At 45.1% G+C, this 137650-nt stretch overlaps 1 protein-coding gene across 2 annotated transcripts; it reads right to left on the bottom strand.

Annotated features, from left to right (window-relative positions):
- Nucleotides 1-45708: 45708 nt before the first annotated feature.
- On the bottom strand, nt 45709-105610 carry SLC6A1 (solute carrier family 6 member 1). 2 transcript variants are annotated; one of them, XM_058844901.1, is made up of 15 exons: nt 105507-105610; nt 63813-64214; nt 62229-62360; nt 60746-60846; nt 59219-59328; nt 58975-59107; nt 57560-57694; nt 57339-57442; nt 56915-57039; nt 54845-54957; nt 52705-52836; nt 51628-51730; nt 50245-50345; nt 48664-48831; nt 45709-46752 (listed from the first exon to the last, which is right to left on the bottom strand). In XM_058844901.1, exons 2-15 carry the CDS (start codon nt 64045-64047, stop codon nt 46648-46650), a joined length of 1797 nt encoding a protein of 598 aa, XP_058700884.1. In that variant the 5' UTR covers nt 64048-64214; nt 105507-105610; the 3' UTR covers nt 45709-46647. The 2 variants fall into 2 exon arrangements, with proteins under 2 accessions (XP_058700884.1, XP_058700883.1); XM_058844900.1 differs by lacking the exon at nt 105507-105610 and having other exon boundaries at nt 63813-64232.
- Between the last annotated feature and the right edge of the window lie 32040 nt (nt 105611-137650).

The following is a 137650-nucleotide window of genomic DNA, read 5'->3' as shown; positions in this document are numbered from 1 at the left end:
AGCAAATCTCTTCTCATTCCCTGAGCGGGGGAAAGTTTGTTTGGCTGCAGAGTGCATGAGGGAAAGGTGTGAAAAGCAGGAAAAACTGGGAATTTCATTATTATAAACTAGGTGATCTTGAGTTTTGTTACCTCAGATGCCTATTTTGCAAGTTAATACTGAGAACTGAAAACAAGAAGTGACATTCTGAGAAGAAAAAGTGACCAAGAATTGCAGGGATGTTATCCCAGAGAGTGTCAGCAGTGAAATTTGCCTGTGATGTGATGATTTGAGCGGTTTGGGAAACTTTTCACTAATTTATTCACAGAATTATTCATTTATAACCAAACAGAGAGATGTCTCGTTGCAGTTGCAGAGTTACCTGTAAAAATTTGGATCACACAAGAAGAGGCAGGAAATGGCTTTGAAATGGCTGGGATTATTCCATGAACTGGGATTAAAAACCATGGTGTTGAGGCAGTCCTGCCTAGTGGGTGACACACTGGGATATTGGTGTTTAAGGATAAGCCAGTGCCTGTTTGTAAAGAAAAATATTCTTACTCAAAAATAATTTGAAAACAGTTTTAAGAAAGTTAAGGGTTGGAAAATAAGGCCCTAAAATTTTCATTTTAATTTTAGTTTTATTTTTAATTTTAATTTTAGTTTCAATTTTAATTTTAATTGTAGTTTTAATTTTAATTTTAATTTTAGTTTTAGTTTTAATTTTAATTTTAATTGCAAAAGTTTAGGGACATGAGTAGTGGCTTAGGGTGCCTTTTCCATCCACAGGGCATCCTGAGGGGTCTGGCTGTGCTTTTGGAGGGTGCTGAGTGCCAGAACTTCTGGGAATTGTGTAATTCTGGCAGTTTGTGAGCAGCTCTGGGTGATACCCCAGTGTCAGCAGAGTGAAAGTTAACTTGCTTCGTTCTAGGCATAAATAAATGAATTATTAATACATAAATAGGCTGGAACTGAATGTTTCAAGAAATCTGTTTTCCTGGGGAATGACTGTGTGCCTCTGGAGCCCTGGCACTGAAGGGTTGCTGCTCTTTGCTGCTTTCTGTGCCCCAGCCAGTGGGAGGGTGAAGGGTGGCTTGGACCTCAACCTTTCAGTCCTTTTCCTCTCCCCATCAGCAGAGGAGTGTCAGCCTCGAGGTTAATGCAGCTACTGCTCCTTCTTGCAGGAAAACATCTCTGAAAAAGCAGTTAATTCCCTCTTATCCATTATTTTATTGAGGAGTTGTGGGGGAGGCCCTGCTTTGAGGCAGGTAGGGACAGACCTGCACCTCGAGGGCATCTCCTCCTCTCCTAGAATGGGCTCAGTGTCTGTTTAATTTGTCCCCCTCAAATGAAATTGCCTGATGAACATTTCCACTGAAATCCGAGGAGGGACACAGAAGGATATGAGCAAGGTGGATTTCAGTGTCATTTACAAAACTGAGTAGAAGCTCTCTACCTCTAATTTTTAATTTTTTTCAAAAAAGCAATTTTAGATCTAATCTAAACCTTGGCTCACCCATGATGTGGGAGAGCTGGAGTGAGCTCCTCCTTCTGTCTCAGTGTGTGCCCACCAGCATCTCCTCACCTTCCAAAGAGGCTCCTTGGCTCTTCTCTGCTGTGAAAACCCTTCCTCTTTGCACAAACCTCACAGCTCCTGATCACAGAGAGCCTCAGGGACCAGGACACTCTTTTGACAGACTCTGGCTTCATTAGGGATTTTGTCTCGTTAAGGACTTTTGGGTTAGGTTCTTTTTCCCTTTGAACTGAAGATTGATGAGAGGGAGGCAGTTTTCTCTTGTTTGGTCTCAGTTGTTTATTCTTTTCTTATCAGCATTACAAGGTACAAGGAGCTGTGTGCACTATGATAGAAAAGGGTAAAATGGCTCACAAAGATCCTCTTCAAGGTCTTTTGTATGTCCATTTACCCAATTAACAGATGCCAACTAAATTATTTTTCTTAGTGACCCAATGACCCAACACCTGTGTGCTGCCCTGTGGCATTTTCTACCCAATCACTGACAACTACCCAAAAACCCCCAGGAGAAGAACATGAAGAAGAAAGAAGGGACAAGAGACAACACCCTAAATCCTCCATCTTGTCTCCTGTTCTCTAAACTACTTTTTCACCCAGTGATTTAAGAAACTTTCTAATCTACACACTTACACTTTTCCTATCTAACTTTAACATTTGTTCTCATGTATCACCATGAAAACATGCTCATGAATTTCATGCTATATGAAATTCAGTGTTTCTTTGAATCCTAGAACTAAGTATTAGAAACAAGGGCACACAATCTGTATCTCAGACTCCAGCAGGATTTGATTTTTTTATCCTCTGGGCACTGGAAAGTTCCTTTGCAGGGCTGTGGGCAGGAGGGTATTGATATTTCATTTTCCCTTCCTCGTGCTTGGCTCCATGGATCTGTGTCAGTGAAGTGTCACCAGAGCCCTTTCCTCAAAGGCAAAGGTGGCCCAGCAGCAGCCAAGAACTTGAGTGAATTTTGCCTCCATTTCAGCTGTTTTTTGGGGATGAATGCCTCACAAAGAGCATCTGATGATCTCTTGATAACCAAAGCTATTGATGAGCCGTGCTTGGCTGGAGAAGCTGCTGCTGCCTGGTTGGATAAGCACTGCTTTCAGTCTGGAGGGGACTAGAGCTAAAAGAGGCAATTAAATGATAATTAAGAAACATTACCTGTCTGGATGTTATCTGCCTGGCTTGCTTCCAGAAAAATACAGTTCCTGTGGGTGCATTTGCTGTGTACAGAACCACCTTCTGGGGACTACTCATGCAAAGAAAACTGGGGCATGCAGACAGGAAAAGAGGCAAAAGGGTGGATGTTTGCCCAATAATAATTTTGAAGCGTGTTCCAAGTCCCTGTAGGACAGTTTGTAAGTATTTAGGAGCTGTTTTGTTTTCAGCAGCACCTGTAATTCATGGATATTCTGTATTTGTAGCTGCCAGCAGAATGAGAAGTCCCTGTTCCATGGGAGCTGGACACCATAAAAACCTTATTTTTAAATAAAAAGGAGCTGATTTTCCATGGGCCTCAGCTCCCACAGGTGCTGAGGGGGGCAGAGGTGCCTGCAGGGCTTGGTTCCAGTGTCTCCCAGTTTGTTTTGGCACACATGGAGCTCCTGCTCTGACCTTCTCTCCAGTCCTCACCATCACCACCTCCAGCACCACCCACTGCTGCTTCCAGCCCTCAAAAGCCTCAGAATAAATGGCAGCACATCCTCAGTGCACTTTCTTTCACTGCCCTGGTAGGGTGACTCAAAAACACCCCCAGAAACAGTGAAACACCTTTAAAAATCAGCACCCATCAGGCAGAACTGAACAAAGCACTGCGGGATCTCTGCTGTGGTTGCTCTTTTCCCTCGGGAAGACTTGATGGCACATTTCTGCACAGCTTCCATCCACAAAAAACAGGTTTTTTTCCACCAAGTGTGACATTTTCTCGGCCCATTTGTTTCTCTGAGTGCACACATCACTCCTGGCTGGGAGCAGCTCTGCCAGCCTGGCCCTGCCCAGCTGGGAAATGATTTCCCCCCACAGAGCAATTTTCTCCAACAAACCTGAGCTCCTCACCAGGAACAAGTTCCTTCTGGAGCCTGGTTTTTACTGGGCACCTTTTTAAAGGGGTTGAAATCACCATTGATTCTCACAAAAGTTCCCTCCTTGGCCTTTTGCAGGTGAGGCCCCCATGGCTGGGGCAGGGATTGGTGCTGGTCACAGGGCACTGAGGCTGATGTCGGGATTTAAACATGGAAACAAACCCCCTGTATCCAAATATCACCTTTGAATATCCTAGTTTGGATCTTTTTAAAGTCAAATAATAGCTTTTAAAACCTCATATCCTCACAGAAACCAGTGCTTTTGGGGTAGAGTTGCTGTAGAGGAAAGCGAAATATGAGCCAGAAAATGAACAGGAAAAAGACCTTCAGGAAGGATTAGCCTCAAACTAATTTTGTCCTTCAGATACTTTCTTCTTCATTTTCATTTCCAATTAATAATTATGAATAAAGAGCTTTTCCTCTTGCATACTGTACTAAACCAAGCTCTGGATAATATATTTGTAGCCTGCTGCTTTGACTCCTTTTTTTTTTTGGAGATCCACGCTTCTGTTGCTTGGAAAAAATCTTCCTCTCCTGTATATGTTCATTTTACATGTTTTATATCTTCAGTCTGAAGTGTCCTTTGATCATCACAAACCTGTTTGAACCCATCTGGGCAGTGAACATCTGGTTCAGAGCTGATCCTGTTCCAGAAGATTCTGCACTGGCCCCACAGTATCACCCAGAACTGAGTTTATTTCAATTATCAGGCTCTACACAAGCAGGCATTCAGCACATATTAAATGAGGAAATCACAAACCAGGCTGTGACTCACCTTTCTCAAGCCCCAAATTTATCTTCCTTCTTAGTCAGCCTCCCCTAAAATGTGTTATCACTTGGACAGAGCACCGAGAGGCTCCTGCCCTTTGTAGGGTTAATGGGCTCTGCTGTTATCTGTGGATAACATCAATAATTAGCAAGGATAGAAGCACATATATATTACATATATATTATATTATCTACATATATATTACATGTATATATACACATATATATCTATACATATATACATATATAAATATATATATACCCAAATATACATCTATATACATATATATTTATACACACATATACATAATACATATATATTACATACATATCTATTACACAGGTGTAAGCACTGCACAAAGGATGACTTGGATTTTTAAATATTCGAGTGTGGAGTGAGGGAGAGAACCAAGAAAATGACAAGTATCTCAGTGTTTATGCTCACTAGAGAAAAAAATAAATTCCTCATTATTCCTGTGTCTCTTGTGGGGCAGAGCTAATGAAAACTGCATCCCCTCACCAGCAGCCCCAGAAGGAGAGTTCCTGAAGATGTAATTTCTAGGAGTTCATGTCAGAGTCTGAGGTTCTTGGAAGATTGTTTTCCCTTGCAGCAAAGCTTTTGGGAGTGATTCATCCAATCAAGGTATTTTTTGAATCCATGGAGGCAGGTGCAGCTGAAGGCAAAGTCACTTTGGTGTGTATTTACAGGTTTCCCGTTACAAATGCGCTCAGGGTTTGTGTTCATCCACCCTCGCCTCTGGAACAGAAATATCCCAGCCCTGGCACTGCCCCTGTGCAATTTGCACATTCTGGGGACGATAACAACGCGGAGGGCTCAGAATCTTGATGGGATCAGCTCTGATTTAGTCCTGACACCACAGGCCCGTGATGGATGGCTCAAGGAGCAGCCAGAAAATGCCTTGTCCGGTGCTGTTAGCGCGAGCCATCTCCTCGCTGCTCCTTCCAGCCCTGACAGAGCAGGGGCTCTGAAACACATCCCCGCTGGCCCTGGGGCAGTGTCCTGCTTGGGAGCCTTTGGTGGGTTTGTTTGTGGAGATTGTGGGTGTGCTGTGTGACCTGCCACATCCCATCAGCCTGAGCCCTGCAGAGCAGAGCAGAGCTGCTGCAGTGATGGTAATGGCTTGGGAAGGTGCAGGGATGGGAATAGCACTGCAGGGAAATGTTCTGTGCTCAGTGTTGCAGCAGATAGGCTGTGCTGGGCTTCAGACAGGATTCACAGCTGATGGCTTTGGTGCTGCCTTGATTGCAGAGGTGGTTGCAGAATTGCCCAAGTCTGGAAAAGCGTTTATCCTGAAGGGTTGACTTCAAGGTCTGGAGAAAAGGGCTGGGGCATAAATCAGCTTCATTTTAGCTGTGATTTGTGATTCCTGAATAGGATGGGAGGAGCTCCCTAATGATCTGAACAGCGGCATCAGAAGCCAGTGCAAGGAAGGAGGAAGGTGTTTTCCTCTGTATGAAGTTTCAACTCCAATTTCTGTCGTGCTCCCCCGACAAAATGTGCCAGCGTGGTGCCAGGAGGCACAACTGAAAGCTCAGCAAGTTCTTTTTTCTTTTGTGCTTGGTAGTACAGAGGAAAAATAATCCCAAATTAAGAGCTGTGCTGTAGACAACAAGGGGAACAAGATGCCTTATCAGCAGCTGTCCAGAGGAGTGATAAGGGAGATGTGCATTTCCTCAGCTGAATTCCTGATGTGGCTGTGGCTGCCAGCCCTGCTCAAGGGCAGGGCACTGGGACCAGCAGGTCCTGCACTGTCACAGAGCATGGATGTGCTGGCAAGGGAGCATCACTGCCACAATCAGCAAAGGGCTGCAGAAAACCAGACCCTGGTCCCAAAGAGAAGAAAAAGCAGTGCCTGTAGGATGTGTTGTTTGCCATACAGAGCGTCCAAAATCTCTGGAATGCATCACATGCCACCTGTTGCACTCTAATTCTTTCCTGGTGCTCTGTGTGACATCTCCTCTCCTCTAACAAACCCCATGGGTCTGGGTAAGGTGAGAAAAACACCTTGCTGGACATGCAGAGAGGCTGATTGGATTTTCTTCCTCCCTTAGAAAGCAAAATAGAGGACAAACTGATTTAGAAACTGTGGAGCTTCTGTAGAAGAAGGAAGATTGTTTTTTCCAACAGGATTAGAGGAGGGGGTTTAGTGTCTGAGGGACACAGGCCATGAACTGCTGGTATTTGTTTCATTCACGTGCATGTTTAAGGTTTATTCACTGCTAACCAGGCTCTTTCTATGGTTTGGCAGTGCAGATGTGTTGTAGGACTCAGAAGAGCCACATGGGACAGGAGCCTGTGTGTTCTGAGTCGCAGGGAAGGATTTTGGCCACATCTCTCCTCTCTGGGGCTGCTGAAGCACAACTCAAACCCCTGCAATGCCTCATGTTCCAAGCCCAGCACTTCCCTCTGCAAAGCTGGGCCATTGCACCATGGCAGAACCCACAGTTAACAGCAAATCTCAGTAAAATTCCTTCTTCCCTGCCCCCTTTCCCAAAATCTCCAACTGCTGCAACAGAACAATCCAGGATTTCTGTAGGTTTAAACACCTGAGGCTCTCCTCCTACTGCTCCTTTAGGTGAGGGAGTGATGGGCAGTGTTCCTTTCTTCTTGTATGAGAGGTCACAAGAGCCACGACAGTGTGAAAAGCAGGAAATCGAACACACAACCTGGAAATAATTGGACCCCTCAATTATTTCAGCTATAAATTGAAATTGAGTGGCTGCAAGCTGCACTTGGTTATTTTTAGATTGCTTTGATGGTTTGATGATTTAAAGTCCCATCGCTGCCTCCAGTATTTATCCCAGCAATCTATCTTAAATTTGATCAGAGGCTGTACAATCCTCCAGAGTTTGTTCTTGTGTTATTTAGGAGTTGGCTGGCGAGGCAAGAGGCTGCCCATATTTCAGTGCTCAGCAGAGGTGTGTGAAATGCAGAGGAATTTTGGATAAGTCCCTCCTTGATTCCTCCCTTTCACCTGTTCAGGGGGTACCTGTGAGAGCAGGAAACCTTCAGTGAGGGGACAGTAAAAGCTGTAGGGCTGCTTTGGCTACAGGCAGAGTCTAAGGCTGAAAGAAGAAGGAATGAATGGGAAAAAGTAGGGAAGGAAAACCCATCAGAGCTTGGGAGAGCTCCTGAAGTTATAAAAAGGTGTGCCAGACCTTCGTGGTAATGTCAGGGTTCCTCTCTGGGATGTTCTGAGGAGGACAGCAGTGATTTATAAACCTGTATATTCAGATGAACAGTATGTAAAAAATAGCTTAGCAGTTTCCAGCTCTCATTGTTAATGACTTGAGAACCAGCCTTTCAATTCTTCTTAAAATTATAAAATTGTAACTTACCAAGTTAAAGTAGAGGACTTTTTGCCTGGTCCTTGCTTGGCTCTCCTGAAGGGAAGAGGCACATGAGGTTTTTTGTCCTGAGTGGATCAGGAATTTCAGACACAGGCATTCATTGCAGCTCACTGTAAATAAATCCAGAATCTCTTGGTTTGTTTCTCCCAAGTTCTCTTCATTCACACAGTATAACCTAAAATCATTGTGGGGACTGACTGAGTTTCAGGGCTGACTTTAATTTAATAAACTTAATTTTGTAAAAGAGAAAACAGGGAAGTCTTGCTGCTGGTGGGAGCTTTGGGTTCTTATTTGACCAGAGGACCAGGCTGTCATGGATGGTGTTTATTATTGATGGGGAATCAGTGCACAGGACTTGTTTTGACACAAGCCAATGTGAAATCATTTTCAGTTCATCATTAAATTCATTATTATTCATTATCAGGATTCATTATCAAATTTTCCTGTGTATGTATGAAACCCAGCAGGGCTATAATATTTGTGAACGCCACCAACAGATTTTTTTGATTTGTTTTCTTGTTGTTTTTTTGTTTGGAACTCGATGATCTTTGAGATTCCTTCCAAACCATTCTGTGACTCCATGAAAACCCCATAAAATCATTTACTCCCACAGTTATTCTGCTAGAAATAACCACCAAGTTTATGACATTTTTCCTGTTGCCTGACCATCACAGACAGCTCCTTTTTTCCAAGGCTGCCATCCTGAGCTCAATCTGGCAGAGTCAAGCTACCACTACTCCAAAATTGCCATTTTTGTCATTAATACCTGCTGAAGCTGTGTTCCAGCTGGGGAGCAGCTGCACCAATTTTTCCTTTATATATTTTATGGCCACTAAGCAGTTGACTTCTGCCCTGTGCTTGATTGGGGACTGATTTGTATTTCACTACTTTGGAGTAGCTGGAAAATACACAAGAGAAGATTTGTGCTGGGCCAGTGAGAAAATCCAGTGAAATAAATATTTAAGGAAGCATTTAATGCAGATGAGTTTAATGCTGGATTTTACATAGGCTGGAAAACTAGGAAAATATCCAAGACCAGAGGGGATTGTTTATGTTCCAAGTGTAAGTTCAGGTATGCTAATGTCTGTATGAGCAGTAGGATTTGTTAAAAAACGATGGAAGAGAATTTTTTGTTTTATGCTTTAAGCCTTTTGGCTGCAGAAGTTGAGGATTGGAGAGGGCCAATGGTTCTGGCTCAATTATTAGTGTTCATGGAAGTAAGAATTGTGTTTTTTTAAAAATAACGAGTGGAGCAGGTTGGTGAGGACAGATGTTCAGGTTTTAATACACTGAAAGATATTCAGAAGCAAGTTGGGGTTTGATTGAGAAAACCCAGAGGTGGAGAACATTTTCTCTTCATTTTCTCTTCCATTCCTTGTTGTGTTAAATCTGTTCAGCAGCACCCAGGAATTTCCAGAGCCTAATGACAAAAACATTCTTGGGTGGGTGCCTCGAGCAGAATTTGTTTCCAGCTTCATCAAGAGCTTTCCACACTCAAAGGTCTGCAGTAAAGGATGAAATGTGGCCTGCTGTTTTCTTTTTCACACTACATAAGAAGTTAACGTTGAATGAAATAAGTTCTTTCCAGTTAAAGAGAGAAAAGGCAAAATTTAATGTAATTTTTTTTTTTTTTAATTGGAACATATATTTGATATAAATTATTTAAGTTTTTTTTTTTTTTTCTCATTAAGCAACTTAGTTTGGATTTTATGTCTGAGAGGTTTTTCAGTTTTGGTGTTTAATGAAGGAAACAGACTATGACATCCTCCAGAAAGAAAAAAAAAGTTTGCACTCTGCAACTTCATATATTCACAAATATAAAGGGTAAAAATGAAAAGGGTAAAAATACAGACTATGAAAAGGGTAAAAATATAGAATATGAGAGCTAAATGTTGCATGAGAAAAGCAAAGGATGGCTGTGCTGCCTAAAGGAGAGAACAGCTCCTTGCCCACCTTGTCCCGTCCCCTCCCCACACAGCTCCGATTCCTGCCCTGCAAACCTGGCTGAGCCATGGCCTCCTTGCTCCCCTCCCAGCTCCCTTCGAGCTGTGAGGAGGGAATGTCACCATTTCAGCATTTCACCATTTCAGCATTTCAGCAGGTTATTGCTGGCATTACCAGGCACTGTTGGAGTTCATCAGGAGGCAAATGCGCTCCTCGCGCGCGGTGCTGGCGGAGCCGCGTGGAACGGGAACGCGGGGTGTGGACATCATTTTCTGAACCTCACTGAACTTTCTGAACATCATTTTGAAATTCTGAGAGAATTTCAAGCTCTCCAGGGCTGATTGTTCCCAGGGGAAAGAATTCTGGGAGCTGTTCGATGTGGACATGATTTCTAAACCTGAGAGAATTTCAAGCTCTCCAGGGCTGATTGTTCCCAAGGGAAAAGCTTTGGGAACTGCTTTTCTCAAGGACTATTGGTGTAAATAAAGGATTACTTTCCCAAAACAAGGCACAGATGTTCTGAGTGTGTTTTCTCTCTTGTCCCACCAAGGAGATGAGAGAAGTGTTGTTCCTTCTACCAATCAGGGTGACCTGATCAGAACAACTTATAAAAAATTTGTAAAACCCCGCAATAAAGGCTTTCTTCACCTCACGAAAAGCGGCTGTGTGTGATTTTCTCAGAACCCTCACAGTACTTCGTGTCCTCTAGTGACAGTTCTCTCTCAAAGACTGCTGTGTAAAATAAAGGTTTGGTTTCCCAAAATGAGACACAGATGTTCTGAGTGTTTTCTCTCTTGTCCCGCCAATGGGATGAGGGAGGTGTTCTTCCTTCTACCAATCAAGATAACCTGTGTCAGAACACCTTATAAAAGGGTTGAAAACCCTGAAATAAAGGTTTTTTGCCTCATGAGAAACCTCTGGTTGCTGTGTGTGATGGGAACCCTCTCTCTGTAGTTCATGTCCTCTAGCCACCGCGGGGCTCTGTTTGCTGCCAGGTCAGATGGACCCGTGCAGGTCTCTGGTGCTGAGCCCACGCTTTGGGGAACATCAGGGGAGCATCACCAAGAAACAGGCAGCAACTTGTGCCCACCTTTGGCTCCTCTTGATTTTGTGTTTGGGATCTGTCCTGAAGCCTTGCTGTTCCAGACCTGGGCTCTGGGGTGGGCTTCTCACATGCAGCATGACTGGATGTCCATCCAAGGTGAATTGTCCAGCTCGTCAGGCCCAGCCTTTTGGGATGGGGTGGATTGAGCAAGGCTTTGTGGGCTGGGATACCAGCACAGACTGCGGGGAAAAGAAACAAAGCCCTGTGGAAAGAGAAAATGGAGACATAAAGTGACACAAGGAATAGAGAAACCCACTGTATCCTCTCTTGGATAACATCCCAGCTGGTCCCACAGACACCTCTTTAAAAAACACGTATTTATTTAAAGCTGCATAGTATTTGTCCTCCTCCACACAGAGCAGGCTAAAAATGTCCTTTAAATTGTGCCACGTGTAAGCGGAAAATGAGATTCATGACTACATGCCCTACATTTTGCATTCAGCTTGGTTTTGAATTGTGTATTCTCCCCATTATTAGTCCTTTCTGTTTAATTCCACACAAATGTTAGGCAGTAGTTCGTAAATGTTAATTAAACGTTACTATTCACCAGTGGGGAATTATTCTTGTTTGATGGGCAGGGAGCACGAAGTGGAAATGGATAAGTATAACCTGTGTAGGTGGGGGACCAATAAACAGAATGCACTTTTCCTGGTGTATCTGGGGCTTTGAATTAGCACTGCCAAGCCCAGGAGGACATCAGGGATCTCTTCCCATGGCGTCTGAGGTCTGTGTGACCACGGTCACATAAAATTGACCCCTGCAGAACAACCAGCTGAGGTTGAGCTGCCTTTCCCAGCTGAAGCCCCAAATTGCTAATTCATTTTCCCTGCCTTGATGTGCTAATTTCAAGCACGTGGAGAGAGGGATGTCTAGCCCAGAGAAACACGCCAGGCAGCAGTTTTCTCTCCCCAGATATCAATCTGATCAGGCAGGAGGGGACAGTCAGCTCCGGAGGCTGCCCAGGGACAGGAGGCACCGGCGTGGTCGGGTGCTCGTTGTGTCCTCGCAGCGCCCAGGATTGGAGAGCAGCCACCCCTAACCCTCCCAACCCCACCTGCCTCCTCCAGCTCAGGCCCTGGAGCCTGCAGCCCCTCTTGTTACACCCTCAGGGGTGATGCCAGTGGAATTTTTCCTGTGTAAACACCTCAAAATGCAGTTTTGTCCATGCTGAATGCTGCTGGTTTGGATTTTCTCTTGCTCTGCCTTGAGGCAGAGTTGCTTCCCCCTTTATGAAGGCTTTGCCCAGCAGCGCTCTGCAGGCATTTCTGGTACCAACAAACATTCCTTTCTGATGGGAATTTGCTTTTTGCTCCCACTTGGAGTCAACAAAATGCATCCATGTGCTTTATAGTCACAGTGGTTTCCTTCTCTTTACCCAGTGCTGCGGCATCACTCCACAGCTCATTCAGCTACAGAAAATTAAAACTGACTCTTCTGGTAACTATGAGAGTCTTTTTTCCCAAGAAACATGCTGCAGTCACACATCTTCCTCATCAAAGCCAACCAGGGCTCATCAGTCAGCCAGAATGTAATGTTTGGTTCCCAGGTTACGAGAAACCCTTCTGGGGTGGTGTTAGAGTCCAGCAGGGCAATATGATCCTCTTTTTTAACCTTCTGAATATCCCTCTTTCTCAGAAGGTTTCTCATTGTTCTATTCCATCTTTGTTCCAGGCAGATGGTTTGCTCCTTTCACATATTCTGCATTCTTAGTTAAATTCTAATTATTGTCTCTCTCCCCAAATGCCTCATACTTTGTGTGCTGACAAGCATACATTTGTGTTATCCCAGGAGTGGTTTTAATTCTGTGTCTTCACAGGCAGTGTTCAGTCCAGGCTGTACAATTAGTGGTAGAAAAGATGCTGTGCAGACAATAAAGCTGTGTCTGGGCTTCCTGAAGTCACGGTGTTTGCAAAAACACCTGAAAAATCACAGCACCTCTGCTGCCCAACACCATCAGGATTTTGCTACTAAAATAAGGGCTAGATTAAAAAAAAACTATAAATCCTGAGGCCTTGGAAGCTGATGAGTAGAGTTTCAGAAGGTCAGTGCTCAAGTGTTGATGGATTTTGTGAAATTCCGGCTTCTCACATCATGTGCTTAATGAGGAGATTGGAGACTTTTGGAAAATGAAGGCCACAGAGTTCAGTCTCCTCCAGAAGCAGCAAAAAAAGCTGAATTAGGATGCTGAGAAGAGAACAGGCTTCAATGAAACAGCTCTGACAAGCCACGTGTGTCCTGAAGGGCTGCACGGAGGGAGCGAGGTCAGGGAGCACCAGGGGAGAAAAAATCTGCATCCCCCTGAAAGGGAGACCAAGGAAATGCTCTCCAGGGGCTGGGAAATAGCACAGGACTGAAAGGACTTTGCCAGAGAAAATGAGGCAAGGCCAGGGTGTGATTTGCAACAAGTGGATGAGGAACAGACTGACCCAGTGCTGATAATTTGAGTTGTTCACAATGCTGTCCTGAAATACATCTGGCTTTATTTCCCAACAGAAAAGGCAGCAAAGGGGTTAAAAAGAAAACCAATTTTCACAGGTTAAATCAAATCTAAATTTTCTTCAGCATGCTCCAGCATTTTCCAAGAAAGAGGTGAAACAGTGAAGAAAAAAGTTGTTTTCTTCTCATGCTGGAGTGCTGAACGTGCAATCCTCAGGGGACTGAGCACCAGAGGAAAGGATAATTCAAGGGACCCAAGAGTTCTGGGAGCCTAAAGCTGTGTGTGGTGTCCATGCAAAGCATTTGGACATCACCTCACTGGGGACCTGAGAATATTGGAAAATGTGCACTGATTTCAGAGCAAGAACACAGAGAAATGTAAATATCCAGTGCTGGCAGTCAGCACTGACATGGCTTGGTGGCACTGACCCTCAGACTGGCCTTGTGTCCTCCTAGAGGAGCCAAATCCCAAATCCCTCTCCTGAGATTCCCTTGGAGTGTGAGAACCTCGAGGGTTCATCTCCATACTCTGCTTTTTTTGCCCATTTATTTGTTTTTATTTTATCAGCAGCTTAAAAACTCTTTAATTAATTCCATGTTAATTTGAAAATAGTGTACTTAAAACAGGTTATGAGCAAGGCTTCCTCTGAAATATATATCCATATAAGAATGGAAGGTGATTCATTTCCAGGTGAAAATAAAGGATAAATTAATCATTTAATTGATTAAATTAAATTCCCCCTATTGGGAAAGGGGAATTTAATGCAGTGAGGCAGCTGTAAAATAATCATTACATGGTGCTCATTTGGTCTCACAGATCATTTGGTACCATTTAATTCTTTGGATACCTTTGGAAAGAAATCTAAAATATCTACTATAATATAGAATATATATATTAAAAAAAAATCTATTTTTTTTTTCTTAGTGGGTAATTATGTCCAGAATGTTTGCAGAGCATTTTTTTCCCTTTTATACCTTTTTGAGAAGCACAGGCAAAGCCCTTTGGAATGGCAGGAGGAGCCTTGCCATGAGCTCAGCAGACATGAAGAAGCTCTGACAATATCTGCTGCTGTTAATCCCGGGATATTTTGATATATTTGATGAGTGTGGGCTTGGAAAGGAAGTTGTTTTCCATCAGGGATGGATGAGAAGTTCAGGTAACTCAGGTTTCAGGCTGGGTTTGTCACCACAGGCACTGAGAGGAAACACCAGGTGCATCCCCTCACCTTTGGCACAGGACAATGGAGGTAAATAAATTCCATGTTTTCATGACTCAGCCGAAGAATTGATGGAAATCAGATTTTTAACACAAGCTAAACAATATACAGTGAGCAGCAATATTATTTAATGCTGAAAAATCATAATTATAACCATTTGTGAGGGGGAAAATAACCATCTCAGAGTTCCTGTAGCAGCACTTTACAAGGTAAAGCTCCATGGGATGATAACCAATTATCAGGACCAATTAAGTCAGGAATAAAGCATGGAATTAGCTGAGTGTGGTCATTGAAAATCTGCACTGTGAGGGCAGGCTGAACTTTGCTGTTCCCTGACAGCAGCTCACGTGGATTTCCACCTTAATAAACCCAGAACTCACCACAGATGCAGGCAGACATGGAAATGCCTTTGAAAGTAATTGCTGCAGGAAAATTTCCAATATTACAGGAAATAAATGTATTGTATGTGCCAGGAGCTGACAGAGTCCAAAGCCATCCAGAAAAGAGATGGAAATAGCCTGAGACATGTCTGGGGTGCTGTGGGATCTGGCAGAACATGCCAAGGGAGCTGATTGAAGGAATCTGTCTATTAAATGACACTGAGGGAAGAAAAACCCATTGGGTTTGTAGGGCATGGCTGGGACTGGACAGCAGAACCTTCAGCCCTGGAGGAATTCCCAAAGGAATTAGCTCAAATTAGGAGATTCTTAGAATCTTTTTCTGTCTTTAGAAGCATTTTTAGAGGAGAAATTGTCTTTGCAGGTTCTTGAGGAACCATCTGGGCTTTAGTTGTTATTTTGAGACCTACAAGAGACCAGTGAATAACCCAACCCTCACTGAGCAGCTGCACCACAAGCACTTCCACCTCTGCATTTTAGTAAAAAATAAGGTGTTTTTTAAAATTAGGAGTTAATTTTTTCAGCTGTTATGAGGATCATCCTTATCTTTGAAAACTTCTTTCATTCCAGGCTTAAAGAAAGCTTTACACGTACAAAATGAGAATTTTTCTTTATCCTGACTCTGTTGGTCTAAACATGAACAAAACCACATTTTTCTTCTCCCTAAAATCCTTGCTTCCCTTAAATCAACATTGATCAAACAGCTTTATTGTGTCAGCTTTATTGTGTCAGCTTTATAAGCTTTCTGCTGAAGGGGATCACACATTAACAGTGTGATTTTGAGGAGTTGTTGTGTATAAACCAAACCCAGTTGTTATTTATTTAACTGATGCTGAGTTCTGCTCCTTGGTTTTCCAGCATCAAGGAAAACTGACTGAGAATGAATTTGAGTTCTTTAAATTTACCTAAATTGCCAGCTCTGGCAGCAGCTAATAATTCAAAGCTGCTGTAAATCAGTTATTTTAGGTTTTATTGATCTGCACCTGTAAGCAAGAATCCAGTTATTTGAGTTATTTCCCCAAATTGATTTCAAGCTTTTCAATATTTTTTGCTGGTTTGTTTTGTCAGTTCAATCCCTTAAAATTTTGGAATGAAGGGTTCTACACCCACCTGGTAGAATGCTTTAGTTTTATTCATGTGCCTCTTGGTTTGTGGTGAGCAAAAGAGAGATAAACTGATTTAAATATAATTAGGGAATTTTATTTGATTTTTGGCCAGAACAGAATGGATCCAATTTTGTTTTCAACCACTTCATTAGAATTTCTTTTCTCTGTGGTTCAACAGTGCTTTCTCACTTTCTCAGTGTTCACACCTGGAGATGATAACAGGATGAGCAGCAAGAAGTTGTGTGCTGGAAGAAGAGGTCACTTGGGCCAGTGAACCAAACATGGGCTACCAAAACCCTGATCTAGGCATTGAGGAAAGATTGGGTTAATGAGGTCATTAATGGCTTTGTTGTTCAGAGGAAATCTGGAGGAGGAACAGTTCTGATGCTGCAATTACCTTCCCTGGTTTCAGCTACCTGGGACAGGTTCAGTGAGAGTAAATGATGATTATCACTCATTATTGAGAGTGTAAATGATGATTATCATTCATTATTGAGTGTGTAAATGATGATTATCACTCATGATGAGTGTGTAAATGATTATCACTCATTATTGAGTGTGTAAATGATGATTATCACTCATTATTATGAGAGTATTAATGATGATTATCACTCATTATGATGGGTGTGTAAATGATGATTATCACTCATTATGGGTGTGTAAATGATGATTATCATTCATTATTGAGTGTGTAAATGATGATTATCACTCATTATTGAGTGTGTAAATGATGATTGTCACTCATTATTATGAGGGTGTAAATGATGATTATCACTCATTATGAGGGTCTAAATGATGATTATCATTCATTATTGAGTGTGTAAATGATGATTATCACTCATTATGATGAGTGTGTAAATGATGATTATCACTCATTATTGAGTGTGTAAATGATGATTGTCACTCATTATAATGAGTGTGTAAATGATGATTATCACTCATTATGATGGGTGTGTAAATGATGATTATCTCTCATTATTATGAGAGTGTAAATGATGATTATCACTCATTATGATGGGTGTGTAAATGATGATTATCTCTCATTATTATGAGAGTGTAAATGATAATTATCACTCATTATTATGAGAGTGTAAATGATGATTGTCACTCATTATTGAGTGTGTAAATGATGATTATCACTCATTATGAGTGTGTAAATGATGATTATCAGGGCTCTGGGGCTGCAGAGGGCTGGTGTTTAAGGCTGAGGATGGGTCCAGAGCTGGTGATGCTCCAGTGCAGAAGCAGAAGTCACTGAGTGAAGGCTGAGTGACCTCTCCAGAAGGATGAGGAGCAATGGAAGGTGAGGGGTTGGCCCTTGTACAAACTGTGGCTGTTCCAGTGGCCCTAAAAGGACCCTGCCCGTTTCCCCATAGTTCTGCTGCCAGGAAAAGCCCTGCTACAAGCAGCTGCTTATGCCAGACCCCAAACATTTCTGTACTGTGGGACAGGAATCAAGCCAAGCTGTTCAGAACACAGAATTGTGAGATTCTCTGTGGCATCAGAGGAAAACTGCAGGATCCTGGTCAGTGTGTGCAGGGAGAAATCAGGGCTAGTAATGCCTGAGCTCTTAGAGACACATGGAGTGGATTAAGTTATTAAAGTCATTAAAATTCTTCAAGCCTGTCTCTGCTGGGATAAAGGAGATGCAGTCTTGTAGTGCTGGATGTGTTACAGAGCTGATTCTTGCACTCAAGGTTTCCCAGCTGGGAAATCCTGCTGGCTGCAAAGGGAGCTGCTCTGATCCTTTGAGGGGGCTCAAAATCCATCTCTGCAAAGGGAACTGAGCAGAGATTCCTCTGGAGAAATAAATTTTCTGTAGATTCCTGTCTGATGCTCCTTTTTCACATTATTAAATTGCTTTTTCAGGATCTGACCTGGAGGATGCTCCTGTAGAAACCCTCTAAAAGTCTGAATTGTCTGCAGGGAGTTGCTTGGTACCTTCTGTAAAATGTGTCAAAAACGACATAAATCCTGTCCTCCCTTCCATAAATTAGGAAAAGCACAGAAGATGGAGCCCAAATTACCATTTCCATGTCATTAGTGCAGCCTGTGCTCTCTCAGCACACACCTGGGGGCTCGCTGGGGTGGAGAGGAGTTGGCTGATGTGAATCTGTCAGCAGGACTTTCCCCTGCTCCCACAGCTTTAGCATCAGTGCAGGAAGGAGCTGGGTGGATTTAGGAAGGAGCTGGATGGATTTAGGAAGGAGCTGGATAGATCTAGGAAGGAGCTGGGTGGATCTAGGAAGGAGCTGGATGGATTTAGGAAGGAGCTGGGTGGATTTAGGAAGGAGCTGGGTGGATTTAGGAAGGAGCTGGGTGGATTTAGGAAGGAGCTGGATGGATTTAGGAAGGAGCTGGATGGATTTAGGAAGGAGCTGGGTGGATTTAGGAAGGAGCTGGATGGATTTAGGAAGGAGCTGGATGGATGGATGGATGGATTTAGGAAGGAGCTGGATGGATTTAGGAAGGAGCTGGATGGATCTAGGAAGGAGCTGGGTGGATTTAGGAAGGAGCTGGATGGATTTAGGAAGGAGCTGGATGGATTTAGGAAGGAGCTGGGTGGATTTAGGAAGGAGCTGGGTGGATTTAGGAAGGAGCTGGATGGATTTAGGAAGGAGCTGGATGGATTTAGGAAGGAGCTGGATGGATTTAGGAAGGAGCTGGGTGGATTTAGGAAGGAGCTGGATGGATTTAGGAAGGAGCTGGATGGATGGATGGATGGATTTAGGAAGGAGCTGGATGGATTTAGGAAGGAGCTGGGTGGATTTAGGAAGGAGCTGGGTGGATTTAGGAAGGAGCTGGATGGATTTAGGAAGGAGCTGGGTGGATTTAGGAAGGAGCTGGGTGGATCTAGGAAGGAGCTGGGTGGATCTAGGAAGGAGCTGGGTGGATTAAGGAAGGAGCTGGGTGGATTTAGGAAGGAGCTGGGTGGATTAAGGAAGGAGCTGGATGGATGGATGGATTTAGGAAGGAGCTGAATGGGTTTAGGAAGGAGCTGGATGGATTTAGGAAGGAGCTGGATGGATTTAGGAAGGAGCTGGATGGATTTAGGAAGGAGCTGGATGGATTTAGAAAGGAGCTGGATGGATTTAGGAAGGAGCTGGATGGATTTAGGAAGGAGCTGGGTGGATTTAGGAAGGAGCTGGATGGATTTAGGAAGGAGCTGGGTGGATTTAGGAAGGAGCTGGGTGGATTTAGGAAGGAGCTGGATGGATTTAGGAAGGAGCTGGGTGTTCTCTTTGGGCACTGCCACACTGCCCTCTCACCTGCCAGCCCCACCAGCTTTGGGAAACAACCTCAAGAATGAAATAAAGCCCAAACATCCGATCTGGCACAACCCTGCAATAGAGATTTATCACCAGGATGGCTTTTATTCACTGGCTCAGAAAGGGATCCACTGGAAAAACCACTTTTAGCATTTTTATCTCTGTCTTTTTGAGGGGAGCTGCGTGCTTAGCAGCATTCCCCAGTGCTGCTGTCTCTGTAGCTGGGCCAGGCACGCACAGCAGCTCCATGTAGCTCCAGGTTGTTTTCTGGGGTCACAGAAGAAGGACATGGATCTATTTGAAGATGAGAACACTTTCCCAGCTCCTCTGGAAGAATTTAACCAGCCCTTATAAGGGGAAGGCTGGGATTACATTTAATTAGTGTTAATCATCAGTGAATATTATGCTCTGAGATCTAAAGGCTGCTCTTACACAGAGGAAGTTAAAGAAAGTGAAGTGATTTATGAGGAATAACGTCTGCATTAGCAGTTTGATGTTATAACTCAAGCAATCCATCAGATTTTACTTTGGTCCATTTATTTTGTACTTGCCTTGCCCAAGGCCTTGTTTCTCATTGCAATAAAAGGTCAACTCCCAGCACTGAGCTAAGCAAGAGCAGTGCAGAAGAGAGTTCAAAGACAAGGTAACACACAAACCAGAAGAATCCAGACAGGAGTTGGTATTTAAAATGCATTTATTTGAAATATAAATACATATAAAATCAATACTTAGGGATAAATGTGTCCTGGCTTCTAAAATCATCTGCCTTCAGCATGCATTTGGTGTGTCATTTTGGGGACAGCAGCCGGTTTGGAAGCCACGTGTGCACATCAGTGGCAGCTCTGTCAGGTGCCACAGATTCTCCTGAATCCTGAGAGGCTGCAAGAATCCTCTGTGAGCCCAAAAATCTTTTCTGAAGCCCGAGCTGGGGGCAGTGGTGGCATCAGCCTTTCACAATGTCCTGTGCCCACCCTGGGTCACAGCGATTGTCTGCACGTGAGCTCTGCTCCAAATGAGACAGCGGGACTGGAAAAGGCAGAGTTTGTGTGCACAGCAGGATCATGCAGCAACCCCAGATTTTGTAGATGTCAGGAAAATTAATCCCCAAACTCCAGAGATTTATGTCCAAAAAGGAGACACAGGAGTCCTTTTACATTATTCAGAAAAAGGGAGAGGCTATGGGGCATTCCCCTCGGGTCTCTCAAATTTTTTGGGGGACGCAGCCTCCTTTTTATCCTAATTTCCCTCTCTCTTTCCCCATTGGCTGAGGTATTTGAGAGGTACAGACTTCTCAGAGTGCCTGATACTTACAATTCTCCTCTAATGTATAACCCTCCCTCTTCATTTTTAATCCTATAGAATTTATGGGTTTTCCCCATTGTTTTTTCATCTCTCAACATCCAGTTTCATTTACCAGAAAATCTACAGTTTGTTTGCAAAGGCAAATATGTATTTTTCCATTCATTAATCAGTGGAATCCTTCCCATTGTTTTATATCTCTCAATGCTAGTTTTATCTACCAGCAGCCCCACAGCCCCTTTGTAAAGATAAATCCGTCATTCCTCTCCTAAAGATGCTGAGCAGGATTATTGTTGCTACCAGGTGAGACTGAGCCTGAATGGAAGGAAGATTCAGATAAGGCTGAAGAGGAAGAGAATGCAGAGAGGAATGTGGAGGAAGAGGTGGAGAATGTGTTTTATTTCTCACTGGAGCTGTGTGTGGCCACCAGGACAGTGTGGCCACAGCTTCTGGACACGGCCAAACACGAGGGAGAAATGTTGTGTCACCTCTGCTTGATTTGCAAGTGATTTTGTGCCAAATCAAATCAGAACCTCACCACAGCAGCAAAAACTCCTTTCCACCTGTTGGTGAAGCTGCATCTTCCCAATCAATGTCTTTGCAGAGCAGCAGAGGCAGTTTTTGTTTATGTTTGCTTGTTTTTTGTTTCTAAATTTTAAATTAAAATTTTTAATTTTAATTAATTAAATTAATTAAAATATAATAAAATATTAATATTAACAATAAGTTAAAATATTAAAGTATTATTGTAATTATAAATATTATTTCAATAAGAATTAATTTAATTTAAAAAAATTAATTTTCTCTCTTCTGGTGGTGGGGTAAGTGTCAGTGCCAGAGCAGGGCAGAGCAGGGAGGTCAGGAGGAAAGAAGTGTTGTCAAGTCTGGTTTTGCTGGAGCTGCCAGGCTGCTCCTGCTGTGTGCTGAGTGCCCAGCCCTGGCTGTCCCAGTGTCCCCTCAAAGTGGCACATGCCACTTTCTTCACATCTCCTTGGGCTGGTGGGAAACTGCAGAGCCCTTCCCTGGCAGCCTTCAAGGGTTCAAAGCAGGGCATATTTAGACATCAAAGATAAAAAAAACCAAAAAAAGACAATAAAAAGGAAAAGGCTGCCTCTGGATTTCATTTCCCTGGAGAATGGCTCTCCTCATCACCCTGCCTCACTTCCATAGTGCCACTGTGCCTTTAGATTTGCTGTTTCAGCTCTAAATACATCAACAATTGAACCTGGCGATGTGTGGTGAGCATTTAACAACACAAATCTATGAATTAAATTGCAAATTAATGCATATTGACGTATCAGTCCTTTATTTTGCATTAGCCAACTCTTGGTTTCTAAACCAAGAGTTTCTTCTTGGCTGCTGTCTAAATATTAAATATATCTCCATCTAAATATAAACCACACAACTTCTTGGCTTTATTATTTAACCCATTATACACATAAAATCCTCAGCTGACAGAATCAGAGGGAGAAACTGAAATTAGCTGATCCATGAATGGGGTTAGGCTGAGAAAAAACTGCTGTGGAGCTCATGGGAGAACATGGAAAGTGTCAAAAGAGGCATCCATGGTGTCCATTGACAAATGAAATAATTAACAATAAAAAACTTGGTGGATATTTCTGTGCATAAAAGGGTTGGATTGACATTCTACAGTTCTCTCATTTGCATATTAAGGCATAATTACTGCTGCTGATCAGTTATGTTTTGTTAAATTTTGGATGAATAACGGTACTAAAAATATACTGATTTCACCCACTTTTAAGGGTTTCAAGTTGTTCAGTTTTGGAAAGCAATATCCCACCAAGAGAACCGGATCTGTGCAGAGGGGGTTTTAATTGACCACTACTGAAAAGCTGAATGAAAACACACTACATTTAGGCTAGGAATTACTTATCTAAATATTTTCCAGGTCAATACAAAGCAAAATCAGGAGCTTATCTTATTTGAGGTAAGAAGAGGCTTTTGTAAGTGGCAGTCCTAGGGAACAGTTGGCCTCACTTTGGGAAATGCTCTAGGAATAGAGGATATACTGTAGTTTCAAATATTTATAGCAAAAGCCATTGAAGAAGGAAGAAAATGCTGGAATAATCTCCTGTGGGATGAATTCCTGGAGCTCCTGTGGTGTCAGACCTGCCAGGTGGGTGCATCAGTGGAGCAGAACTTGGAGTAAATAGCAGAATATCGGTGTTTTTAAGGGCTGGGCATGTCCTGGTATAAATTGCATCAATGGGATGTGACCTTTCCACGGCTCCCTTGGTGGGAAATGCCACCCTGTGCCAATAACTGGTGTCACCAAAGTGGCATCAGGGGGTGGAAGGAGAGCTCCAGCCCTGGCTGGGCTCCCACAGCTCTCCCTGGAGCCCTCTGCCAGAGGCCAGGGAGTGTTTTGGCTGCTAATTGTCTTGGCCAATGTTCCAAGCTTTAATTAATTTTAGCCCATTTTCACCCCCCCTTGTTGTTTCAGGACATTCACCTGTAGGCAGCATTTGCTGGGAGACTTTTTGGGTTTTCTTGTCTGCATTCATCACTTGACAGTCCCTAGGAGGTGAGAGATGTCTTTTTAATTTTAAGAAATATAAAGAAATATAAGAATATAATATATATATATATATTAGATATACTATTATAATATTATAAATAGAATTATAATTGTAATTATATTTCTAATATAACACAATTATATAATATAATTATATAATACAATTATTTAATATAATATAATTGTAATTACATTTCTAATAATTATAAAATAATATAATTGTAATTATATTTCTAATAATTACAGTTATATAATTATTCATTTATATATTGTATTATATTAACACTTAAAATTATTAATAATTAGAATTGTATTTCTAATATATAATAATTATATTATAATATGTATATTATATATATAAAAGAGAATATATTATATATAAATAATTCTATTATAATATATAATAATAGTAAGATAATAATTCTATTATAATATATATTTTATAATATAATTTATATATTATAATATAAAATTATAATTTATATATTATGATATATAACTTATAATATAATTTAATACTATAATATAGGAAATATGAAAGCACACACTTTACTTTACAACTGCTCACCCCCTGCCCCTGTGCAATGCACTAAAGCCATTAATGAACACAGCAGCCTCACAGAATCAAATGAAGAGTAAAGGCTTGGAGAAACCTGAAGAAAACCCTCCCCACATGCAGCATGCACCTGGTTTTGTTCAAGTCAGTGGAATAATTCCATGGGAGCACAGATTTCCTTGATTCCATGAAGTAATTAACGTGAAACTCAAGCATTTAGCGAGAGTTAGCCTCTAGCTGCTCAGAGCTATGGGGAGAATCCAGATAAATCCCTGCTGGAGCTGCACTGAGATTGTCTGAGGCCAGAATTCCCTCCAAGTGCAGCTCCTCACAGCCCTGCTCTGGGCTTCTGGAGATTCCCTGCTGCTGTTTGCAGTGAGAAAAATGCAGATGTGGGCTCTGATGGGTGTCCTCCTGTCCAGTGTCCTCCTGTCCCTTTTGGGCTCTGCTGGGTGTCCTCCTGTCCCTCTTGGGCTGTGGTGGGTACCAGTGTCCTCCTGTCTCTTTTGGGCTCTGCTGGGTGTCCTGCTGTCCCTCTTGGGCTGTGATGGGTACCAGTGTCCTCCTGTCCCTTTTGGGCCCTGCTGGGTTCCAGTGTTCTCCTGTCCCTTTTGGGCTGTCCTCGGTTCCAGTGTCCTCCTGTCCCTTTTGGGCTCTTGATTGTTGGCCACGGGGACTTCCAGCTCCCATCACGCAGTGAGGACTTTGTGCGCAAGGGATGCTTTGCTAAGAAAATATGGTCAAAACTGACTGGGACAGAAGGGAGCAGAGAAGCCAGTTCCATATTTAAGTCAAGGTGCCTTCCTTTAATTGTTTTGGAATGGAATCTGAGGTGGAAGATGCTTTCTGCCTCGACTTGTTCCTATGTAAAATGTGTGTGCAGAGATGGGGATGGGGATGATTTATTTCTGCTGTGGTTCTTACAAAAGGTGAGCCCTCATAAAAAGGTCTTGTGGGATGGCTTCACCTCTGGAATTTAGAATAGTCTGGAATTTGGAATGGCTTCACCTCTGGAATTTAGAATAATCTGGAATTTAGAATGTCTTCACCTCTGGAATTTGGAATGTCTTCACCTCTGGAATTTGGAATGTCTTCACCTCTGGAATTTAGAATGTCTTCACCTCTGGAATTTGGAATGGCTTCACCTCTGGAATTTGGAATGGCTTCATCTCTGGAATTTAGCAGCTCTTTTGCCTTCTCATTTATTTCTCGGTGCTGCATTACACACAAGAAAGTGGCTGAAGAAGTCAGTGTGGATTCCTTCCCCAATTAAAAAAAAATTAATCCCAAACTCCTTCATAAAATTATCTTTACCCAAAAGCCTAGGTAGACTTAATAAATGATTGAAAACATAAAAAAATCCCAGTATACACCTCAAGAAATTTAACCTTAAAATAAGAGTAACCTATAATGTAAGTTATATATTACAAAAGATAAAGTAACAAAAGAAATCAACTAACAAATATAAATTTTGTGAAAACAAACAAAAATACTATAATAAACAAAAAATGTCAATACCCAACCATCAACCTAACCATCAAATGTTCTATGTCTCCTATCCTAACCCCACACCCCACTAAAATAAAAAGCACCCAAAAAAATATAAAAATACCAAGCAATAACAATTAATAAAATGTAAATTAATTACATTTATAAATTAAATTAATAACATTTAACCTAAAAGTGATTGTAAAATTCTAATAACAAAAACATATAAATTATACGGAATCCGAACATGATGCAAATAATATAGAATAAAAAATAAAAATGATGTTGCATCTGACCAAAATAAAGTTAATAAAGCCCTTACAGTGCTGTACTTTACATTAATAACTGAAAAACATTAGGAACAAACCAATATTTTTGGTCTGTGCGAGGAACAGGTCTCTCTAATTTGATTTGAGAGCGTAGCTCTGACACACTGGAATATTTTGTTACGCTGATATGGGTGGCAGGTTTAAGAGAACACTTTCACCCCCTCAAAACCTGCTTTTTGTGTATTTTTGTGTATTTCTCCCAGGCTAAAGCCACTAATCCTCTAATAGCCTCAAATTAACTCTGAAGGTCTTTGTTCATCACTGAGCCTTTGGATGCTTTCAAGGAGTGTTCAAAGCAGGCTGCACAATGCTCTGCACCCCTGTGTGGCTCTGAAAACACCTTTTTCCCCCTGCAAACACCAATTTTAACCATGAGGCTCAGAGCTGGATGCCAATTCCCTCTCTCTGGAGTGAGATTCGTGTTGCCCTCTCTCTGGATGAGCAGGTGAGGCACAGCAGTGTGCTGCTGAAGAACAATAACCACTGCAGAATTCAATGTTTCTCTGGGCCTGCAGGCTGAGCCCGCTGTCCACAGCTGAGAACAAAATATATTCATTTTATGACTGTGGCCAAAACACCCTAAACCTGTCTCTGATATTTTCCCCCCGTTGTTTGTTCTATTTTTCAATGCTGAAAGTGGAATGATGATCCTGGGAGTTCTCTGCACAGCAGAATTTGTGGGATTGGTGTTTTCAGTGCTGTGAACCAGTACAAGGTGATATTTTCCCCTGCTTTGATGTGACAATGTCACCGTGCCACAAGGTGTGAGCCTGTCCTGTCACAGAGGGTTTGGTTGTGAATGGACCAAGAAAAGCACAGGGATTGCTGAAGGTCTCATGGAGTGGAAATCCAGGGAAGATACCTGGGCTTGGGGCTTGGTTTTGGGGAATTTTGGACTGAAAAGGACCCTGAGGCAAAGTGATGCTGGGAGAGGTGAACTCCTGATATTTTTAACCCCAAAACACCCACAGGTCCCTGCTGATGCATTTATAGAGGAGAAGGTTTGAACATCCTGTCCCTTCATGACTTTAGTGGGGCTGGGTCTTGCTTTAGGGTTGGAGAGATTTGGTTATTGTAGGAAGGGTCAGGGGGACAGAAATGTGCCACGGCAGTGCCAGGAGAGGGCTCAGAGTGTGGGGCAGGGTTTGGTTCTGGAATCCACAGCAGTAATTTGGTCTGACCCTTGTGGTGTCACAGGCACCCAGGCTGACAGCACTGCCCTCTCCTGCTCTCTTCCAGGATGTAATTCAGAACCAAAAACTCAATATTTCACTCAGCCATGACTGCCTCACCTTGAAATCCCAGAAGATTTGCAAATCTCATCATTTCCTTAGGAAATTGCAGCTTGAATTTGGTAAATTTTTCTTTGGGTCTTTGTTTCTGGAGATGCTCAGTTGGCTTCATTCTGAAATGAGATATTTTCTTATTTGAATCCTATATTTTTTTTAATTTGGCAGAAACCTGCCACCAAGTTTGACATTTTAACAGATACTTTGGATGGCAAATATGTATGATCTGATGGAAATGGAGCTGCTGTAGCAGCCAAAGTCATCTTCTGTGCTGAACAATTTGAATCAAGGAGGGACTCGAAGGACTCCATGTGTTTTACTGGCGGCAAACTGAGGCTCAGAGCCAGGCTCCAGCCTGTTCCCAAACTGGGGTCTGAGAGCAAGGAAAATAATTCTGCCAAAGGGATCAGCACTGGTGTGACACAAAGCACAGAAATACATCGCATTTTGTGGTACTTTTAAAGGAAGCTTGGCACTGTGGTGGTTTCCAGGAAGTCTTGAGGGTTGGGAGTGAGGTGTGAACCTAAAAATTGGGAATCAAAGGATTTTCCAAAGGAAAGCAGAGCAGTGCAGCTGGTCTTTTTCTAAACAAACGCATCTCTACATATGAAGTTGTAAACGTATTCCTGTTTTTCCGAGTCCTGTGAGATTCCCCTCGAATAATTGGATTACACAGGAATAGACGAGCATATAAAGAGGTTTACTTCCAATTTGCTGAATAGCTTAAGTGAATTGTATTTTTTATTATTTCTTTAAGATGTTCATGGTCTGTGTGGGTGGAAAACAGGGGAGAGAGAGAGAGAGTTCAGGCAGCACTACGACCTTGCATTAGGAATAAATTGCAGCCTGGAGGAGTTCTGCTTTATGGTCAAATTTTAAAGCCTTTGATAATAGGAAAAGTAAAGAAAATGGATTTTCCATTGCTGCAGAACACACAAAGCTGTGTGTCTCTAACCTGTCCTGGATTAGCGAGGCATGTGCAGGATTTACTGTGGCAGCATCCCGCGCTGGTTCCCAGGGAATTTCAGCACTTGCAGCAGGAAGGGATCTGAGCTGAGAACTCTCTCCTGTCCGGGGCTTTTCCCCAGCCCATCCTGAGTGTGCCCCGGTTTCCCGAGGTCTGTGCTGCTCTGGAGAGAGCAGAGCTGAGATTTAATGTGCTGTGAAAGGCGCTGAGCACGGCACAGAGGGGAGGGAGCGCAGCAAAAAGTTTACGCTCCCGACTTGTCAGCATAATTTTGCCCCTGCAGGATCTTTTTTTTTTCCCTTTTTTTGGGGATGCAGAGCATGTGAGACAGGAATGTTGCCTGGCAACTGGAGGGGAGCAACCTTTGCAGGGAAACAGCAGCAGGGGAAGAGAAGGGAGAGGGAATAGATGTGGCCCTTAGTGCTCCTTTTAGGACTGAGCCAGGGAATCTTTTGCTGAAGCTCTTCTGCATTTCTTTCTTTCTTTCCCAAACAAGTGACTTATCTCTGTCTCTCTCTAAGCAGGATGCACCCAGCTGATGAATTGCTGTGATAAAGGAGGTTGGGCACCTGGAAATCATAAAAATTTAGGGTTCCCAGAGTGAATGAAATGCGAAAATGCTGGATGCTGGAATGGAAAAGGTTAGGTTGCTTGGGCTGAACCCTGCAAAGTCTGGAATGAATTGGGGTAACAAAGGGAGGAGATCCCTCCCACCAAGAAGTGGGATGATGTACTCAGGTATGACAGGAGATGGACCTGGTTAACAAATCCCATATTTCAGTTAGGACTTGGGGTCTGGATTTCATGAAATTATCTTCATCACTCTCTTCTGGCTTGTGTCAAGTACCAAAAAGAGGGGTGGTGTGTCACCCTGCCAGATTCTGTGGGCACAGCAACAATCCAGCTCACCCCTCAGGAATTTTAGATGGAAAGCCAGGGAAAGTATCTGTTCCAGACTCTTTATTATCAGTTAACTTTAACTGTAGAATCACAGCTGAGACCATCCAAACCACACTCGAAGCATAAAATTCCCCCTCAACTTTTATTCTGTAAGTGTAAGCAGAAATAGTGGCTTTAAGTTGGCCTCTGATTGCACAGAACGACACTGGTTGCCTGAAAAACTCTGCAGGAAATGGGTATAAAATGGATTTTTATCATCAAACTCTGTGGGCAGTGAGTCCACAAAGCAAAGCTCTTTGAAATTAATTTCCTTTTGGAATGCAGGAGCTGAAATTCAGGTGCTCTTCTGAAAGAGGCAGAAACAGGAGGGGGGAGAGGAGGCTGCCCAGAATATTTATTTGCATGCAGGACTCTTGGTGCTGACAGAGCTTGGGAGGGAGCACTGAGCAGATTAACAATTAGCTCTGGCTGGGCATGAAGCAGGATGACCTAGTGCTGAGATCAAACATTTCCCCAGCCCGTGGCATCACCCCCATTTCTCCTTTGCCTGCTAGGAATTGTCAGAATACAGATTTTATTTTTCCAGTGGTTCTGGAATAGCCCTGCAAATGCACAGGTGAGCTGCATGTTATTTTCATGGAACCACAGGATGGTTGGGGTTGGAAGTGACCTCAAAGCCCATCCAGTGCCACCCCTGCCATGACAGGGACATTTCCACTGTCCCAGGTGCTCCCAGCCCTGCCCAGCCTGGCCTTGGGCACTGCCAGGGATCCAGGGGCAGCCACAGCTGCTCTGGGCACCTGTGCCAGGGCCTGCCCACCCTCACAGGGAACAATTCCTGCCCAAATCCCATCCAATCCTGCCCAAATCCCATCCAATCCTGCCCAAATCCCATCCAATCCTACCCAAATCCCATCCAATCCTGCCCAAATCCCATCCAATCCTGCCCTCTGGCACTGGGAGCCATTCCCTATGTCCTGTCCCTCCATCCCCTGTCAATTGTCCCTCTCCACCTTTCCTGCAGCCACTTCAGGCACTGCAAGGCCACGATTTGGTCACCCCAAAACTTCTCTTTTCCAAGTGAACAATCCCAGCTCTCCCAGCAGAGCTGCTCCATCCCTCTGCTCCTCCTGGAGCCTCCTCTGGTGCCTCCAGCAGCTGCAGGTCCCTCCAGGGCTGGAATTCGTCTTCACTTGTGGAAAGCCCTGTGCTGCCTTTTGGGAGGAGCTTGGAAGAGCTCTCAGCAGAGAGGCCAGTGCCTGTGTTTGGGTGGATCACCCCAAAACAGGGCAAAATCCACACCAAAACCTTTCAAAGGATATAATTTTGTACAAAGCTCCACATCCTGAGAAGACAGCTGCTGGAGCTGCCCGCATTGGGGTCTTTTTGGATTGTTTTTTGGGGAGGGAACTGGAATTCCAACACTGCAGACAATGTCCAGCAACTGCAAGGAAAAGGAGGATTAGGATGTTTGCTGCACTCTAAATTTAGGTTGTTTTGAGTCAGCCTGAGCTCTGCTTTGGTGCTGGAGGACTGGGCAGGAGAAGGGTGGGAGATGAGAACTCCTTCCAGTCCAAAGCCTTCCCTTTGCAGGGAGAGCACCAGGGCAGGATCTCACCAGGAGCCAGTGCTGAGACATTTCCCCCCTCCCTCACACAGCTTTTCCCTGCAGAGCTGTGAAACCAGGGAACTCTCGCTGATGGGAGCCATTGGATTTGGGAATTACTGAGGGGTGTGGAGTTCTTACCTGGAATTTTGGTGCAATTTAAGGATTTAGGAGGAGACCAAACAGATGTTTGGGAGTGAGGGCAGAGAAGAGGGAGGTGGACCAGGACAGGAACTGCCCAGACTTTGGGTTGGCTCTCGGGGTTCAGTGCCTGCCTCGGAGCCCTGAGCTCGGGCAGGGTTGGAGTTTTGGGAAGCAGGGATTTGTGTGCAGAACGTGGGGCCTGGAGGGGCTGCCCAGAGCAGAGGCCAGGCAAGGGGAAGGGAATAAAGTGGGCATTTATTGAAGGCCTTCCCCAGGCACACCTCGGGCAGCCAAAGCCTCCCAGAGGCTGCAGCCAGCATGGACAATGGGTACCAGTTTCTCACACAATTCCCAGTTTGCTCCAGTTCCATAGCGGGGCTCATCCTCCAATTCCAGCTGCAGGCAATGAAGTCATTCAGCCCCAGTTTGCTCCCCACAACTCACTTTTGGTCAGACTTTTTGGGGCCTGGGGCACTGAGGTGTCCCTGAGATCCAGGCCTAGAGAGGAATTGTGTCTGAATAAAACCTGAGGACAGTGACAAACACTGTCTGTGCAGTTTAGAGTTAGGCACTAGAGCAGTACAGGATCTGAAAAATAGAAAAGCTGAAATCCTGAGGCATCAAATGGAACAAAGGCTGTTGTACCCAGCTGCCGTTCCTGGAGGGCTCTACCTGGGTGTTTTCCTTTGCCATCTGAGAGATTCCTGTGCCCATCCCGTTATCCCAAGATAAAACCAGGCAGCAGCACCTGCAGAAGGGCACAGAGCCGCTAACTCTGGGCCATCTGAAAGCTCTGATGTGACATCCAATTTCATCAACATCTCATGTTGCAAACCTCGCTTGTTAAAGTTTCTTTTTCTGCCAGATTTGCATATAAACAATTTAGATTTAATGTCAACCAGTGTATTTTCAGAAATAACTCCAGTAAATCACTTTAATCCCCAGTGTGCTCTGTTAAATACAGTTGTTGTTAAAGTTGAAGTTGATATCATTAAAAGATTTAGCTGGGTGATGTCATACTCTGCTTTATCTAAACCGCCTTTTGCAGTTTAAATAATTAAGCACCAAAATTTTTTCTCAGAGGGCATCCTGAATCCAAGACTATCCAGATATATCTTATTTTTCTCCAGGTTTGGGGATTGTTTGTCTGCATTTAAATACTTTAACAGAGCGAGCCTGGCTGTTCCTATTTTATTTGGGGTTTTTTTGTCCTTTCTTTCGACCTTGGTGTGTCCTTAATCTTTGCTGGCGACGCTGCTGGATCGCTCGGAGGCTCGTCTGAGCGAAGAACCTCGTGTATGTGATGTCAGCTCCATGCCAGAAGGCTTGGAAGGTGAAGAACACTTAGATTTTCCTCTGAAATGCTTTCTGAAGAATATTCTTTTGTGACAACAAAAATTCCTGTGGCTGGGTTTTGGATTTTGCCGAGACGTGAAGGGGGAAATCAGCAGCAAAATGGGAACGGGGGGGAGAAGAGATTGTAAGGAAATATTTGAAATTACCCTTCAAAGTATTCATGATTTACTTGGCAGAAGAGGTTATAAAACACAAAAGGTTTGTGATTAAAAATAAGAAAAAAAGAAAGATGAAAGGAGATGCAGTAAGAAGCTGCAAGTGTTGTTCTTTGAGATTAAGTTGGCTGATCAAATAATAAGAGCTAAAAAGTGTGATCTGCTCTGTTCATAAACTCATCTTGGATTAATTAAATCTGCCATTTATTTATTTTGAATACATGTCACATTGCCATATTAAGACAAATCTACCTAAAACAAAAGGGTTGCTGGGAAAAATAGAACAATTTGGTTTAAAATCAAAGACATGAGCACAAGCTGAAGATCAGAAGGTTTTATAAATTCCATGTGTGGCTGCCTGATCCCAGCAGCCTGGAATTTATCATCCCTCAGATGGGAATATATAATAGATAATAGATGGGAAATATGCATCTTCTCCTGGAGCTTTCTGGGAACATTTTAGGAAATTTCACTTTAGTTTAGAAGGTTGTGCTATTTAATATTTGTCTCTGTGGTCTCAGTTCTGCTGAGCTTCCAAACAACCAAATTATTTTCCTTTTACCATCCAGACAAATTGTGGTGATGAGGAAACCTGAGTTTGTGCTCAGCTCTGCCATGAGCAGGCCCACAGACGACAGCGAGGCAGAATTCTGCTGTTGGGGCTTTGCAGAGCAGCAACCTGAGCAGAAAATGAATGTTTTTTCCCACTCTTGCTGCCCAGGATAAACAAACCCAGCCTGTCTGATGTGAGGAAAGGGAAGAGTCCTTTCAGTCCTGGGACCTGAGCTGCAGGTGCCAGATGATGCTTTGTGAAGTTATTTTCCACAAATTTTATTTCACAGCCCGGCTTCCACTGGCTGCAATGGAAATGCACTTTGTCATGGGCAAATATTTCCAAACACAGGGAAATATTTGTGAAATAAATGAATGGTAAGTATAAAAACAGTGGAGTTTTATAGAAGAGTCACACGGTTTCCTTCCTGTGCCCTTGCACCAGGTCACCAGAAATTGAGAATTTTCCATGGGCAGTTACTGCAAGTTGTAGGGAAGAGCAGAGGAGTCTTAGACCTCCCTTGCTTGGTTTGTGTTTTATAGGAGTTGAAATTTTTCAGATTTTCATAGAGCTCATGAACATTTTGAAGTAATCTCTGCCTTCCTGTGTGTGACTGTGAATTTCAAACCAAGATTTATTTCAGATAGAGGGAAATGAATGGAATTTATCTCTTGAGCAGTTTCAGGGGGAGTAGTGGAGCCATTGCCACCATAAAAATACTGCTGAACAGGTTTCTAGAAAAAATGGTGTTTTCTGTGAGAGGAAATTTTTTTTGTGTTTTGTTTCCCTCTCTGATCTCCGCACAGATTGTGACTTTGAACTTGTGCATCTGAGAAAAGCTGCAGCAAAAATCTTGTGGGAAATGCCTTTAAATCTCTCAAATGCCAGAGTCCAGAGGTGCTGCAGGAGCTGATTCCAGGACCTGCCTCAGCAGGTTCCTCAACTCCTGCTCTCAGCCAGGCAGAAAGGGCTGGGGGAGCTGAGAGAGGAAAATATCTGAATATCCCAGAAAATATCTGATGGTCAAAGCACAACTCTCTGCTCCCCTGAAGAGCCTGGGATGAGTGCAGCAGACTATGGCAAGCAGAAATCAGGAGAACATGGAAATTCTCCACCTTTTGGACTTGTTTTCAGCTCCAGGACAGAATTGATGGAGGCACAGACTCCAAGGAAGCTCTTGTGGGGTTTGGTTTTCATCTCCAGCTGCTTCCCAAGACCTCCAGTTTGTGCCAGCTGCAAAGCTCATATGACAGGGTGATTATCCTGATTGGTAGGCAAAACAAGAGGGCTCTGAGACAAACTAATGAAGTCAATTGTGCTGCTGCAGGGGCCAGTTGTACACACTTTGTGGGAAATGGATTCACTCAGCTTCTGCAGGAGATGGGAAAAAATCTCTATTTTCCTAAATTCCTACCCCCCAGATTAATTCTGAGCTTTATTCCTGTTTAGAGCCAGCATACATTTTGAAATAAGAAGCTCCAGGCACCCCTCATTTTCCATCAGGAAGGAATATTCTGGTCCTTTGCTCCCTGCATTTTGAGGAAAGGGATGTTTGCAGTGATGTGCTGGGGTGACCACGCTTTGGTGTGAGCTGGGGAGGGAGTCCCAAAGATTCCCTGGGGAATTCAACACCTCTGGAGAGCTGGCCTTGGTCTGCAGCTGGGCAGTGATGGAGCTGCTGCCCTGTAAATTCTGTTTGTGGGTAAATGGGATTCAGAGCTTGAATATCCAGCCCAGAGTGTGCTGTTGGCATGACTGAAACCCCAATGATGGCATTCAAGGGTCATTAGCAGCCTAGATGGAGGTGATGATTTCTTCTGCTTCACTCTAGAATTAATTTCTGGTAATTTTCCATATTTGCTAACATGCAAATTTTTAACATTTTTATTTTCCTTCTTCCCTGAACTGCAGCTCCGCAGTTCATCTGAATTTACATGTGCCTTTCACATATTTTAAATAACTTTTTGTTTTGTTTTGTCCCTCTCTAGCATTTCTCAATATTGATGAGCTGTTTATTGCCTTGGAGGTCTCTGGTGCCCCAGATTTTTCCATCCCACGTGTGTACTCCTCCTCCTGTGGCTCCAGTTCTCACTGCTGCACCAGGCCTGTGTTTCTCTGCATTTTATCTTTGCATTGCAGTCATTAAAAAGCCCTTTTCACATAGAATTACTGCTATAAAACTGTGTTTGTAGCACACCAAGATAACAAAAATAAACCAGATTATCCATAGATAACTGGTCATTTAGAGAAATTGCTGTCACAGCTAAAGCAAGCCAAACAAAGCTGTGGGCAGGTCAGGAGAAGTTCAGACTGAGCAGCCCTGAGGTTCTGCAAACCCTGCATGGAACTGATGGCTTGTTACTAACACAGAAAATGCCAAAAAATCCCAGTTCCTCAGGCCTCTCCCTGCTGGTGAAGATGATCATGTTTTACGCAGAAGAACTTGCAGTGTGTTTTTTCCTTTCAGGTCAGGGGTTTTTGGGCACTCAGAGTTTGCCTGCACACATCCCTCACACTTGTAGAGATGTTTTTAGGGGTGTTACCCCTTGGACAACCTCCATCAGTGTAGGCTCTCTAGCAAGGAGGTCTAAACTCTTAAAGATGCCCAAACTGAAATCATTAGAGGCAAACCCTGTGAAAAATCTGCACGTGGGAAGAGAAATCTGCACGTGGGAAGATGGGTCGAGAAAACATCCAAGGCAATCTTCAGTCATTCACAAATGCACCCAAAGAACCCCAAAGCACATGGCCTGCTCTCGAGGAAAGGGTTCTTTCCAGGAATGAGTAACATTTGCTCAGTGTTGTCACCAGCCAGGAGGATCCTGGAGCAGGTTTCCCCCCTCCTCCTCCTCCCTGGATTTTCTGTTTCTCAGGAGGCTTTGGAAAAGCTGCTGCTCCCCTGTGTTTGGATTTTGCTGTCATCACCTGCCCACGCAGCAGATCCTCTGCACTTAGCACAGAAAACAGCCTTACCCTCAGAGGGGGAATTTCTGGATGGAGGCCCACTGGAATTCCTGCTCCCTCTTTGGCACAGGTGAAGTTTTCCAGGTTTCAAGAGAGAAGTTTTTATCTTTTACAAGCTCCTAAATTCAGTCCTGCCTCCCTCTCTGCACTCTGGAGCTGCATTTTTCTATGGCCCCTTTTCTCTGAGATGTTTTGTATCCCAGAAGGACGTGGTGCCCTGTTAGAAAGTTCTTGGAATTAAAAATATACCTTTTTAATTAACAATTTCATAATTCTCCTCATTATTAAGCAGAGAGGAAAATCATTAAGGTCGAAAAAGAACCTTCAAACTAATACCACCATGGTGCAAAGTGCCACACATATTTAATTTTTTTATATTTCCAGGGTTTTTTTTACATTTCCAGGGAAATTCCACCACCTCCCAGTGCAGCCCATCCTAATAAATACCCGAACAGTTTGATTTTATGGAAGTAATTTTTAACTTTGAGATGAGGGTGTGTATCAAATGTTTATCTGTGATTCTTCAAGTGAAAAGAAAGTAAAGATTCTTTTTAGCCATGAATAAATCTTTTTAAAAGTATGTCATCTGCAATAATTTATTCAAAATATTTTTGTTCTAATTAATTTCTAAAGTGCTAAGAAATATTTGCATAAGGAAATCTTTGTAGTTTTGCCTCCTTTAAAAAATAAAATCAGCCATTCATGATGTAATAATTAGTGAGAAGTACAAAGTGATCTAATACCCATTCTTCTGCATCAAACTGGCTTTCATTTTTAATCAGAAATGCTGCCATTCTTAGCTTTGGAATAATTACAATTTCCATCGAGCTGCCGTGGGGATGTGCTCAGCCCTGGGAGAAGGAAAACAGGTCACTCCTTTGTTCTCTGTTCAAAGGCCAGACCCAAACTTTTCACCCATGGTGGGAAAGGTGTTGAGAACCTCATCCCATAAACACGGCCACACTTCTCCCTGAGTTTTTGGTATTGCTGCTTTGCTTTCTGTGCCAACTGTGGGTCTGGAGAGCCTTAGGAAATAAAATCATCAAGACCTGTCCCATTAATGTGTCATTAGGAAATGCTTATTACTTTTAAATCATCTCCTTGCAGCCCCTTTAGTCCAGCAGGTGCCTCCAGGTTAAAGATTACCCCAGCAGTTCCTAAAGCAGGTTTATTTTGCATGTTGTGTGTAAAATAAAACTGCTGCAGAGTCACAATTCATTACTGAATTTAGGGGCCAGGTGTTGGTGCTGATGCCTTTTGGGGCTACCTAAAAACAGAGTCCAGACAGAATTAAGGGAATAAAAATCAGTTTCTATTTACTGAAGGGTCTCCAGGTACAGTTTGGGCTGCACCCAAAAATGGCCAATGGGTCCCAGGTCTCACACTTTTCTAAGCTGGGTCCATTTGCACATTGGGGTTCATCTCCCAATTGCAGCTGCAGGGAATGAAGTCATTTAGGGCAGCTTTGCTGCCCCCAAGTCCCTTTTGTTTCCATCTCTCAGGCCTGGGGCAGTGAGGTGTCCTTGATTGCAGGCCTGGGGAGGAATTGCTGTGTCTGAGCAGGATGGGGAAGCAGCAGCTGAGCCTGCACATGGAGTTTGGAGTCAGGCACTAAAGAACTGCAGCACTACAAATGGATGAAAAATACAAAAGCTGAAATCCTAAGGTACCAGTGCATTTTACTTAAGTCTGCTAGGCAGCTTGAGTGGGTAAATAGCTGCTTTTGCAGAAAAACCTGATGCTCTTTTCAGAGTGATGGAGGGAAAAAGGAGCTGATTTGAGTCATCTCAGCCAGCAGTGATGTCTCTGGAAGGGACATTCCCTTGAATGTGGGAGGTGTGCAGTAATATTGAGTATTTGCCACAAACAGGTGGCTTAAATCCTGTGGGTTTAACAAGATTTCCTGGAGGGATGTGTCTGGAGATGATTTTTTGTCTGAAACAAGAAGATTCAAAGTTCTGGGGAAGACCCCTGTGAAAAACAGAACCGGAAGCTGGACCTGGTGGGGTTTATTTTTTAAAAGATGCTGAGCACCATCTGTGTTCTCTTTCCCTGTCCAACAGGATGCAGTTGGTGGGAATGTCCTCACCAGACTGGGATGTGCCCCTGCCGTGGGAGTGCATGGCCACTGCAGAATTTGGATTTGTTATTCACAGATGAACAGAGCTCGGTGAAGGAACCTTTTGCCCTGCCTCAAAAGGGGGGCTAAACCAACACCATGTCCTGTTCATGGCTTTGTGCTTGTGCAGGGCTGAAGGAATGAGAGCTTGGCTTTTCCAGGAGCCCTGGGCTGCTCTGGTGGCAGTGGGAAATAAGGAAATAAGGGAATAAGGAAATAAGGAAGTAAGTCCTTGAGTAGATCAAGTTGAGGACAAGTTGTCGAAGTGATGGGGAAGTTAAAACACACCTGACTGAGCTCTGATGTAATCATACAAGCTGCAATTTTCCCCCCTTTAAAAGGCACCAGGATGTTCCCAGGTGAGGGCAGGGCCTGGCCAGGATGTGTGAATGGGGTGGGTTTAAGCAGGGAATGTTTGCTCTGTCCGGACTGAGGCTGCTCACCCCTGGGACGCAGGAGAGGAGCCACAGGCTGCCGGCCACCCGGCTCTCAGCATATGGACCCAGCAGGGACTTCAGGGGAGATGAATTTCCCTCCTCTTCCCTCCTCCCCTCGCTTCCATCAGTCCCTAAAAGAATGTCCCCGGCTGCTTTGAAGGCTTAGGCGGTTGTGGCATTTGTACTTGCCCTGACAAAAAGCTGGGCAGCGCAGAGCGGCGCGGGAACATCGTTCTGACAGCCCAGTGAGTTTTACACTCCCAAACTTTCCTGGTTAATGTACCATGGGCTGCTCCCTGCTCCCTCTGCTCACCCCAGGCCACAGGAGATGCTGGCACACGTGCCCTGGGATGGATCCTGGCAGCCGGCATCACCTGGTGGGAATGGGAAAGGGAACGGGAATGGGAACGGGAATGGGAATGGGAACGGGAACGGGAATGGGAACGGGAACGGGAATGGGAACGGGAATGGGAACGGGAATGGGAACGGGAATGGGAATGGGAACGGGAGCAGGAATGGGAACGGGAATGGGAACGGGAATGGGAACGGGAATGGGAATGGGAACGGGAGCAGGAATGGGAACGGGAATGGGAACGGGAACGGGAACGGGAACGGGAAAGGGAACGGGAATGGGAACGGGAATGGGAATGGGAACGGGAATGGGAACGGGAATGGGAATGGGAACGGGAGCAGGAATGGGAACGGGAATGGGAACGGGAACGGGAACGGGAACGGGAAAGGGAACGGGAATGGGAACGGGAATGGGAATGGGAACGGGAGCAGGAATGGGAACGGGAATGGGAACGGGAACGGGAACGGGAACGGGAAAGGGAACGGGAATGGGAACGGGAACGGGAATGGGAATGGGAAAGGGAATGGGAACGGGAACAGGAATGGGAACGGGAGCAGGAATGGGAATGGGAACGGGAATGGGAAAGGGAATGGGAATGGGAAAGGGAATGGGAACGGGAATGGGAACGGGAACGGGAATGGGAACGGGAATGGGAACGGGAACGGGAACGGGTATGGGAATGGGAAGAGGATCAGGAATAGGAATGGGAACAGGAATGAGAATGGGAATGGCAATGGAAATGGGAATAGGAATGGGAAGAGGAACAGGAATGGGAACGGGAATGGGAATGGGAGCGGGAATGGGAATGGGAAGAGGAACAGGAATGGGAATGGGAACAGGAATGGGAATGGGAACGGGAATGGGAATGGGAGCGGGAAGGGGAATAGGAATGGGAACGGGAATGGGAACAGGAACGGGAATGGGAACAGGAATGGGAACGGGAATGGGAATGGGAAGAGGATCAGGATATTTCTGACCCCTCCCTTGGCCAGGGGAAATCTGCACAGGGGTGGAGAGAGGGAAAAATGGCCTTTGCAGGAGTGGTAAAATGCTAAAGAAGAGACAATGGAAAGGCTGGAGCAGAGAGTGCTCCTTGGGAAAAATGGGGATTTCCAACACTTGGGCAGCGGTGGGGTGCTGCTGTTCTCTCATTTGCATTTTTGTGCTAATGAAAGCTGCTAATGAGGTTACCCCTACAGCAGTGACTTATCTTGGAGAATTTGGAATGAAACATTTCCTGAAAAGCTGGCAGTAAACAAAAATATACCCCCAACCACGAGCCCCAGTTTCAAAATCTTGGAGAACAGAGGTTCATGAGATAAAGAAAAATCAAAGCAGGATGTGGAAGCACAAAACAAGCATGCCAGAAGCCCCTGGAGAGGAGTGTGGCTTACAAAGGAAAAAGATGAGCCAAACCCACAAGAGATCATTAAATATTGAATGGTGAGAAACACAGAGCATGTAAAGAACAAAGGAAAAAATCTTTCCTGAGCGTATTTGGGCAATTTTTCTGTGAAAGTGAGAAGCTTAAAAGTGACACACACAATGTTTCATGCTGACACTTGAATGTCTTTGAGTGATGGTGCCGAGCAGAATTCCCCTTCTCCACCAGCAGAAGGTGGTGGATTGGTTCCTTGATGTTCTCCAGACTTCTTTTGCCATTTGCTTACAAGCTGGCATTTTATTATTTAATTGCAGAAGGATTTTTTTCCCCTCAGAACCCCAACAGCAGTGCCATAAAATAGTGGTTAAAGAGAGCAGGTAATGAGAGCAAGTCCTGTGAGGGGCTGGGGGAGCTGGGGAAGGGGCTCAGCCCAGAGAAAAGGGGGATCAGGGGGGACCTGGCTCCCTGACAGGAGGGGACTGCCAGGGGGGGTCCAGAAGGAGAGGGGATGGCCTCAGGTTGTGCCAGGTTGGACATCAGGAGGAATTTCTCTGTAAAAAAGTTAGAACAGTGATGATTGAGTTGGGCAAGAACAAATATCCCTTCTGTGGCTCGTTCTCAGCTTGCATTTTCTTCTCCCAGCTGGGCTGGAGGACCTGATGGATGGCTGGGAGCTGTTGGGAGCTCAGTGCCTGCAGTGGGAAGTGGGCTGGAACTCATTTCCCCTCAGTGCCACAGGAGGAGCGAGGCAGAATGGTTTTTTATGCACACCCAGGTCTAAACTTGTAGGTTTGAAGCAGATCCTGACAGGCAAGTTCTGTCACGATACAGGCTGCTCAGAGCAGGAGGAACCAGGCTGGGAAAGGTCACCCTCAGCCCCCCAGAGTGAGGCTGGATCTGGGGAAAATCAGCAGGAAAGGTCATGTGCTGCTGCAGTGTGACAGCTGGGAAAGAGCAGGTTAAAAAGCGCTGAGCTCTGTCACTTTTAGGCAAAGTTTGTTGCCTGCAGTGTGAGTTGTGTTTCTCCCCAGTGTTTTGATTAATTATTCTGGTCATTCATTCAGTGAAGTGTTTGCAGTGCAGTGCAGTGAACTGAAATGACCTAGAAATAATTCTCTAGCACAACCTGACGCTCTGGCTCACATTCAGAGACTGATTTATTGCTTTACTCATGGGGGAATCTTCATCAAAGCGCTCCTCAGCCATCCCAGGGAAGCTGGTACTGTTCCTGCAGGATCAAAACCAGCTTTACATCCACCAGGTGATGTTTGGTGGCCTCCTGCTCCAGCACTGGAGTGTGCTGGGACAGAATTCTTGCACGAGGGGCTTTGGAGGAGCCCTGTGGGACCTGCCCAGGGGTTGAGCCCCGGCAGCAGCAACTGCCGCTGGATTTTGGGAATCAGACCTGGAACAGCAGCTCCTCAGGCACAGCCAGGGCTGGGGGAGCTGCTGTTTGTGGGGTCTGGTTAGGGTTTTACCAGGGTCACTACAGCAGGAGCTGTAGCTTTGTAAGTTTTGGTGACTTTCCATCCACTGGGAGCACGGGGATGTGATGGCAGCTCTGTCAAGGCTAGTGGAGCCTGAGAAGCCTTTTCCTAGACTAAACTGAGCCTCCCAGGCTTCTTTCTTTGCGTTAAACATTTTTAGGTGTTCCCAGATTGCATTAGAATAATTACAAGGATCAGGAACTGCATGATGTAAGGGAATAAGGCAGCAACTCGTTCCATCCAGTTTTATTCCCCTTCCAGCTCTAAGTGGGTTTCCAGTTTGGTAAAGTGCAGAGCAGACTCCAGACTCCAACTGAACATGTCCATTTTGGCTATTTTCTACCCTCTGTTGCTTTGTTTGTAGCCACCTCTCAGCTGCTGATCCCCAAAGGCACGGCAGGCAGCTCTTGCAGCCTGACTAAGGCACCATTGCTGGCAAAACACATTAATTTTTGTCCTGGTGACAATGCCTGATCCATCCTGTCCTTCTCTTAGGCACTGCTGGACACATTTAGCACCAGCATGTACTTATGACTCACAAATAACTCACAGGATTACTTCAGCCTGCCTGAGATTCCAAAATAATCGCTCAGGGTTTGCCACTGAGTTGGATGTGAGACCGATCACGAACCCGGGGGGAAAACCAATCAGATATGAATTTGCAAAATCATGGAATCGTGGAATCACAGGATGGTTTGGGTTGGAAAGGATCTTAAATATTGTCCCATGGGCAGGGACACCTTCCACTATCCCAGGGTGCTCCAAGCCCCAGCCTGGCCTTGGACATGTCCAGGGATTCAGGGACAGCCACAGCTTCTCTGGGCACCCTGTGCCAGGGCTGGAATTCCTTCCCAATATCCCACCTATCCCTGCCCTCTCTCCGTGTGAAGCCATTCCCTGTGTCCTGTCACTCCAGGCTCTTGTAAATAGGCTAAAAATTCTCCCCCACCCAGCCATACATTTTAAAAGTAATGACAAATCCTGAAGGAAAGTGCCGGTGTGGTGTGTGGTCCGAAGGAAGGACAAACCACAACAATACAACTCTAAAAGTTAACGGGATTGCTGTGAAAACAGGAAATTTTCCCATTCTCCATCAATTGACAGCAGGAAAGAGTGATGTACTTATTGACTGGCCTCAAACTGTAAAGGCAGGAGTGAGAAGTGGCAATACTTGGATCAGTCTCTTAAGAATACCGAGCTCTGTGGAGGGATGAATATTTTGTTTCATTTTACCCCATATGTGTTTTAATATTTTTTTTTTAATTTTTTGTTTGTTTGTTTGTTTGACTTTTTTTAACTTCACAGGAAGAAGAGAAGAAGTAGTTTAGATTGCAGGGGGAAAAATGTATATGGATAAATCCCTTCCTCCCACCTCATTTTTATTGGGTTTGTTTTAACCACCCTGAGCAGGGCAAGAAGCAGGGAAAGAAGAGCGAGGAGGAGCAAAAAGAGCCTTTAGGATGTAAAGGCTGGTGCCTTCCTTGCTCAGCAGTGGAAGTGGGTGACTGTGGTGCTTTGGCAGAGTCAGGCAGGGGCTGGCAGCTGCTGCAGCTCTGAGCTGATCCCTCCAGGTTGCTGGCAGTGAGGATCTGGCCCTGCCGCTCCCTCGCCGTGGGATCACCCTGCCTTTGGGTTCAGCCCTCGAGACCCAGCCAGCAGTGGGGGCTGAGCGGCTCTAACAGTTAATTGTAATGCTATTGTGGGCTGAGCGGAACAAAACAGAAATAATCAGGCTTAAAACAAACAAAAAAAAAACCCCAAAAGCAACACAGTGTTATTTTAGAATAAAAGCACATGTAGCTGAACTAATACTCCTGACGAGCAAGGACATGGATTTCTCCCAGGGCATCCTGCAGTCCTGTAGGGGAGAAGTGACCTTATTTGCATTTTTCTTGTTGAATCGCTGTTGGGATTTCTGCAGCGCGGCAAGAGCAAATTCCTCCAGGAGAACATGGAAATATCACAGCGCTAACGCAATATCCTCCAAGTAGCTTCCTGCCCCTGCTGCCCCCCTGCCCTCCCACCACCCCCAGCCACCAATGACAGCCCTCAGCCTCTTCCTTTCCCATTTCCCTCTCATTTCCCTCGGCATCCCCAAAATTGCTGCTTCCCCTTTTCCAGAACAATCTGGGCCCTCGTGGCCGCGCCCTCGCCGTGTGCTCCTCTCAAAGGTCAGCACTTGGCCCTTGCAGTCTGTCATCCCAGACGCCTCTCTCAGGAGCCTTTTCCATTCTAATCAGGTCCTCTAAATTGCTCAGCCTCTTCCCCAGCATGAAGTCCTGCTCCAGTTTTGCAGGCAGATAATTAAATCCCGAGCCCAGGAGCGGCGTTGCAGCTGCGCCACGACTTCTTCTCTGCTTCTTCTTCTCCACGTCTTCTTCTCCACGTCTTCTTCTCCACGACTTCTTCTCCACGTCTTCTTCTCCACATCTTCTTTTCCACATCTTCTTCTCCACATCTTCTTCTCCACATCTTCTCCTCCGTGTCTTCTTCTCCACGTCTTCTTCTCCACGACTTCTTCTCCACATCTTCTTCTCCACATCTTCTTCTCCGTGTCTTCTTCTCCACGTCTTCTTCTCCACATCTTCTTCTCCACATCTTCTCCTCCGTGTCTTCTTCTCCACATCTTCTTCTCCATGTCTTCTTCTCCACATCTTCTTCTCCACGTCTTCTTCTCCGCATCTTCTTCTCCACATCTTCCCACCCTGCCAGGGCAGCTGAGACAGGAGTGTGGAGCTCTCAGAGCCACGGATCACCCGCCTGCAGAGTATCCAGCACGGGCTCCAAAACCAGGGAGGTGCTGCAGCTCTCACCCCAAAGCAGCAGCAGAAGTGCACCCGAGGAACCGCCCAAAACATTCCAAAATCCGTTTTTGCTTTTTCTTCTCCCAGAGCTGGCTCTGCCATCTTCCCGCGGGAGAATTAAAGCAGCAGGATGCCAGGAAGGGCTATTAACTGTCACCTCTTAAGCTCCCTGTATAATGTATGCACATGCTAATTACATGGTAGGAATAGCATGGATTAATTATACACATCACAAGTGGGATACAGCGTTTGGGTATTTAAAGGATATTTCTATATAAATGACACACTTGGAACTTGAAAATAGCACAGATTGGGTTTGTCCAATGAAAGACTGAAAAATTCTGAATTTAATGTATAATATAACCTTTATTCTTTTTCCTCTAAACTCTTGGAAACTTACATAACAATCGTGCTTTAATTATGACACCGTTTATAGACATTTAAAATGCATCTTAATTTATAAATATTTTACATTTGGTCCATAGAACAGGTTGCAATTTACTAAATAATACTGTACTCTTTTAAACAGGCTCTGTATATATTTTTGAATATGTATATATTACATATATATTTTTTATATAGAGATAGATTTGCTTGGTGTTGGATATTTCCTTATTGCAAAAAGCATATATGATCATACAATAATCTTTCTTTTCCAGGGCAAGTACTACAAAAAAGATACAGCTATTCACAGTTTACACACAGTAGTTCTACAACACTAGTTTGTGCTATGTGATAACGTTTGTACAGCTTTTTGCTAAAGAGCAGGTCTGTCAAACATCTGTCATAATTGTTTACAATCAAACATTAAATACTGCATTTTTCTTAGAACAACATGGGACTCGGTTACATTAAACAATAAAGAGAAAGTTGGAGTTTTTATCCTTAGTCTAATGAAACTCACAAGGATGACGTATCGGGTGTGGTGTCTGCGTAGGATGGAGGGGTTCCTCTAAATCCCAAAGACTTACAGGACGTTTGCATCTCAGCTATGGCCGTTTAGGATGGAGCTTAGATCTCGTAGTATTTTACATTTGACCTAGGTATGAAACAGTTTAGAACCTACCCCACATACTCTGAGAGTTTAGGATGTAGTTTGAAATACATGTGTATTATATATATATATTATTTCTACATAATGTGCTTGACATTCTGAGAATAATACCTTATTGCAAGAACATGTTTGTCACCTTCAGACGAGAACAACGAAAAACCCAACATTCACAGGTAACATGTTTTTTTTGTTTTTTTGTTTTTTTTCCACGTAGTAATTCTACATAAATTGTGCTATCTAACATTGTACGGTGCACAAAAAAAGTTTGCTGAAAAGCATGTTTTCATTGCACAGTTCTGTCACAGTCATTTACAATCAAACATCACCCTCCCAAAAAAAAAAAATAAAAAAAAAAAAAAAAAGAAAAAAAAAGAAAGCCTCCGTGCCTGTCTTATAGCTGCCAAACGAGAAATGCCAGCCGGGGCTCCCGCTGCATTCCCCGCACAGGGAAAACTTCCAGGGGCTGGCCGGGCTCTCTGGCCATGTGGCAAACGCAGGACAGAGCCCGGAGCGGGATTGCATCGGGATCAAAGAGCTCTCCCTCGTGCCCTCAGCACCACCCAGCCCCTGGAAATGGAAATCCCACTGCTCTCAAAGTGCTGACCATGCCGAGTTTGTGATTGGGAACTGGAAAAGTTCTCTAGCAGGTTCAATCGAGCCCTAAATTGGAGCTTACAAGGAGAAGCTTCGATCTTTCAGCCGTTGTTTTGGTTTCTATTTTGGTGGCAATGCAATAATAGTAGAGTGATAACAGCATGATAAAAGCTCAGGGAGTCCGAGCTTGGATGGCAAATACTTTGTATTTTACTCCTGGGAATCTTTAAGAGCTCTTGGCTATTACTTTGCTAAAAAAGTTAAAAGTAGTATTCATGCCTCTGACATTGATTCACAAAGATATCTTCTTTTTATAAGAAGCAAGATAGGTTTTTTTAAAGAAATTTATGACCTTGCTTGAAAGTCACCCTGAAAGGCTGAGCACAGCCAGTGTGTTTGGGCTGGGCTGCTCTGCCACAGACAACTCAATTTTTGCACTAGGAATGTTTATAAAGGCTGTGCCTGCTGTTAATTGAAGGAAGAGTCTCTTCCTCCCTCAAATGGCCTCAGCTGGAACAAATTTTAAGGGCAGACTTTAGCGCTGGAAATCACTTGTTTACAAAATACCCCGTTCTTTTTGTACAAAACAACACCAAACTTAATTTTACTCCTGCAAAGTCAGAAATAACAGTCTTGGGATTCAGCGGTAAGAAATAGTGATCAACTACTAAAAATCAGCAGCACAAAACTTCAAATAGTCGTGCTAAAAGGTAGATTAAAAAGGTCTTGGCACATCAATTTACAAATTCCAAAGTATGCAACTATCATTGTGAAAGGATAAAAACATTAACAGTCTGTGGATTGCTGGAGAACACAAAAACACTGTCAAACATCTGAGCTCGCGACGGCTGGATCGAACCCACGGCGATTCCCTCGGAGTGGAGATGACCTTGTTGCTTTTTTTTTTTTTGCTTTTTTTTTTTTTTTAACACGTATTTTTTTAATTTTTTTTTTTTGCCACTAGAGGTAGGTAATTATATTCTCAGACGTGAATTTGTGGTCATATTCAACCATATTTTTTGTTTTTCTGGAGGAGGAGCGGTACTTGGACGAGAGAGGATTTTAGATGTAGGCTTCTTTGTTGGCAGAGTTGCTCTGTTGGGCCTGGTCTGGCCCATTCTCAGGGTGGGTGATGTCTTCACTTGGCTGAATCATCACTTGGATGCGCTGTTCAAAGGACAACAATAAATGTGAGGCAGCCAAAAAACTCAAAAAAACATTACTCTTTTTTTTTTTTCTTTTTTTTTTTTTAAATATTTAAAGACAATTCTTTACAACTGTCCATCTTCCCAGGGACCAGCAGCGAGGCACTTCCACTAAACAGAGTCCCAGCTCTGTCCTGACCCTGTCAGGAGGAGCTGAAAAACCCCGTGCCAAGTGCTGGATGCCAACAAGGAGCTTTCCTGGGGAGAAGAAAAGAGGAGAAGCTCTGCTGCGAGCCCATGATCCCCACAGGGGCTGCAGTGGGCAGCAGGGCTGGACACCAGAGGGGTGGGCATCTCCCCAGGAGAGCTGAGAGCTCCTGTGAGGATATAATAGGTCAAACACACTTGTATTTTAGAGTGGTTTATTCCTATCCTGTCTTTCCTCATCCTGTTTGTCCTCTCTGTTCCTTCAGCTGCTCTGCCCAGCTCGGGTTTTGTATCCCAAAAGAAATCCCAGAAAGGCTCCTCAGAGCCTCTCTCTGCTGCAGGCTCCTCCCATCATTTAATAATCATTTGTCAGTGCTTTCAAAAATGAGACCTTAATCCACAACAAGGCTGAGATGAGGAACTTTTACCATGGTCTCACAGCAGCTGTATTTTAGGGCAACAGTTCTCCTTTTGCACCTGAAAGTTTCTGTAAGACAAGGGAAATCTATCCAAAATGTAGGAGCTAAGAACAGGCAGGGGGTGAAACAAAAAAAAAAAAAAAAAAAAAATCAAAACCCAGATTTTTTTGTTGTTTTTTTGCAGACTTCTTTGAAGCCTCACTGAGTCCTTCAAAATTTGCTGAAGACAAATATTTGGATCAAGATCTGAGCATTTCATGAGGCATCACTCGTCAATTCTCCTTAAGATCATCCAGCCCTTTGCAAAGATGGCTCTGTCAGCTGATTTTAGAATATTCCAGAAGTTCTGACAAATTCTTTTTGACAGTATTTGGTTCCCACAATCACAGAGTGTTTCAGTACTTGGGCTGGAGAACTTTCTGTGATGTGCAGGAGGAGCTGGAGAGGGAAAACTGAGGATCCACCCAGATGAAAAAAATGAGGTGTGGTGGTTGTAGGCAGCTCCTGAAGAGTGTGTGGGGCACTAACGGGGTCAGTAATTGCCACTCCTTTAGCAGCACATCTCTGAGGACCTCAGAACCGACTGAAATAGAGACTGACTGAAACAAAAACTGACTGAAACAAAAACTGACTGAAAACCTCCCTGACTCTTTTCCATGATAAGTGTTCCCTCCTTTTAAAAACCAGGATGAGCAAGGGAGAGGCTGAGAGCAATGAGAATAAAGCCCCTAATGTTCTTCACGAAGTGACTGCTCACAGAAATCCCTTAAATAAAGGCTGAAGGGAGGTGCTCCCAAGATATTCCATGTCCTCTCTCCCAGCTGCAGCAGAGCAGGCCAGGTGGGACCCAGAGCAGGTGACATGCAGGAGCTCCAGCCTTGGGGGCCATCAGGGAGATGCAGAGCAGGGTCACTGAGCAGACTCATGCAAACCCAGAGCAGTGGGGAGTAGTCCCTGACTTTGATTCCAGCTCCCCTGAGCATCCCCTGCCTCCATCCGCGGCCGCGCGTCTCGCATTAATCGGGACAAATTTCCATATTTTGCCGAGTGCTCCTGTGTTTTCTAGGTGTGAGGAGCTGGAATGCCAAGTGTCTGCAGCTGCCAGAGCAGAGATAAGGACCCCGTGGAAGGTGGGGAATTGTGTTCAGCAACAGATGGCTCAGACACTTGTGTTGTCTTTTGGCTGGCGCTTTCACAGGATTTTAGCTCAAAGCAGAACAGCTGAGGGAGGAGTGGATGACAGAAAAGAAGTGCCCAGCAATCTTTGATTGCACAGGTCCCACGGGGGTTGGGACAGGCTGACTTACCTGTTTTAGGGAGCCTTTCAGGGTTAGGAACATGTATGCCATGTAGCCAGGTATCAGCACCATAGAGGACAGGGCCATGAACCAGCCGACCCCCTGGCCCCATTTTGGGAACACGTAACTCCCCATCGTCAGCGGGGTCATCTGCACGGCGCTGAAGATGAACACTCCCTGAAAAAGCACAAGGGAGGGTTTTGGGTGAGATTCCCAGAGCCCTCTGGCTTCAGGAGTCTTTCCAGGGCTTCCCAAGACGCCCTTTCCCAAAGCGAATGTTTCACGCTGACGCTGTATTTTCACATCTAAACCTGCACCTCAGATACTCCAGGTGTGCTGCTGGTACCAGTAAAGTCCTTGGATGAGCTGCCCAGAGCCAGAGGGAAGGGGGCTGCTGGGGAAAACAGGGATCCTGGGAATACCTGTGGACATGGTGCTATTGAGCAGCAGCACCCAGGCGTTGCTTTTGGGATGGTCTCCAATGATGGCCTGCAGATATTTGAGGTATTCCACAGGATATTCCCAGGAAAAACTCCTGTCCTGGCCTGTCTCAAATGTCTCAACCAGCCAGGAAAACCTGCTGAAGTGACCCAGGAGAGAGGGGAGCTCGTTCTGATGCCAGGCTGAGCCATGTGCAGGACAGATTCCCAGAGGAGGATGCAGAGGCAGATTTTTATCCCTGCTCTGAGCTGGGCTGGGCAGCACATTCTGCTGAGAACTTGGCAAATCTGGCCAGATTTACAATGCTGGGCATCTTCCTCCTGTGCCACTAAAATAAAGTGTCTGTCTTATGCCTTCCTCGAGGGTTGTTTTTTTACAAGAATCTGCCTCAGTCTGGGAAGGGATGACTGGAGGAACCCTTGAGGTGAACACATTTCTGTGTCTATTTGCTCATGTGTAATAGTGGCTGCTTGATTAGTTTGTTCCACTGCATCTTTTTCAGTGTACATGCAGTAAATTTACATTTCCTTGCTTGTTACTTCACAAGGCACTGAATGGGATTAACTGGGGAAAGTTTAGAATTGGGCAAAGGCTGTCCTGTGGTTCCCAGTACAGATTCCTTGCAGAGTTTGCCAGAAAACCCACAGCAACGTAGCATAAAATGATTAATATATGCCACAGAATCCCAGGGGGGAAGAACACAAGTTTAGAACCCTGCTCTGTCACCTGAAGTGCCTGTGGAGGAATTCAGCTTACAGAATGTTGATGTTTCTGTGTATGTGGAAAATTTAGATTTTAGATTGCTAAATTCTATTTTAGAACAAACAAAACAAAAAACAAACAAACAAACAAAAGGAAAAATTTGTTCCTTACAGTTTTCTAACTCTGCCAATCAACCTCTTTTTTTGAAATTTTGAATTGAGCATTTCCAGAGGTCTAATGAAAATCCTGGCTTCTCTTTTTGGGGCACAAGCTTCCTCTAATGACACTGCTTTTTGCTTATTGCCTTCAAGGGGATTGCTCAAACCCTTAAAAAAGGAGCGAGGACAGAACTAATTTGAATCTGTGGGGATGGAAATGACAAGGCTGCAGCACCCAGGCCCCCTCATTTACACCCTTTCCACCAGAGAATAAAAGTTTGTTCCTTACTGCCACAATGATAGGAGTGAAAAAGGACCAGCAGAGTTTCCACCAGATGCAGGGTCTGTATCCCACCATCTCTTGGATGTTGTCATAAAATCTATTAACACCTGGATATGGAAATAAGAAACAGCACAGAAATGTATCAGGTAGTGGATTTGACCAGAAGCTCAGTGGTTCTGAGAGACATTGTCATAAATTATGGTTGTATTTGGAAGCTCTACAAAGACCTCAAGACAACTTTTCTGCTCCCTGGATGGCAAAAAAAGCTGTGTAAGCTCAAAAGCACCAAAAATCACCCCTTCTCACTCTTCCACATCATAATTCATGAAATAGAGACCAGCAAATTTATGTCCAAGCAAAATGAGGGAGTTGTACATGGGAAGGTCAGATGCAAGAAAGAGCCTTCATTGATTTCAACTCTAGGTCATCCTGGAATGAGAAATTTAGGGCTCACTTTACAATGATAAAACCCCCAAGCCATCCCAGCATTAGCCAGCTCTGTTCCAGTGCACACCATGCATGGGCAGGAGTGGATCTGAAAGCAGAGAGGCTCTTTGCTCTCCATCAGCTTCCCAAAGCTGTGTCTGTCACCTGTCTATGCCTTTGATTTCCTCATGGGCAGATTCTGGAGCTGATCATTCCCAGCTGTGGTTCCAGCCCTGGATGGACCATCCACTACCCTCCTTGTTGGGTCCCTTCTATCTCAGAACATTCTGTGATTTCTGGGATAATTTTTCCATTTGCTGGCTTCCCCAGCAGCGCCTCTCCCCTGTCAAATGCTGTTCCATCCTCTCAGTCCCACTGAAATCCAGCAGGAAGGCTCCAGTTCTCCAGCTCTGGAGCAGCTGGAGTGCCTCAGTGGTGATGGCAGCGGCTGCTCAGAGGAGCTGACACAGCTCTGAGGTCAAAAATACTCTCTGACAATATCCCACAGATCCATTAATCCTTAGAGCCAGAGACTGCCAGTCCAGGCTTCTGGATATTTCAAGGTGATTATTCCCAAACTGACCGAGGAGCCTGGCTCACTGCAGGACCCTGGAATGAGAGGATTTCTGGAAAAATGAAATATTACCAATCCCCAGAGCCCTGAGGCAATATGTGCCCATCACCTCTGAAGATCCAGGCTTTCCAAGGGAGTGGGCCAGGAGAAGAGATGAAATATCACCTTTTTATTATTCCTGAAACACTTCCCCGCTCCCAGGCCTCTAGGTAGGGTGTTTAAAAGGCAGCAGCACCCTCCTCAAGCCAGCTTTGAATTATATCCACAGAAAATGAGGCCACTTTCAGTTCCACCCCCAGCACAGGAACATTCAGCCTCAGGTGAGAGGATGAATTATCCTCAGGGATAATGTGTAAGGCTTAGGGGAAAAGTACAAACAGGCTGTTTACCATAGCACCAGGATATCGAGATGCACTCAAAGAATACAAGGAACAAGAGGCTCATTCCACTGGCAGAGTAGTAGTCAAAAAGCTTAAACACATAGATTCCACCCTAAAACAGAAAAGAAAGTATTAAACAAGGCTCCAGCTTCAAAATGTAAGATAGAAACAGTGGTGGATAGGTTAGGGGCCTATTAATGTAAATTAAACGGGTTAAGTTCTTTAAAGGCTTGAGGTCAGTCCTGGCAAAGTTAAGATTCCTGCTGTTTAAACTGAAAAGTTTAATTTAGCTTTTTTGCTCTTTGATAATTTAATCATTAATCATTTCCCTCAAATAATTTGCAGGTTCACCATCTCCAGCTGCCACTTTTTGGACTGTAAGAGTGTGGGGATGTGCATTTTGCTGCCCCCTGAGCCCTGCAGGGGACATCCAGGTGATGCCTTTTGGGGCTACCTAAAAACAGAGGCCAGGCAGAATTAAGGGAATAAAAAGCAGTTTCTATTCACTGAAGGGTCTCCAGGTACAGTTTGGGCTGCACCCAAAAATGGCCAATGGGTCCCAGGTCTCACACTTTTCTAAGCTGGGTCCATTTGCACATTGGGGTTCATCTCCCAATTGCAGCTGCAGGGAATGAAGTCATTTAGGGCAGCTTTGCTGCCCCCAAGTCCCTTTTGTTTCCATCTCTCAGGCCTGGGGCAGTGAGGTGTCCTTGATTGCAGGCTTGGGGAGGAATTGCTGTGTCTGAGCAGGATGGGGAAGCAGCAGCTGAGCCTGCACATGGAGTTTGGAGTCAGGCACTAAAGAACTGCAGCACTACAAATGGATGAAAAATACAAAATCTAAACATATAAAAGCTCAAATCCTAAGAGAAAACAAATAATCCTGATACATTAAAAAAAAAATAAAATATAAAGAAAAATATCAAAGCTAAAACCCTAAAGCATCACAGGGACCACAAGGCGTGCTACACTTAAACCCCCAAAACCCTGGGCAGCGCCAATCCCTGGCAATGCAGCGGCTCCTGGCTGGGCTGGGGAAGGGAATTGTCCCAGCTGGAGCTGGTGGCAGCCCCAGCCCCGTGGTACCTGAGTGATGTTGGACAGCCCTATCACGTAGGACACGATGCACACCACGGCGATGAAGAGCTCGCGGCGGTTGCGCAGCAGCTTGGGGAACTCGTCCACCAGGGCTGTGATGAACCCCTCCACGGTGCAGAACTGCAAGGGAAAGGGGACACCAAACACAATCCAGAGCCCTGCCACGGCAGGATGGGGGGCTGGGGAGCTGCTGGGCATTGGACCCTTCCCTGGCCTTAGGCTGCCGCTGTCCAACGAGAAGTGAAAATTCACTTGACTGCAGTGGAAGCTCTGCCCCTGAATATTCTTGTTTCTGTCTAAAGAGATCTGTGCAAAAAGATTTCCAGCTGGAGGAACACTCAGAAGTCCAAGCCATGAGCTGTTGCTTTCGCTCTGTGAACAGGAACTGCTCTTTTTTTGTAATAAAGGTGATAGACCTAGATTTGATCCCTCAATCCTACAAAATAAACTTCTTTTTATGTGATTTACTCACATACAAGAAATCCAACACACAGAGAAAGTCTAACCACATTGGTGCTTCGTGCAGAAAGATTCTCATATGATTCTCACATGTAATAAATCAAATATTCTTTGTATCCCCAGAAAACATTTTTTGGTGAGGCTGTGTCCTCCAAATGGAAATCAGGATACACTCCAGGATCCTTCTGTGTGTATATGTTCAGATAAATGTTATCATTAAGGTGGTTGAAAGAGTGAAACCCAGAAGGTAAGTAAAGTTTTATTAATTTTCAGCAGAGCAAGTAGAATTCAACCAATGGTTAACAGCTCCTGTAAATTACAGTGTCTGAAATGTTTCAGTGACAGACACAAAATGCAGAAAGCATGACAGCCTGTAGATATATAATCTTTTTAATAATATTAGACCACCATCCTCAGCTGTTTGTTGCCTAGAGACAAGTGCTTTCAAGAATATTTTTGACCCAATTAATTTCACAGCAGCTTCCCCCCAGACTGAGCAATGGGTTTTAATGTCAAGCCTGAAGCTCACCGAGAAACAAAGAAATAGAAAGTGTAAATTTTCAACTTTCTTTCATCTCCCAGGATAAAATGCCCTCCTGGTCCTTTTGTGTCCACAGGCTGAAGTCAGCCTGGATTTATAGAAAATGATGGATTTTCTCTCCTGAAAGACTGGTACAGTGCTAAGGCAGTAAATCCCACATTCCTGTACGTGCTGGGAGGGCTGTGCTAGGAACTGGGTTTGCAAAATGCAGCTGCTTGCAAGTGAATTAACACATCTGCCTAGGACTGCTCTCATAAAAGTGATCCAACAGTTGAGCAGCCATGGGGGCTTCCCTGAGCAAACTCTCCAAGAATTCCTTGGAAAAGAAGGCAGGGTAATCTCCTGAGTGCTGCCAGTGGGGCTGTTCTCTGAATTAGAGTCAGCACTGATTAACAAAAGGTTTTGTTGGACCCAGTTATTCCTAAAGGGTTTTCTCTTGTGCTGTGTGCTTCTTTATTTATGTCACAATCAACATTTCTAATGATTCCATGTCTTAATTATTTAATAGTTTAATCTAGACAGAGAATATCTTGGGTTTGCAAAACTCCAGGGTTGAGCCTCCTCATTCATTTCCAGTTGTCAGATATCACCCAGAGCTTGGGTGAGGCCTGAGCCAATAAATTTGTGATCTTTTCCCTTGGGAAGTGATTTCAGAGAACAACAAAACACAGAATATCCTCAGTAACAATCCCATTGCCCACTGAATTAACTCCTGATATTAAAATGAAATGTGTGCTGCGTCTTTTCGCTCCAGTGGTGAGTTCTGGAGCTGCCCTCCAGAAATACCTGTGGCATCTAAATCTTGTAAAACATATCCCAGTGTCTCCTACACAGCTGAACATTGCACAGGTATTTTTAACATTGTGATTTAACAGGGAACATTTCAAAGGTAAGCTCCTTCTTGCCTGCAGAATAAATTTTCTGGCCAGTTTCCATGTGCTTCCAGCAGCTCGCGAAAGAGCAAAAGTGTTTAAGCGTAATTTTTTTATTCAGTTTTTCCTCAGTGCCTCCTATTCTTTATCTGATTATTCCAGGGACCATCCTGCCCCAGTGGAGGGCACAGGGAGAGCCCAGCCTGGTCCCACCCAGAGAAATGTGCATTTTCATTTGCTTGCACCCCAGTTTTACCTGGCTGTCAATGCCGAGCATGAGCAGCATGGAGAAGAAGAGTATGGCCCACAAAGGGGAGATGGGCAACTGCGTCACTGCCTCGGGGTAAGCCAGAAACGCCAGCCCAGGGCCTGGGGGAGAAACAGGACACAAAACATCAGCAGGGAGGGCTGGGGATGGGATTTTCTGCTCCTGCTGAGCCTTTCTTGGGCAGCTCTGGATGCAGCACCTGAGCAGGGATCTCAGTGGTTCAGTGTCCGCTGAGCACAAGGGCACTGCAAGCACCTGCTCTTTAAAATTACCCAGCCAACACAGACAGGAAAACCAACCACAAACAACACCCCCAAACCCCCCAAGCCAACCAGCCAGAATACTGAATGCACTTCAGGAGCTGCTCCTGAGACACCCCTTGGCACAGCCAAGGCAGGGATGTTATCCTTGGCTAGGGTTACATCTTCAGGCACTGCTCTGCTCTGTCTCCCCTCCAGCAGTTTTTGACAGCTGCAATCTCCTGCTTTGCACCATTCAGAAGAGAAACAGAGACAGCTCAGAAATGGAGAAGACACTTTCCAGCATTTCCAGTATTCCCATTTGCTGTTCCATTCCATTCACTCTCTCAAAATGCACATTTTAATAAACTGTAGATGTGGACAACCAAAATTTTCAATTTTTCTTCTTGCTAACTGCTGATGGGGGGCAGAGTGCTGGAAGGAGAACATAAATTCCTATTTAAAAGGAATTTTTTTGTTCTCAAGGCACAGCTGGACATCAGGGTCAGAGGGAAAACTAGCAAATTTAATAAACACAGAAACAAAGCTCATGTGCTTCACCTAGGGAGTGTCTCTGATCTTTCAGTTTCCATTAAAAGTCTGTCAGTGACAAGGGCTTGGTGACAGCTCCCAAACCAGTGGAGCAAGGGTGGCATCAACACCTGGATTGTCAAAGTCTAATGAGAATTTTGAAGGAATTAATTGCTAACAAGAGCAGATACGATTGGAAAGCAGTTCAGAAAGCATTCCAAATAGCAGTGCTAAAAGGAAAATAAACTTCAGATAAATATGTTAATTTTACTCTGTTTTGCATTCCACAGCAATGCAGCTACACCTTTTAATAATATTGTTTTATAAGGCTGTATAAAAGATGGCAAAACAACCTCTGGTAAAATCTGGCACCAGCCTCTGAGCTTACTAGGAGAAATAGAAGCTTTAATTAAAGGGTCAAATTTTCAAATATCCTTTGCAATTAGTGGTCATGGGCATTCTTCAGAGGTCTGTTAACAAATGTACTTAACATGACGTAAAAATATTGTCGTGCTTGCAGGTGTAGCCTTTATATAACTCTGTCTGTATCAAAGACATAATTCCAAAAAGCTTATTTCACACCCCACTGCCTTTCCAGAGCAGCTTTTAATAACAGTGCCTGCCATCATCATTTTGCACCTAATCTCTTTGTATGTGTAATTTACTGAAGGTTATTTTTGAGGTTTAAATTCTCTCCTTTTCTACCTAAGGAGGTATTTTAGTGGGCTGTGTTTGCTAATACAGTCATCCAGATTTTGTCCACCAGTGAGTTCCAACCGAGCTTTGAGTTATGAGATCCCTCCCCGTGGCCAGAGCTGCTAAGTGAGTATCTGGTGCACCAGCTGGGTTAGGGCAGCCATCTGCTCTGCTGCTTTAAGCTTTTTCAGCTGGAAGACAGACAAGGAACTGCAAGGAATAGCAGAATCCTCCCATGGACATCTCCCTGCCCTAAATAAAATGTCTCTCTTGATACAGAATCACATGAAATAGGTGTAGGTCTGAGCAGGTGAGAAATGGATCTGCCTCGAAGGGTTTGACCTCAAGAAATGGGAAAAGGAATTAAAACCCAACTGAAGTGGGAAATATTAGCTTTAAAGCCACCCCATAGTGACCAGCATTCCTCCTCCTCTGCCTGGAGTGGGATGGGACAGCACTTTTCCTTCTGCCATCGGGAGACTGAAGGGCCAGGGAGCCGAGGAGCTCTGAGGAGGGATTTTGAGCATTTGCAGGAATAACCTACAAGGAAAAAATAACTGATGCACAGCTTAGAGGAAAAGATATGGGGTACCTGATGCTGCAACGTCTGCAATTGGCCTCTTTGTGACATTGGCCATGAATCCCACGATGGAGAAGATGACAAAGCCAGCAAACATGCTCGTGCATGAGTTTATGCAGCACACTATGATGGAGTCCCTGAAACAAAGGGAAAAGGGGCTTTAAGCAGCAGGGAAGGGAAATGTTCACCCTTTTTAGTTTGCTTTTTTTTTTTTTTTATTGTCCTGTGGAAAGATTTCATGATTTAGGATTTCACAGTTTGGGTTCCATTTCATGCTGAGGAAGTCTCTCCCACTGTTACACATCTCACCCCCAGCCAGCCAGAACAGTTAATACTCAATACTAAACTTTAATTCAATTATCTGTACACAGAGACAGAACTCAGCTCCAGCTGAGACAGGCAAGTGCCACTGCAATATGTGCAGTCATCTGCTTACCTGTAAACATTATTGTGGAAAGGGTTGTAACTTCCAAGGGCAATCAGTGAGCCAAGACCCAAACCGTAGGAGAAGAAAATCTGTGTGGCAGCATCCAGCCAAACCTGATTGCAGGAAACAATTTTTTTAAAAATCTGTTTCTGCACTTGAGGAGCAGGTCATATGTCTGAAAGGGGAACAGTGAGGAGTGAAACTTTTGTTTACCAGGATGGAATATTTACCTCAGAGTCTGAAAGCTTACTGAAGTTGGGAGTTATATAGAATAAAATGCCTTCCTTTGCTCCAGGCAGTGTTACACCACGGAAGAACAAGATAAGCAGCATAACATAGGGATAAGTAGCAGAGAAATATACCACCTGATGTGAAGAAACAAGACAGTGTAAGTGTGCAAGGAAGAATGATCAAAAGTATTTGCTCCCTGAAAATGCCCTAGCAGCAACTGAGGATGGTTTGTAAAATTGAGGCATTTTTCAATGAAAAGGCTTGGGAAGTGCCTACAGCAAAATTCCCTGAACTTCCCCAGGTCTAAAGGCAGGTGGCTGTTGACTGCTTTTTCTGCAAAGAGAACAGATTGGACTAGGATATTTTCACACACTCTTTTTGGTATTTAACACAAGGAAATCCCAAAAGCACCAGGATCATGGCACCAGAATCCTGCTCGTAAAACATCTGGCACTTTATTTTCCCCACTTTCTCCTCCTCTCTATTACAGGCTGCTACTTTCTTGCCTTTTCAGAGGTCCTATAAAAAACCCTTTCTGAAGTCAGACTCAGCCCTCTTTTTGCTCTCTTTGTGCTTTGGAGACAGGAGAAAGAGAATGGCTTGCTCTGAGCTCAGCTAAGCCCTGTTCCAGTTTGAGGTGGGTCACAGTTATAACCCCTTGCCAAAAGCTGACAATCCATTCCTTCAGTGGGAAGAAATCCCAGTCCTCTGCATCAGACCTGAGGTCTTCTAACCCAGCCCTTCCCTTCAGCTGACACTAAACCCCATTGCTGCAGCTTTTTGTTTCCCTAGGATTTCTTCTGACAGGGAAAGGCATGAGCCAATGCCAGATGTTGCTGCCCTTTCATTCAGCAAGGTCTCTCAATAACATAATTTCCTTTAATTGATTAATAAATCCCAATTTCCACTCACAGCCAGGCAGACCCCAGGAAGCACAGTGTGAAATCCTGTGAAAGGACCTCAAATGTTTCTCACAGACACGAAGTAGTGAGCAGCTCTTCCCAACACTTCCTTACATCTCCAGCTCCAGCAAGAGCACAATTCATATATATGTATATATAATAAATGCACAATTCTTGCTGAAACCAAACCACTTCATCCTCCCTCTAGTGCTATCCCTACCAGCTGGAATATCCATCTCAGGAGCAAGCAGGAATAATTCTAGCTGATTTTATACCTGGCCAGGAGGCCTGTAAGTGAAGCATCTAAGGCTGTGTTCTGAGCTAGCTACAGAGGAGCCAGCTCTTTCTAGAACACAGGGCTGTACCAATCCAAGAAAACACAAACGAAATATTTCACAGAGCTCAGATAGCCACACTTCCCCCTGGGCCTCTTACCTCAAGAATTTTCAGAATATTTGAGCAAAATGGACATTTTTAATTAAAAAGGCATTTACGGTATTTTTTAATCTTACCTTTCCAGTCCAGCCTACCCCCTTCCAGATACAAAAATACACCAGAATCCAGGCAATTGCCAGGGTGATTGCCAGCGGCCATCGGATTTGCCCGGGCTTTTCCAAGCCATCGGTCATTTGGTGCATGTTGCGTCTGGAACGAGCCAAGAGAACGGGGCACTTGGCAAAGAGCTCACAGGATAAAAGAGGAGGGACAGCAAGGTGATCCTTGCACGGGAAGGGGAGAGGAAAATGCTGAGCTTACTCCCAGAACTCCACCACGGCACTTGTCATGTTGGTGGTGTTGGCTAAGGTGTAGTTGGAGAAGCAGCGGTCGGTGTTCCAGGGGTTCTCACAGTGCTTCCAAGGAAGGGTCTGGCCAAGGAAGAGAAACAAAAAATCTTCAAGTCAAACACTTTTTGAGCAAGGATTACCTCAAGTATCTCTTTCTTTGCTAGAACTGACAGCTGAGTGCAGAACTAAAGCACCTGGAGCTCTGCAGACATTGATCTCCCCGGGGTGAAAGTTATTTAAATTCCTATCAGTTGTGGGAGGCAGGTGTGGAAATATTCCTTTTTTTCCTTTAACACAGCAGCCCAAATGCCCTGGATTCAATACACTCACCATGAGAGTATACTGAAACAACAGAAAAGACCTCCTGGAGGTCTTGGTACCTCTTGCTGAACAAGAGATAATAAAGTTGTGATGGTTATTGATCAGAGAGTTTCATTTTCCCTCAGGTCAGGGGATAACTAGAAAAAGGTAAAATTTCTATTTGTTGCATGCATGTTCTGCATGTGTCCATCCCATCTTTCAGAAGTCCTGAGGAGCAGAACCTGTTTCTCATGGTATCCATTAGAATGAGCCTCATTTACATATAATTTACATATAATTTACAGGCCCTTCTGATGGCAATTGTTGGAAAATCCTCTCACAGAACTGCTGTATCAGGGCACTTCGTGCTTTATACACAAGGATAAGAGGCTTCAAGGGAATTAGAAGTCAATATTCATTTAACATGGGCCACAAGAAACACTTCCAGACTCTGCCTGACCTTTCACATCAATAACAGTTCTGAGGACAACAAAGCAGAAATGGTCATGTCACTCCCAGACAGTAATTAATGCAAATTTGGTCAAGGCAAAATTCTTTAAAGCCAAGAACAAGCAAGCATGAGCAAAATTTATAGAAGAGACAATTGAACAATGATGCATTAATTATATACAACTTATGTAAGAATGCTTCCTCAGATGGCCAAACCCCACAGATCAGACAAGACTTACTCAGCTGATGAATCACCCTTGAGGGGGAAAAAAAGGCAGCTAAAAATAAAGTAAACAGGAAAGAAAACAAAGCAAAAATAACAACAATGAATGGAAGTTCAGAGTTAATCAAATCACAGACCTTCCATTCCATGGGGGTTTCTTTAATAAACCCCTCAATCATTAAACCACATTGCAATGATACTGTTTCCCAAAGAACTCATGTTAGTGTGGCTGCTTCTGGAGAAATAAAATAATTGATTGTACACTAGAATTTTTCTTGGGGGAGTGAATGGCCTGTAAGCTCAGTTTTCTGTTCTAAATTTCTTGTGGAGAAAAAAAAAAAAATTAAAAGGGATTTTTACAAAATAGGGTTTTTTTTTTTCAGTAAGGATGGATTATCCTACAGATTTCTGTGCATGCTGTGTTAACCTCACACATCTACACTGAAGCAGATTAGCGATATATCCATATTTTACTTGGCTTTACATCCAAGAAACAATTCCCCATCCCCTCTGACACACACTTACAGTGGTAAAGGAATTATACAGGTAGTATATGGCCCAGGAAATAATCACAATGTAGTAAATATTTAGCCAAAAGGACAGGACTGCAGCAGCCAGTCCCACACCTGTAAGGAGAACAAAGAGAAATGAAACAAGGGAACTTTTAATTGCAGAGCTGCAGTTGGGGGCACACACATCACACGGGGCAGGCACAGCAGGGGAAATGTTGCACAAGGGAGAATTTGAGAAGAGCCATTACACAGAGGTCATGATTTGGCTGGTGGCTCAGCCATCCATGGGGTCACTGCCAGCCTTCAGCTCTCTGCGTGCTGCAGTCCCACCTGCTGCTGCTGCTGCTGCTGAGAGCTGCCTGGCATCTTTTACTCCCAGGAAAAAGAGCTAAATCAGCTCATTGTCTGGAACAGCAGCCCCACAGGACCTGGTGGCAGATGCACACACACTGAGAATGTGTTCCAAGGCATTTAGGACACGGATCAGAGTGCCTGGTGCTCAGCACAGGGCTGCTGGCACGTCAGACCAGAGAAATGCCAGGGTTCCACCATGAGGATGTGCTCCACATGGACACTCCAGGGCTGTTCTAAACTATTCAGGACAGCTGTGCCATGACCCTCAGCAGGAGGAAGTGCTCACAATAAACGGGATAATGCCAAGCAAGGCTGTACCAGCCCCTGCCAACAGCAGCAACTCGAGCAGAAACACTTCTCCGTGAGAAACAATTTCATCTCCCTGCGTTTCCCCAACGCAGAAATCTCCCAGGGCAAAATTCAATCTCAACAAACTTTCAGCTCACCCTGTGCTAATTGTCAGTCCTACTGTGTGAGGTAATTTATAACACCATGTGCAGCTCTGCTGGGCCAGAACTCAGCTCAGGAGCTCGGAAGTGTCAAAGAATTTGGGATTCGAAGGGTGAAAAGCATTGTTTGAGAGGCTTGTGGGTCTGTGCAGAACTGGGATTAAAACCCTGGTGCTCTGGCAATCAAACCTCAAACTCAAGGTCAAAGTGTGGAGTGAGCTTGTCTTAAGGAATTCAGCATGAAATTGCCAAAAGTGTCTGGGTTTTGAATTTCAGTTAAAAAAAAAACCCAGGTGATGCCAATCTCTGTGAGCTCAGAAGAATTTACTGAAGTTTACCAAATTGCTGTGAACAGTTCCAAACTGCTCAGACAACTACTGCTGGATATGCTGTTTGTAACAGTCTTTATGTATTTCTACAAAAAAACCCCAAACAAACCCAGAGTTTTGAAGTTTAAAAATAAGTTTGTTGCAATTCTAATGTGTAAATCTTGCTATTTTCAATGGAAAACAAAAATTAGAGCCCAGCACCATTTCAAAATCATCAGTTACACCTCAGAAAATCGGTGCTTTCTCTAGAAAAATCATGGTTTAAATATAAATGAAAGGCACCAAGAAACATCCTTGCCCTGGCACTTTGTGAAACTTCTGCAATCTGGAAAGAAATGAGAAATAATTGGAATCCATACAGTACCTTTGAACATTGGAGCAAGCTTCCACACTCCAAGCCCTCCTATAGATGTATACTGACCTAGGGAGCATTCCAAAAGGAACAGTGGCACTCCAGCAAAAATTAAAGTAAGGAAATAGGGAATCAGGAATGCACCTAAAAAGAAATTCCAAAAAAAGTCAGTTATAGTGGGAAAAAACACAACTGAATCTCCATTTTCCATCCCTTTCACGTATGAAAAGAAACCCACGGGGTTTTTTTTTCCTCTCAGGTGTAACTTTTCAAAAATGTTAGTAGAAACCACACGTGCACTCCTAAACCAGGGAAAATAAAAGGAGAAACATAACTCCCCATCGTTTAAATTCTTTCTGTTGAGGTAAAAAGCTGAAATCTAGAAGCCTGTGGGCTTTGTTGCCTTCACCTCTCACAGACAGCACAAAGGCTTTAACCAGCCCTGGCTGCTTTCCAGCCTTTTATGGGGAGCTCAGAGTCAGCTGCAAACCCCATGAAATCCTCTCAAAACTCAGCCCAAAAGAGAGGGATCTGCAGGGTTGGGTTGAGGGCAACGAGCTTTAGTTCTGCTCTGATATTTTATGGTCTTTCAAGAGCAACTGGCAGCTAGGAGTTAGAATAAAATTCAGAGCAGAGCTCAAAGGAGAGCTCCACACTCCAAAATGGCTCTGAACTTCCAGGAAAAGTGGAAAGCAATAAAAACCCAAAGCCAAAAACAAACAAAAAAACAAGCCAAAATAAGAACAACAACAAAACCCCAAAAACCCAAACAAAACAAAAACTCCCAAAAATCTCTCAAACAAACAAACAAAAAAAAAAAAATCACAAAAACCCCCTAAAGCAACCAAAAAAAAAAAAAATCAAATCCCAAAACACCACAGCAAACAACCAAAAAAACCAAAAGATAAACCAACCAAAACACCTAAAAATCCACAAAAAACCAAAGAACCAAACCAAAACAACAAAACTCCAAAAACCCAGAACAAAACAAACCAACCCCAAAAAACCTCAAAATCTCTGAGAGCAAACAAAAACCAAACCAAAATCACAACTAAAAAACCCAAAAGACCCAAAACAAAACACCAAAACAACAACAAAACCCCAAAAACCCAGAACAAAACAAACCAACCCCTAAAAACCTCAAAATCTCTGACAGCAAACAAAAACCAAACCAAAATCACAACTAAAAAACCCAAAAGACCCAAAACAAAACAAAAAACCAAAACAACAACAGTACCCCAAAAACCCAGAACAAAACAAACCACCCCAAAAAAACCCTCAAAATCTCTGACAGCAAACAAAAACCAAACCAAAATCACAACTAAAAGACCCAAAAGACCCAAGACAAAGCAAAAATAGCCAAAAAACCCCTCTAAGACACCACACCAAACAAACAAAAAGCCAAAAATCCCAACCCCAACCCCAACCCCAATAAACCAACCAGCCAACCAAAAAAAACCTCAAAAGCTGCAGTTCCCCGAAAAAAACCAACAAAAAAAATCCCCAAGTGAAATAATCTACATGTATGAAAAGTCTGTTGAAGCCAGGGTTTGATTTGTTGGTAATTTGGTGGCGACTCCTAGCGCACAAACGTACCTCCACCGTTCTTGCCGCACAGGTACGGAAATCTCCACACATTCCCTAAGCCAATGGCATAACCTACACAGGACATAAGAAAGTCAAATTTCCCTTTCCAAGTGTCTCGGTCTGGAAGGTCCGTCTTCTTCTTCTGCACTTTTACTACCAAGGTTTTGGGCTTGTCGTTGGTGATGGAGGCGTCGACCTCGGTGGAGATCTGTCCGTCCGCCACTTTGGTGCCGTTGGTGGCCATGTCTCTGGGCTTGGCTGGCGAGGCTCTGGCGGCCGGGCGGGAGATTTCAGCACCAGTCCACGTGGACAGCAGCTTTGCGGCTCGTGGCGATCCACCCGGGAGCGACGGCGTGGGCAGGGACGGCGCGGGGAGCCGGGACACGGAGCCTCAGCGCGCTCCGGAGCCACCTGCGCGACACGGGGACACCTCAGACACCCACGGCCACCAAGGGATGGGCTCTGCCCTAGGGGATTGCTCTGTGCTCAAATGGAAGCACGGGAGGACCCCTACAAGACAAGCTCTAAGATCCACTGATTATCGTTTTTCCTGTAGATCTCCTGTGAGCCTACAGGAAGAATTTAAAAAAGAAATAATCAAGGAATAGCAGTCACTACCATTAACAGTGGATTTAGAGTGTTCACTATTAACCAAAACAATCTCCAAGACCCACTTGTTATATTTTGTCCTACAGACCCCCTCTGAGTCTACAGAGAAAAGAATTTTGAAAAAAAACAAACCCAAGGAATAGCAGTTGCCATCTTTCATAGTGGATTAATACTGAATTGTTGAATTTAATAGTAAATTTAGAATGTTCACTATTAGCCAAAACAATCTCTGAGACCCACTGATGATATTTCTCTTACAAGCCTAAAGATGGAATTAAGAAGAAACAATAATCAAGGAATAGCAGTCACTACCATTAACAGTGGATTTAGAGTGTTCACTATTAACCAAAACAATCTCCAAGACCCACTTGTTATATTTTGTCCTACAGACCCCCTCTGAGTCTACAGAGAAAAGAATTTTGAAAAAAAACAAACCCAAGGAATAGCAGTTGCCATCTTTCATAGTGGATTAATACTGAATTATTGAATTTAATAGTATTAAATTTAATTTTAAATTTAATTAATTATTAAATTAAATTAAATTGTCGAATTTAATCGTAAATTTAGAATGTTCACTATTAGCCAAAACAATCTCTGAGACCCACTGATGATATTTCATCCCTTTAGATCTCTTACGAGCCGAAAGATGGAATTAAAAAGAAACAATAATCAAGGAATATCAGTTGCCACCATTAACAGTGGATTTAGAGTGTTCGCTATTAACCAAAACAATCTCCAAGACCCCCTTTTTATATTTTGTCCTATAGACCTCCTCTGAGTCTACAGAGAAAAGAATTAAAAAAAAAAACAAACCCAAGAAGTTGCCACCTTTAAAGATTTAGAATGTTCATGATTAATCCAAAACAATCTCTGAGACCCACTGATTATATTTCATCCCCATAGATCACTCACTAGTCTACAGAAATAATTTTTTAAAAATAAAAAAAAAATAAAATCAAGAAATAGCAGTTGCCACCTTTCATAATGGGTTAACAGTAAATTTTAAAAGTTCACTATTAGTCCAAAATAATCTCCAAGACCCACATGTTATATTTTGTCCTACAGATCTCCTGTAAGTCAACAGAAGAAAGAATTAACAAAAACACCCAAGGAATAGCAGTTGCCACCTTTAATAGTGGACTAATACTGAATTTAGAACGTTCACAATTAATCCAAAACAATCTGCAAGACCCACTTCTTATATTTTGTCCCTATGAATTTCTCATGGGTCTACAGAAAGAACTTTAAAAGCATTAAAAAGTAGCTCTTGTCACCTTTAATAGTGGGTTAACAGTAAATTTTAAGAGTTCACTATTAATCCAAAACAATCTTCAAGGCTCACTGATTATATTTTGTCCCTGCAGATCACTTACAAGTCTACAGAAAGAACTTAAAAAACATTTCAACTAATAGCAGTTACCATCTTTAACAGTGGATTAATAGTGAATTTAGAATGGTCACTATTAACCAAAACAATCTCCAAGACCCGCTTATTATAATTTTTCCTATAGATCTCTTATGAGTCTAGAGAAAAAATTTAATAAATCAAGTAACAGCAGTTGCCACCTTTAATAATGGATTACTGGTGAATTTAGAAGGCTCAGTATTAATCCAAAACAATCTCCAAGACCACTTATTATCTTTTTTTCCTATAGATCTCGTAAGAGTCTACACAAAAAAGAATTCAAGAAATACCAAGTAATAGCATATCCCACCTTTAAGAGTGGATTAATACTAAATTTAGAATGTTTGCTATTAACCTAAACAATCTCTGAGACACAGCAATGATATTTTGTCTCTATAGATCTCTTATGAATCTACAGAAAGAATGAAAAAATGTAAATCAAGAAATTGCGGTTGCCACCATTAATAGTGGATTCCTAGTGAATTTAGAAAGTTCTCTGATCTAAAAGACTTTTCCTTAAAATGCTCCCAAAGGAATTAAACAATAAACCAGATCAAGCAATGGGACTTAATCCTGGGTAATGATGTCAAGTTGTACATGTGGTTATAATTAAATGTTAATGTAAGACAAATGTTTCATGAAGCTTAAATTACAAGCACAGTAAGATGACAGCCTGCAATGATCACTCCTCATTTCTCTTTCCAACCATTTGTGGACCTTTTAAAACACCATTGCTGCTGCTAGGTACACTTTCAAAATCTAAATAAAAGAATAATCAAGGTAGCAAATATAGATTATGAAAAATGACCTGGGGTATTTTAGTCAACTCTGAAGCGCTTGTGGCTCCCACAAAGTTCCCCAGCTCTGCTTCAGCTGGAAGAAACACACTGAAATAATGATTTTCATGTCTTCTCTGACCCATCCATCATCAATTTATTGTCTGTTTTCTCTTGATAACTCCTTTAGCCACGTGTCAGCCCAATGCTCAAACCAGAGGCTGCAACACGTGAAACACTGGCCAGGGGGAAGAAGCTGCACCTTGTCCTGGTAACACCGGGTATGAGGTCAGGCAGGGATCAACAGTCATTTTATTTACAGATTTCTGTAAGGGGGGACTGAGGTTATTAGCTGTTATTAGCTGTTCACTTCTAGTTAACAGTTATGGTAAAAGGAACATTAAAAAAAATAGGTAAAGGTTGTGTTTTTCTTTGAATTCTCATTTCTGATCACTGCACAATTATAAAGCCACGTCCAACTGTTAAAAAGGAAGTTTTTGGTTGGAAGGTGAGAATCAGCTGTAGGTGTGGTTGGGGTGAGAACAAGGATGGTGTTTGTAACCTTCCTTCTTCTATGTTCCACTTCAGGGTGGGACTCAGAGAGGGAAAATCCATCTCTGCCTACATCCTCACAAGCCCTGAGTGCGGATACCTCCCTTTTTTAAACCCCACTTTTCCACATCCCAAGCCTGTCCAATTTCCCATACCAAACCCCACCACCCCCAGCTGTGCTCAGCGTTCCAGGAAATGCATTTCCAGCTGCAGGAGGAAATAGGGATCATCCTGGTGCAAAAGGGCTGTGGGTGGCTGGAGCCAGCTGCAGGGTGCAGCCCCAGATGTGCAGTTTGGCAGCTCCATCTGCTGCTCAGCAGCCAGAACTGAACGTGGCTCTCTTCAGCCAACACAGCCTGCATGGAAAAAAACCCCACCAGAGTGTCCTGGGACTTTACAAACAGTCCTGCACCAGATCAGATTTGTTGTTTTTGTTGAAATTTGTGTTTGGGTTGGGCTTTGTCATCAGCAGAGTTTCCAAGTATTGGAAGAGGCTGAATGTGTTGAGGATGAGTGGAAAAAAACCCCAAACCAACATAACATCCCCCTCCAATAACCCAACACCACATGGAGAGATCTACATGTAAATCTCTTGTTTGGTGCATAATGAGGGAGAAATCCCTGCTCCCAGGGATCTGGGCTGGGTCAGGACTGAGCAACCAAGGCAGGAGGAACAGGGATTGAGGGGAACGGGGATTGAGATGAGCAGGGATTGAGAATGTCATGGACTTCTCATGGACTGAGAAGAACAGGGGTTCAAAAGAACAGGGATTGAGAGAAATAGGGATTGAGAGGAGCAGGGATTGAGGGGAACATGGACTGAGAGGAACAGGGATTGAGAAGAACATGGACTGAGAAGAACAGGGGTTCAAAAGAACAGGGATTTGAGGGGAACGGGGATTGAGGGGAACGGGGATTGAAATGAGCAGGGATTGAGAATGTCATGGACTTCTCATGGACTGAGAAGAACAGGGGTTCAAAAGAACAGGGATTGAGAGGAACGGGGATTAAAGGGAACATGGATTGAGGGTAACATGGACTGAGGGAAACAGGGATTGAGAGGAACAGGGACTGAGAAGAACAGGGGTTCAGAAGAACAGGGATTAAGGGGAACAGGGATTGAGAAGAACAGGGATGGAGCCCCTCAGATCTCCAAACAGGCTCTGCAGATGAGTGCTGAGCATGGAGCCTGTCCTGTTGCTCCAGCCCTCCCAGGCTCTGCAGATCCCTGGTGGGATTAAAGCCTCTGCTGAATGCAGAGAGAAACTCAGCCCAGTGCAAGACTCTGTGACAAAGACAAACCACAGGGTTAGTTAGGAAATCTGCAGGAATAAAGCAAGGAACCTCCTGGAGGAAGGAGCCCAGACCTGTTTCAGCACCTCTGTGTAATGTTGAGACTTCCTGAGACAGCCCAGCACATGTGTCAAGGGTGGCTGGGACTTTTTATATTAAAAGATATTGAAAAGAGTGGTTCAAGCAATCAGCTGGGATGTGCTGCACTGTATCACACAACACAGCCACTGCACACACCACAGGTATCCCAAACCTTGCCAGCAGCAAACCCAGAGACTCAGCGAGGCTCTTTTGGAGGGGATGCAGGTGGGGATTGAGCAGTTTGTTTCTGTGCTGCCCTCCCACTGCTGGTGCCATTGTTCCAGGTTTTACTGGCATTGGCATCCATGCATGGACATTTGTGCATTTATGATCATACAGCACATCAGCATCAGACAATGAACAAATGCCTAAATTCCACAGTTTTGAAAGTAGGGCTTTTCCAAACTATGAAAAGTAACTTTTCCCAAGCCTAAGAAAGGATGACAATTAATTACAACAAAAGTGGAGCCTAACCTCCAGTCCACACTCTCCACACACTGCAGTGCTTTATGACTTACAGAAACCCAGAAGCACGGGCAGTGCAGCAGCAGAGATCCTGGGAACACACTCTTTAATGAGATTAGGCACTATCCCACAGCACTGGGATTTAAATTTCAAATTGCTCTGACATGGAATGGGACAGAAAGACACTTATGTAAGCTCTGTGGGCTGGCCTGGGCAGGAGGAAATACAAATTGCAGCTGTCAGGCAGCAGAGCAGGTATGGCACTCGTTGTCCAGCACTGGCTTTGTGGGAAGGAGATGGAGAAATCCATTAAACAACTCTGTCTTTGCTCCCCCATCCCTTCACACCAACCCTGAGTGCACTGGGAAGGGCACAGCAGCTTCCCACCACATTCCTCAGGGCACAAAAGAGCTTCCTTGACTTCAGTTACTAGGGCTGCTGAGCCAAGGGCTGCAAGCCCTCTGGATCAGGGGTTGGAGCCCAGCTGGTTGTCCCGCAGCACCACCAGGCTGGAGAAGAATGGCCTGGGAGAGCCAAGCTCACATAGCAGCCAAGGGCATGGGCACTACCAGGGAAACTGCAACAAAGGCAGGGCCAGCACACAAAAGCATTTTTCTCCCTCCTGGACCGCACAAAAGTGGATCGGAGGAGTTGAGTTCATGAAAGTGAACAGCAATATTGCTGTCATCTTTCACAAGTTTTCTTGCTTGTGGCAGCAAAAAGCAGAGAAATCTCTATTTGTGCATGGCCAGCTGTGCAAACGTTTCTGCTCAGGATCAGGCCAGGAAGTGGGGCAGTAGAAGGAAATGCATCAGATGCACTCTCCAGACTGTGGTCCCTAAAGTAGGACATGGAAGCCAATTTTTTGACATATCTATATAAATGTTAGCATTGAGAAAAGCAGAATTCTCCATTCTGGATGCCTGAAAATTCCGAAGAGCAGGGATCCAGTACCCACTTCTGGAAATCCCAACTCACTTGTTTCAAAGTCACCTCTAAGACATCACCTCAGCAAACTCCAAAGGGAACAAATCTATGAAACATCCAGAACTACAGAGTTAAACATGGGAAAATCTTCTCTCTTCTGGCACAGCTTTTTAATCCAGCTGTGCTGACAGAAAAGGCATCAAAACCTCAAAATCAGATGGGCAAATCTGTGCCCCAAGCCCTGCAGGAAGGAACCTAACAGGGCAGGGCAGGGCAAGGCTAGGGCTCAGTGTCACAGACAAAAATGCTGGTGATTGGTGGCCAAATATTCATCAGGAGAAGGCACCCCTGTGGTTCAAGCAGCAGAGAAAGCTCTTCTCAGTTAATTCTCTACTGATCAAAACCCCAACAGTTCCAAGGCATCTTTGCCCTTCTCCACACAGGACACACTGAAAGCAGGAAAGGCTCCAGTTTGAGGCAGATGTCACAGGCCAGAAAGGAGGTATTGGAACAACTTGAACAAGTTTTGCCATTTCAGTATAAATTATAACCTGGTCTACTGCCTGCTGCTTCTGCTAGCTTAGGATCCAGATTAATTCATTGCTTCATTTATTTTATGTGATCATGCAAGTTCATGCTGGATGGCAGAACCAAGCTCTATCCAGCAAATATTTTTATTTAAACCACTTTTTTTAATTTGCACTGATGTGGAGAATGCACTCCCATGTGAGCCCAGTTCCTCGGTGTAATCTGATGCTACAAAGAACAGCTCAAGAAGGACAGAGAGGGAGGATCTGGCTCAGTTTAAAGCCTGGCAGAGGAAAGCCCAGGTTCAGGTTTCACTTATTGCCAACTTTTTTGATCTTTGTGGCTGAGCTTCCCACTGAGGAGGGCTTAAATCAGATCCCATCCTTCCTAGGCTGATGCGGTGAACTTCCTTTATAGCCTGGTCTCTAAATCCTCCAGCCAGCATCTTCACCCTGCAGCCAGAGACACCAAAAGGAGCCCTGGACTGGGAGCAAGGGGCCAGTTTTGAGGTCAGGGTGGAAAATGAGGTGAAAGCAGTGCAGGGAGCCCTTGGCAGCAGCTGGAGGCTCCATCTGCCACAGCAGGGGCTGATCCTGCCCAGAGCCAACGCTGAGGGGACAATTCCAGAGGCAATTCCTGCTGTGGGGAGCCTCAGGCCAGAGGAGTCAGGCAGGAGGATGCCGAGACTTTGAGCATCAACTCTTCCAAAAAAAGAGCCACTGGAGTGGGGAGACAGAGCTGGGGTCAAACTTGGGGTGAGACAAAGCCTGGAGAGTAACAGGAGAGGCCAGTGGATTTCCCTCTCTTCCTCCCCACACAGTGCTTGGCATAATGTGGGGGAAGTACAGGAATGTGCTGAGAGATGACAGAACTGTCATGGAATTATTTAGGTTGGAAAAGCCCTGTCAGATCCCCGTGTCCATCCCTGACCAACCCAGCACTGCCAGGCCCACCGTAGTCCTCTGCCCCCAGGTGCCACATCTGCACCTCCTTAGAATCCCTCCAGGGATGGTGACTCAGCCACTGTCCTGGGCAGCCTCTGCCAGTGCATGACAACTTTTTGCTGAAGAAATTTTTCCAGATCTCCAAACTAAATCTGCCCTGGAGCAACTTGAGGCTGTTCCCTCTCCTCCTGTTGCTGTTCCCTGGGAGCAGATCCCGACTCCCCGGCTGTCCCCTCCTGGCAGGAGCTGTGCAGAGCCAGAAATTCCCCCTGAGCCTCCTTTGCTCCAGGCTGAGCCCTTTCCCAGCTCCCTCAGCTGCTCCAGCCCCTTCCCAGCTCCGTTCCCTGCCCTGGACACGCTCCAGCCCCTCCAGGTCCTTCTGGTGAGGGTCCAGAGGTGCCCCAGGGTTTGGGGTGGTGGCTCAGCGGTGCCAGCCCAGGGGACAATCCCTGCCCTGCTCCTGTGGCCTCTCTATTCCCAGCCCAGGGGACAATCCCTGCCCTGCTCCTGTGGCCTCTCTATTCCCAGCCCAGGGGACAATCCCTGCCCTGCTCCTGTGGCCTCTCTATTCCCAGCACAGGGGACAATCCCTGCCCTGCTCCTGTGGCCTCTCTATTCCCAGCCCAGGGGACAATCCCTGCCCTGCTCCTGTGGCCTCTCTATTCCCAGCCCAGGGGCCAGTGGCCTCTTGCCCACCTGGGCAGCCCTGGGCTGTTCCCAGCACCCCCAGGCCCTTTCCTGCCAGACAATTTCCCTTCAGGCTCTCAGACCCCCAGGGAAGCTCAGCTGCTGGCTCCCAGTTTTAGCCATTCCTGAGGAAACAAATTCCCTCTCTAGCCACACAGCAGAGCCTGCACGTGAAGGGAAGGAGGAAAAGAGTTTCTTAAAAACAGCCTGTCTTGCCCCTCCTTAAGGGGCACCAACCCTCCTGTAGCACTTCTGTGTCTCTCATGGGATGCACAAATTGCCACAGGAATCCAGAGAAAGAGTAAGGATTTCATATTTAACTATGGCTTGGAAACAGGCCCACCACCACCAGGAAGGAGAAGCAGCTGATTTGTACTTTTCCAATCTTCATGTGCAAGGATAACTCAGCCCTCCAGAAATAAAGATTCAACCCAAAAGCCACAAAATGCCAGCAGAACTGTCCAAATCTCTGTGGCATACATGAGATTTATAGTTTTCTGTAGCTATAGCAAAGGTTTAACCTGCAGAGAGAGCTTGTCTCTTATACAGTGTTGCTACCAAGGACATATCCTGGTTAGATCCTTAAATAGATATTAACCACTTAATCCTCAAAAAAACTTCCATATTTCAAAAAAATCCTTTCATATTTCTAAAGGATTTAGTAGCAAATGACTAGTTGTGCAATTATAAGGGGTTCCATAATTAGTCTGGAAAAAACACAGCAAAATTAAAGAAAAAAACCCAGTAAAATTAAAGAAAAAAATCACAGAAAAATTAAATAAAAAGTCACAGTAAAATGAAAGAAAAGAGAAGCAAAAAGAAATGCAAGATGCAAAATCATGAAAAGTGCTGGCCACATAGCCCATAGCAAGGTTATTTCTGAAAGACAATGGATTTTGTTCTTTTTGTTAACATCAGGGTCAGGATACAGCAAAACACAGTTAAACCACAAGTTCAAAATTTTCCCAACAGTCTTGGGAGTCTGCAGGAGGCCCATTGCAAAATCTACATTTTCTTGTAAACATGTAGTGATATTCCCTTCTTGACCTTGTAAGATTTTTGTTTAAAACAGACAAGAGATGCTGGAAGGAGAAGCTTTTTCCACTCATCATGGAATTATATCCAAACTAACTGGTAATCAGTCCCTTACAAAGATTTTACAGTGATTAACAGCAATTCCTAATCAATCCCAGTAGCTCTAACCAGGCTGGGGGTGGTCACAAACTATTCTGAGTGTATTTTTCCTCAGCCCACATTAGCACCATCTGCTCCTACTACTTTATATTTACACTCCACAACATTTTGGGCCCAACTTCAGATAGATTTTTAGCAATTTACAACAGAACCAAATGGCTCTGGGGTACCTGCTTGCTTTGGTGATTCCCACCTTCTGGAACGATGCTTCCTTTGCTGCTTGCACTGTTGGATTCCTTTGCAATAAAGTCCTTGTCACAATTTCTATTTTTAGCTTCTAGACTGATTAAATATAATAAATAAATATATAAATAAATAAATATAAATTTAATAAAAAATAGTTAATACAATAAAATATAAAAATCACTATCTACTGCAACCACACGTTCACTTCCAGCTCCCACACAGTAAATAGGATTTGCTTTAGAAAAGCCAGGACAGCATTCCCATATTTGTTTGGACTCCTGGTTGTACTCCCATCCTTCTGAAGTTTAATGGAGCAGGGTGATGATACACTGCTGCTCAAAAATGGGTTTGCTCGTTGCTCTTTTCATTGATTGGGTGTCGTTCTTTAGCCCTAATTGCTGTTAATTGTTGTTGTGCAGACCCCAAGGCCTTCCCTGGGAGCCCACACTGGTTTGCAGGGTAGAAAATGCAACACAGAGAGGCTCAAAAAAGGGACACAAAAAATGTAATATCTGGGGATCAGGGAGAGGCTCAAAAAAGGACACAATCAGTGCCAGTCAGCATTGGGGTTGATGCTACAACAGGTTCCATTATCCCTCTGCTGACACCCAGGAAATAACCCAACATTCCTGATCCATCTTGGCCACAGAAACAAAGCCAAATCCAAATTTAGTGGAGCAATGGATTTACTTCCCTGTGCTGAACCGCAGAAATTAAAGACTCTCACTCACAGCTACCACAAATCACAATATTTGCTCCCCTTCTCCCATCCCCTTGCCTGGGAGGAGATGAGGGTGCTAAAAGAGCCCACCCACCCCTTTTTCCTGCTGTTTTGCACCTTTATTTTAATGTTTTTGGAGTTTGTGGCCCGGGATGCTGCTGCGGGCAGGAGTTGGGCAGTTGTGACTTCCTGCCTCAGGGGCATTGAGCTCCTGCTGGCCCAGGGAGCTGCACAAAGCCCGTCCTTGGAGACACACCAATGCAGGAAGCCAGCACAGAAAAAGGGAGCAGCAAGTACTCAGAAAGGCAAAGTAATTTGCCCAAGCAGGAGGCTGGAGCAGAATTTAGAGCAGAGTTTCTTTGCGTGCCAGTGCAATCCCTTAACCTTCAATAATAATGCTGCTACACTTTCCTGATGGCCTCTTTTCATCTCCAGCATGTACAAATGACTAAGTATGAAAGACTTTTTGCCTCGTGGAAGCAAATAAAGGCAAATAAAAGCACATAAAAGCTCTAGCAAGGACCACGGTCTCTGGGGAAAAAAATAAATAAATTTCAGTGTAAGCAATTGGGGGTGATGTTTGTTATTTAATTTTTACCAATCTCTAAGCTCTGTGCCATTTCTCTTCCCAAAGAAGAGAATTCCCTGGCATGCCAGAACCAAATTTGCTGGCAGGCAGTGTTCCATGAGGGAACAGAGATGGAGAAGGTGGTCCTGCTGCCCTGAATCTGCTCTGCCAGTGCCTAAATCTGCCAGAGCCAGGCCTGGGCACTCAGCACGAGGGGCCACCAGTTTTGGAAGCCTATGAGAACCACCACACCACCTAAATTATTTGGAGGTTCCACATCCCTGAAGTAAAATATTTCCTTTGGTGAAAACATGATGTGAAAACACGATGCCAAACTCTCTGCCTGCCTTCTGAAGGTGCTGCTCGAGTCCCCCAGGATTTTTGCTGTGTTTGAGGACTGGAGGCAGCTCCCATCTGTTCCTGTGCCATTTTTTAGAAGAGTTATTGTTTTGGGTGAGAGCAGGTAGAACCACGTGTCAGGATGCAGCAGAAGGAACATCATTCCAGCCTGAATTCCTCATATTTGAAGGAAACAGTGACTACATTGATCAGCAGCCTGTGAATGGCTCCTGGTTTGGGTCAGTCCCCACATCACACACAAGAGCCCAATGTTGATGAGGAGCAGCAGCCAAGGCAACACTGAATGCTTTGACCAAGATTCCAAGGCTGAAATTCACAGATCTGACCCAAACACTCAGCTTTTCACCAAATGATTGGTTCTCCTCAGCCTCTAATTTCCCACATAGCTCCCAAGGCCCAATTAAGCCAAATTTAAACCAGACACTGTCTTAAAACGGATCTCTAATCTGAAAAGGCTCTTAATGCTTGAAATGGGGCCTCTTCACCATTGTGGGGGTGAGGAGGAGATAGAGAAATAACGTTTTAACTGTGTTTACAATTCTCTTTATTAGATTTAAAAATACTACTGAACTTTCAAGCTTAAGAATGAAGCCACAAGAAGAAGAAAAACAATTCCTGTAAAGTAATGCTGAAGAAAAATTAGAGCTTTGAAGATCAATTCAAACTCAAGTAGAGCTTCAAAATCACTAATAAAGCCAACAGTATTTGGGCCACAAAAATACAACATTTTTGTTTTGGATGTCTCCCTTGTGCTTCTCCTGCCACCTCCAGTGATTGCTTCAGATTTTGGGGATATTTGAGTTTCTCTTAAACCTGAAAACTCTGTCTGAAAGTGCCAGGGCTGAATTATTGTTCAGGGGATGACATCTCAGCACATCTGAGATCAGATTTTGTCTGTGTGGCTGCGCAGGTCACTTTGGGTGACATCCAGAGGGGGAAGATGTCTGCAGCTCCCAGACCCACCCACCAGGCAGGAGCTCCAACATCAGAGTGAGGGCTAGAAATACATTTTGACAAACAGAGCTAAATTATCCTTTTTTCTTCTTTAGAGGCTTGGCTGTGCCACCTTTGTGCAAGTCGAGCTTCTTTCAGTTTCTATCATTTTATTGTAATTTCTTTTTTTCCCTCCACCACTCCCACAAAACTCCTTCTCCAATTTTAGCCCAACTCAAGGCCTGCACTTCCCCAAGCCTGGTGGAGAGGAGGCAGCTCTGGCAGATGCTGTTTCCTGGTTTACAAAGCTTCTCAACTGCCAACAGCAGCTGCCAGCACTGCTAATCCAAAGGATTCTAATTTTGGGGCTTCCTCTACGTTTTAGCTTGTGGCTTCTTTTAAATAGCCCTCTTTTCTGAATAAGAAAAGTCTTTACATTGGTGATTCTTACATGCAGTTATCATACAGAGCAAAGCAAACAAAAAAGGGCTGCAGGCACATGCACATGTTAATGCAGTTAAGACTCTTGGCAGGAGAAACTGGAGAAATCAGACTGTTTTGGAGGGGGTGCAGTAGAGAGAAGAAAAGCCCTGAATCTGAGGTTACCCTTTTCAGATATAGCTCCAAGCTAAAGCCACGTTTTCTATCTGTTCTGTTTTCTTTGATCCTCAAACTTCAATCCAAAGCTTCAGGTTTAAATGGGATTTCAGTCTGAACTAAAAGCAGTTTAAATGGAAACAAGAAATTCTTCCCCCCTCACCCCTCCTGCCAAATCGGGAATTTGAAGCTGCAATATCTTCATGCTTTGCAAATCTATAAAACTTTCTGCCTTGAAGTGATAAGGACAAACAATCAGGGCACTCACTCTGAAGGTAGGAGATAAATAGAACAATTTGTTTTCTTTCCAGTTGAAAAAAGGGAAATATAAAAATAATCAAAGTAAAAAAAAAACCTTAAGAGAAATTTCAGCATTTTGAGAGTGGTCAGTGCACGAAAAGCAGTCCTTGCTGCTTTTGGCTGATGGCTCAATGGCGTGACAATGCCAGCAGGGCAAGGCTTCACGCCTGTCCCAGAGGATTTCCAGCCTCCCTTGAAGACAAGCATTGGGGTCAGAGTCTGTTCTAAAACCCTGGCATCGCTCAGAACGGAACACAAATGCGTTTGGGGCGATTTTGGAGGCGTGAATCCCGGCCCTAATTCCCGAAACAACAACTCAGCAGCACCTCAGATCAACTTCCTGGAACTAATTGGCCTTTAAGAGATGCAAACCTTCTCCTGAATCCTCACATGGCCCTGGCAGGAAGTCTCTGCTTGGCTTTGGGGCTCAAATTTGGATTTGTCAGGTGGCACCTGAGGTCTGGGTGCAGCCCCTGCTCACATTTCCCTGCATCTGTGTGGAATGTCAAGCCCAGGGTGAGGGGACTTGGGATCCTTTGCTCCAGGGCAGTCATATCTGTGCTGTGGCATTTTATTTATAAGGTTAAAAGTGCACCTGGGTGGTTTGTACCTGACTACAGTGATGGTTTAAATAGGTTTCATTTGAATTTATTGAAGTATCGTACAAAGATTTCCAGTGTGGAGGACACGCATGGAAAGCCATCACTAGAATTTTGGTTTAACCTGTCTGGAGCTTTCTAGCTGCAAAGAAGCTTTGAAGCTTTGCTGCTTTGGTCAAAATAAATATATTGAACAATCTCCTCAGGCATGCCTTGAGCATCCACCAACAACTCTCCTTGCTTGGGACCATTACAAATATCTGCCTCTCACTGCAAGCCAGTAATTTCAAATATAAGACAAAATATCCACTTTCCTGACTGCAGTGTAAACACAGAGCAACAATTTCCTGCCTCGTGAAGAATTGATTTGTGTTTGGTTTTGGGTTTTTTTATTTATTTTCAGTGAACTGACCAGCAGACATCTGTGCACCAGCAGTGCCACTGCTCAGAGCAGTGAACGCTCTGAGTTGGTGTCTGGTGAACGTCAAGGCTTCGAGGACAATTCAAGACAATCTGGAAGCAAAGGTTAATTCTGCAAGCTGAGAGCTGCTGCCAACATCTGGGACAATTTTCCCCTCGGTCTGTGCCCCAGAGGAAGTGCTTGGAGCTCTGGAGCTCCTCTGTCAGGGATGCTGAGGCCACAGCAGAGCAGAATTAACTGGGGTCATTGATCAGGAGCCCAGGGCAGCAAGAGGAGAAGGAGAACAGCTGCAGGTCCCACTTGGCACAGGTCACCTGGGTAAGTTCAGAGCCAGCTGTGCTCCTGACAAGGGCCAGGCAAGGGTTCTGAGGATAGCAGAGGTTCCTGGGGAGCCCTGCTGGTGACATGGCAGGTCTTGTCCAAAGTGTCAAATCCTCACTTGGAGCCCAATGACCATCTCTGCTCCAAGGGGACAGCTGCTCATTCAAAGGCAGAAATTGAATTATTTGCTCTCAGCCTCGACCAAACACATTTTCCTTGATCTCTGGGGTGTGTTTTTCAGTATAAAACCTTGGGAGGCCAACACCTTCCTCCAGGAGGCAGAGGGGAGGGTTACCTTCCCCTCATCATTTGTTTGCAAAAGAAACCACTTGAGCAAAAATATGACACATGGGAGGTGTGAGGGTTTTTTTCCCCCTCTGGAGGAGATTAGGTTAAGCTTGCCTTTTTTCCAAAGGTACACAGTTCATCAGCGAGAAGTTTAAGGAGGAAAAATGTGTTTTCCTCTCAGGTAAGAGCGCACACAGTGCTTGCCTTGCTCTCAAAATGGATGAGTCTGCAGCAATCTGCAGGACTGACAGCTTTATTTTCATCTGCCTGCCCTGATAGAACATATCAGGAAACATTTTTCCAGATCCACACTTGAGGATTTGAACATTCATGCTGATACCACTTTAATCTCATTTGACTCTATAGAAAAGAAAAAGCTCAACCCAGTTATAGGCATTTAGTTACATCAGATAAAACTTTATTTTCTGCAGCAAATAATTTGGTTCCCCCCACCCCACTCCTGGTTTTTTTTTTTTTTAGGAGCTGCTTTTTCACCCCCTCAGACTTTCACAGCCTTCCAACTGCAAGGTTTGTGGCACTTGCCAAGGGTGAAGGAATCTAATTTGCTAATTCAATCATCATTTGCAAACTAATGACTGTGAGCACATATAAAAGCAACATTAAAATATCTGAAACAGCAGCTACGGTGGGGAATACATTCTCAGAGTAAACAAAACCACCTTGTAACTGAAGCATTTAAAGCCTGAGTGTATTTCTGGTTCAGGAATTCAGTCTCTTCCTGGACAGCAGCTCTATTATTAATGAAATTAGCAGTAATAAAAACACAGATCAAACCCTCTCCCACAGCTGGGCTTCTCCAAGAACTCCAGCTGGACTGACTTTTGGGTTAAGGCAGAACAACAGGAAGGGTAATAAACCCTCTACTTCTCAATCAGTGCTCCAGATTCACCCAAGAAATGAGATTTCTTAGTGTCTCTCTTTAAATTTCCTCAAGCTCCCTAAATTCCAACTCAGCCTAAAGGACATCTGTATAAAAACAAACAAAAAACCCCAGTGTGACCCAACAGTGACATTCAGTTCTCTCCACTCACATTGCTCTGGGCCAGATCTGTAGTTGATAAGCAGCAAAAATTCAGTTTCCTGAAGCACATCTGGAGCTCCTACCTTTAAGCACTTGTAAAATCTGAGCCTGTGACCCTGAGCTGGTAGAGAGGATCCTCACTGGCAAAAAGGAATGTACAAATACCCCACGGAGCACAGTCCTGTTGTGTTGCACACAATGCCTAATCTCAGCGAGTCCAAATTAGATTATTGTGCCAGAGTTTCTCCAGGGGGGGATGTGAGAAGAGAGCCCTCAGGCCATCACAGATGCAATAAGAAATTAATTTATTTGAGAAAACAGCCTGAAAATGGGTACTTTTTTTTGACAATCAGGGAAATGTATCTTCTCAGCTGCTTTTGGATAACAGATGAGGAATGTTATTTATCAGCAGGCATCCAGTGATATTTGGGATGGATTAGCAACTATTCCTTTGCTGTCACACTGTAGTACATGTTCTACTCCATGCTTTTCCCTTCATGGATTTCACTTTATCTCACCACAGGGACTCCTTGGGATCGATGCATTCCACTTCCATCAGCATCTCAGGGCTGCCCAGACAACCTTTCCAAGCAGGAGCGGATTTCCAGGTAAATCCATGGAGGAGATCTTAGAAAAACATGTCTTTTCACACTGGAACAAATTAGGGAGGCATTGATCTTGCATGATGCCTGTGAGTTCTCTCAGCAGCAGCAATTCCTCCCTGCCAGGACCGTACACAGAGCAGCTTTCAGAGGGCAAAAATCAATCGAGGAACATTTGTCTGTTTTACAGCAAAAGAAAAGGAAGGTGAAATGGCCACAGCCATCTAACAGGAGCTTGTTAAGCAGGAACAGGAACCTGGTCCTCTTCAGGAAGAGCAGGTTTGGCTCTAGAGCACAAAGTTTTCCACATTTCCATGAAGTTTTCCCAAGCCAACGGGCTCTGGAGGATGGGGTGGCTGCAAACGCCTCCAAGGGCAGCCCCTTCCCTGACAGAGCTCCTGTGGAGGGGAACAATCAACTTTCCAAAGGTCACCATGAGCTTCAAAAGAGCAGCTGACAGAATGCCTGTCCTCCTCCCCTCTCAGAATCACAGTGCAATTTGCAGCATCCAAAGGGCTCTTCTCAGCAATTCCCGTGTTTTGGAACGAGTGTTTCAGCAGCAATTGGGTATCCAGATCCTTGGGGAGATTTGAGCCTCTGAAGTCTGACTATCTATGCCATAAACAACTTCCCTCTTTACCTGTGGGGCTTGATCAAAAGAGGGGCAGGCTAGAAATCAGCTAAAAAATCAAACCAGTGCACAGAAAAGCTCTGCAGGGAGCAGACCTGGAAGTTTGCTAACCCCAGCTCCGACACAGGTTGGAAATGCAAAGCATGAAGAGCCTCTGTTTCTTATCAACCACCATTCCTGCTTGTCTACATTTTATTTCATGCATTTGATTGAAAACACTTCAGGGCAGACTGAAGGCAGGATGGCACCACTTCAAGTTCTTCACAAGGAAAGCCCTGGGTGCTGGTGGGAAGCTCCCAGGTAGCGCAGGATCAGCACCAAGCAGAGCATTCCAGCAGCCAGGCAGTTAAAAAGGCTCAGAAAACGCCAGCTCAGCTGCCACACACAGCCCTGTTGAATAAGCTCATCAAATTACCCACTGGAGCATTTCCAGTGGCCCAGCTGACTTGCTGAGCTCGGGGATTTGCTTGGCTACGCTGGCACAGGGAATTTCAGCCCCATTTGCATGGCCACGCTCTGTGGGATCTGCTCCCTCCATCAGCGTTTGCCAGTTTGTCATCGCTGGGGCTGTGGTGTGAAATCATTTAGTGCTGGAATGGGGGCAGCCAGCTGGAAAATGACAGAGCAGTGCAGGAGCACTGGGAAAGGGCCAAGGGAAAGGGAACCTGCCCAACCTGTGGGCAGCAGGCAAAGAGCAGGATTTCATTCCTCACCTTCCCACTTCCATCCGCCCTGTTGAGCAGCACAAAGGGGGAAAGAGAAGGGACCCCTCTGACCTCAGCAGCTGTGATTATGGACCACACTTTTAATCTAACAAGTCCATCTTGTGCTCTCCTTCTCAGGCCTCAAGTATCTGAAATGTCTCTGAATTATCCTTCTCCCAAGGGCAGACTGCTTCTTTTCTGAGAAGTATTCTGATCAAGAAAGAGAAATACAAATATTTTTCTTCATTCTTCTTCTCCCTTCTGTCACTTTTACCATGCAGAAATGGCATGTTGGTGGATGCCAGGCTCTGACATGATTACTGAACCAGCTCCCAGAGGATCAACAATTAAGGCGAGCACCACTCTGTATCACTGATCTCAGCTACCAAAATGCAATGTTTGGGGAACTAAAACCCCTCAAACCCTAAAAGTCCCAGCCTGTTCTTAATCACAAACAGATCTGCTTGCTCTTCTCTGTTGAAGATTTAGCTCCTGGGTTGGTTTTGACTGTACTTCACAAGCCTGACAAGTGTTCCACACGTTTTGTCCCACTTCTTAAAGGTCTCCATTCACTTGCTGGTGGGACCAGCTTGTTTGGAAAGGATTGCTCAGACCCAGAAGTGGGAATTCTTTGCTGATAAGGCAGCAGACAGCCCCAGATCAAAACCTTTCTCGATTTCAGTATAAAACTAAACAAGTGAAAAAAGCAAGCAAAATTTCTTTCTCCGAATGGGCTTTATATTTAACCTTCAATTATATTAACTGTGCCATAAAAGTGGATGTACTACTGTAATTACACACTCCAAAAAAGGCTGCTTAAAATCTGAAATGATTGTATTGCTTCATTGCCTCGCTGCTTTAGAATATTTCCTTTTCCAAACATCTCCTACCCTCAGGCCAAGAGAAGTGTTAAAGGTGACAGGATCTCTCTGAGCCCTGAATATCCCTCAGAAAATTGCACTTTCAGGTCCTACAAAGCCAAGAGGAGCTTAATTGCCTGCAACTGCAATTCCAGCCACTGCAAATCATATACAGCTCTCCCATGAAAGCATTAAAGAGCTAAGACTTAATTAGCATCCCTGATTAAATAGCAATTCATACAGCCATTATATCTTCCAGTGCTCTGGAAAAGCAGAGAAGGAAAAAAACCAAAAAACTCAAAGCCGCACACGCTCCTCCTCTCAATCAAAAAATTCACCTCCACCCACTTTCTCCAAACTTTATCCTGGGCAATGTCCATTATTTATGATGCAAAGGCCACTGGCAGCCACACTTTGAAGGCTCCCAGGTGGAGATTCCATCAGCAAACTCGAGTGATGTGGGAGATCAGAGAGCCCCTTGGAAACCCCCGCAAGGGCAAACACCAAAATCAGCTCGGGGAGAGGAGCACAGGAAGATTCCCACAGGCAGGGAGCAGTTCCAGCAGCCTGGGGCAGGGAAAGGGGGGTCTCTCATCAGAGAAAACCTCACCCTGCTGATAAAAGTCTCCAGAACAGGCAGTGCTGAAACTCTGCTCCTGTTCTCCCCTGCTTGCTCTTCACAATTTTAAACACACCACGGGAGGAGAGGATGAGCTCTGGGACAGCTGGGATGGCAATTCCTCACCTCCCTTGCTGTTGGGGAATGAAGTGATGGGAAAAGGGGAGCAGGAGCAATAGTGGGAGGCAGAGACACGTCCAGAGATACCCTCTCTGTCTGGGATAGCGCAGCCAGCTGTGGCGTTGGGCTGGACTAAGAGTTTGTGTTTTGTGGTGTGGGAAATCCCTTGGATTATGAATTTCCAGGCCTGAATAGAGGAATTATTCACCTGTTGGCTCTGTCCCAGGTGTGCTGCCTTGTCCCTATTTGTTGCTGGATTTGGGAAGATCTCCAGACAAAGAGGAGCAGCATCTGTTGCATTTTTTACCGAGTGGATAATGCAGCACAAACACCTTCTCCCAGCCAGCTCCCAGCCTGGCCATGCTCTCCAGGCTGGAAGGATCATTCCAGCCCCTTGTGAATCTCATTTTATGAAGCCAGGCAGGAAAAAATGTACAAGGAGCAGTGATGAGACAACAGCAGCAGCAACAAAGAAGTAAGGAAAGGGAGCAAAAGTAAATTTGCACCACATGTGCAATTATCATCACAGAACAACATTTTATCAGGACAGGTGCAGGATTAACAACGCTGATCCTCTACTAGAGCAAACTCTGAGGTTTCAAGACAGGAAGACAGGTGATTTGTGGCTTTCAATGGTAAGGCACAGGGCCAAGAACTGATTTGGGGCACTACCACACTGCTCATGGGGAGCACATTGAGATTTTGGTAGCTTATCTCTCAGCCAAGTGGGGAATTGCACCGCAGTGATATTCCTTCCCTCAGCCAAAGTGGGAATCTTGGATACATGGAATAAGTCTGTGATGAGGATAAATAAACTGTCTCGTGACAAGACTCCAGTAAATTAGCCAGACAGACAGAACAATGACAGATGGGATATGAGAGGAGAGGGAGTTGCTGTATTTAGTGTTTGAAATGTCATTTGGATGCTGCTCACTGCTAATGTGCCTCCTGGGCCTTGCAAAGTCCTGCTCCATCAGCCTTCAGAAAGCCAGAGGTCAAATGTCCATAGAATAATCTGAATATTCACTCATATTTGAACATTCCCTGCTTCCTGCTAAAAGCATCCTCAAGTAATTTCTGGAACAAAAGTGGTCTCTGCAGCAGAGCTGGACAGTCCCTCACACGCACCACACGCTCTGTGCCACCTCTGGCATTCCTCATTTCTGCCTCTGGTCCCATTCCACACTATTCCCTTTCCAGAGATCCTTCCCATGGGACTGAAGGAAACTCCTTTTTCCCATCACTCCTAAACCTTCTCCAGCTATTTGATGTCAACACCCAGGGCACTCTTTTCTCCCTGCTGCTCCACACCAGCCCAGCTCACCTCTGGCTCTCGCTCCTCCAGCTGAGCCACTGCCTCCTGCTGGGGCAACAACCAAGATTTTTGGGTTTTCACAGCCCCAAAGAACTCAAGGCCATCAGGGAGCAGACAAAATAACTGGGAGATGAGTGTGGAGCAGTTTCAGCTGTTTGCACTGTAATACATGACTGCTCAGTTGAGGAAAAGCTTGGAACAACATATGGTCCCAATTACCTCTGTCCTCCTGCAACCAATACTTTTCTTTTCCAGATAGAATTTATCTGTGCTGCTTGGCAGCTCAGCTGGCTCCCCTTCTTCTCCCGAGGAACACAACCACATGCAGATGCTATTTATACACCGGGCAAATTATTTCTGCAACCGTATTTTCCCAATAAAGCCGGCCTCGTGTCCCGTCCAAAAGGTGAGAGTTATGATCTGTGACTGTGAAAGATTCCCTGGCACTTTCTGAAAGGTAAATCCAGAGTCCTGGCAAAGTGTCAGCTTTGTAATTGCATTCTGTGGCCCTGTAGTAGCTCTTTCCTAACAAACAGCTGATGAATTCCACCCCAGATGTGACCAGGAGTCAGTCCCAGGTTCCAGGAAGCTGTTAAATCAAAGAACAAACCTCATAATGAGCACCATCATGATGAGCCTTATTTTTCTCGTGGAAAAATAAGGACATGGATCTGTCCTTACAGGTATTTTGATGCTCTTTTGCAGCTCCCCCAATCCCTTCACAGTAGCTGGGCTCCACAGGAACCACAGTGGGAATCTTTTCCTCACTTTCTCTTTGAGAAGCTGGTCAGAAACCCAGGGGGAATACAAATGGCACACGAAACCTCATTTTCCTCACTCCCTTCAGCAGCAGCTTGGGAGTGCTCAGTTTCTCCTCATTTAAACCTTTCCAAGCCCTGGCTGAAGGGACAGTCCCACAGCCACACGGGTGACAGTGCCAAACACCGACAAAGAGATCTCAAGGGGAGGGAAATGTGTTTTGGAATAAGGAATTCAGATTTATTTCCCCTTGCACTTATGGTTTTATAAGGTGTGTTTTCATGTTTAGGAGCAAAAGCAAGCCAAAAAAATTTGATTTGCAAAAAAGCCAATTGCAAAACAGCTTCTTCTAGGTAAGAAAAAAATCCCACCACACATGAAAACTGCTACAGAAATCCCCACAAATGCCAAATGTCCTCTGTCTTAGGCTCCATTTAATTCACACTGTTTGAAAATGAGCGCATCATGCTACCAAAACACTTCAAAAACCAGAAACCCAAGCCCAGCATTATCATGAGGCACCATTTTTATTGTACATCAATGGAATCTCCCTGCTCAGCTGATCACTGTCCACAAAAAGCCCCAAACAGGGGAATTTTGTAGCCCAGCTCTGCAAGCTCAGCCAGAATGTGAAGGAGAGGAGGTGTTTGGAGCATCTCCTCTTGTGCCAGCGCCCCCCAGGCTGAACACTTGTCACAGTGCCATGTGCTGCAGGTACCCAGCAATTTGTTTCAAAGCAGAGAGCTGGATGCCCAGGAACCCTCCTGAATTCATTTTTCTCACTCTCTGGGAACAATTTTCTAGGCCATCTATCTGGGAATGTCACCTTCCTAATGGGAAGCAAATAACTGCTGCCTCCTCCAGCTCCAGGAGAGCACAGCTGAGCTTTACTTTTCTTTTTATTAACAGTCTACAGCAGTGATGGCACAGGAAAAATGTATTTTATTCAAGACTTTAATCAACACTTGATGAGAATTACGTGCTTTCCCTCTTTAGATGTAGCTGTTTGGCTTTTTTTTTTTTTTTCTTTACACTAAAATGAATAAGTTTTGCTTTAAACTGGTGAGATTGATGCTTGAAATTAAGGTAGCACCCCAGAATTTTAACATAGCTGAATGGCAGGAGGAAAACTTTGAGCCATCCTTCCATGAGAAACATGCCAGGGAGCAGATGGGTGGAAATGTCTTTTTATTTGCCTCATCAGAAATGCTTCCATTAAAAAAAGCAAAACATAAAAAAAAAAACCAAAAAATCTGAGTAGTTCCCAACAGGTTCAAGGTTTTGCAGCAATTGGGAAAAGCCCAGTGAGCACCGAGCTTTTCTGGGTCCTGTGATGGGAACACTGAGAGAAATATTCAAAATACGACCTTGCTTCGATGAATTTTTAAAATAAAGCTAAAAAAGAAAATATTCAATACCAACATTTCTGAAAAAAATGCTGAGCCTAATGCAAGAGCACTGGGCAGCACTGCAGAGCTCCTGGAGGAGAGCTACAGGAAGAGGAAATAAAGAAGAAAATTCCCTTCTTCTCCCTCCACTATCCCTGGCTCTTGGTTGGGAAGAGAAGGAAGGAGAGAAGAAGGGAGCCGGCAGAATATTAAATCCATTATATATGTTATATATATATTAGATATGTTAAATGTGTTAGATCTGTTGGATAAATTAGATCTATTAGATAAATTAGATCTATTAGATAAATTAGATCTATTAGATGTATTCCTTACCTGCCACAGAGAATCCCAAGGCAGCTCCTCATTCACAAGAGGCTGTCACAGCTTTGAGACCAAAGCAGCTCCCTGCCCCATCAGCAGCGAGCTCAGCCCTCACTGTCTCCTTTCCAGAGTTATTTTTCTATTCAGCAATTGGATTCTGCAGGGGCTGGTGCACCTCCTGAGCAGCAGCAGAGCTGTTTCCCCACAGCAGCCCTGCACTCTGGAAGGTTCCCTGACCCTTTTTGTCCCTGGATTTCAAGCTGGGAACACTGTGGTCTCCCAGAGCTGCCGTATTTCTAAAGGAGCTGTTCCTCAGGCTCCGGTGCCAGGAGTGCATTCAGCCCTTCCCTGTCCTCTCTGCGAGGGAACTTCCCAAGGGTTGGAAGCCAAATCCTGCTGCCATTGTTGGGGCTGAAAGGTCCCAGCTGAGGGGAGGCAGTGCTGCTCCTCCAGCCCCAGGAACAGAAGCTCTCTTTGGGAGGCAGCGTTAACCTTGGGAAGGGAGGCACTCAGAAGGCTCAGGACTGTCCCCAAACAAATCCTGACCTATATAATAGAATGGGTTTTGTTTGCTGAGGCGTGAGCAGATCCCACTGCGCTGCTTCAAGTGAACAGGCCAAAGCCATGGATGGAATTATGCCTGCTTATGCTGCTGGGAAGTTCTGCTCTTTGCACAGCATTCACTGAGGTGTAAAACGAGGACTTAATGTTACTTGCTTGGACTCATTTCAAAAGCAATTGCTGCACCTGTTCATACCAAGGCACAAAGTTCTCTCTTTTTTATATTTTTCCTTTATTTTTTTTTTTTTAACCAGAGCCCAACACCACTGGGTTCCTGGACTGAAAATAATAACATACATCTTTTATCTAATAACCCTGGACTGAAATAATAACACTATCTTTTATCATACTCCACATATTCTTTACTAATCGCCTCCTTTCCAAAGTGCATTTTCCCCAAAGAAATCAAAATAAAAATTGGTTTCTGCCTATTAGACAATAAACAATTCCTTGGCTCTCCAGAAGAACGGAAATCTTTCAGAATTGCACAATATTGAGCTCCAACAACACACCCCAGCTCCTCTGGAGCTTCATCTTCCAGGTATTAACCAGCCAACGGGGACTCCTCAAGAATGATGCCCATTATAGCTAATTCCATACCCTCTGAACACAGTAAAATACAAAATGAGGTTTCTCCACAGAAAAATCTCAGTTCTTACCTGCGTGGCACAGACTGAGTGAGGAGTTCTCCCCCGTGGCTGAGCTCTAAGGCAATCTGAAGCAGCAATGCACCTTCTCCAAACACCCTGCCAGACTGCAGGGATGGTGCAAACGGGGCCCTTGGCTCTGGGAAGCTGTGAATATCCTCAGCCTCTGCTGGGAGCCTCTCTTACTTTGAAGGAAAAGGGAATTTCACTAAAGGGAGAGGGTTTTAACCTAAACAAACAAACGGTGCACTGTGGTATAATGTTATTGCAATAAGGAGAGAAATCTTCATCTCCCTGTAGCTACAAATATTTGTGTGCTTGGAAGAAGCAGAGCAAGTGAGAGATGTGCTTAATTTATTGATTTATTGCTGTTTGTAAGCCAGTCAAGTGCAGACAGACAGCCCAACCCAGCTCACACAGCTCCTGTATGAGCCTGATGAGCTCCAGAGGCTCTTCCCAAATCTCCTGCGAGGTGCACTGTGACTTTTAGAGATGTCCATCACCTCTAAAGGTGGCCCACAGATCCTGGGGGGAGCCAGGCTCATGGAGGCAGCTGCTGTGGATGAAGATTTCCATCAGGGAAGGCAGAATAAATCCTCCTGCCTTTACTTATTTATTTATTTGTTTGCTTGTTTTTTAAATTGGGCATATAGGCTCCAAATACTGTTTCTTCCCGGTGTAAACATTGGCTGAAGTGGGAGGCTGCATTCAGATATCTCCAATTTTGCACTTCCATCATTCCCATCTTCAAACCACAGGACATTTACGTTTTGTTACCAGCACAAGTATCAAACTCTCCCAATAATCCTGAAGGGATAATGACACTCAGGGCAAAGCTTACTTAAGAAGGCAAAACCTCATCACACTTCAGCAGGGCCAATGCTATTTGCACATTTCTATAGCATTCTGTTCCTTCAGGTTTGTTCAGGATGAGCAAACTTATGGAATTCACAGTAATTCACTGCCTGCCTCAATGAGAGACAAGGAGGAAGCTGAGGAAAGCTGGGTTCTCTTGAGCTTTGGAAGCACTTGTGGGTATCAAGTGGTCAAATTAAACAGAGAGAAAAAAAAACAGCAGTGGGAGGATTATTGTTTTAAAACATTCTATGGAATGGACATAGCTATGGGAATATGACATAGCAAATATTTATATGTAATTCAGAATGCATTAATAAAAGCTCACCATTGGATTATATTAAATAGTATGGCTGAATGTTTCAAAAACACAGACCTGTGCATTTCAGTGGGATTGAGGTGTCTATCAAATGTCCTATGTCTTAGGCTCCATTTAATTCATACAGCTTGAAAATGATGCATCATGCTACCAAAAGCACTTAAAAAAACAGAAACCCAAGCCCAGCATTATCATGAGGAACCATTTTTATTGTACACCAATGGAATCTCCCTGCTCAGCTGATCACTGTCAGAAGCACAGACGTGTGCATTTCAGTGGGATTGAGGCGTCTGTCTTCCTTAGACTCCTAAGAAAAATTAAACCCCCCTATGCTGATGGATTCGTGCCTAGTTTGGGTCAGAAATACGAGGTTTAATTATGTTTTGGTCTGATGGCTGGCTCAGACTAGGGAGGGAAAGATGTGGATGGGGGCAGGAGAGGGGTTACAGCTGCCAATCACACCCACAAATAGCAGCACCATTTTTAAGATCCATCAGGCCAGAGCCTGAAGCCTTTTATCAGCCAAGAAATTCCCATTACCTGTGAGTGCTCCCCACAAGGCAGCTCTCCACACCTGGCACAGTTCAGCTCCTGAATACAAACCCCTGAATTTAACTCTCCCAGCATTCTGTTCCTATCATGCACCACGTCCTCCAGCGCTTGCAGCAGCTCTTTTTAGGGCTCATCACGGCGAGATGACAAAGTGTCAGCTCCCAGCTCCCCTTGAAGATCCCCCTCCCTGTGAAGATGCCAATCTGAGATCCCACGAGCTCGTGTTCTATCACATGTCAGGAGCCAGAAACAACAGCCTGGAGGGTGCCTCTCCCCCCCTCCACTCCTGTAAACAAAGGAACTCTTTATTCCTGGAGTAGTAGATCTCGCAGGAAAGCTGTGAATCCTGACTGCTACATGGCACACAGAACTCCTGCTCCTGCTGAGCAGAGCTCCTACAAATAAACCCTGCTGCTGCTGGAGAGATTTATTTGCAAGGCAGTTTAGACACCCTCACACACAATTCATTCTGAGTGATCCCAGAGATGGAATTTCACTCTGGTTTAAAGGAGGCTGACACCATGACACAAACAAAATCTAGAGCCTTGTTTTAAATTGGATGGAGTTTATTTTAATTTGCTGTTCCAGAACTGGAAACATTTTGTGGAAGCAGCGTTGACATTAAGTAGCTGGAGCTGAATTCAAACTGCAAGGAGAATAAATGGAAGCAGCATTCTTTTGTGATTCCCATCCTCCAGAGAGAACAATGACCAATTCAGCTTTCCTGGGGAAAATAAGGATCCTCCCACACAAAAAATCACAGCAGTCCAGCTGCCACCCAGTCCACATTTTATGCTCCCCATCGCCATCTAAAAGCACAGAACTGCATTGTCCACTGCTGGAAGGGTATCCAGGCCAGTGGAGCTATGGCTTTCTGCAAAGACCCCATTCCTCTCTCTTCCAGCTGCCCAAATTCAGCTCCAAGAGCTTCCTCTCATTTCCAGCAGCTGTTTGCAAACCCTCCATCTTGAATACCATAGAGAAAAACCTGCTGTACAACAAACATTCCAGCTCAGAATAAAGCTTAGAACAGCCCTTTGCAATCAATTCATGCACAAACACTGCAAATTACCTTTAAAAAACAACAGAACAGACAAAGCAGTGTGCTCTTAACCAGCCCAAGGCAGCAGAAAAGACCAAGGGGATGTGACAAATCCAGAGACTGGCTTTCCCTAGGAGCCATCCCAGCACAACCACAGGTAACAGCAGCCCAGCAGAGCAGAGGACAGCCATGGAAATCTCCTGCCAGCAGCCTTTCTCTGCAGGAACACACCAGTCCAGCCCTGATGGACGAGAGGAGCTGCAGACAGATGTTCCTTTTGCTCTCACACACGAGACAAGGCTGCCACATGTGCCAGATGCTAAACTGAGCAATCTCTCGTGTCCCAGCGCTGCTTCTGAAGCAACAGTTCTTAGAGGCTTTGCTCTTTGCCTGGTTTGTTTGGGGTTTTTAGGATGGTTAAAGCATTCTGTGGAGTTTGTTTTTTGCTTGTTTATGCTCCTAAGCCAGAAGCAAGCAGTGAGCAGACTGAGGTGTAGGAGACGCTTCAGGGTGGACGGTCTGAGACACGGCAGAGACCTCTATAATCAAGTTGGGTGTTAGGAGTTTATTTCAGGGCGTGGGATAGAGAGAGAGAGAGAGAGACAGAGAGAGAGAGACAGAGAGAGAGACAGAGAGAGACAGAGAGAGAGACAGAGAGAGAGAGAGCTCTGCTATGAGCCAGCAGATAGAGCCCAAAGCAGGCTCAGAGGGAACAATACAAAAGGGGGTAAAATATGAATACATGAGCTCAAGACTTAAGATTGTTAAGAGAGTGACAGAACAGAAGTGAGAGAGCTGGGAAAAAGAGCAGCAAGTGTAGAAAGAGTGAGGCAAGAGGGCTAAGAGAGCGTAGCAAGAGAGTAGCAAGAGCGAGAGTTCTCTTTTACAATTACTTATATAATCTATACATTTGAATATTCTATTCCTTTACTAACCAATCTTTCTAAGTATACTAATACAGTAACATTTGGGTGTGACCTATAGAAATCGCTGCTTTTGCATATTTTTAGTTATCTCAGGGTCCTTCAGACCATTCCTTATGAGGCTGGGGAGAGGGGTCTCAGATTGGTTTTATTGGGGGACAGAATGTGTTCTGGCATACCAGCCCGGTTACTTTGAATTATTCAAACCATGCTTTCATTCGTATTTCTTCCTTAGCCTTTCTGGCTACAGAGTCATATTTATAATTCCTCTCTAATTCTACCTTCCCAACACTGAGGTACTGCAAGCTGAGGTTGCTCGCTGCTGCTGTTCAAACTCTTCAGCTGCAAACTCCTCTCTTGGACCTGGCTCCCAAACCCTGCACCTGCTGGGGAGAGCTGGATTTCGTGGAGCAGAACGTCTTGTTTCCAAAAAATAGCACACCAAGTGGAACAAAATGGTGCATGAGGGCAAAAAAATGCCCTGGTTTAGGCTCCTTGGCCGTTCTTTAATCCCAAAGGATGCAAGAGGGAGCAGCCACTCCTTCAGGACCAGGCAGCAAATATTTCTGCACTGCTGCCAAAACTCCTGTGAGCAGCCAAGGCAGGCAGGGAGGGTGGCCTTGATGGTTCCCATCTGCTTCCCATCTGAACTCCCCTCACTGTGGCCATTCCTTTGCAGAGTTAATGATTTCTGTGTTCCTGTCCCCCAGGGAAGTGCCACTGGCACATCTCTGGGCACTTACAGCAATTTTCCCTCAGTCTGCACACCTCAGTCACCCCCAGGGAGAAACCTGTCCAGAAACCTGCCCAGAAACCTGCCCAGAAACCTGCCCAGAAACCTGTCCAGAAACCTATCCAGAAACCTGTCCAGAAACCTGCCCAGAAACCTGTCCAGAAACCTGCCCAGAAACCTGTCCAGAAACCTATCCAGAAACCTGCCCAGAAACCTGTCTAGAAACCTGCCCAGAAACCTATCCAGAAACCTGCCCAGGAACCTGTCCAGAAACCTGTCCAGAAACCTGCCCAGAAACCTGCCCAGAAACCTGTCCAGAAACCTGTCCAGAAACCTGCCCAGAAACCTGCCCAGAAACCTATCCAGAAACCTATCCAGGAACCTGTCCAGAAACCTGTCTAGAAACCTGCCCAGAAACCTATCCAGAAACCTGTCCAGAAACCTGTCCAGAAACCTGTCCAGAAACCTGCCCAGAAACCTATCCAGAAACCTGTCCAGAAACCTGTCCAGAAACCTGTCCAGAAACCTGCCCAGGAACCTGTCCAGAAACCTATCCAGAAACCTATCCAGAAACCTATCCAGAAACCTATCCAGAAACCTGCCCAGGAACCTGCCCAGAAACCTGCCCAGAAACCTGCCCACTTTTATTCTGCTTGCTTTACTATCTGTTTATCATCACCAGTGTGGTTTTTGGATTGTCTGCATGGATGGAGGGACCAGCTCATTTTGACATGAACTCTATTATCTATGATTGATCCTCACAATATGTTGTGGCCAAAATTAAGCTACATGAGCTTTGGAGGGAGCCTGAATACAAAGAATTTCAAACAACATCTGTACCACCTTGAAAGAAGGCAGATTATTGCCCTGCCCCTCCATTTCACCTTAAACATCAGCACATCTATAAATGAAAATAATTCACCTGTGGCCACAACACAGGTGGATTTTAGCCACCAGGCAATCACATATTTACCTGCTGTGCCTCAGGCACCTCTCAGCAATCCTTTTTTTAACCTCTTGAAGCAAATCCCGACACAAGCAGCTCTGTCCTTGCAGTGCAATCCTGTTGAGGTTTTCTACAACTTCAAAAAGAGTGGTCAAAGGGAAATTTAGTGATCTCATGACAGGAACAACAATCTCTTGAAGGGTTTGCTCAGCACGTGTGTGTTCCTTAGAAATAAAATGGCTTTTGTGTTGCCCAGAAGACAAGGCAGCAAGTTCTTATATAAAGAACAAAAGAAACTAAATGGGGTTGCCTTTCTAGCACTGTCAGTGCTGGCACAGATGTGAGCTGCACATAACAGCACGTGTGGCTTTTTTTTTTTTAAATAGACTTAAAAAAACTATCTAGGAAATTTTGGGACACATTTAAAGGCCCATCTAAGCATTTTCCAGGGGCATATTTGTCCATGACTAAACTGCTTTGGCTAAGATATAGAGGTAAAATAAAGGACATTCTTGGAGAATTTTCATTTGAACCCCCCCATCCCCAAGACACTACCTCCATCAGGTACCCATACACTTTTATGTAATCTGCATAAAGACAGGAGCCAGGCTATCATGCTGAAGCTCAATTTGCAATATGAAAAGGTATAAAGCTGTAATAAATCCCACCAGCCACAGTTCAGCTCCCTCCTGTGGGAGGAATCACACTGAGACAAATCCAAATGTTCCATGGCCTCTCCAAATTGCTTTCCAACGATGTCCTTGAGCACCTCCGATTCTTTATTATTTCCATCAAACCCAATTTCCACTGGAACTACCCCAGCAGTTTATCATCACTCTATAAACCTGTCAAGTGCCTTGGAGACCCCTGGCAACAGCTTTTGTCACTCTGGTGCCTCCCTGGAAACTCTTGTTGTGTAAAAGCAAAATCATCCCGATGCTCAGTGGGAATTGATATCTTCAGAGTGGATGGATGCAAATGTGGGAGAACAATCCTCCCCAGGAGCAGCCCTGCCTCTGTGGCAGCACAGCCATCCATCTCCTCCTCCAGCCAGCCGTGCAGATGAGATCCTCCCACGTGTCCATGCACTGGCAGGCAAAGCTGCCTCCTCTGGAAGGCTGCTGTGAGCACCTCAGAAGGGAATTCTGAGGGATAAACCACAGCCAGCCCCCTTTGCTGTGTTTGAGATGCAGCAAAACCCTCCCTGTGCTGCTCAGGGGAGGGACCAGGGCTCCAGGGGCAGATTCACAACCAGACTCCTCTTGGCCTATCCAAGGCACACACTCGGCTCCCTTCCCTGCTGTTTTCTCCAAAAATCTCCCTCCTTGTTCCCCCCTCAGCACCACAGGCTGATCACTGGCACAAGATTGTGTTCAGGCCAGCAAGCAGAGCCTCTGTGGGTTTGGGGAGGGGGCAGCAGCCACATTTTTTCTCACACCTGCTCTCCTAAAGCTTGGCCAGCCACAGGGAGATAATTCACTTTATAATCCCAGTTTTAGTGCAGTGAACAGGGTGGGATTACAGAATGTTGTGCATCACACCCCAGCAATCAGCAGGAGCTCTCAGGGTCATGGGAGTTCAGCCAAGAGAGGGGTCAGGAGGAAGGGGAGCATTTGGTGACTGGATGGTTTTCCATGGAACAGCAGCACCAGATTCCCTGTCTTCCACCTGGCTTTGGTATTTATCCCCTCAAAGTCTGCTTTTTCAGAGAAATGGCAGTTGAGAAGACATCATAGAGTAAACTTAGTCCCTTGTTTTATCAAATGTAGCACCACTTTGGTATGGAAAATTCCTGGATGCAGAGCAATAGCCTGACAGACATCAGTCCCATAAAACCCCACAAAACCCCACAAAACCCCACAAAACCCCACAAAACCCCAGAGGCACTCAGCCAGGCTGCTGTGTGTGGTTATAGACATTTCTGCTTGTCCCCACACTCAAAGCTGAGCTTTCTTTAAGATGCTGCTAGTCCAGGACCAGCCCGGATAGCCCAAGGACAAAGGAGTGACAATCAGTGGCTGTGCTCCTGCTGCAGGGTGTCTCAGAACCACCTTGTCACCTCGTTTTGGTGACAAACCTCTCCCAGCTGGGTGCACAGCCTGGGTCAGAGCAAAAGCCACAGCTGACATTCAGTCTGTTCACTTGGAGCCCAACTGGAGAACTTCATAACCCCAGAAATCATCTTAAACACTGCCAGGTGAGGGCAGGAGCCTCCCTGGCCCAGGAAAGGGGCAGTACACACGATTTCACACACACAGATGATGGTGAGATGAGGATTTGCACATTTCCAGGCAAACCTGGCCAGTTGACCCCTGCCAGCTGGCAGAAATCCCAGTCCTGCTGGAGGGATGGATCACAGGACACGGGAGGCACTGCCCCACACCAGCTCTCACTCAGGCAGCAGATATCCTACTGATAGCTAAAGCCATGCCTAATGTCCAAGCTCATTAGTTAGTTCACTTCCTAAATCCAAAATAGATTTTGGTTTTAAAAAAACACTAAGGTTTTCACCAGCAAAATTATTCCATAAACTCAGAAAACATTAAAGCATTAAAAAAACCAACGAACCAAAAATCCCAACCAACTGAAAAAACCCTAATGGCCTTAATTAAACATATCAAAGTCCACTAGTGTGTTTAGGTGCTCTAAAATATAACTTTCTCTACATTACAGAGCAGGTGTCCTGGCTATCAAAAGATGTCTTAAATGAGATCTCAGTTTGTACAAAATCCCCAGAGGTCCAGAGGAGTTGATCCCATGCAATCAGATTTTGGAATTGGCAATAACACTGGGAACTCTGCTGGGATGTGGTGGCAGGATTTAAACCCCAAACCAGCAGGAGAGAATAAACTGGGTGGCTCTGAGCACCACATTGGGCATGACCTGTCCTGAAGAACAAAGTCACACAAACCTGCAAATCTTGCCCAGAGGGCACAACAGCCTAGAATTTCTAAATCTGTCCTCCCAGACACATTTCTGACAAGTAACACCTCAGATACTTTTTAAGTTCACCATCTCTGCCTCAAGATAAGAATGTTATTAGAGCTGCCACAGAAAACCTCTCTAATTCACATTTCCTAAAGGCCCAGTACTTTTAGGGCTGATCCAGATGACACCAGGAGGTTCAAACAGCATGAGGCAGGCATGAAAGAATACAGATAATTTCCCAAAACCTGCTAAGGTCAATAATTACACAACATTTTCTCTAACAGGTGGCCAATTGCCAGCAATCCTGCTGAAGCCAAACAAGAGTTTGTGGCATCACCCTTCCCAGGGGGAAAACATGAGAAGGACAGGAATTTAATTTGCATTACCTCATCTGCACAATCCTCCCGAGCAACAGTGGCCCCAGCTGCCTCTTGCCAAGTAGATAAATCACTGAGAAAGTTTTGCTGGTTTTTGTCACTGAGGATCTGGGCTAGAGGAGCAATAATTAGAGTTTCTTTGTCATTCCAGGAGCCAGAACTTCAGGCTGCAAAATTTCAGCAGAACCAGTCCTGCTTCGTTCATTTTTATGCAAGAATCCGAATCTCACCTAAAAAACAGGACCAAGTGTGATCTTCCTCACAGAGAATTCCCCCAAGTTCAAACATTCATGTTTTACCTTGCCCCAAATGAAAACCTTCATGTTTTATTTTCCCTCAAGTTCAAACCTTCATGTTTTACCTTGCTCCAAATGCAAATCTTCCTGTTTTACCTTTACCTTGGGGAAATGGCCAATACTGCCATAATAATAATAATAATAATAATAATAATAATAATAATAATAATAATAATAATAATAATAATAATAATGTTTGGCTGCCAATGAGCTGATGTTTTTTGATCCCATTGTTTTGCACAGCTCTGGCACTCATTAGACTCAAGCTGGGACAAAAATGAACGTTGCAGTGCTACCAAGAGGAGCAATGAAGGGACACAGAGGGGAACTGTGACACTGTGCAGGTGTCCAGTAGACATCACCCAGGTGAGAGTTCATCTTCCTGGGGTGTTTTATTGTCACTTTGATCAGGGCACTGCCCTGGAGCTCCTCAGTGCCAGCTCCTCATTAACTGCAGTTCAACACCCAGGACTCTCTGAGCTCCACAAGGAAAGGCTGTGACCCTGATAATTCCCCCCAGGAATTCCTGCCCCTTCTCCTCCCATGCCATGCAAAATCCAGCTCTGCTCAGAGGAGGAAATTCTCCCTGGCCCCAGCCCAGCCGATGAGCTGCTCTGCCTTGCCAGGTGGAACACCCGGCACAAAGCCCGGCGCTTCCAAGGAATCCAGGAACCCTCAAATCAATATTCAGCACAGCTCCCTGCACCGCAGCAGTTACATTATCTTGTGTGGCACATGCACCGTTCCCATGGCAACCAGCATCCTTCATCCAGCTCCATTATTTCGGCTGTTTGAGGCTCTCAGAATCTCTGGTGCCCAAGCCACGGCTCAGAGCTACTTTGTGCTAATCAGCCTCAAGAGCAGATACAAGAAGAAAAGAAGAAAACGCAGCAAAGTCTGGTTTTTCTAATCTATCAGCAACGTGGAAAGCAAGAAGTGGCATGGGAAATACAGTTCCAGCAGCTGAGGGGAAGGGACTCTTATGTAACCACCTTCATTAGGCGAGACTAACGTGCTGCAAATCCACCCCAGCCTTTTAATTCCACAAATTGAACAGCCTGCTCATCCAGTTTGTTCACCAGGAACGGCTTTGTAATAGGTGTTAGGAAATCAAATCTCCCTGCACATCTATTGGAACATTAATGCCTCTATAACTGATATCACACAGGTCCTTAGCTTGAAAAAGGGCTCAGCCTGTAAGCACCAGCAGCACGGCCCAGGAAAATAATTTGATTTTGACCTTTTTACGATGCCTGCTATTAAAGTTTTAAAGGGCTATTATCAAAATCTATAATCTTTATAGTATAATCTATATTTGCTTGATATAAACTGTCCCTAGATACCTTAAGCAAGCTCTATCAATAACACCATTTCTTTTTTTTTTTTTTTTTTGGCATTTAAGCATTTCCACATCAAAGCATTACAGCAGCCTCATTATGCTCTGCACAGCTTAATACAAACTTTCTCTTAGTCACCAACCAGGGAATTTCAGGCAGAAAATAAATAACCTCAATTATTAAAACGACCCTTGACAAATCATCCCTAAGTTGCCAGCCCGGGGTTTATCCCTAGGAAATACACATGGGTCAGTAGGAACACACACAAATGCTTTGAAGTTGGAGGGTTTGGAGGCTCTTAAAAAGAGATGTTGAAATAAATAAATAAAGCACTGTGCCAGAAAATGTCCTTACAAGTGACAAAGGAGACTGACAGACTGCTGAATTAAGCTGAGCTTAAATGTGCTCAGCACCTGTTGGGAAGAGCTGGAATTCTCTGAGCGTCCTGAGCAGCATCTCTGACAGCCACGTTCCCTGTCAGGGCAGCTCTGGGGTCTTCTGGAGGTGAGCAAGGTCAAAAGCAGGGTCAGCCACCCCCACTGGGAGCAGGGAGATGGAGCAGCTGTGTCCCTCTCACCACCCCCATCCCTCCCCAGAGCACCCAGGCAGCACCAAAGCCCAAATTCCTGGTTTCTCATGGATTCAAACAGGGCTGGCTGAGGAGGGAGCCATCCTCCTCCCCTCTCCAGCCCCAAAGCAAACATTCCAGCCCCAGCAGAGGGGTCCTGGCAGGTCCTGCTCTCCCAGGCTGGGGAGCTGACACCACACCCTGAACACAACTTTCAAGCAGAAGCAACAAACACTGAAAAAACTTCTCCAGGAAACAAGACCCAGCAAAAGCCCTTTCACCACTGGCTCGTGGCTGTGTCAAGCACTGGATGGGCTCCCACAAGATTTCAGTGGTTTCACTCTGGAGCTCTGAAGGCACGCTGCTCCTCAGCCCTGGGACAGATTGGGAATTCTGCTCATGTTCCACAGCCAGCGAAATCAATGGAATTAAATTCAGGCCATTTGTACCATTTAAGCGCACAGAGAGGCTTAACATATTTAATCATATAGCTTGCTTCCATTAAATAATTTGCCAGAGGAAAAAGGATGGAATTTTCCATCCACACTTTCCCTTTGGAACGTGCATCACAAGCTTGCTCCGTTTTTCCTGCTCATGGGATGGAGAAACTCTCTTGATTGACCCAGGAATGCTTAAACTGCTCTCCCTTTTTGTGTGCTCTAACCCAGGGGTGGCTGCTTCCTTCCAGCAGCCTCCTGTGCATGACCAGCCAGGGATGCTAAAATGGGAATAAAACGGGATTGGGAGGTGAAGGAAGCAGCACACGCAGCTGAGGGAGATGACATTGTGTTACCCTGAAGCCCATCTGCTAAGCCAGAGAGGATCTAGCACACAAGAGCAGCAGGATCCTTGAGGAATGATATATTTTTTCAGAGATGTTCAAACCCTGTTCAAATAATCCCAGTTAATTTTAATTTCGGAAGGTTAGATAGTCCTCAGAATTTTCTCTAATTGCATATTCCTCAGAATAGACTCCTCTGCTTGCTCTGTAATCAAATCATAATTAAAGCATCTGTGTCGTTTTATCCATCCCTTCCTGCTATTTGTAGCGTTTGCAGAAGGCAACAAAGATGCAGAATGCAAAATTTCCAGCACCGAGGCTGGGCAGCAGCAGAGCAATAATGGGGATTTGTGTGCTGTGACTGCCTGAGTGTCTCCTTAGGCTTTGCTGGCCTCTAAAAACAGCCCAGGAGGAGAGGAACACCAAACAGTGCTCCCCTTGTTGTGGCCACCACTGGAGGCTGTGTTTTATTCCTGGGATCCCTGGTTTTAACCAGCTCCTTTCACCCCGGGGGGAGGCAGAGGGGGCTGCACTTCAGGGAGGTGTTAAACAGCAATATCACCTCGGCAGAAGAGAGGATTTTCTCTTTGGGCACCTGGAAAGTTGTCAGATGAGTCTCCCCTCATCCAGGGGAAAAAAAAATGAGTCTCCAGATGGGTCTCCACTGCTTTCCAGCCAGGAAAAAAAACCCCAAACTAAAGCAACCAACAGCAAAGCAATTCCCTGGGCTTTATCACAGAACTCAGAGTAACTAATTGGATTATTGGTGGTACCCTTTGCCTTCCAGAGCATCTTAGGAGTCATAATTCAGATGAAAAGTGTTTCCACAAACTTTTCACTGACTGCTGTGAAGGGATGAAAACACAGAGCAAACCTCTCTGGGAAAAGAGTTTGCAGTTTGAGTTTTGTCTGCCTTACTTCAGAAAGACAGGGGGAGAAAAAAAAAATCATAATTCCTTTCATAAGCAGAGTCCAGGATCAGACTGGGAGAATTTCCTTAGGAATTTGTAGTTTGTATTAAAAGGAACACATTGATTGGTAAATGAAAGCATCGATTTTTCAAAAGAAAATTTTGGGATGTATTTAGGCCCCACTAACACGACTTTTTCTTCCATCCTAGATTTTAGCCTTGTTATACAATTTTGTAACGCTACAGAACGAATCTCAGCTCTGTAGGCATCACTTGATAAACTCCTGAATACAACTGGCATAGAAAGCACTGATTTTTCACTCTATGTTTTTCATTGTAGCATTTTTCCAGTGAAACATTAAAATTATTGTTATTTTGCACAGGAAAGATTCCATTTACACAAACCTTACTCTAAGCACTTCAGACTAAAATCAGCGCTGAGTTTGCTCTTAACATCACTTTCCTTCCAAAATATGATTTAAAGATCAAAACTGGAACTGAATCAAAACTTTCCATCTTAACAATTCACTGTAGGAATCATTTTTGAATAACTTCTATTTTTGGACAACGAATCCTTTCAGAACCGACTTTGAGTGGAAAAGAAATTATGGAAAAATTGACACCTCAGGTTGCTTAATTTAAGTTTTAAATAGAATTTTCATGGCTACTGGATAATGTTAGCTACAATATCTGTGGTGATTTTATTCATTTCAGGGGGTGTTTTATTTCATTGGGATTGCTGCAGATCCCTGGGATTGCTCCAGATTATTGGGATGAGATTGGTGCAGATCCCTGGGATTGCTGTGGATTATTGGGATTGCTGTGGATTATTGGAATGGGATTGGTGCAGATCTTTGGGATTGCTGCAGATTATTGGTACAGATCCCTGGGATTGCTGCAGATCCATGGAATTGGTGGAGATCATTGGGATTGCTGCAAATCCCTGGGATTGCTGCAGATTATTGGGATTGGTGCAGATCCCTGGGATTATTAATTATTTTTCTTCCTAGTTTAGAAGGCACAAATCCTGCCCATGTCCTGTCAGATTTTCCTCCATCAATAAAGAAGATCCAGCTGTGGATGAATTTACTTATCACACATTTCAAACATCCAGCTGCCAGTCTTGCCCCCACAAAAGGCTCACCCAGGTGGTCTGTGGAGCTGTTCTAGATATTATTTTCCCCTCCAGGATGTACATTTACAAAGCAAAGAAAGGCAATGCAGTCATGCAGCTGGTGTCTGGTTCTGTCCTCACGCAGAGCTGAGGATGGAGCAGGAGTTGGGGCTGAAACGCTGGCTCTGCTCACCCTGACAGTCACAGCACTGAAAGCAGGGGGGCAAAACGGCCCAGTCAGGTTCTGAAGCAGATTCATTGTGGTTTACAAACCTCAGGATTGAGTTTCTGGTTGCTGTTGGCACAAGCAGAGACCCAGTGCCCGCTCGGGGCTCTGCGGAGGCTCTGCGCGAGCCGAGCCCGTGTGTGTGTGTGAGCTCTGAGCACGGCCCTGGCCCGCTCTGGCACCTGCTCAGAGAGCCCAGGGACGCTGCAGCATCACCCCTGCCCTGCCAGCTGCGAGTTGCTCTGCTTTATGTAACAAAGGTGGCACCTCATCCCAGGCACAAGCACGCCAATGGCACCGCTGACCCTCCAACGTGCACTTGCAAGGCACAGATTTATCCCCAAGTCCAAACTCATTTCTCCTCTCCAACGTTCAAGGCAGGCGCGAGTTAGAAGAAATCATGGGAAAGGAGAATATCCTAAGATAACTTGAAAAGAAATTGTCACCAAGGATTCTCTTCAGAGATAATATTTTTATTTTTTTTTTTCCAAATCACTTGTTCGTAGTTGAGTCATCCCAGAATCTAAAGCTTGTGGAAATTTGTCACTGCGTGTAGTACGAGGAGTGCAGAACTCTTACAGCTTATTTAGAAATTTCCCTTTTGCATCTGGAGCTTGGATTGCACTTACAGGGTGAATAGATTCAAACACACAGCCAAAAACATCCTCCCCCACCACCTTCCCACTCGTTCCCACTCCTCATGTTCAATTACTACTCTGCTAGACTTAATAGTGCCATCAACACTGCAGCTCTTGAGCAGGAATAAAATCAGCAATCAGCGCCTTCAGTAAATACATGAACACCAACTCATCCACGCTAACAAATCATTGTTTACTTCTGAAATATGCTTTAGCAACCCACCATATTCATCAGGCAAGTGAGACTGGTCTGTGCAGCCCCTGAATGTTCTGAGACAGGCTCAGCTTTTCTCTTTACCAAACAGAGCTGCACCTTCCACAAAACAAAAGGAAATTGCTTTGTTTCTCCCTTTCCCACGTGTGAAGCAGGAGGGTTTGCACACCTAAAATATACACTGCCCTGTCTGGAATCTTTCAGACCCACTGTCTGTGGAGAAATTCATGATCACAAAGCTACTGAGGAGGAAAACACCTAAAATTCACGCAGCCCATGCTCATCTGGACTCACACAATAAAAAGCAAATGTGAAAACCAGCAGTCCTTGCTGATGGTCAGCAAATGACACCGTTTGTGCCTTTAACCTCGGGAGAAAGCAAAGCCATCGATTCCATACACATTCCACACACTCTCAAGGTTTAAAACTCTCTTACAAGGAGTTCCCTGCCATGGCAGTGTTGCCATTAAAATCCTTCAAACTTACCAATTATGTCGCCTAATTAGAAAGATAAATAACTTCTGAGCTGTCTTCAGTACCGTTCAATACCATTCTCAACATGGCAATTCCTGACAGATTTCATGCATTTACCATTAGAACTGAGATTTATTTTGGCAGCTGAAACAGCTCCTGTTTTCTGTGTGCCCCCTGCAGCACCTCCAGCACTCAGACTCACACACATAAAGTGACTTGATCCTCTTTGAAACCCGAGCCTCGTTCGCACCTGCACACGAATTTGGTAAGTCCGAGCTTTAAATCACTGCCCTCCATATCCAGAGCTCCACATTTGAAACACAAGCTGCCAAGTTCCTCAGCTTTTGAAAAGACCAGGAGCAGGCACTGTCCCTTTAATGTTCCACCTCGTCTCCAAAAGAAACGTCTTTTTACTAGAGCTCAGTGTGATTCATTGGAATTTGCCAGGCAGGTCAGGAAATCCCCTGAAGCAGAGGAAGAATATTAAAGAGATGGGACATGTATATCAAATCTCATTACTGTTCTCTTCTGAGAATCAATCAGGTGAAAGGATGTGATGATGTCATTATGACATCATTGACTTTGGGATTAGCAATTCAGAGCTACTTAGCAACCAAAGCTGTCCAATACAGAAGTAAGAGATCCAGTGGAAGATGTTATCATCTGACCCACTTACTGCAAGATAAATATTTGCCAATCCTGGATTCGAGACTTTGTAAGAGATGTAAAAACTTACAAACAGCTTCGTTCCGTGTGCAGAATATTTGAAATCAAACCTCCCCCCTGAACCTTTTCTGAACCTTGCATGAATATCCGAGCATATTCTTTACCCCCTAACAGCTCACATCCATGTTCCCTTTCAGACGTCTTCTTCCTCACCTTCCCATAAATCTAAACCCTAAAAACTGTCAAAAAAAACCCCTGTGCTAAACAGACTTTATTATTTTAAGAACTACAAGCTCTATCAGAAACTCAAACCTCGTATAGTCAAGGGAGACTAATATAATTGCATCAAAATGCAAGCTTAGAAAGCATGCTTATTTCATTAAAGCAAGCTGGAAAATATCCAGCTGATGAGCTCCGGTATCCGTCAGAAATTTCAACCAAAATAAAAAAGAAAAAGCTTTGTGCTTGAAAAAAGAATTGGTCACGCTACTTCTGTGGCTATTTCTGGGACCTGAAAGGGTTTGATGCCCGGAATCTATGGCTGACCTGATTTTCTTTAAAGTTCACTCGTCTCCGTTGAAAATACAGTTTTAAACGAGCTCTAAAGCAACCGAGCGAAGCTCTCAGACGCACCGAAATTATAACTAAAGCCTTAAATCCATTACCAACAAGCCAGAAAGGAGCGCTGGGCTGACACTTCGTGTTTCCCCAGCCGCGCTCCGCCAGGGGCGAGCGGAGCATCGGGACGCGTTTGAGGAGCAAACGAAAGAAAATAAACCACTCCGCCTTCTGCAAATAACTTTTATTATCGGGGCGAGCCCGCTCCAGCTTTGCACGGCTCCGAGAGCCCCGCGCTGCCGGGAGCGCCCGTGGAGCCCGCGGAGCCCCGGCCCCCGCACCGCCGGCTCTGCCGCCCGCACGGAGCTCACGGGCACCGCCGGAGGCTCCGCAGAGCCCGGCACGGCTGCCCGAGCCCCCGAGCGCAGCATCAGAGCCTCCCCGAGCTCCCACAGCCGGCAACAGGCGGCCGCTCCCGGCCACCGCCGCTCCGCTCCCCGCGGCTGAGGAGCCGCCGGCTCAGCCTCCATCCCCCGGGGGCGGCTTCATCCCCCTCTGAGCCCCGGCAGCATCCCCGCATCCCTACATCCCGCAGCATTTCCTGCATCCCACAGCATTCCTGCATCCCACAGCATCCCGCGGCATCCCCGCATCCCTGCATCCCACAGCATCCCTGCATCCCGCAGCATCCCGCGGCATCCCCGCATCCCACAGCAGCCCCGCAACCCTCAGCATCCCTCAGCACCTCCGCATCCCCTCATCCCCGCATCCCACAGCATCCCCGCATCCCACAGCATTCCTGCATTCCCCAGCATTCCCGCATCCCGCAGCATCCCCGCATCCCGGGCTCGGGTACCGCGCGTTTCCCCGCGGGGCTCGGGCACGGGCAGGGCTCCGCGGCCAAAGGCGCACAGCCTACCTGCCGCCGCGGCCGAGGAGGAGGAGGAAGAGGAGCTGGAGGTGCCGCTGCCGCCGCCGCCCGTCCCGAGCCACCGGCGCTGCCCTCCCCGAGCGATATTAATGTTCATTTAAAGCTCGGCGCCCGCCGCTCCGCCGCGCCCTCCCCGCACGGCAGCGCCCGAGCGGGCTGGGGGCCGGGCCCGCACCGCCCCCGCCCGCCCCCGGACCGCCCCTCGGGACCGCCGGGTCCCCCCGGGGCTGGCAGAGCCCCCTCGGCACCGCCGGGTCCCCCCGGGGCTGGTGGATCCCCCTGGGGCCAGCAGATCCCCCTCAGGGCTGGTGGATCCCCTGGGGTCAGCAGATCCCCCTCAGGGCTGGTGGATCCCCTGGGGTCAGCAGATCCCCCTCAGGGCTGGTGGATCCCCCTGGGGCCAGCAGATCCCCCTCAGGGCTGGTGGATCCTCCTGGGGCCAGCAGATCCCCCTCAGGGCTGGTGGATCCTTTGGGGCCAGCAGATCCCCCTCAGGGCTGGTGGATCCCTGGGGCTAGCAGATCCCCCTCAGGGCTGGTGGATCCTTTGGGACCAGCAGATCCCCCTCAGGGCTGGTGGATCCTTTGGGACCAGCAGATCCCCCTCAGGGCTGGTGGATCCTTTGGGACCAGCAGATCCCCCTCAGGGCTGGTGGCAGGCTCAGTCCCCGTGTCGCAGGGTGAGGGGACACCTGTGAGCAGCTCACCCCTTTCCCCTCATCCTCCTCTGGATGTTCTGGGCTGACCCAATCCAGGGATCTGTTGCCCTCAGCTGGTTCCCCCTGGCCCCAGTGAACCAGAGCTGACCAGAGAAGTGGAGAATGGCAAATCTGGAGAGCTGCTGGAGGCTGAGAGCTCTCTGCCAGGGTCTGGGTCACGAGTGTGGAATTTATTTCAAACAGGAACGCTCAGAACTGTGCTTTGAACATGTGGAGACACAGATGTGTTCCCAAGGCTCCTCCAAAATGTGTCCAGAAGGGTCTCATTTCTGGGGTGCTGCTCAGTTTGGTACTCCCCCAGTAAGATCAAAGTCAGGCAGGGACAGGTGGGGTCACCTGAGCCACCCCAAGGACAGCCCCAGCCCAGGCACACGGGGAAGGTGAAGAGCAGGGAGAGCACACACCAGAAGAGCAGGAATGTGACAGGCAGGGACAGCAGCCCAGGACACACCCCAGGGAACACCTGCTGCAGACTGTTGCACCATGGTTTCTCCTGCAGCAGTGTTAAGGCGACCATCACAGGGATGAACCAATCTTGTCTTGTCCTGTGCCTTACTGCATGAAAACACGGCTCAGAAGGTGAGGTAACACTCACAATTTTGGTGTTAAAATGCACCAAATCAGTGACAAGACCAGCCACATGAACTGCAGGGCCAAACACCTGTTGAGTCAAGGGGATCTGGCCTCCTTCTTTCCATCCCAAACAGGCCTGAAGGGTTTTTTTACTTTTATTTACCCCACCAATGGATCATGAACCCATGGCAGATATTTATTTTCTCAATGTCTCCATTGCTGAGTGCCAATTTAAGTATGCTACATGAACCAATGTTTAACACGTGCTAATCACACAGCAGTAGGAACATAAACACTGATGTTTATCAGGACATAAAGATCAGGAGGTTGCATCCCATAAAACGGGCTAATTACCATTTCCAAACCCAGCTAATTGTGCAGAGGTTGCCAGATTGCTCAAAATCTTCAATGACTTGCTCACAAGTTTTAATGGAGAAAACATGTCAGCAGAGTTTAACTCTGTTGCCCATTAATTACAAGGAGGATTTATGCTGAGAATAATAATTGGATTGCCCTGTAATCCACCATAATAATCAGGAATTTTCTTTGCCCACGTGGCTGGGAAACGTAATAGCTAACGATATTTGAGCTGATTTCTGCAGCAGCAATGAGTAACTCCTATCATTACCTCAGGGTTATAGATTTTGCTACTGATTAGCACTTGATTAGTCCTTGTCCTCATCATAGTGCCATTGTCCTTTTGCTTTGGTTAAGGATTGGTGCTGATTGGCTCAGCTTTTTTAAAAGGCAGGATATATTCAGTTGTTCAGGGCTGCTCTGAAAGCAGCACGAGTTGACTCTTCATTTTCCCTTGAGGCTGGAGCTGGAGCAGGAGCAGTGCCTTTCTCTGGGCTTGGACATGCCCTGAGCTCTGGTGACACTGCAGTGGGGCTGGCTGTCTTCTGCCTCTGTGACAATTTATTGTGCAAAGCTCAAAACTACTGGAAAGAGTCAAAAGCACCTGACCTAGGCACTGGCAGCCATGGGTGGGACCACTGCTCATGGTTTTGATGCAGTGCTTGAGCCTGGATGTATTTATCCTGGAAAGCTCTGCAGAAGCAATTGACATCAAGGGGATCAGTTCTGTGAGGGAATTAAGGAAATAAATCACACTAACAGCCAGCAAGGTGCAGAGCAAAACCCCCCAAACCCTAACACAGTGAGTCCCAAATTCTCCTGGCCAGTGCTGTGCCTGCATTTCACCACTGCACCTCTATTAAGGAAGTAGATTTCAAGATCACCTGAATTCAGTTTGGTCTCCTTCATGAGATATTTGAAAATCTAAAAGAATCCTGACACTCTGATATTAGAGAACAAGTCTTAGGAGAAGGAGTTGAGGGAGCTGGGGTGATTTAGCCTGGAGAAAAGGAAGGTCAGGGGAGATCTGACCTCTCTCTACAACTTCCTGGACACAGGGAGATGGAAGTCAGTCTTTTTCCAAAATAAGAAGGGATAGGAGAAGAGAACACCGCCCCAAGTTGTGCCAGGAGGAATTTGGAAAGGAAGAAGCCTGTGCTGTGTTTTGGAGACAGTGCCATAATCTCTCTCTAAGCCTGGCCTGTGAGGAGAGCTGTGACATGGTCCAGTGGAAAGATCTGGTTGAAATTGGATGTCATGCTGCAGTTCATTGACTTGAGAAAGATCTGCAGCTCTTCCATCCTGACTCAGAGATTTGGGGGCTTAGAAGGGCCAGAGAAGTGTCCAAGCTACCTTTAAACAAACAGCCACGAGATCAAGGCATGGATTTCAGCACAGGCTTGTGCTGCTCCTCGTATCTCCAGGTGGAACCTCTTCTGTCCCCTGAATATCCTGATTGAAATTCCTTTGTGGGCTGCAGAATTCCTTAAAAATATCTAAAAGGAGCTCCTGTTGCAAGCAGCTCCTGTGAGGGAAGAAAACTCCGGTTTCCCCCGAGTTTCCCCCAGGTTATTTATAAATGTGCCAGGCTTCTCCTGCTGTGTTGGTGAGACAGAGACTCAGAGGCACAAATCTCAGGGACTCTGTTGGGTGGGGCAGGCCTGGCTCCTGTGGCTGTGACTGGGGGCTGCCTGCCCTCAGGGACACTTTGGGGTGCCTGCACAGTCTTGGCAAGAAAAGTTACCAGGCACTGTTTGAGCAATCTAAGGGAATATTGAGGGTTTGAGGGCTGAAACCCTGCGCAGCTTTTCAGCTGAAAAACGAGTGTAAACTGGAAGCTGCTCCCTGCAGGTCTGAAGAAAGGCAGCAGGGGCACTGACAAGCACAAAGCACCTCAGCACTGGCTCTGGCAGGTGTAAGAACTATTGTTGTCTCTGTGTTTGCAGCACTTTTAATGCTGCTCAATCCCCCCAGCTCCAGTGCTGTGCTTGGGATGCTGTTCTAGGTGACACATGAGCAGACTGGTGCTTTGATCATTCCATTTGTCAACTGCTTGAACAATTCCAGAGTGTCACCTTTGATCCCAAAAGGTAGCTGCTTTCTCTGCCAAAAGGAAAGCACATCCTCGTGCCCAGTGTTGGTTGCTTCTTGGTTTTGCTTCCTGTTGTTTTGACATTGCTGCTTTCGATGCCTGGAGATCAGACAGGAATTTACTCAGAGCAGACAAAGATCATGTCCTGAACAATGGACCAGATTCAAGCAGCAGCAACCAGCCTTTGCTGCTGATAATTGTCTAACCTGTCAAGGCTTGTGGTCATGGTGGGGTGCAAGTCCTGAGATGTGGGTTCAGTGAGCTCATGGCCAGCCAGGACGTGGGTAAGGGATGTCACCCCCAGGTGTGACACTGCTGGCTGAGCAGAGAGGTGCTTGTAGGGAAGGTTGGAGGGGGATCCAGTGAATCCCAAGGTCCTGCTCATCATTTTTCATGTACATGTTGTCTGTAGAGCCTTCCATTCACACAGCTTCCATCTGAGAAATGATTGCCAAATATTCCCGTGGAGTTTTCCAGAGAGTCCTTCTTCCATGCCCTTCTCCTTGCACAGAGAGCTGTGTTCAGGAGGACAGGTCCAATCCTTCCCATCTTCCTCCAGGAGCATTTCCCTTCAGAGCTCATGGGAGGGGCTGCACTGCAGGGGTGAAAGAGCACCCACACCCATCTGAACTGAGCTGAGCCCAGCATTTGGCCAACTTTTCACCAAGAGCTCTCGGAGCCCTTGGGATGAAATATGCCATTATGATTGTAATTTGCTGGTAATTATCTGTTGATTAAAGCCAGCAGGAATGTGTGCCACCATGTTCTCGGGGTCAGGCAGCAAGGAAATCTTTCTGCTGCTTTGGGACAGCTGGGTTTCACGTGGAAGTCTTTCAGCTGTTACAATGGAATTGATGCTCCTTATCCCTTGTATGAAGATTTATTGGCATCACCTCACCTGCTGGGGCTGGGATACAGCAAGAAGTGCAGCTGCTGAGGTGGGGATGCAGAAAGGGACACAGCCAGAGGAGATAACAAGGAAAGAACCGAGCTGTTTGCTAGAACAGGCTGCCCAAACCTCCCCAGGCAGTGCTGTGGAGACCCCTGTAGCTAACATCTCCACCAGCAGCACCCTCTGTGTTTATTTTGGCTTTGGGAGGACCAAAGGCAGCCTCTGCAAGCTTGGGCAGTTTGGAGCCTCATCCAAAGTACCCCGAACTCAGTGGGAAAAAGTTTCTGGTTGACTTTGACAATGGTCCTTGGAGCAGGTCCCTGGTGATGACTGCTCTGGAGCCCAGCCACGGTGACTCTGTTAGAGCTGTGATTTGGCCTTGAGAGATGATGAGAAATAATCTAATGGTTATTACAGCACTTATTTCTGCATTTCTATAGCGTTAAAAGGCATTCATTTGTTTGATTTGATTTTGTTGTATTTTTGCATCTCAAAGAAAGAAAGTTGGCTTGGATTGTGTTTTAAAAAATAGCTTACATCTGTCTTGGCTCCACAGAGCAGTCATTGGACTTTGATAACATCTGGAAGGGATATAAAACTTGCACACAAGGAGAGGGACTAAGTATAGCAGGGACAAAAGACTTGAACCTCTCATCACAGCACTGAGCCAAGAGAGAAAAGGGACTAAAGAGGCCTTGTGTGGCTGAGGAAGTGGCAAAAGCCAGCTTCAGCAGGGACAATGGCTGTGAAAGCTGCTGCCAGGGCCAGCCTTTCCTGTTGTCCAAAAAAGTTCTCAAAATTTCCTCCTCCAACACACTCTGCTTCAAAGCAGCCCCTTGCATTCAGACCGGTTCTGCAGTTTATTGATGGAGTGAGGAGATTATTTTTCAAATGCAGTTAACATTATTTTCATCCTGCAAACCATGTCGGATTAATTTGGGACAAGCTGTGTTTGCTTTTTCTTTTTTTCCTCCTGCCAGAACAGTGTGTTGGGCACTTTTTGGAAGCCAGAGGACCTTGCTGTCTAGGAAGATGTCACACAATGTTACACAGAGGTGGTCACAGCCACGTGTCCCACGGCCCCAGTGCCACACAAATTCTGGGGAGAAAATCTTAAAATCCATAAAATTTGTTTATAGCAGGAAAAGAGAAAATCTTCATGGATACAGCACAGGGATAACTCTCTCCTCAAAGTCATGGGAAGAAGAGGGCAGCTCCACATAGGGCTGCTTTTTTATCTTGAAAGTCCCTCTTAGGTTATCAGTGAACAGCACAAAGGGATCAGTGAGACCTCAGACCTTTGTCCACACGAAACACATCATCTGAAATACACAATTTCCTGACTGCAGGTTGCTTGTGCCAGGATTTGGGCTTGTGCAGACCCTTCTTTATTATTGTTTTTTCCAAAATCTTTCAGAAACAACTGTTTCAGACACGGAAAACTGGAGAAACCCCAAGGGCTTTGTATCAATTCATTGATTATCGTCCTCTGGGGGTTTATTGAATCTCATCTGTGGGAAATGGGCTTAGGAATGCACAGAGTCAATTGAGTGAGTTCTTTTGTACCACTTAATTGAATCTCATCAGCATTTCCTCCTGGTTGTGCATCTGATAGCAAGCTGTGTGGAGCAATTTAAACTTTGTATATATATTTATTTATAAATTTATATATATACACATGGATTTCTTGGTGTGAACGAGGTTTGCTGTCCTGGTGTGAATGAGTTTTGCTTTCTTGCTCATACAGAGGGGAAATAAAGCATTAAAAGCCTGGAAGGATGACTGCAGAAGCACCAGATCCATCCTCCACTTGCAGGATTTCAGGTTTCAGGATGCAAGAAACGACATTTCATTGCCTCTGTCAAGGAGCTTGAAAAGCAAAGTTCCCCTCACTCCTGTGACACTTCTCTACATCCAAGTTTATGGTGCCCCTTGGAGGTGAAGGTGGTGTTTGTTCAATGCATGGCTCCAGATTTCACACCTTGAGGATCTGAGTATCACCAAAAAATTTTTTTAAAAAAAAGAAATTGAGTTCTTCTCTCAAAGCATAAATGCATTTTAAATAATTTTTTCAAAAGATACAGTAAGGCAGGTGATGCAAAGGATTATAAACTGGAAATATAAGAGTTTTTGTTTCCAACCAGTTTGCTGGAAGAAAAGGAGTATCCCCAAGTACAGATCTGCACACAGGGACAGATTCTCTGAGACAAGGGGTTTTCTGGGGATTAAATCTAAGGGACTGAGGCACTGTTTGGGGGAGCTGTGTGAAAAAGAGAAATGAGAAGGAACATTTCTGCCACCACAGCAGAGGAGATCTCTAGAAAGTACCAGGGTACTGAAACCAGGACAATAAATGGACTCCCAAGGAGGTCAGTGTTATTCAGCCAAACCAAACTTGGATCCTCCTCTGCAAAGAATTCAGGTGATGTCATCCCCCACTTATCTCCTAAAGAGCTCCCAACTTTTAATAATCACATCACAAATGTGTAACAGCCCTTGGAAAAGCGAGTCCTCACATTTCTGCCAATCTCCTTTCCCCCAAAACCTGCAGGAGCTGTGCTGTGTGAACTTGTGGATGTGCAGAGCTGAGTAACACTCAAAGCAATGCTAGACACTCAGAGGAATGCTAAAAATGCTAAAAATACCCTCAGCTATCAACCAACACACCAATATATCTGTTTGGAAAGAGATTAACAACAACTGGAGATTTAATTCAGGCTTTATGTTGGAATTACCAGGACAAACCTTTCCCCAGTGGAAGTTCTGCCATCATCTTCTGGTAATGGGGTACCCTCATCCATGTGTCAGCCTTAATGTCAGTTCAAAAATGCAAATATTAAAATGTTAACAATGATTTTGTATGCAGAGCCATTTAATGGACTTATTGCCATTTTAGGAACCTGCCAGCATTTTGTATTTTCTGCTGGCACTGTGACTGCCTTCAGTGGTGTGTTTGCAATGTCTGTTCAGGATAGTTAGGCAAATTCATTAGTTCTAGCTCAGTAGTGCAATATTTCCAATATTTTGATGTTTCTTTTTATTGCTCCTTCTCTAGTGTGTTTTTTCCTCCAGTAGGATGCACAAACAACTTTTAAAGTCACCTGCAGGCTCTGGATTGCCAGCAGCCCCCTGTTCCAGTGGTGCTGTGCTCTAAAGATTGGCAGCCAATCCTTAAAATCACCTCTGTGCCCTGGGGTTTGTGTCTGAATGGATTTGGCTTTTCCCCCAAGGCAATAAACACAGGCAAGGAATGGGGACCAGCTCCCTGGGAGCCTCTGGCTACTGAAATGCTGGCAGCAGTGCCCTGGGAGGTGCTGTGCTTCAGAAAGAGCCAAACCAGACCCTGGAGCTGCGGTGAAAGTGGTTTTTGTTCTTCCTTTCACAAGAGGGAGAACATTAAGCCCCGATGTTCTGGCCTCACTCCCTTCTGCCTGCCCTGGGCTCTCCCTGCAGCTGGGATTGCTCCCCATTCCCTGCTTTTGGCTGAGGCAGAGTTAATTTTCTTCACAGTTCCTGCTATCAGGCTCATTTTCAGACTTGTGGCCAAATTCTGACAACAGAGGGATGTTCAAATCATGGGTGAGCAGCACTTTTGTATTTACACATCAAGGCTTTCTCTGCTTCTGAGCCCACCAGGAAGGAAACTGGGGGTGCAGGAGAAACTGGGAGGGTGCAGAGCCAGGACAGCTGATCCCAGTTATCCAGAGGGATATTCCATGTCCTAGGGCACCATGTTCAGCCATAAAGGCCAGAGAAAAGGAGGAGGTGGAGTGGGAAATGTTCAGGGCTCTGGTATTTCTATTCCCAATAAAAACTGTACAAGATGGAGCTCCATGATCCTGGGAATGGCCAAACATCTGGGATACAGGGAATTAACCCCTTGCCCTGTTTTTTGTGCACTCAGCTGCTGTTTCACCTCTGAAACCATCTTTATCTCAACCTTTTTTCTCACTCTGCTGCGTGGATCCCAGTCTGCAGGGTGGGATTGCCACAGCAAAGCCACAATTCCAAGCGAGGACTGTGCATCCTGATGCCTTTTGGGGCTACCTAAAAACAGAGTCCAGACAGAATTAAGGGAATAAAAAGCAGTTTCTATTCACTGAAGGGTCTCCAGGTCCATTTTGGGCTGCACCCAAAAATGGCCAATGGGTCCCAGGTCTCACACTTTTCTAAGCTGGGTCCATTTGCACATTGGGGTTCATCTCCCAATTGCAGCTGCAGGGAATGAAGTCATTTAGGGCAGCTTTGCTGCCCCCAAGTCCCTTTTGTTTCCATCTCTCAGGCCTGGGGCAGTGAGGTGTCCTTGATTGCAGGCCTGGGGAGGAATTGCTGTGTCTGAGCAGGATGGGGAAGCAGCAGCTGAGCCTGCACATGGAGTTTGGAGTCAGGCACTAAAGAACTGCAGCACTACAAATGGATGAAAAATACAAAAGCTGAAATCCTAAGGCATCACTCCCACTGACACTCAGGAAGTCTCTGTTTGATTTGGAGTAAATACCAGCTCCAAGGGGGATTTGTGCTGTGTTTTTCCCTCTGCCACACGTGTGATTCCTGTGTGAGGAAGTCCCAGCAAGCAGGAGCACACAAAGCAAGGATAAAATCCAGCGCTGCCACTTTGTGCACAGCTTCTGAGAGTGGCTGCTCAGCCTACAGGACTTGGAGTTTGAGGATTATGTGAGCAACATCTACAAGGGAGGAAGTGAACTCCAGCAGCTGGAAATATATTTTGATTGCACTCTGATTAATTTCCTGGGGAGAGGGTGAGACGCTCTCGTTTTGCAAAAACGTGGTGCAGTATTTTTCGTCCTGCTCTGAAGTTTCCAAGCTGTATCCTTGCAAAGACATTGAAGTCCTCCACAATGGATTTTCAGTTGCAGTTTATTTTGGGACCTAACTCTGACCCCAAAAATGGGATATCTGTAGACATTTTATGACCATTCTAATGATTTCTTTTCTTCTGGCCATGGGTGTCTGATAAAGGGGAGTCCCCTTGCAAAAGCTGTTCTAAAATCAATTTTAGCTGGAAGAACAGGAGGGAGAAGGGAAAAGCAATTAAGCAGCTACAAGAGAATTGATTTTCACTGGGAGAATAAACAAGTATTCTGTATTTCTCTGTTGAGTTGTGTTCTGATGATGGTGATTGTGTGGCCCCATTAGCACAGTGTCACATATTTTGCTGTCTGTATGAAGTTATTAAAAAATAATTTTGTGTGTTAGAAACCCCCCAAACAAACACCACATGTGCACACACTCAGGAATACATATCCCAGCAGGAGTTAATGTTAAAAGCACTCTGACAGCCAGCACTGCTTTTCTATGGATGGTTAAAAAAAAATAATAATAAAAAAAAAAAATCAATTTTTAAAAGTCTCTTCAATCCTTACCCTGTAATTTCCTGCTCTCCACACACTCCAGCCCCGTGGCAGAGATGGAAAAGCAGCAGCAGCGGTTTGGAAAAGGAAATTTCTATTGCCCAGCAGTGATGGAAGCTGGAGGTGTGGGAAGAGCAAGCGTGGCACAGATGGGTGAGGAACTCTCCCAAAGTGGCACCGTGAGCTTGTTCCAGGGCAGGAGCACTTCTGACTGCAATCTGCAGACAGGAATGTTTGTGTCTGTGCCTGTGCAGACTTCATGGATCATGAACAGCGTGACAGCCACACACTGCCTGTGCCAGCGAGGTGTAACCCCTGCTGAAGGGTGTGAACCCTGGAAACCTGGTTCAAGCAGTCTTAAAATGCTTCCAAACTCACCCAGAAGTTTTTGAGTATTTTCTCTGACCTTCATTGCCAATTCAAGTCCCTTAGGCTCACCCACCACAGCCACAGCTGGAGTTCTAACCCCTAAAATATAGATTTGGTGGGCAGTATCCCAGCAGCTGAGTGTGTGGGGAAAGAAATGTCCTAAGGACCAGAGAAGCCATGGAAAGATGCCATGAATTCCACCACAAACACCAAAAAGCAGCCAGCTCTTCCCAGGCCTGTTTCACCTTTCTCCCTTCTCACACAGCAGCTGTGACCCCTCCTCTGGTGCCATTAGCAGTTTTAAAGTCATTTAAAAATCACCAAACCTCTTTCCTAGGAGCCCAAACATTCATGAGCCCCATCCCGCAGGCCCCGTGGGCTGTCCAGAGTGGGTGGTTTGGATTGCTTGGGTGACACAGCAGGGATTTAGGAGCTGTGGGGGGACATTCCAGGAAGGTTCCAGAGGTGGCATTTCCAGCAGCCTCAGCCCTCTCTGCCTGGCAATCCAGGGAATGCAGATTCCTCCAACTCGTGGGAATTCCATGGCATGGGACATGCTGGGGATGCTCCATTTACTCAGCAGCTTCTCCACTTGCTTGAATCACACTCGATGGAGTTCCCCCTTCAAAGCCTTTCCTTACTCCATTCCATAACCCAGTTTCAATCACTAATGGGCATTTTTTCCAATTCTTGCCAGAGAAGCATCAGTGGAGCAGTGGCTGTAATGAAAACTGTATTTATTGGTGAGGTAGAAAAGCTAAATGCTGAAATTTGTGATTTCAAGTGCCTGAACTCAATAAATGGGAGAAGGATTTCTCTCTAGGAAATGCTGAGCAGCAGTGCTCTGGAAACCTGGTTAGTGTCCCAAACTGAGCACCCAGAATCACCAAGCTCTTTTGCAAAGGTGTCCCATGTCATTTTAAAAAGAGCCAAAAAGGTTTGCAGTCTTTGTTTTATGTCTTTTTGAATGAGGATTTCCCAAAAGTTCAGATGCAAAGTGGTTGTCAGGAATTATTTGAGGAAATCAGAGCACACCTTATTAAAATTTGGTTTTAGCAGGAAAACAGAAATGTTTTCACCACACTACAGAGTTTGCTGTGTAAAGATAATTTCTTCCTTGCTCTGATAGGAACATTTAAAGGTCCTGTAGGTAAGAGATAAGTTGAAAAAACCAAAGCTGATAACATTAATTAGCTATTCACATAAAGAAAAAGGACACAGAACCTGAACACAAAAATGTTTGAGATTCCAAAGCGTTTTCCACTTTTTTTGAGCTGGAATAAAGTCCTCATGAGACTGCTTTGTTTGAAGACTGATAACTGAGATAAAAATGAACAATGTCATTGTGGGTTTGAAAGTCAAAGAGTTTGGGATTGATCCCATTCCTCAGAGAGATAAACATGCTCTGTCTTACACTGTCATTGTTTGTTCCCTTACCAGTGGGCAGGAACACACAAAAGTCTTGCAAACCCAAAGCTGTAACTTCAAAAGATTTATGATTTCCTTGGGAGAATGAGGGGAGGGAATGGAGGCAGCACAGCTGTTTCTGCAAATGCCTTCTTGCTTCATAAAAAAGATTCAAAATTAACACAAATTATATTTATTTAATATATATGAACCACAGCTCCTGCTGTCCAGTGATGTTTGGAGTTCAGAATCATTTTGGCTCCTTTCAAATCTTCTTTTTTTGATGGTATTTTAATTCTCTGCTGAACTTTCCTCCATTCTCCTGCTTGTCTTTGCCTTCGTCAGCCATAAAAAATGGCCTGGCAAGTGCATGAGCTTTCTGAGAAGGTTCAGTGTTGTCAAGCACCTGCTCCTCTTGGTTAATGTCTGCAGGAGTTTATTCCCACCTCCTAGAAATGCTCCTCAGTGTGTGATGGATGATGTCTAACACCAGCTGTCAGGAAATCTCATCCTATAACACAATAAATATTATTCCCCCTCCCCTAAAATGGAGTTAACCAGCTTGCCCTTTCCCTGAGGCTAACTGGGAACCTAGAACTCCTGGATCAGGAGGATTCTGTGGCAGTGCTGCTTTGGACAAGGATTTTTCTCAGCTCCCTTTAGTGTCCTCTGGCCTCAGAGGTGGCAGCACCAGCCAGGAAATGTTGCTCCAAGTGTGAGTGGCTGCTGCCCTGGAGCTCTGCTGGAAAAGCTCAAATTCCCAGTCCTGGGCTGGGTTTGCTGCTTTTAGCAATGGTACCCAGCATCTGCCTCCGTTTCACTCCTGGCCTTGGCCTTACCAAGGTGTCACCAGGAGAACACCCAGGCTTTTGTGGAGAAGGAAACACTTCCCTACCTGCCAGCAGCTTCTGAGGAAAATCTCTGCCAGGACAGAGGTGGTGGCAGCCGCTTAAAAAAGAAGAAGCAGCAAATCCTCCTCTTATTTGTGAGAGGTGCCAGTGAGGAGCTCCTTGATTCCATGTGGGTTTATATTATTAACTGTGAGCTCTGGAGAGGAACCAGAGGAAGGTGAGGGGTGAAGCTGCCCTGGAAACCTTGGCAAATATCAGCAGTCCTTGGTGGCCATCACTGGTCATTGGCCAGTGTTCCTGCTCGTGGCTTTGACGTTTTTGTGTGCTACACTACCCCCAGTGTCCAACAGGATTGGTGAGAGCAAAAATCAAAGCACTGTTAAAATTTATTTCCATCTATAATTACTTTGTAGGAAGTATCCTGAGCTCACCCCAGATTAGGGAGTGGTTTCAGATGAAACTCTAAGATTCAGTAATGAAACTTTGATTTGATAAAAGAAATAGCCCAGTTTAAACAAAAGCTGCTGAATGTTTTTCCCTTAAGGAAAATTGTCCAAGAGCTCTGTGTGTGGAAAGAAATACCACCACTAAACCAGCATCACCTGAAATGCTGATGCTCTGATCACCTCTTTTTATTTTACCATCATATGGCCTGCTTTTCTTTAGTCAAGGAATTTGGAACTGGAGAGATTCAGCTGTTAAAAATATTTCAGTTTCCCCTTCGGTGACCTCAGCAGCTGCACACACAAATGCGCTCATACATGCATGTGTGATGGAAAAACAAATGTGAGAACGTGGTAGGTTTGAAAAAAAAAAATACATAAAAAATTGTTGTCAAGGTTGAGAGGGCTTTTTTTTTATTTTTTTCCTGGATGTCAGGAGTTTGTGAATTCCTCTCCAGATGTCTCAGCACTTGGAGGCATGGCATAAATAAGGTAAGGGATGTATGGAGTAAATGGCTGGAAGAGCAGACTGCGTGAGCAGTACAGGGAAAAAAAAACCCAAGAAATGCTAATCTGAGGGCTGTGAGCAAAAAGACAGCAATATTTAAATTCAGCATCACTGTAGTGAGAAAATCCATGTGGAGAAGGAGAGGCAGAATCACAAGACTTAATAATAAAGAGCAGTTCTGGGGTCCTGCCAGGCACTGGAGACAATAGCAGTCATCAGCTTTCCAGTGGAGATGTTCTAATGATGGAAAGGTCACGTTGGTGCTCGTGGTGCTTCATGCCTCACCTCTGCACAGATGCTCTGCAAGCTGCCCCTGGCACCCTGACAGCATTCCTGCAGCTCAGGAGAAGTGCCCAGGAGCATGGAAGCACTCAGATATTCGGGAGGATGATGTTCTCATTGCTCTGAGTTTTGGAAATGACGCTTCTTGTTCATTCCCCAGTCAACATCTCCTGGGAAAACTCAGAACAGTGAAATTAGATAACAAATAACAGGCTATAGAAATATATTTTTTAAAGCTGGATTCTCACAGAACTGGTGAAGACAGCCTGCTTTAGGTTTGGGGAGACATGTGAAATTATTTCCCACTGCAACAAATTTGAAATGCTGAAATCAAAATTGGAATTTTTCAGAGCTGTCTTAAAAGGCTAGATAGGCATCTGCTATTCAAATTAATGGAATTATTTAAAGCAGATTATATAGCTTTGGAAGCTTTTCACTAGATCTCACAGATAAGAAAGTTAGCAGTGCTTCATCCTTCTCTTTGAGTGTGCAATCAAGCATTTAATGGTCTGTCATCCCAGATTCATTGCAAAATACCATTTTAAATCTAACTAGTAAACTACTCCTCAATAGTGTGGGCTGGATCCCTTTGCAAAGGGGGAATATTTGGGCTTTACTTCAGGCAAGGCCGGTTTGGGGATGTTTTGCTTTCCAAAGAACACCTTCCCTAAGCTCTTTTGGAGCTGTCAGGTAAATGATTTTGTTTCTCTCCAGTCTCAAGGGATCAGAATGTGGGTTCTGTACCTGCAGAAAGGTGCTGAGGCTTCTCACAGGCACTGAAGCCTCTAAGGGTGAATCTGTTTGAGACTTGTGAGATTCAGGATGAACAACTGCAGCTGAGATAACGCAGAACAAGTCACAACCCCACCTGCTCCAACTGGATGTTCATCCTCATTGGTCCTGATGTGTAAAAGAAAGAAAATTTGAGTGAACAGTTCCTCTTATTGTTGTTCCTGAGGAAATAGGTGCAGTCTGGAGCCCTGTAATATAAGCTTTGGGATAAGAGGATTGCTTGTCTCTACATTACTGGGGCTGGAAATGCAGTTCTAAGCCCTAAGTAATGAGATATTAGAAATCCTATTAGGAACCCTATGGTTAAACATTAAACAGGAATCCCATGGTACCATTGAACAGACGGCTGCTACAAAGCCACTGAGGCAATTTGAGAGGCAAAGCCATCTCCAGGCTCACTGGAAGCTGAAACAATCAGGAACAAAGTTGGGAGCTAAACCCACTGAACTCTGCAAGGAAAAGCAGGTGGGGCTGCTCAGTGTGTCAGGCACAAGGTGAGGGATGTTCAGCAGACAGAGGAAAGGAAAAGCCACTTTAATGTTGTTTTTGGGAATCCCTTTGCATGGCAGCCAGGGCTGCACTTTCCCCCCATTGGTGAACAAGGTCCAGCCCAGCTCCTCTCCTCCTCTGGAGATTTCAGCTTTTGTATTTTTCATCCATTTGTAGTGCTGCAGTTCTTTAGTGCCTGACTCCAAACTCCATGTGCAGGCTCAGCTGCTGCTTCCCCATCCTGCTCAGACACAGCAATTCCTCCCCAGGCCTGCAATCAAGGACACCTCACTGCCCCAGGCCTGAGAGATGGAAACAAAAGGGACTTGGGGGCAGCAAAGCTGCCCTAAATGACTTCATTCCCTGCAGCTGCAATTGGGAGATGAACCCCAATGTGCAAATGGACCCAGCTTAGAAAAGTGTGAGACCTGGGACCCATTGGCCATTTTTGGGTGCAGCCCAAACTGGACCTGGAGACCCTTCAGTGAATAGAAACTGCTTTTTATTCCCTTAATTCTGTCTGGCCTCTGTTTTTAGGCAGCCCCTGAAAACACATGAAAGGGAGTTCCCATCAGTGATTCCAGGAAACCTCCTGGGCTGTTCCCACCCTGCTGTGTGTCCCTCCAAGAGACACTGGGCTGAAACCCCCACAAGGATCAGGGTTTAAGGTGAGGCTGCTCCTGCAGAGTCTCCCTGGGCAGACAGCCTGGAGCAAACCCCAGATGTCACTTATCCTGCTGTCCCTCACTCCTGATCCCTGCTGGCTCCTCATCCATCCCCAGGTGGGCTCTGTGACACAGAGGGGACGCCCCCTCCTTGTGTCCCCTGCCCGTCCTTCCCCCATCCCTCCCTCCCAACGCTGCAGCCACAGGAGCCACAGAAAATACAGCAACACAGAAAATTTTCATCTGAAATGTCTTGGAACATGGACATGGGTTTCATTTTCTGCCCTCCTGTTGCCGCCCATTTGCTTGGTTTTATTAAGTTCAGAGGTGGTTTACCCCAGTTGCTCCCCTGTCATAAAGAATGGTTTGTCCCCAGTTGCCCATCATTGTAAACCCTTCCCATTTTTCCAGATTGTTCCCCATCCATCACCCTAATCCTGCCCCTAAGCCCTGTCAATCTATGTGAACCCCCACCTTTTGTTCCAGTTCTTTCCCTGCCTATCATCCCTTCCTCGACGCCCTATTGATTGTACAGTTGCTTTCCCCCCCCCCGGGTCCCTACCATTGGTCCTGCATATTGTAATCCCCACCCATAACCCCTCCGTTGCTGTTGTCCCATTGGTCACCATACGAGCCGCCCACGGTCCTTAAAACCTGGCGCATGGGGGTGCCCAGGGTCTCGGCTCAGACCTCTCCCCTGCGATCCCAGCCCCGCACCTGTTGGAATAAACTTGTTCCTGGGAAATCGGGAGAGCCTGAGTACTCTTTCTCCCTTTGTCACAACCTGTGTCGCCCTGTGAGCCCCAACGCCAGAGCGCAGAGGAGCTCTGGAGGTTCCAGGTTGAGCCTCGCAGTGCTTGCCTGGTTCCCCACTCCTGCCGCTGACATCGGCCACAGCTAGCCGAGGCAAAAGAGGCCGAGCGGGCAGCGACACCCTCCTTCACGTGAGAGAAAACTCTGCTGTCAATGGTAGAATGGAAATTCTTTCCCAAAGCGAACAAGTCTCTCCAGACTCATTTCCTTTTCCAAATGTTGCCTCTTCTTGTCAGTGTTGTCCTGTGGCTCTCCAGCAAAATGCACACTCCTATTTTAGATGAATAAACCTAATCATCTTCAGTTTCCTTGGACTGCCACAGATAATGAATAATTTGCTGCCTACCTGACCTGAGGGTAATATTAAAATTATTTGATTCTGTATGGGATGAGCAGGAGGAGGTGACAGGAGAGCTCATTTTGTCCCTGATGATTTTTTGGAGTCAGTGTTAAAGTGTTAAAATTGAGCAGGGCACTTGCCTGGATCTCTGGTGCAGGTGGAGAGAAGAGTGTCCAAAGCTGAGATGTCTGAGATGTAGCATAAAAAAGGGTCAGGAAGAGCAAACAGATCTCAACAGAGATCCCTGCCCTGGCTGTGTGTTAGCAAAATAAACATAGATCTTTTCAAAGCGTGGAGAGCAACCTGACAGAAAGTGGGAAGTGTCCTAAGTTTGGGGCTTTTTTAATGTTTAGTCACAAATTCTCTGAGCATCCTCTGATCACAGCTGGTGACAGGATTGTGCTCAAAGTTATGGGACTCCAAATTCAGCTGTAGATGCAAAAATTGACAGTTGACTCCTATAATACCATTTTCCTCAGCCCTGCCTGTCATAGGAGCTTAGGCTTTATGTGATGCCTCTGCTGGATCTGTTTTTATTCTTCTTTCTGACCCTTTTCCAACCTGTTTTGGTTTCTGCCAAATAAAAGTTGTTATCACTGGGTTTTACCAACGCTTATGTATTATTTTGGAACACTGATGATTTCTCCTAAATTGAATAGTTACTCAGAATATGAAAGTCAGTGCCTGCTGAAAAAGAGAGTTTGACAAAACCAGGTGTCTTTTCCTGAGTGATTTTTAGATGAAAAGGGTTCTAACACTGTTGAAATGTCATTTTCTTACAGAAATATCCTATTCTTATTATTTATTTTAGCAGAAGAGGCCTAAGCACATGAATAAGGTAAGGCCTGCTGGGAGACCTAATACCTTTTATTAGGCCAGATGATCCATCTGGAAAGGAGTCAAAGATTGTTTCTGTTTCAGCCCTGAAGCAGGAGCTGCATGCCCCAAACCCTGTTGTTTACCAAGAATAGCAGCTGGTACAATTAAAATGGTTGCCATTTCCTCCTTCCTTACCTGCCTTGATTTTTTATTTCACAGTTTTCAATGTGCTCCTTTGGATTTTTTATTTTTTATTATTTTTTGTTGGAATTAGAAGAGAACAGGCTTTTTAAAGAGCCAGATTCAGGGTAGGATTTTAAAAATTGGAAGATTTTTTTTCCATTTAGAAGCAGAGCTGAGGTGTTGAAATCTCACTGTCCTTCAGAGCAGAGAATCCAAGTCCTGCTCTTTTCACCTGATTGATTAGGACAAGTCCTAATATTGTCTTTTATGCTTCTTTACCAATAATTAGGACCACGCTGATGGTCCAGGCTTTAGGGAGCAGTCCTTGTGAGCAGAGCTGAGTCTGGGAGCAGGGAGATGGGATAATCCTCATTCTCCTGGAAGGGATGATCCAGGAGGATCAGAGCAGCCCCAGGAGAGCACCAGGACAGCAAGGTGGGCACTCAGGCCCTGCAGGCTGTTTTCTCCCCAGGTTTTCTCCACCAATTTTGGTCAAAATAACCCAGCTGTAACTCTGTCCATGAAAAGCCAGTCTGGCCCTTGGGTGGAGAACACGAAGATGGAGGAAAGGTGGAGCAAGCTGAAGAGAAGCAGAGCTCTCAGGGCTGTTTGTGCAGCTCAGCAGCGCTTCCATCCCCTCTCCATGGGGCTGGGACACGCTGGGTGACAGGGCTGCTGGGCTGGGAAGGGAGCAGGCTGCAGGGAAATCAGAGGATGCTTTTGCCCTGGCAGGGGGCTGTTTGTGCACTGCTGGGATGAGAAAAAACCTGTTTGCTTCGTGGCAGGGTGCTGCTTGTGCAGCGAGCCGAGGGCCTGGCCATGGGGAGAGCAGGCTCTGAGCAGCCCCAGCTGCCAGAAGACTTTGTTGTTCTTCCCATCCTCGGAGCTGAAGCATGGAGAGAAACAGCCTAACCTTTTGTTCCAGCTGCATTTTTCACATTTCATGATGGTTTGTGGTATGTTGAGCGAACTCCTGACATCTGGAGTCCCAGCAGTGCCTGGCCCCCGAGCACAGTTTCCATTACAAGCCAGACCCCCCTCTTTGCCCTTTTATTTGCACGATAACACAACACCCTGGCTCTGCATCCCTCTGTGCAGTGGCTGGGACCCAGAACACCACAGGCACTTCCCCTTCCACCTGGTTCTCTGCTCCTTTACTGGGTCCTGCCATTTGCAGGATGGGTTGACAGTTATCAACTATTTTCTGTCTATTCCAGAACTTAATTTAGACATTGCTGGAATGTATATGGCTGGACAGGAAGCCTCAAGGAAGGGGTTTTTGCTTTGCCTCCTTTGGATTGGCTGTATCCCATTCCTTAGGCTTGATCCAGCTAAATTTTGTCACCCTGCACTGCCCATATTGGGAAACTGAGGTACTGAGGAGTTAAGCAGACATGGCAAAGTCTACACCCCTATTGGGGTTCACATTCTGATCCTTAAATCCACTTCTCATTTCCCAAGGACGTCAGGTGACATTAGAGTTCTGGTTTGACAGGAATGGCAGAATCAGCATTTCCTTACAGGAGCTCTCCAGCAAATCTGATATTAATTCTTCCTGGTTATGTCTCTAAACAGAGAGCAAAGCAGTTTTGTCAAGTGGGAAGATGTGAAACTTTGATTTGTGGGGTTGTGTTGTGTCTTTGCTGAAATGGTGGGAGGCAGACAAGGATTTGGGACTGAGCTCCTCCCCCAGGTTTCTGTTGCCTGTGTCCATCCCTTGCAGAGAGCATAAAACCAGATTTTAGTGCTGACCCCACCACCCCACTGCCCTCGGTGTGAAGAGTAGGAGCTGCTTGTGGGACTGGGGAATCCACACAGGCTTTCCAACCCAGGCTAAATTATCCCCTGATTACAGGGCAGAGATTCAGAGGCTGGGCAGTGGGATTGTCCCAGAGGCAGGCAGAGCAAGGCAGGGCAGACAGGAGCAAGGGAAAATGAGCACACAGCCCTTGTACCCAGCCAGGAGCACTGAAGATACAGAGCCCTTCAAAGCATAAACCACTCCCCATGTTCCCCCACAAATGCAGCTGATGAAATCTCACTGCTTCTTTCTTTTTCTCCTTTTCTTTTTTTTTTCCCTCCCCCTACAGCTGCATTTTGTGAATAGTCCCGAATTCTCTTTTGTCACTTGCACTGTGCTTTCCCAATTAGAATCACAGAATCATTTAGGGTGGAAAAGACTCTTTAAGACTGTCGTGTCCAGATATTAACCCAGCACTGCCAAGTCCACGAACCCCTGTCCCCAAGTGCCACATCTGCACGTCTTTTAAACCCCTCCAGGGATGGTGACTCAAATACTGCCCTGGGCAGCCTCTGCCAGTGCTTGACAATCTTTTCACTGAAGAAATTTTCCCAAATATCCAATTTAATCTCTCCTGGGGCCACTGGAGGCTGTTCTTTCTTAATCCATCCCTTGTTCCCTGGGAGCCCCTCTGGCTGTCCCCTCCTGGCAGGAGCTGTGCAGAGCCAGAAATTCCCCCTGAGCCTCCTTTGCTCCAGGCTGAGCCCTTTCCCAGCTCCCTCAGCTGCTCCAGCCCCTTCCCAGCTCCGTTCCCTGCCCTGGACACGCTCCAGCCCCTCCAGGTCCTTCTGGTGAGGGTCCAGAGGTGCCCCAGGGTTTGGGGTGGTGGCTCAGCGGTGCCAGAACAGGCACTGCTATCAAATATTACTCCTGGTGACTCTGAGATTTCCTCTCTTTGAACACACTCGAGTGGCTGAGAAAAGCCCAAAACATTTCCCTGTGTGTCAGGCAGCACAGGGGCTGCCTGGTGACTTCAACAGTTTGGCCATGGACTAGTTGAGAATTTTTTCTTTTAAACCCAACAGACCAAGAAATAGTGAGAATCAACTCAATGAAATATAAAAATCCCCAGGAGATTGTCCTCACAGTCCCTCTGGTCCTATAAAATTTAATAGAATTTTGTGACCAAGCATAATTCAATCCAGCAGGATTCCCACATTTGATTGGTGGAATGAAAGATGTGAATAGATGTCCTGGCCTCGGTGTCTGACACACTGCACTCTTCCATGGCTATTCCATAAAAAAACAAGGAGATTAAAGAATGCTTATGTTATTTAACCAAATTTTCAAAATAGGCAATGACTTCTGAAGCTTTCTGCATTTTATTTTTGTTGGCAGAGGAATAGCTAAATCCAGAAATTACATTATTTCATTGCATTTCTTTTATATCAGGTTTGGGGCTTTTGCCATTCTTTTTCTCTTCAGAAATGTCACCGTATTTCCCCTCCCTACCGAAATTCAGGTGAGCAAAGATCAGCTCATTATTCTTTGGCAGATAAAGAACTGCCCTTTATCCCCACGTGCTAGGGTTTTACCTGCAGAATTTCACTCCCAAATTGCAGGGAAATTAAACCCCAAATGTAGTTGAGAACACTTTTTGCCAACAGAGGGAAATTTTATATTCTCAGTCCATTTTTGTGCCTGTTGGTTATGAGCTGCTCCTATCACAGATTTACCAGACAGATGTACACACTCATTTGTGTGTGCAGAAACAGAAAAACCCAAATAAAACAAAATAAAAAAAAAAAAAAATCAGGGCTGGAGTGTTAGCCCTGATTTTACTACATGAAACAACAACTGCAACCCCGAAATTTCCCCCTAATTGCATCATTATCATTTGCAGTTATTCTGAAACTGCATCTCCCAGTGACTGGCGGTGGAATTTTATCTGGGTTTGCGAGGTGACGAGTTGCACACAGATTTTTCCTGCAGTAATGACAGATGGCAAACAAATGAGGGATAAAGTAACCTGCTCCTCAACACGAGAGGAAATGTAGCATTTAAATTCCCATCTGGAACGCCTTTCCAGTCAAATGCTCCGCCGGGGTTTGGCTGTGGATTTGTGTCCCCACGCCCGCGGTGTCACTTTGGGTCCCTGAGCTCTCCTTGGCCGCTCAGCTTGGGGGGCACAGGAGGCACCAATTACAGCCCCTGCCAGGGGGGTAGTTTTTATTTTAGAAATAAAATAATTTATTTTATTGCAGAAATTGCATTATTTTTATTGCAGAAAGCTGGAAACAGCAGCTTTCCTAAAAGCAGCCCCGATTCTCTTGTCACATTTGGATTTTGGTGCTCTCTGGGATTCCGTGATGTGCTGTTCCCTTCACCAAAAGGAATTTAGGAGCATGTTAAAATAATTTAAACCCTGGTTAGATAAATAATTGAAATCCTGGTTAGATTTCTCACACCTCCATTATCCAATTGTTGCCCAAACTGAATATCCAAATATTCAAATTTTGATGCTCCCTGGGATTCTGTGATTTGCTGTTCCCTTCACCAAAAGGAATTTGGGGGCACATGAAAATCATTTAAATCCTGCTTAGATTTCTCAAAAATCCATTATCCACGTTTGGATTTTGGTGCTCCCTGGGATTCCATGATCTGCTGATCTCCTTTCTCCTTCGCTGTAAGGAATTTAAGTGCACCTTCAAATCATTTAAATCCTGGTTAGATTTCTCACAAATCCATCTTTGGATTTTGGTGCTCCCTGGGATTCCATGATTTGCTGTTCCCTTCACCAAAAGGAATTTAGGAGCACATTAAAATAATTTAAATCCTGGTTAGATTTCTCACACCTCCATTTTCTAATTGTTACCCAAATTGAGTATCCAAATATTCAGATTTTGGTGCTTCCTGGGATGCCATGATTTGCTCTTTCCTTCTCTGTAATGAATTTAGGGCCACATTAAAATGATTTAAATCACAAATCCATTATCTTCTCTGCTAATCCAATCATCATCTCTGTTGGCCTTGCACTTTGCTCCAAAGTGCCTCCTGGAAATCATGGATGGTCACACATCCCCACTGAGGGGTTCTGAAATGCACCAGTGGGAATGTGTCAAAAAAAACCAAAACAACACACTTTTTACAGGAAATGCCAAGTATTTCTAGACACATTTTTTCAAACTATTGTCCTCTGACAACCTCTCATTATCACTACCAATATTCCATTTGTTTCCATAGATTTCCCACTTTAAAATGCTACTTTACATATCAAAAATTGTATTTATTACATGCAGTACATTCCTTTATGGTAATGCAGTATGCTCAGGCTTCTTTCTCCTAGTTTTTCCCAACACTGGTGGCATTCCCTAAGATTCCTGCTGGCTTCAGGACTGACTATTTAGGAAAAACTGCCAGCACTCTGTGTGCAATGTGTGGCAGGACTCTCATGTGCACAGAGCACACCCCAGCTAAGCCTGGCTCAGCCAGATGTTGCTGTGCTGAAATGACAAAAAATAAGCACAGCAGTCAAAAATCCATTTAGCATTACCCACTAACAAAACTCCCAAATCCACTGGCACTTAGCTTGGAAAAAAAAAAAAAAAAAAGTGATTTAATACCTGATTTGCTTTAATTAGGTTTGGCTTGGCATTGTGTTTGTATTTGGGATTTACTGTGGGAGATGTTGGTTGCTTTTATATTGTCATATTTTGTGCAGAATAGTAAAAAATACTGAATAATCCCCTCAAATAGGTTTGTTAGGAACTTTGTGTCTACATTAAATTACAAACACACAAAGTTCTTCCAGGCTAATTCTTTTAGCTTTTGAAATGGAGTTTGGTAATTCAATATCTAAGATTTTCCCATTAGTATCACGTGGTCAGTCAGCATTATGTCTATAAATACAACAATTGTACCCTTAATGCAGGTTTTTGGCACAACTGTACCTTTATTTAGCTATTTTACATGTTTTCATGAAAGATTTTGTGATCTCCAGGCTCTCCATGGTGTTCCTTGCAGTTACCTTTGGGGTTGTTCTCCCTGGAGCGCACTGGCAAGGAAAGGTGAGAACAAACCGCTGAGAGCTTTAGGATCCTCACTAAAAAGAGACAATTTACACTCATCTCTAATTAATTCCAGCACTGGTGAAGAGGATCAGCTCCTCCTGGTTCTGCTGGCTGATTTTCCACTAGTTTAAGGCTGTCTAAAATTATCCTGTTTGTATTTTTGTCTTATTTTACCTCCCCTTTCCCACACAGCCCTGGTGAGGGACACAGCTGTATTGTCTTTGTGAGCACAGAATCCCCCAGGGCCAAATCTTTCCCACATTGCCTATCTTTAGTCCTCCTGTGCTGCATTTGAAGATGAATAAATAAACAGAATATACTGTGAACAGGGATCACTTTCTGGAGTCAACTGGCTGGAAAACAACCTGCTGAACAATTATCTTTGAGAGAAACCTGTCATTTCTCCATGGAGCTCCTCTGAGGGCAGGCTGAGAATGAATTCCACATCAGGCTGAAGCACTCCAGCACTGGGTAATTCCCTCCCAAGCTTTTGTGAATTTTGTTGTGAATTTTGTTGTGAATTTTGTGATTGTTTTTGTGAATTTGTGAATATCAAAGCACTGCTAATGACTGTGGTTTAGACTCAGCCAAATTCACAGATTTCAAGGAAACTGTGTCAAATTAGAGCAGAGGAGCTCTGTGCTGCCTTCAACAAGAAACTTTCTGAGGAGTTGCTGCTTAAAGATGAACGTGGCTCTCTGTGTGGAGACAATAAAACACAACTAGTGACAAATTGATTCAGACACTGGATGTCCAGGGCTTGAATTCTTGTCCCTAGGACCTGCTTTGCCAGCCCAGCTCTCTCTCCCTGTTCCAAGAGGAAGATTTTCCTCCTAAAAATGAACTAAATGGTGAAAACATTGACACTCAGCTATCACTGGGGTGTTCTGCTCCCTCATCTACATCCTTAGTTTCTTTTCCATTATTATCACAGGAGGTGGTGTGAAACTCTTTCAGTGAAGTGAATTTCTTTTTCTCTGCCTAAAGATTTGGGAGAACCTTCCAAACAGCCTCTTAAAACATATTCTATCCTTAAATCTGAATAATGGTCCCAGTTGCTGTGAGGAGCAGAGACAATGCCAGCTGCTGACTTAACACCACATTCAGGCCTTCCCGTGATCCCAGAAAGGACCTAAAAGTTAAATAAAGCACATTTGCATTGAAATCACAGATTCATCCCACCACAGGAATAAATCTTAAGTGAATTTGAGATCAGAGATTTGATGGTTCTTTCCTTTGTAGCTGCAAGTGAAGCTTCCTTTGCTGTGTAAGTGCAGAGCCTGCCAGCCAGTGTGACCTCCAAAATATGGAAATGAAGGAGCAGAGTTAACCCTTTCACAGACAGGGGATGTTTCCAGGTATTCTTCCTCTCCACAGGGCTTTTCCTGCCTCTAAAAGCTGTGCCAGCACTGGGGGACACAGCAGCAGGACACGTTTGGCCCTGAGTTTAAAATTATCAGGGGCAGGAGGTGCCCAGCCAGTACAAATTCTTCTCTTTTTAAAGCTGTGGTTTTGAAACTTGCACCAGCAAGGCCTTTGGAAGTCCAGGCAAGGACTGTGACCCAAAGATATTTTGTTTGACATCTTTTCAATCTGCTTGCCGTTGTTTCTCTTGGTTGCCCCTCGCTTGTATTCTTGTATTCAGCCTTTTTGCTGCCCCAGCTACAAATCCACACCCACTGGGATTTTATTGCTGTTTTATTGCTGTGCCATCCTTCTCTTTCACCTTTTTTCCCCAAGGTTTTCCAGGTCTTAGTCTATGACTTATTCCTGTGTGGGAGCCAAATCATATTTTTCACTATTGTCACACTCATTGTCATTAATACATGAGTTTCATCATGGGCAAATGAGCTTCACTTTCCAGTCACACCTTCAAGATACAGAGGTGCAAATAATGAGAATCAGACACAAAACCTAAGCAGACTTTAAACAATGAGGGCAAGAGTGTAAGAAATCAAAGAGCTGCCTGTTAAAAACATTCTCCAGGTTTCCATCAGACAATAACCAGGATTAATCCAGCCTGAGGGTTTGATCCTTGTATGGACCAGCCACTTTAGAGCTGGACCTTCCAACCAAGCTGGACCTTCAGAATATTCTGTTGTTCCCTGTTATGGCAAAAACAAAAAAGACAAATGTCACAGTAAAGACCTTCCATGTCCTCTTATTTTGTTTTTTCCCCAACATGGAAAAGCAATAATTTTTAAATCAGCCATATCAGCATCTCAGCTCATAATTTGTTTAAGAACAGAAAAGAATTCACCCAGGAAATTGAAAAGCTCGAGGTTATGAATTGAGAAGGAAAATGGGCCTGGCTCACCAGATCCTGCAGGCCTCTGACAGCAAAGGCAGTGCTTGGAGAGCAGGGCAAGACCAGAGCAGGGCACTGATTTCTGCTCTAGGAGATGCCAGAGATGCCAGCAGTGATCCCAACAATCCTGCACGGGAACCTTGCTGGTTCCTGCAGCAATTGCAGCGTTATTTTCTGCTTTTGCTTCCAGCCCCAGCAGAATGAAGCTCTTTCCTGAAGCCTGGAAAGGACGAGGCAGGCAGTTTCCCTCGAAGCTCCCGACTGCAGGGAGGCTCCAGCCTGGTTTCATTTAGCACATTTAAAACCTGACCCAGGCATTTCTGCAGAGGAGTTTTGGGTGTGTGGAATGTCGGGGAGCAGGTGATGGGGAGCAGGATGGGGGAGCTCGGTGTGCCAGGGCCTGTGAGGAGCAGGGGCTGCCTGAGGGCCTGTGGCCTCCATGGCACATCACCCAGCACAAAAAGCTTTTCCTTAAGATGCTCTCCCACGGCTGGAGCCCTCCTGATCCCCTCCCCTTTGTTTCCCTCTCCTTGGTAAAAGGCAAGCGCTGGGAAGGTTTTTAAAAAGCAGCAAAAGGTGTAAAAATCCCCAATGTGACTGCCATGAGGAGGGGCAGAGCTGTGGGAGCAGCTGGGTGTGTGGAGCCCAGAGGGACAGGACAGGACAGGACAGGACAGGACAGGACAGGACAGGGCAGGACAGGACAGGACAGGGCAGGGCAGGACAGGACAGGGCAGGACAGGACAGAAACACAGATGCTGGAGCTGGGTACAGGACAGGACAGGACAGGACAGGGCAGGACAGGACAGGGCAGGACAGGACAGGACAGACACACGGATGCTGGAGCTGGGTACAGGACAGGACAGACACACGGATGCTGGAGCTGGGTACAGGACAGACACACGGATGCTGGAGCTGGGTGCAGGACAGGACAGACACACGGATGCTGGAGCTGGGTGCAGGACAGGACAGACACACGGATGCTGGAGCTGGGTGCAGGACAGGACAGACACACGGATGCTGGAGCTGGGTACAGGACAGGACAGACACACGGATGCTGGAGCTGGGTACAGGACAGACACACGGATGCTGGAGCTGGGTGCAGGACAGGACAGACACACGGATGCTGGAGCTGGGTGCAGGACAGGACAGACACACGGATGCTGGAGCTGGGTACAGGACAGGACAGACACACGGATGCTGGAGCTGGGTACAGGACAGGACAGACACACGGATGCTGGAGCTGGGTACAGGACAGGACAGACACACGGATGCTGGAGCTGGGTACAGGACAGGACAGACACACGGATGCTGGAGCTGGGTGCAGGGAGCATCAGCTGAGCACAGCAGGCACAGAGGGAAGGGCACAATCCTGTGTGAGCGGCAGAGAGGAGCACAGAGGTGTCCTGAGGCTGCTCCAGCTCATCCCTGCCCTGCTCACTCCTCTGTGGGCTGGCTTCTGCCACCCCCAGAGAAAAAAAATCCCCCATCATTTCATTTCTAGCACAGCTGGGGGGCACAATTAACAAAACCCCCTCCAAAGTGGGCCAGACTGCAGGGAAATAAGCCAGGCTTTGCATTCAGGCTCATCTAGCAGTGGTCTGACTTAAGGACTTCAGAAAGAAAAACTCCTGTCATTTATTTTGCATTCTTCATCAGGGTTAATAATTTTCTCCTTTTTTTTTTTTTTTCTCCCCTCCCCTTCCCTGCCCCCAAATTGACTCATCCATCACTAGAATCAATATGAATGCAAAGATTTTTGGTGGATTTGTTGTCATGGAAACCACTTCTCCTCTCTGATATTCCCTTACAGGCTTTCCAGACCTTTTCTCGCCTTTAAATTACCATTCTGCCCTACATTCTGAACACACTGGGCTTTAATTCCACGTTGTGAGCTCCACTTGGAAACAAACCGTGCACAAGCACAGCAAAAGCAACGGCCAGGAGAGAAACCATTCCCTGCTGGAAGAGTGAACACCAGGGATGGTCCCAAAATGGCTGCGGAGGAAAGGGATGCTGCAATCCCCCTCCCTTGGAGGGCTCTCAGGACTTCTGTGAGACAGGATTTCTGTTTCAGTTCTCTCTCTGGAGCTGCTTTGCTGCCCAGAGAAAGGCTCATTTTGTAACTAAGGCAGCAAGGCATGAAATGAGGCTCCGGACCAGTTAGAAATACTCACATAAATAAAGTTTGTGGGTCGCTCTCCCTGTTTGCACTTGGCACAAATTGCCAGCCCAGGCACTTGGGTTTTCTCCTGCCATGACTGCACAGACATGAGGGTGATCCCTGCACGTCCTGTCAGATGTGCTGGGAGCCTGGGATGCTGCAGGAGGCACTGGGAGCAGGCTTTGTATAAATATCAAATATCAAATATCAGGGGGTTCAGCCTGTCACTCCTCCTGCAGTCACAACCCATTGTCAAGTCCCAAGCCAACTGCACATCCCATTAGGAGAAAATACAAAACTCTTACTATTTTTTATCAATTTTTATGCTAATTTAGAAGTTATGTTGGAGGAAGTTTTCCCAGAAAGCCCAAGAAGTATCATGGCACGTGGTTCCTATTTAAAGTGAATGCAATCTGTGCTTTTAACATGGATAAATATAAAAAACTCAATAAGAAACCACCATCTAAGCAAGGTAATTAAAGAGGGAATGGAGAAATAGAACCACAAAAATGTACATTTTTGTACATTCATAAGTTTATTATGGAGAGTTCAGGGGCTGGCAGGAAGCCTCAGTGTGACAGGAGTTGGGGAGGGAATTCAATTTTCAGTTTCCCTTTGCTCTGCCCTCCTCTCTAGACAGTTGCTTTCACTCAGTATAATTTTCTATTGGTTACCATCCACTGACATCACCAATATTTTTGTTAAAAGCATTGAAAGTCTCCCAAAATGGTTGCTCTGTAAAGGTGCTGCATGAAGCACTGAGAATGTGAAGAGGTCCTGTCTGCTCACAGAGTCTGCAAGGGATTTCTGATTTATTACCTGCCCTACTCAGCAAAGTCTGGATTAGGTCAAACTGGTTTTGTTTTTTTTTAGTTCTGGGCAGATCATTTCTTTGGGGGTGGTTTGGGGGTTTTTTTGGGCACCCTTTACAAGTCCAACTAAAGCTTCTAACCAAACCACTTAAAGAAAAAGACCAAATGAAATTTTACGACATTGACAGAATACAGTTCCTCTGATCCCTGGAAGAAAAAAAATAATCTACTTTTCCCAATTTGATGCCAAATTTACAAGCAACTTTAGACTGAGCAGGGCAGATCTGATGGAACAAGTCTTGCCTGTCAATAGCTCAGCAGTTAAAATCAGGAGTCTAACAGGCCTGTTTATCCTCTGAATCAATACTTTGGGAGAAAGAAACAAGATGCATTTAGCAAGTCAGCAAACTACAGACATTTCTATTCATAAAGGCATGAGTTTTAAACATTTAAAGTCAAGAACTCCTTTTTTTCTCCTGTTAATTGAAGTAATGAGACCTTAGGTTCAAATTATGCCTTTCTTTTGGAAGCATTACACTTTCTATGCCCACCTGTTGGGGACTTGTTTGTTCTTGTTCAGCAATTCTAAATTCATTTATTGGGTCAGGTGCTGAAAGAAAAGGAGTTTGGTTCTTTTTTCACTCTGTAGTGAATATAAAGAGTGGACAAATCACCACACTTGCACTTTTGCCTACATTTCTCTATTAATTGACCTGTGACAGCATGGATTATCCTGAAAAGAAAAGAAATTTGAAAAAAAAATCTCCTAGGAAGGGGGGGGGGGGGGGGGGGGGGAAAGATGGCAGCAAAAGCAAAAAGAAAATTCTCCAAATAGAAGACAAAGTCTGTTCCAGTTATTTTTGTAAGGGGTTGATTGCAATTTGCATCCTGCTCAACCAGCATCTGCCATCAGCAGTGCTCAGTAGTCTTTTCTCTCTCTCCTTTTTCTTTTTTTTTTTGGATTTTGCCTGTGAATGTGGCTTGATGACATTTCCTTCCCAAATCCTTGCACAGTGATCACCCCCCCTCTCCTCAGACCTGAACATGTCTTGCCACAAGGTGCAGGTGATTTGCAGCTTTTATTCCTCCCACGTCCCATTTATGGCCCCAGAGGGTCCCGTCGAGCCCTCAGCGTGCGCTGGATTGAATTTTATTGGAAAATTGGATTCCCCAGGGAATACATCTGGGATCTGGGAGCTGTGTGATGCAGAGCAGTGTCTTGCACTTTCCTCTGGACTGAAAGAGAAGCAAAGGATGGGGAGTGAGAGGGGAAAATGGATCCCTGTGAATTCCACACTTTCCTTTTCCAGAGGCGCACCTGGAGCCGGCAGAGAACAAGGCACCGCTGGAGGGAGGACAAGCTGCCAAAAACACCTCCAAACCCTTCTTGCCAAAGGGGCCCCTGCTCCGTGGGGGCTGCAGGAGTCTCCCCATGGCTCTCAGGAGTCCAGCAGGATGGAAAGCCACGTTTGCATTTTCCATTCACTGGAGACAGGCAGCATCCATCCCCCAGTGCCCCCAAAGCCAGGAAACTGCCTCTGTGCAGGGCAAACAAGGACAGAAAAGCAGCAGAGCTGATGTTCCTGTGCAGTTTGTTTTTTTAACTCTTCTTGCTTTCACGGAGTAATTAGATCCAGATGTTGGTTTTGTTTATCCCTTTTGCCTTTGAGTCTTTGCTCTGTGCATTTTGATGACTGACAGAGGGAAATTCATCTTTCAGCAGCCATTAACCAGAGGGAAAATGCAATTCCTTTCCCTCGCAGCTTGGGGGTTCAGCCTGCACCTTCTCTTGCTCAAAGGCCAAAGAATTCCAGTTAAAAAGCATCGAGAACCCCCAGAGATTCATCTTGAGGATGATATTCCTGGGAATGCCCAGCGCCTGGGAATTGCTGGGAGGAAAGAAACCCACCCAGGCTGTGTGAGGAAGGAGGTGTTGGATCAGTGAGAGAGGGGAGAAGCTTCCAGCCACTTCCTACGCTGCTAAATTAGAGAAATGGGCATGGATTTAGGGAAATGCTGCTCCCAAGTGAATTAGTGCTCACAGGGAAAGGCAGTGAGCACAGCCCTGATAAGCAGGACATGGCACAGAACTAAGCCCAACCTTTCACAGCCAGCTAATAACTTCACAGTTTGTGTTTATTTTAGCTGAAAATGTACAAACCACATATCTTCCCCATTTAAATGCACTCTGCTGGTGGGCAAGAGCTGCTTTATTCAGAACAGAGAGCAGGAGATAAAAAGGGGGGCAATAATCAGTATTAGAAAGAATGAGTGGTGCTGTGACAGCAGGGATTTTGCTAATGTAAGCAGCGTAATATGTCAAAAAAATAAATAAGATAGCAGAATTCTGCCTGCAGTTCAGCTAACTACAAGCATGTGTGGCTGTAAAATTGATTTAACTATGGCAAGTAAACTGCTCAGCTTCAGGTAGCTGGGGTTTGGAATGCTAAACAGCAAAACAAGGATGTTATGGGCAGGAGGAACCAAAAGAGCAGCATAAATTGCAGCTGGGTGGGAAAGGAAGGAGTTTAAGGTGTGAATTTTCTGTTGGCACTGCTGGGACTCTCACACCTCGTACTGTACACACCGAACCAGTGAAGCTGAAGGAAGGAATAGTGGTTGTAACTGGGTTTTCCCCATAAAATTCAAAATTAAAAAAAAAAAAAAAAAAAAAAAAAAAGTAGAAGAGAAGCAGAAAAAGGCAAACAGAATGTTTCACATTTCCCTCATGACGCAGAAGCAACATCCAAAGGCACAGAAGACAAAGCTCCAGGATTCCAAACATAAACACAGCAAATCCACTGTCCCAAAGAGCCAGGTCTGTGCAGAAACAGCCCCCAAACACCTCGAGAAGCTGCTCCAAGAGGCGTTCTGGGAGAATTTCTTTTCAACTGCATTTCAGTTCAATTATATACCCAAAGTATCTCCCACTTGTCAACTCTTGTTTCAACTCAGCTGCAAACGGGATTGGTAAAGAAATAATTGCAGCTGTGCCCTGAGCAATGCTGTGGATCTGCCAGCACAGACATGGAGAGAAACTGCAATAATCACTGGTTAGTGCAGCTAAACAGC

This window comes from Poecile atricapillus, chromosome 9, assembly GCF_030490865.1.
Source record: "Poecile atricapillus isolate bPoeAtr1 chromosome 9, bPoeAtr1.hap1, whole genome shotgun sequence".
Classification (NCBI taxonomy): Eukaryota; Metazoa; Chordata; class Aves; order Passeriformes; family Paridae; genus Poecile; species Poecile atricapillus.
This window is presented reverse-complemented; position numbering and strand designations above follow the sequence as displayed.

Bases quoted from the DNA above. Each gene is read 5' to 3' on its own strand.
- SLC6A1 (XM_058844901.1), bottom strand. From the start codon at position 64,047: ATGGCCACCAACGGCACCAAAGTGGCGGACGGACAGATCTCCACCGAG. The intron at 57,695-58,974 runs GTAAGATTAAAA...TCTTCACATCAG, and splicing joins GGGTAGGCTGGACTGGAAAG to GTGGTATATTTCTCTGCTAC. The intron at 46,753-48,663 runs GTAAGTCAGCCT...TCCTTTGAACAG, and splicing joins TGAAAGGCTCCCTAAAACAG to CGCATCCAAGTGATGATTCA.